Source organism: Cyclopterus lumpus, chromosome 7 (assembly GCF_009769545.1).
Source record: "Cyclopterus lumpus isolate fCycLum1 chromosome 7, fCycLum1.pri, whole genome shotgun sequence".
Classification (NCBI taxonomy): Eukaryota; Metazoa; Chordata; class Actinopteri; order Perciformes; family Cyclopteridae; genus Cyclopterus; species Cyclopterus lumpus.
In genome coordinates, this window is record NC_046972.1 from 10,187,117 (window position 1) to 10,302,217 (window position 115,101).

Genomic DNA, 115,101 nt, shown 5'->3' on the forward strand with positions numbered 1-115,101 from the left:
GGCCCAAAGTCTACGGACACCCCTGTCCATAAAATGGTGTACTTTTCTTGGGTTGTCTTTATGTTTTGGTCTAGACCCATCCTTCAGTTACAAGAAATGTTAATGCTACAGCATCCAATTACATTTTATTCAACGGTGTGCATCCAACACAGAGATGTCCACAATGTCTAACTTATTTTTCTCTCCCTTCACTCCCTCTTTCCTTTTCTCTTTATTCCTATTTTGTCTAACCTTTCCCAATATTGGATCTATATATCCATATACATTTTACATTTCGTTGGGTCTATGTTTTTTCAATTTGCACCAATTTTTTCATTTAACTTTGCACTATTAAAAAGAAAAAAAACATTAAAAGCTCAAATGAAATCCGATATCCACATAGTCTTGCCATGTAGAATACACATATACTCTGCAATACACGTGTATACTGCATCAAACTATTTCAGTAACAACTCTGATCTTCTGCTGATGCTCAGTAATAAAACCTTCATCATGGAGTTATCACTGTCTCTCCTTGTTCATAAACAGAGCAAAGCAACAAAAAGAGATATCAACTGTGGAAAAGCGTAGGATGGGAGAGAGGAGTCAGGCGGATTAGAGGACAAGAAAATAAAAGAAGAATGGGTGGAGAGAACGCAAAAGAGTGAGCAAAAGAGACGTTTTCTGGTAAAAAATAAAGGAAAAGATTATGAATAGAAGATGATAGGATTAACAAGTGAAAACAGGGAAGATTGAAGCAGCCTGTGAAATAGGATTACAGATACGAGTCTCTAAGCGAGAAGAAAGACAAGGAAAACCGCAATAAAGAGCAGTAAAAATAGTAAGGCCAAAAATAAATTAAGGCATGAAAAAAATAGAAAGAAAATCAGAATAGAGAATCAGATGCACAGCCTAGACAGGTACAAACAAAGCATGTGATAAGGAGTATAATGAAATACAGATGATGAGATGTCAAAACTATTGTACATTTCTGTCAATTAAACTTCCTGTTCTTCTACCCATGGACTGTACAACTTGTGGTAGGTGACTGGCAGTTATGCCTTATACTACATTCATCTGGAGTGATGCTGTATTCAACATATAAGCTTTTTAAAATATTGCTTTCAAAATGTCAAATTTGTAGCACCAAGAGTAATGGATCTGGGCGTAGCTCTGTGGTAATTCATTTTTACACTGAGCAAATAATTTTTGAAAATCCCCAGAGATGTAATTATTGTAGTTTAGTGATGGTTATTACACACAATGCAGTTTCATGTGTTGTAAAATACCCAACAGTATAATGGCATATTAATCAGGCTCAGCTGCACAAGGACCAGCTACAACATTAAAATACGGAAGATGTATTGTTGTACAGATAAATTGAGAGTGTTTCAAAGAAACAGCAACATTTCTTGTGTACTCATACTTGGCCAATAAATGAGATTCTGAATGTGTATCATTACTGTCTTTCCTTCTGTCGAAAAAGTCTAGCTACTACAAACCAGAAGTTGCATTGCATACTACATGTCTACAATTTTGAATGACTTATTTGCACTGGTTATATTTTTATGTTTTATGCACAAATTACTTGTTTGCTTATTGGTATGGTTGTATGTATATATATATATATATATATATATATATATATATATATATATATATGTATATATATATATATATATATGTATATATATATACATATTATATATGTGTGTATGTATAAATACACACTTGAACAACTCCTGTATTTATATTTCTTAAACTTATTTACAGAAGCAAGGTTAACGTTCAACCATAACTCCACGGGGATCATAAAAGTGTATCTGATGTTAATCTCAATACGTTCACATTTGAGATGCATACATGTTTTGTCACCGTCAAGAAGAGTCGTGGTACAAAGCGCGTTAAAACAATCGCGGTTTGCCTCTAGCATGGCAAACATGCTCCATGTTGGTATTAACATGTTCCTGTTTTTCTATCAATACCACATCTAATGTTCCAGGAAAGTGTTGTCAATGTTTCTAAAGACTACACTAACTCCTGTGTAGTAATTCAATGTGGGTCATTATCGTAACACAATGACAGTGAACAGTCATGTTTAATCTGGACCAGTGCGTGCTGCACAGGTAGAATATCGTTACGACGATAGAGATGTTTGTCCGTAGAACATAACACATAAGCGATGTGAGAAAGATCTGAGCGGATCAGTTTCCCACAGCGGCGGAGGAGCTGGGTGTAAACTACGGTCTGCGTGTTTCATTTACACACTGTATGAAGCGTAAAGTGGTCTCAAATCGACTTGACGTCAGATAACGAAGTATGACATACAAATCAGACTGACAACAAGAGCGTTTTGTCAAGTATTTATTGAAGTTGGTAGTATATTGAACAGGCATAAACAGAGCCACCTACTATGTCCTTTACGCTCGTCCTCGCTCCGTGTCCTCGGCGTATCAACCAACCACAGCCTCTCGAACAGGTCGTGTATTTTACAGCAAAGTCATCCGTGTTTAGTCTTTAACAACATACCATAAAAAGAACGTGACAGAGGCTAAACGGATGTAAACAAAAAAACAGTTAATTCAAAAAACAGTTAATCTCGCACACCGGTGTGTTATTTTTTTCCACGATCGGTTCTCATTGCAATGATAGAGATGTGTTAACTTGAGTTTAAATGTCTATTTGCTAATAATATTGAATTGATAAAAGATAATTGAAGTACCTTGTATCTGTTAATATGTTTACATTATGAATCTTTACAAATATGCTGTGTTTTTACAAATAGCAAAAAGTCCCAGGGAGAACAAATATATAATCTATATATACATGTTGATGACTCAATGTTAACTTAACTTAAACTTCATGGATATGAATTGATTGTTCTATCTCACTTTATTACAGCAACTTCTGAATGCAAAAAGTGTCCTGGTCATCCTCACTGACAGCACCGTCCCACCGCAAGACTTTCCTAGTCAACCTCACCGACCTGCCAGGCATCAAACGGTGAATGTTTCTGACTGAACAAGCAATTCCAATGTTAAAAAGCTTATGTGTGATGTTCTAGTTAAATCAGATTTGTAGGCTGAGGGGATGTCGAGGTGTAAGGAGTGTAGTATATCTCAATCTGGTAGATATGAGCTACTAAAACATATTAGACTGCAGCACTGGCAGAGGCAGCGCTATCCATGCCCACACATAAACTGCCCATGTACTTTTAAGACATGGAATGCTTTGCACATTCATTTAAGTAGAGATATCTTTCAAATTTCAGATATAATTGTTTTGATTTTGACTCTTAGACGCTGAAATGGCATGCTGGGCGAGCCGATTTCATTCAGATCACACTCCTAATCGATCAAACACATGTTTTTTCTAGCTTTTGAAGAAAGCTTGTTTTTGTTATCTTTAAAAATAAAGATGTCGATAGGTGAAAAATAGCATGAAAGAGAGAACATTTTACAGTTATTTCCTCCAAATTAAAATACCATTAATGCATTAATTCGGGAGTTTAACAGGAACATGTATTATTTGTTATTTGCTTTTTTCAAACTAGTGCACGAGACAGTGTAAGCGGTCACTATAGAATCAACGTGTAGAGTAAATAGCAGGACGTTTACAATCCAATCGGTCGCGTTTTGAAATATAATGCTGTGGCACGATTGTTTCTGTATTACACGTAACTAACATGAATAACACTATTGGTGGCCATTATCAGTCTACCATGCCTTTCAATATCCCATGAGCCCTTGCGGGTTTTGAACCTTTCGACGAACTAAGATACTTACAAACGAATGAGACGATCTTTGAAAGAGCGAACTACCGCTCGTATTACACACGTGTATTGTTGATTAAAGTTACACTGTGGGACCAGTTTACACATTTTGCGACACCATGATGTTGAGTCGCTGCTGTGCGTCTTCGTACTAAAGCTCCGCGGGCCCATTTCTTCATCCGGGCATTCAGAAGGCTTGCTATCTGGGCTACACACAGGGGACCTGGTTTCTCTCACAACCCGCCCAGGGGAAAGTCCCCGGACTCCCGGCAGAAAGTGCCCTGGCTGAAGCCAGTGTCGGCCCGCGGCTCACCGTTGTGAAGCTGAGAAGTCCGTTGGACGGAGCTTGGTGATCGCAGGTCGACTTTGTCAGCGTTACTAGTAATGCAAGTGTGCGCGCGCGCAGCAACAGAACGGGGCTCATTCTCGGAATGCACTTTTGCAAACATTATACAATCTATATATCTACTAGTTTATAGTCTATGATCTGCATCGCAGACTCATGACGTGCAAATACACAACTTTACATACGTGCAAATACAGTATCTTTACATACTCCGGTACAGTAGGGGGCGGCATTCACTGTAGGTAGTGGATTACGTCTTCTTCTACTTTGAATTCTGCAGGCTAGAAGTAGCAAAGACTGCCCTCTACGGGTTGTTAAATGATTCTATGAACACTAGTGCAGAAGTGCGCAGAGTAAAAACTGTTTGTCCAATTGTTCCCAGGTCTTTCTTCAATTTGAGGTGAGTAATTCTCTCATTGGATGGAGAAGGATGCACTTGCCGTCTAGATGTTTCGCAATCAGAGCCAATCATCCAACAATGATTATGACCATTGCATATTCTCTAATGCCTGCTAAATTGCATTTCCACAGTTTCCTCTCCCATATTTCTTTTTGGGACTCTTTTGGGGTTTATGATTTAGGTGTATTCTGGTGGTCTGTATTGTGTGGAAATTTCTATTTTATCATTTGATTAATCTATTTCAGTTGGCTTAAACAGGTCTGGGTGTGAAATGTATTTCTCTTATTTAGAACACCGAGTCACTGCATATATTGAAATACTTGTTTTATTGACTCCACCGGTTTACATGAGAGGACACGATGTGCAGTCGCTGGTTATTTCACAAAAGGCTACAAAGCAAATTTATTTATTAGAACTTGAGCTGCGCATCCTTTTAAGTACACCATCTTCCACTTGTGCGTCACCTTATACTTATACTGCATTGGTTGACCCTTAAGTCATAAAAACACATCTCAAATTTGCAACATGTATAGGTCTCCATCTAGTGGTTAACAATGGGAGGTGCAACCATTTAAATTCAAGCCAGGAGCCTGATTTAAATTCAGGGGAAATCAACCTGATATTATAATGTAATGTGGCAATTAAAACTTAAAACTCTCGAAAAATACTGACGATTCATCTTTTCCTTTTGAAGCGCTGTGAACGTTTTGTCAATTTTGGGAATACAATTAGCTGCAATCTTAAATATTTGAACAATTCTAACATCTCAGATGCTGTCGGCCTTCCAAATTTGTTAACATTCTCTATAGACTGTTATATTCTAAATCCACCAAATAGTTTTTCAAACTGTCTGTAAACCGCTATAATATATATATGTTTACTGACTTTACTTTATGTGACTCATAGTGTGTCTCTATCTAAAGTATTGTGCAGTATGAGTACACTGAATATGATGCTGTACCTCATCATCAATATTTTGCATTATGTGCACTGAGCAGTGGGTCTCCATTTGCTCTTCGGTGTCACCTTTCTGCACGACAGGAGAACAAAGACACTTGTTTTCCCACATTAACATCACTAGCGGGAGCACTGCATGCAGAGCATCCTTCCTAATACACTCTGACATGAGAGCACACACTGCAGGTGTACATGGACATACTGTATACTACTGGATTAGGCTGCACAGATTACCGCATCACATGGTGGCCCCTCCAAATGGTGCTTGCCAGTAGCCTACTTCCCCCTCTAAGCTATCCCATCATTCATTTGGAGTGGGCGTCGGCTCAACAGCATCATCACAAAGGTTCAGCTCCTCCCTGCCGTATCCTGAAGAGCCGAGGGGAGGGAGAGACAGGGAAAGGATCAGGGTCAGATGAATGCTCGTCTGAGTGACGAAAGCAGTGTGTGCAAATGAAGAGGAGAGTTTGTGTGCATGTGTGTGAGGAAGGACGAATCAGGAAGGGCTAGAGACCGGGTTGGGGGGGCTGGGGGTTGGGTTGGGGGGGGGGATTGTGTGTGTGTGTGTGTAAGGGAGACAGAGGAAATCCAGGCACGAGGTGGAAGGGGACATAAAGGGTGGAAGGAAAAGGGGGGCAGGAGGAAAAAGACAAGGGGACCCAGATTAAGAAGGAAGATGGCTGAGCCGGAGCTGAAATCACGGAGCAGCCGGGAGAGCGTTGCCAAGGCAGCAAGCCAGGAGAAGATTGGAGGTAGGTACAGTGCATGCTCTCAGTCCTGTAAATACCACATGGTGCAGAGCTGCATTAGTCCGCCATGCACTCTGATGCAACATTGTCTCATGCAAAGTTACCTACAGATTGACGTGGCTATCGAGATGCTTCATGGTGTTTAGTGGTGATAGTGACAGGTGGCCGAGGTGGCAGGTGAAGAAATGTCACACATAATACATAAAAATAGAGCTTGTTTTTCCACACAGGCCCTTTACTGGGTGTGTGAGCACACTTACCTGATAAAGTGTGTGTGTGTGTGTGTGTACATTAACAGAGGGAGGGGGAATGAGGTGAGAAAGTTTCTTCAGAAATAGGTTTTAAAAATGACTCGGTTGAGCCTGTTTCCCCTGTTTTTGAGCAGTCCGTGCCACACATTTTCCTAAATTGCTGAACCAGAATGCCCACTGCATCCCCTTGACCAACGGACATTAAAAAACCTTTCTTGTTTCCATCTAAGTTTGGTATTTTATTCAATCAGAGTTTAAAATATCTCAGCAAAGAAAAACGTTAAAATGCACTTGTCACTTTGATGATTTTCTCTTTCTTTGTGATCACTGGCAACACCTAATGGTTTAACCTTTAAATGTGAAACACTCATCTCATCTGCCGCCCCCTATTCTCCAGGAGACCCAAACCAAGATGGTCTGATTGTAGAGCAGCCAGCGTCTCCATCTACCCTCATGGTCCCTGCTCCCACTGCCACAAGCCCGGCCGACCTGCCTGCCAAAGGGGAGAAGATTGTGCTCAAACGCAGCATCACCCTCTTCAATGGAGTGGGAATGATCATCGGCACCATCATTGGCTCTGGCATTTTCGTCACTCCAACAGGCGTGGTCAAAGAGACTGGTTCAGCTGGGCTTTCCCTGATCGTCTGGTCTGCCTGTGGAGTGATCTCGACCATGGGCGCCCTGTGCTACGCTGAGCTTGGCACAACCATCACCAAGTCGGGGGGCGACTACACTTACATCCTGGAGGTGTACGGCGAGCTGGCGGCTTTTCTGAAGCTGTGGGTGGAGATGCTCATCATCCGGCCGTCGTCACAGTACGTGGTGTCGCTGGTGTTCGCCACCTACCTTCTGAAACCCCTGTACCCAAACTGCCCCGTGCCCGACAGCGCAGCCAAATTTATTGCCTGCATGTGTCTAAGTGAGTTGGGGTTGTTGGCCGGGGTAACCATGCAAATACTTCTCTTTCCTCACAGATGACGAATAATACAAATGCACTTATTTGATAATCCCAGGTGATTATTCCCCGACAACCTAATTTGTAAGCTTCTATGTGTATCTCCCCACCTCCTGTAGCCTCCCTGACGTTTGTAAACTGCATCAGTGTGAGAGCGGCCACCAAGGTGCAGGACTTGTTCACAGCCTCCAAACTAGTAGCCCTGCTCATCATCATCCTCTTTGGCTTCATCCAGATTTCCACAGGTGAGTCCCACTTACTCATCGACTGAAGAAGCCGCAGAGGTTTAAAGTGTGTTGAGGCTCATTGAGAGATCATGTAAATCTGTGCTTTGTAGCGTTCTCTGGCCGCATGTCACACAACACAAAGAGTCCAAAAGCAGGGGCAATAACACAACATTAATCAGACTAATGATAGAACTCAAGCTGATATCAATTTCCAGCTGTTTTTTGGGGGTTTTGTTAGTTCAGTCAGTGTCGTAATCTGGTATCATTTCCAATGTAACATCTAGCTTCAAACATCTGGATCCCAATTTGATGCTCAGTTGGCTGGAAGAATTAGACAAGTTGATACGATGTAAAATCTTTGGTAAAACTTTATTGTTAGACTGTCTGCGTAAAAAAAGAAAAATATGGCTCATCTTTACTTCAGTGTGAAAAAAAAAGGTTCTCGATTGATGTGTGTGTGATGAGGCATGTGCCAATATGAACATTCATAATGATTACTTCAGCCAAATACAATATATTTAAATTCTCAGTAAAACTCTTTTGTATTGTTGCCAATGGCTGTTTAAAACATCTTCTATAGATTCAGATCCACTGGTGCTTAAAAAAAAAACAAAAACTGATGTATGATCATACTTTGCTCCAAATCCTCTTTGGTGGGTGAATAAGTATATTGCTTTCTCTATAATCCAATATGGTGAGTCTGTATTTCCCAGCATGCAGCTGTATACAGCATGTTAATCCATCTCCCACTAGTTTATCTTTTTGTTCATTGCCATAATGATGATCATGAAAGGGTAATCAAATAAAAAACAATTACGTTTTTATCAAAGTAGTTATCTACATTATCGTCTGCTGAAACCCAGGTTTATTTCCTTTGTCTCCAATAATCAACACATTGTTGACGAACACTAATGAGCCCAACCAAGCAGACTGCCCTCCTTTCAGTTTGTTGGCAGGTAACTGAGCACACGGCTTGTCTGTCTGCAGCCATGTGATTGAGTGAGCGAGTGTGAAGCCATACATACATACATACATACATACATACATACATACATACATACATACATATACACACGTGTGTCTGCATGGGTGTACTTTCAGGTTGAACACTGACAAGCACAATTGGTTTCATACATGACTCCTCTGTACAATGTGTAGCCTCTATAAATATGTGTACTGTATATCCTGTGATATGTGGATTATGTAACAGAATAAAATCTAATTGATATAGTCATATCAGGGAAATAGTGGACATTTTAGATTCACTAATGCTGCAAAAATGAGACCGTTTCTTTGCCTGCAGTATTTAATTGTCCTTACAATGAATCTTAGTGTGTGAACTCAATCTTCCAAGAGATGGTCCTTAACTGCTGATTCAATTCAATTCAATTTCAATTCAATTCAGTTTATTTTGTATAGCCCAATATCACAAATTACAAATTTGCCTCAGATGTGATTCACAAGTGCAATGTCAACTCCATCTTGACGATATGCTTACAATTTTAGTTTTGAAAAGCATATATATATGCTTTTCAAAACTGAAAAAGCAAAGCAACTGCATCAGCTCCAGTCATGCCAGTCAAAGGAAGTTGGTGCGTCCATCGTCTGCTCCATGCTACATCTGCTACTCCCCTGCCACCCCCTCCCCTTTCTTTGGCAAGGCCACACCCACCACCATTGTGCTCCACACTCTGTTACCATGGAAACTAGGCGTCGAAGCTTGCAGACTGTTGTCACACTGTGGTCTTTCAGAGCGCAGACTAGGGAGAAAATAATGTGTGTGTATGTAATACAGGCCTCACGGAAAACAGAGTCATTACCATCTGAAAGCGGCAGGTAGAGAAGAAAGCAGTGCACAAGCAAGACTTCAAACACACACACACACACACACACACACACACACACACACACACACACACACACACACACACACACACACACACATATACACACACACACACACACACACATATGGCAGTTGCCCTCGCTGATGATAAAGTGGATTTGTTAACTGCTGTGGATAAATAAGAGGATTGAGGGTTAATTATCAGAAGATATTTGAAATATCAGCAGGACAGGACCTGATTATGGTTCCCTACATTAAAGCGGATGCTCAACCCTGGAGGCAAAGCCTTTACAATTTGGAGGCAAAGCCTTTACATTTTGGAGGCAAAGCCTTTACACTTTGGAGGCAAAGCCTTTACATTGACAGAGTCCAAATTGGCTAGTTGAAAATGTAAAGGCTGTCAAAGGGCAGACAGCGACAGAAGTAAAAGGGGAAATTAAAGAGGGCAGCAGCCCTGAATGAGACTTCATAAACTAAAGTTGTCACTAGAGAGAGAGTTTCCGTTGTCTTAGATTCCTGTAACTTATTCATCTTTTTATGTGTGTGCAGGTGATGTGCCGTACCTGAAACCAGACAAAGCATTTGAAGGCAGCAAACTGGGAGTGGACAATATTGTCTTGGCTCTGTACAGTGGACTCTTTGCTTTCGGAGGCTGGTGAGGCATTTGTGACCTATTTTGATGTAATTATAGACCAGAAATATAAAGAATGTTATTACAGCTGCCAACTGTTTGCGTTGCAATACCACATACAGTAATTCCAGTCTTCACCCAATCCTAAAAATATTGTTAAACTTTATTTCTCTTTTTAGGAATTATCTGAATTACGTGACCGAGGAGATGATCAATCCCGAGAGGTGACATAAATGTGATGAATGTTGTTTTGAGGATTGTACATGCCAACAGCATGACTGCCCTCATCCATGACCAAGCTTGTTTGCCATCATTTGATTGCATGGAGAAACAGCATACAAAAGGACTTGATGCCCTTTACATTTGAATGCAATCCAATACAAAAGCAATCTCACAAACGTCTGCACACAGCTCTCTTGACAAGTTTTGGATTGCATATTATATAAGTGTTGGAGCTGCTTTTTTTATTTTATATTATAAAGTTTAGCACAACTGACCACTGTACGACACTCATCAGATATTAAGTACTATGGTCACGTTTGTACACTGGAATGCATGAAATTATATCACTGAGCTCAAATACAATGGAAACAATCAGATATTCTTAAGCAATATGGTGGGTTTTCTTTCCTGAAATTACCTTTGACCCACAGGAACCTGCCCTTGGCCATCATCATATCCATGCCTATAGTAACGGTGGTGTACGTGTTGACCAACCTGGCCTACTTCACCACCATCTCTCCTGAAGTCATGGTTGAGTCTGAGGCTGTTGCCGTGGTGAGCTTTGTCTTTCTGCCATAAAGTTCGCCACGACTTGTAAGTCAAAGCCATCGGTTGCATCTTGCTGGTCGGCTGTGTTTTCTCATACATGCCGTGCTGTTTGGCAGAGTTTTGGAGAGTACCATCTTGGTGTGATGTCCTGGTTGATTCCTGTCTTTGTTGGACTGTCCTGCTTTGGAGCCGTCAATGGGTCCCTGTTCACGTCAGCAAGGTGTGAGAGAATGAAACTTAAGTAGCATTTTAATGCTGTAATACACCAGTTTGTAACTTATATAAATAAGGTACATTTTGTGCAGTTTATTTGCAATAATCAAAATGTACTGTCAAATATTGGTCTTTAAGGTGTTAAACACTTTCAAATGTAGGGAGGATATGCAGTCTTATATGATATGACGGTTACGGGTTAGAAAATATTATCACGGCCAACTATTTCATCACAAAAGAACCGCTACAGAGCTTTCTCTCTACTAGGTTGTTTTATGCTGGAGCTCGAGAGGGTCAACTCCCTGCTGCTCTGGGTTTGGTCCACACAGACCTCTTCACACCAGTGCCGTCTCTCATCTTCACAGTAAGACGCCTGCTTCTATTAGCTATGATCTGACAGTTACTTTTATTTTGTTTTGTTTTTTCAACGATCACATTTAGAAATTCTTGTTGTCAAATCAGCTCAACAACCTATGATGGAATCCAATAAGGTTTTAGTAAACAAAGGTGCACTAACTCACGTCTGACCTTTATTGCCACAGGCTATTTGAATAGTTTTTATTTGGCAAGCCTTCAAAACTAGTCACGACTTTCTGAATGTTCACAGCGTGAGAGCATTTAGCATAACACAAATTCCCCAAGAATTAGTCAAAAATCATATTTCCAAATAACTTCAGGAGTACAACATGTGTGTGTTTATATGCTATGTTTACAAGCCTAATACAAGTGTGTCTCCTCTCAGTGTTTGCTGTCCATGATGTACGCCATCTCGCAGGACATCTTCTCTGTCATCAATCTTTTCAGCTTCTTCACCTGGCTGTGTGTTGGCATGGCCATTGCCGGCATGATCTGGCTGCGCTTTACCAAGCCCGACCTCAGAAGGCCCATTAAGGTAGAGTAACCATGTCTGACAGGTTGTGTTGCATGTGGTAAATGCTTTTGGCTCTGGAGATTTATATAAGAAAAGTCACTTTCAAAGGATTTACGAGTCACTGCGAGGTATACAAGTTATGTAAGTAAGACCTTTGCTCTATCTGAACCTCGGCCAGTTTCTTTGTCTGCCCAAAACGTCAACACGTCTTCTGGTTTCATAGAGCATCCACTTTTCTTTTCTTTAAAATAAATAAATAATAAAAGCACCATTGTATCACCACTCTTGTTATTGGTGGAACCATACTGTGTTTTCAGAATAGGAGGGAGTGGTGTTTCCACTCATACATGGCTCTTTGTTCCTGTTACATCATGGGAACATTACTTTGGTTGACCGGTCTTTCATCTTGGCTTTCAGCCTGAGTGCTCTCAGCCTATTGGTTTAATAAGATGAACCTTTAACAAGCAATAAATAGATCCCAAAAAAATACCACCAAATTAAAAGCACTTATTATGCCGAATGGTATAGTATAGTAATGATACATCATCATTTATTTATTGCCTTCATTTTGTTTTATTGATCTGAATTTGTAGTAACAATAAACTAAACTGATAAAATCAATGCAACAGCTTAACAGTATTTTCCATCTGAATTGTATTGTAGTAGAAATATAAAGTAGCAGAAAATGAAAATAATAACCCAATAAGGCAAATTAACTCAACGGCTTATTGAATCATTATCTTATTACATCATCAGTAAAAGTTGCATCGTTATGCCGATTTTACATGATTCATTCTATGACATTTATATTTTACTTTTTCATTTTTCCATTCATATAGAGATGTATCAGCATACAGCATTTACAGCATATTACTGATAATAACTAATGGCAGCAATGTAAAAAAAAAGGGACTAATTTCCTGAAACTTGTCTACAAATAAATTCTGACGGTCATTTATTCAAATATTATTGGGCTTTTTTTTTTTTACCTACGCTCCTCTGTTTTAATAGGAACAGACGCCTACATATATGCTATTTCTTTTTGCAGGTGTATCTGGTCATCCCTGTGACATTTGTTTTGGGCTGTGTCTTCATGATCATCGTGTCCTTCTGGGCAGCTCCGTTTGAGTGCCTGGTAGGCTGCAGCATTATTCTCACAGGCATCCCAGCGTACCTACTGGGCTACAAGTGGAAGAAACCGCATGCGGTCCAGAAGATGCTGGGTGAGTGAGACATTTTTTTTTTTTTTAATACCATCTTTGTCTATTAGTTCAGCCAGTGACACATTTGGTTTGCTTATATAGTCGGCAGGAAAGACGCAAACCAAAGACGTCGATCCGATGTTGAATTAAATCTACAACCTGCAGTAACCTAGGAAAAGAAAACAGACAGGGCTGATGTTGACGAGTTGTTTCTTCTCAGATATCTTCACCGTGTTCTGTCAAAAGATCTTCATGTCTGTTCCTGAGGAGAGGGGGCAACGCGAGGCGGCTGAATAACGCTGGGAACACTCAACAACATGATGGACTGTCTCAACATTTTTGTCTGAACATATGTCTACATTCATTCACTTGTGATTTGGCTAAAGCAATTTCTTTTAAAAACTTTAACGAACCAGGCATGTAACTGGGTAACAAATTGATATTGGGCGGCTTGTCAATCTTGGTACAGGAGGGTTTAAGTGTGATCTTGTGTAGCCTAAAAAGTATGAAGGCATTTCTTGTGAACACTACAGATGTTCTACATTTGACAAGTACCTCTCCTTTAATCCAAGAACATGCTTACATGTTGCATGTTAGTGAGTTAAAGGAGAGCCCTGATCTTAAAAGGTGAATCATTATGTGCTGCCAACACAGTGTTAGAAGCTGCATTCAGATACTCTAGTGGCCTAACACACAAGTGTTTTGTTCAGCTAAACTGTCCCGATAAGTAGCTTAGAGAGACACAATATTTGATAACTACAAACCATAAATAGCTTAATATAGTTTACCGTTTTCTAGAATATGAACGCTGAACTGAGAACTTACTGCATCAGTTAATGATGTATGGACTAATTTGAAGTAAACAACACAGCAAACAGTGTATAAATAAGGCCATGTTTGGAGGAGACAATGGTTAACTAGCTGAACACTGATTACATTGTATTCATATGCTATTAATATTTGTGTGAATAACAACTGATTTTAATATTTGTACATTTGTTGCATTCATTTGAAAAATGAATCCACAGCCCTATCTGAAAGCACAAGCTAAAGTGAGATGAAGGAGAGTGTAATATTTCCTGAAGATGTGTTGCTGTGAAGCAGGTCTGTTTATTGTATCATTTTATTCTCACATCAAACCATGTCAGAGTCATGCTGTGCTCCATATGTGATGATATCTGATGAAATGACAGTGGATCTCTGCAGCTGTTTGTGAGGTATTATGATAAGAAACTGAAGACCTGCGTAGATATCCTTATGATGTCCTTATTTAGAAAACTCCATTGTGGTGTTAGTGTTTTTGTGTTGTTTGTATATATGATCTGTGCCAGCAATTGTAGTATTCTGTTTGTTTATTTTTTTTTATTGTCACTATAAGACCAGTATGAATGTTGCAAATGTAGTGACATCAGCTTTGCTTTTATATTTTACCTATAAAATCTTTTCTTTTAAACTGAATATCTGAGGTTTTCCCAAAGTTATTGAAAGAACATTGTCAATCTACTCAAGATCCCAGAGGAAAACAAGTCTCAGATGGAAAGGAAGGAGGGTGGAGGTTATGTTTGTTGGAAAAGGTTTCTGAAATGTGCACAGAATATAAACAGTCCCCTGAAAAATCAGACAATCACGGTTTTGCAGGACACTGTCAAATCAAATACATGAGCTGAAATTGGATAATATTCCATATTGTTTGAAGACATCAAAGACATGAATTCAATATTTTCCCACATATATTAATCTAAAGCTTTCACAATGAGGGAAAGCCTGAAAGTCGTAACATCCTTTTTGCAGCGAGAGATGAAATGTGGCATTTCACTTTTGGGAAACACAAGCGTTCTATTATTATATTTTTATTGGAAGTTGGACCAAGTTCTCAAAACAAACTAGACAACAATCAACATTTAAAATGACAGCAGTGGAAATAAATCTACCTGTAAGCGTAGTGGAAATTTGTATTGACTGTCCAATGACAATAACTCCCATAAGGACATCTAATATTTCCACGGGATTGAAAGAAAAGCCAATATGAAAGTTTAATACAAATTTTGGAACCTACTGCACCTATTCTACAACATGATTTATTAAAATATAAATGTCATGTACTGAATCATGTAAAAATGCAACTTTTACGCAGTTATTTGCCATATTGGGTTATTTGTATATTATCAGATCACCTCTGGTGGCAAGTAATTTAGTCCATTTACCATAGTAAACATTGAAGTACTTTACTTATTTATTCAAAAGCCAGATGGATACAAGCATAACAATAGCGAAAGATAGGCTTCTGATTACATTTAAATATGGGGTGTCTAAAAACACACATCGTATATTTAATGTTATGTATAACATACCGTAACTCTGTGTACAAAGTGCTCCTGTGTGTATGAATTGATAAGATCTATTTGTCTCATAAAAGTGTTATTGAGAATTTAAACATTTTTTAATTGAAGGTACCTTTGTCAATTGTTGTAACTGTTGTATTTCGGTGCCCATGGAGGGTGCACGTCACAATAAACATATTTTTTTGTTCAAAGTTGGCCTGGTTGTTTGTGTTTTGTAAAGCACACAAAAGAAGTGTCCCTCGGTGGGTGTGAATCAGATTCCACAGATAACAGCTTCTAATAGAACAAGCAATCCCAAAGCGCAAGATAGCTTCTATCCAAATGAGGATGTTTCATGAGCACGGCTTTCTCCAAGTGGGCCAACGGCGGTATCATATCAGCCATCGAGTGTTTAGGTAGTGATCTGTATGAAATGCTCTGTCCTCTCTTGTTTGTCTGGTGTTGTTTGTTGGCTTTCAGACAATAGTGTTGCCGATGCCTCTGATGTCAGGAGAGTTCATATCCGCTTGAAGAGGAAATGAGAGGGTCTAATGGCTGCTGATGGAACCAGTATCAGAGCTACTGGAGACAATATTTGTGATGGGAGATTGGACAGGCAAAGAGCCAATATTGCACGAGCGACGTGTGGACTATTTTGATACCTTCTGCCAACTGGGACTTGATCAGTTCATTTGATTTGTAAAATAGTAAACCAGTACATAGAATATTGTAAAGTACAGCTTTGTAATATTCTAAGGACTGGACCTTTGTTATTGAGATAGAATAAATACAATTAAAACATACTTAAGTTTATTATTACTAGCAATCTTTAACATGAATGAAATGCTTTAATTGTTTGCTATTATAGATTAAAATGTATGTTATATTGTAATGTAAAGGTATCTAGGCCAGCTATCCGTGTTGTTAAATAACTCTGGGCAAAACTAAATCAGCATCAAATAAATTATATATAACTAGCTGAGATAAGATCGACTCCAGTTTACAGCAAACATTCATCATCAACATCAATCTTTATACATAATTGAGTTGTTTGTATTGAGCCCGCAAGATATATTCTTCATAAAACAAGAAACATTTTGTTAGTGAAATAAATCCACTAGTCACTAAGCATTGCGACTTGTTTCAAAAATGGCGCTAAAATAAAAATAAAAATAGAAAGCCATAATAAATTTACTAAAAGGTATTTGAGCTACATTTTAAAATCCTACATCATGTTTAGATTTGTTTGCACTATTGAGCAGCCATAAAATAAGACTAACATTTAGGATCCTACAGATTAGGATATTCTTCCCCACATGTTTAGATTAGGTTTGATCGTTTTTGATGTTACCAGATATCACCAGCAGATGGCAATAGAGGAACACTAATATGAGATGGTGACCCAGCAGAGAGGTCCAGTCCAACACCATCTTGCTGTCACGCAGTTGTAATCAAGTATAACAGTATGCGTATATAAGATATGTCTTTAAAGCTTAATGAAGTGTGAAATCTTTCATTTTGTCCTCCTTGGTTGGCATTCAAAGGATATTGTGCTCCCAAATACTCACAAACGTAACGTTCTTTAGCTGACTTCCATTTTAATGGTACTTTTTCCATTTCACGATCACCCAGTAACACACATTTACATCTGGAAGCTACCCAGTAAAACCACAGTTGTGGGAAAAGGATAATGATGGTGAGGTGAAAACCTCCCCCCATTTTAATTTAAACATATAAGTATTATATTTGACCAACAGTCTTAAGCCATTGAGCTGCAATGAACTGATTCTTTTCAGGTTAGGGGAACTGAAAACCAGCTCTAGGGGGCACTGCGTCATCATCATCATCATCATAGAGAAAGAGCAAGACATGGAGAAAGATAGTGAAAGAGAGCTAGAAAGAAGGACAGAGGCGCAGAGAGCGAGAGAGAGAGAGAGAGAGAGAGAGAGAGAGAGAGAGAGAGAGAGAGAGAGAGAGAGCGAGAGAGGAGCTATATATTCCATTTCTATTCTACCTTTAATCCAACTGTGAAATTCATAAGTAAAAGACAGTCCTATTTTTCTTCTCAGGTGGTTCTGTACTGCTGCATCAACTCTGAGTTTCATTATCAACACCTTTACCAGAAAGAACCACCAGAGGGCAGAACAAATGTTGTCGATATTGATCATGTCTGGTTTTAAGTAAAGAAAGAAAATGTGGAAAGGTTAAAGTTTAATAAAGGGACTACATGTGGAGCCTCAACTCCTCACAGCCATGTGACAGCAGTCATATCAACTTTCCTACAACGTCATAGATTATCCTCCTAATTAACCTCAGACACATGCAGGGGCAGCTATCAGTGTTGAGACTCAGAAATGTAAACACAATGATATAATAAGTAGAGACATAACAATCAATTTCTCCACTTTAAACATTTTATTACAGACAAAAGAAAACAAAAGAAGTAATTGTGACACAAAATGAATCTAATTCTGGTACACTGGTATGCACCAACAACAATTTCTGAAAAAATATTTATTATTCTAATAATAATGTTGTTTGATCAATAATAATAATAATAATAATAATAATAATAATAATAATAATGCACCCTGATGAAAATAAGCCAAAATGTTACTTCATATCATTCATAAATAGATGTGAAACCTGCAACCAAATTAAATAGAATGACCATATTGTAAAACATATGATATTCAACAAAACAAAATGGGTTCTCTCATCACCGGCTTTACAAATTAAAGAAGTACATTTGGCAGGTTTATACACAAACTTAAAATATCTACCCCCATGACTCTTCCTCCAAAACGCAAAAAAATCCTGCTACAGTGAAAAAACAAAATATCTTTAGAATTATTTTTCTTCACAAAAAATGATAAAGATGAGTTTAACACAATTCTAAAACACCTAATAAAACTAGTCAAAAACTTTAAAACCCACTGTTATGTTTTTTTTCTTTAGTAACATTTCACATTTAGCAACTTTTTTTTTATTCACCTGTACAAGTGGTGTCAGGACTAAGGAAAGGTGAGCGGGGTTACAGGTGGTCCTTATTGACCAAAAGGAGGAGGAGCTAAAAGGAGAGGTATCAACCTTTGACCTCTACAGTTCTGTAACGTCCTGAGGCCATGAGAAGAGAGTGACACTCTCTATCAGAGCAGTTAAGGAGGAAATGGAGCGTTTTACTGTCTTTGCATTTCTCTCTCATTTGGAGAGAAACAAGACCAGTGAACAGAGTTTCAACACAACTTTTAGTGTGTATATTCCCTCACTGAATCCGCCCGCACGAGAATCACATAGCCAAACGAAAAGAATGTTTTTTTAAAAAGAAAGTAAGGGACTGCAGCTAAATACACACATAAGAGGGATCCATTGTGGTGATATTTACAATCACTCTGTGAGAACGAAAAGGAAAAGAGGGATTCCTTACGAGGGGCGAGGATGATTTACAAACGTCTAAAGTGTATGTGACTATCTTCTTTAAAATGTCACTTTGTTTTTGCTCAGTTGGGGTGTTTCAGTATGTCCTGAAGTACATCCACCCCTGCTGTGACTATATTCTAGTTTCCTGCATTAGCTTTTCTACCCAAAACCCAGACACTTTTAGTATGCTTAGAGCATTTCTTCTCCCCGATGAGGGCAATCCGTGGCAAACACAGAGTAATGGAGTGAAGAGGAGAGAGAGCATCTTTTTAAAAATTAAAAAAGAATGAGAAGACTTTTTTTTTTTTTTGGTCTTCATTTCCAGTATGTTGGCATGAGCTTAAAGCTCACTGCCCCCGCAGAAAAGTGAAAAGTTCACTGATAAGGAAAAAAGCAAGAGAAGTGCCTCAGGCTTCTGGCCGATCTAAGTGCTTGGCAAATAGGTGAAGTTACTGTAGCAGTCTTTGGGATTTTCGGAATCCGTCACAAAAAAACCAAAAAAATGGTGTAGAAGCAGATACATCGATGACGTTGTTGTTATGGTGGAACGCTCCCTGGAGTCTGACATTTGGAGGTCTTTCAACTTCAAGTGAGGTAGAGAGGCTTGTCCCGAGCTCCCATGCCACTGCTGAGGAAGAATAGGCTGTATTACAATAATGTATGTCTGGATACATGTGAATACAATAATTTAATAATCTATTTTTGTTTATCCTATATATTTCACCAGGAAATCCCAGCAAGGTGACACACTCTATTCCAAGTAAAACCCTGGCTAAGAAAACAGCTCTAAAACATAAAAGCTGCCGACAAACAACAGACATCAGTCAGTACAAATAAAAAGTCAGAATATGCAGATCACTTGCTACTCGAAATGTCAAATACAAATTATGTTCTCCAGTTATCTTTACTGACACACTGGAAATAATTCAGTACGCTCCAAAACTCCAAACTACTCTGATCTGACACTGAGGGAAAAGGTTTAAGGAAAGACTCAATGTACTTCAAAGGGCATCAAACGTGATTTGACCCAGGCGTGATCCCATTTGACATACAGATGAATCAGCTCTAAATACAGGAGACACCGACTTCCAGCTCTGCTGCCTCTCGGAAAAGCAACACCAAGTTTCAGGTGTGAGACGATGCGACATTCGTCTTGTACCTGCTTGAATAGCTTGATTCAATAAGGCAATGTGTGCTGAGCGAAACACAGGGAAACTTAATTGGATGTCACACTTTTTCCAAGCTCGGTAAAAGCGTTGTTCTACTGCTGCAATACTCATTTCAATTTCAAGGAGATGCTTTGCTTTAGCAGAGGAATCACAGTTTATGATTAATACTGTCTGTGAGTCTGTGAGTGTGAAAGTGAAGTGGTTTAGAGCAACTCGTTTGGAAAATGAGTAACTGTCAGACAAATACGTACTATTCTCAACGATCAAATGTCCTGGATTGGATCTACAGAGGGCAAGAAATCTTTATTCTGCACCATCTTTCGTGGCAAACTCGATGTGATTTCTTTTTGTTAACCATCACGTCCATCACACAACATTCACTACCACCATAACACAATGTGTGACGAGCTCACCCGCAGTGGTTGGGTCCACAGTCCCTGTTGCAGTACTCGCTGTCCCAGTCAGGGTTCTGGCCATGCCCTGGGTTAGGGGCCCCTGGAGACTGTGAGCCCCCGACACTGTTCTGGTAATCAGCCTGAATATGGGAGAATCCCTGTGGATAGGAGAGGAGGGAGAGGAGAGTGGTTATATCGCTCTAGCTTTGAGATGGCCAGCCATTAGAGTTTGCTGAGCCATGATACTGTGTGATGCCAAATGCTGCCAGAGGTCTTGAGCGCTTCTTTTCTCTCTCATTTCATTGCTTGGTTAAAAACGGTCTTAAAATCCCATTTCTCACACCACCATGACAACTTCCTGCTGGATTGGCGACATTTTAACATCAGAAGGAAAGGAGAAAATAGTAATTTAGGGAAAAAAGTAAACTTTATAAACACATTTTTGCAGACTGTGTTTTGTTCTTCTTCATATAAATGCTAAAATGCCTGTTATGTATAACAGGCAAACAATGAGATTGAACTGAGAGTTGTCCCATTTTTATGAGTAACTGATAAAATCATTAGATATTATTTAAATTTGAATCATAGGGAGAAAAGCATTACAGGCCCGTGGTTCTAAGAAATGCATAAATTGAGAAGTGCTATCAGTATTTAGCAATGATTAAAAAACTGTAAGGCATATGATTACAGGTGATAAATAATAATTAGACATTTTATCAGTGATTATATGAGCGTTAGCAGATGTATGTGTTTCATCATTTTCATGATTCATTTTTTAAATCTCAATAATAGCCAGACCAACCTGTTGGCTAAGAGGGGGGGAATGCAGCCCCATTTGGTGTGAGATGATTGGCTGCGACTGCTGCATGCGGATTGGCTGGTTGAGCAGGGAGCTCTGATGCAGGGAGAGTTGGGCGTGGGGGTGCAGGGGTGGGCTGATCTGGAAGGGAGATGGGGGAGAGGCACTCATGCTGGGTGGCAGCATTTGGGACTGGCTCAGGGTCTGGGCCAGGGTGTGGCGGGGCGGCCCTGCATAGCTCTGGAGGTCTGACAGGGGGAAGGAGCCTGGCTGGCCCAGGTAGGGTGAGGAGGGCTGGGGGGGCACGCTGTACAGGGGCTGCTTCGGGTGCAGCATGTGGGAGGACTGGCTGGTCTGCTGGGCACTTTTTGGTTCAGGGTCATTGTATGTCTGTGGATGAATAAAAGAGAAATTGAATGAAATAACTTACTTTCAATTAATTACATGCAAATAATCTCTTCATCAATCATCTCTTTTTTTAATAGCGGCACCCATTACTCAAACAAAACTGCAGCCCTGACCTGCACCTTAAAGGGACATTCTGGCACTCTTATACTGAAGTATGTCAGGCAAGTTTTAAAGGAAGTGGTGTGTTTCTTGATACAACAGCTCCAAGGAACTACTTTCTGTCCTTACCTTTTGTTGGATTATTTTTTTTAAAGAATTTTTTTTTTTCACAGCTTCATGTGAAACTGACAGACTTGAGAGTGGTCATCTAACTCTTGAATAAAAAGAGAATTTCCCAGCATGTTCAACTAGTGTTATGTTACATTTACACTTGGGTAGAGTGAAAAGTTATTATGGCGAAAAGACTATTAAAAAATATATGTCAATAACACCCATCATTTCCCTTTAAACATTTCCCCACAGCCTTCCTCTGTACTGGTCAATCCTGTCAACACGCTCTGTTTCTCTACAGTGAAGCAGCTGACAGAATGAGTGTGTGTGTCCCGCTCGCCTGGTGCAGCTGTCCAATACAGTTTTAACAGGACAGTTGACACTCAAAGCTCCCAACAGCGCATTGTTTTCAGCATATTGACACTCACTGTGTAATGAGACTGTAGATATCTGATTCTCAGTCCATCCCTGTCCCGACAGCTTTCACTTAACGCACACATGTAGACACGCTGACAGATGGGGAAACAGGGAAAACACCCAAACTTGACCTTTCTCGTTTTGGGCAGTGTCTGAGCAGGTGCAGGACCTACAAGAATGCCCCCACCTCCACTCTGCCCCACCCTCTCCAGACCCTTATGATAAGCTGTCAGATTGCTCATCTCCAGCCATCAGTGTTGATTAGAAGGTAATGGAGCCCATTTGTATGAATAGAGCTGAGCACGAGGTAATGATCAATAGACACCTTGACAGATAGATGGGAAAAGGATAGATAGATAGATAGATGGGAAAAGGACACACACACACATTCACTACACACACACACGCACACACACACGCACACACACGCACACACACACACATATACATATATATATATATATATATATATATATATATATATATATATATGTATATGTGTGTGTGCGTGTGTGTGTGTGTGTGTAGTGAATGTGCAAGAGCTTGGGCAGAGAAATTAGGCTGTTTGCTTGCAGAACAAATGGAATGACAAAAGAAATCTTCTCCCCACTACATTGTGTGTTGTTAATACAAGACGGCACTAAACAATGCAATCCATAGCCCTTCTCCTTGCCTTTCTTTATAATCCCAGGTGCTACTATGCTGGTGCATACAAGACGCCATCATTCACTTGGCAAAATGGATGTCATAGATCTGAATTAGCAAGAAGGTGTCAGAGGTGGAAAGGCAGCAGAAAAGCCTCTGATTGCTTGCGTTGAATTGGAAGTACTTCCTGTTGTAGACGATGAGATGGTGGAAATCGATAATCTAATGCAAGACACAGGTGTCTGCTGGGATAAGATACATTAAGGGTTTGTATTTTCTAATGATACACATAAAACGTAAACCTGATATTTTGTATAGCACATGAGGGAGCAATCATTTTCTCTCATATATGTTTTGGCCATATGCTTGTGCTGACCCCTCCCCCAACTATATCACCATACCAACTACAATCCCCAACCCCCAACATCTGCACCCTATGGAAATCAGGTATTGTTCCAAATACGGACTGCTCTTTTGCATCAGATACCCCCACTCTCCCCACCTCATCCCTAGGAAGCCCCACCCAGCCCATTACCAGGGATTTTCCATCCAATCCATCATCAGTCTTAGCCAGGGTCTGTGTGTCATAAGCGTTACCTTGGAAACCAGACTGGCTCGGTACGCGGCCAAGGCTTTCAGGTACTCTTTCTTAGCCGCCTCGGTTTTCCTCTTGTACCCCTGTGAAGAGAGAGAGAGAAAAAAATCAAAACGAGAGGCTTCGGGTGAGAGGAGAGGTTGACATGCTCATAAATGTGCAGACACACATGTCTGTCTCTAAATACACACCCACACACACAGTTACACACAAATACACACTAACACTTTCTTAAACACATCATTCACACACACACACACCCTTAATGTTTCTTTCCATCAGAACCAATGGTACAGAACACCTCTATTTCCTCATCACAGCACTAAAACTCCCTCATCTCAATGTGTCTCCATCTATCGTAGCAACACATCATTTCCATTCCAAACCACCTCGAGAAATGAACTGGAACTTCTCTCTCTCTCTCTCGCTCTCCTTTCAGCTCCACAATAACACTCCTATCAGCATACCGACTGACATTAGTGATTCACCAGAATGGTTGTTGTCATTTGGCACATTGGGGTGCGGTCCCTGTATGAATATGAGTTTTGTTTGAAACTGTCTTCCATATTGTTAGTGTGATATATGAACCTCTGTTGTCATACAACTATTGGCTGCTGCAGGGTTTGAATGATCTCAGTGTTTCCATAAGAATGTGGCTTATATGGATGTGTTTTCTCATGCAGGATTTTTTTCCAGGCATTGTCTGTGTGGGATGTAGAGAGTCTGAAATGGGGCTATTAACTATAAGAGCTATAGGTAAAATTATGTCTATTATGCTAAACAAAAAGGAGAGAGAAGTATGTTTGTCTGTCGAAAACCAAAGTTTACATGCAAAGTACTTTTTTTTATTTTTATGCAGGGATAGATATCTTATTATATACTCCTGCTGATGCAAGCACTGGTGCTAATATCACTCAAATGTTAAACGTTATCTAAACACAACACCTTGCCTTATTAAAATACGGCAACAATCGGCAAAATGCTTGATGATTTAAATCAGTAAATATCTGATCAAGGAAATTAATTACTAATTTGATGATGCTAGCTTTTGTTTCTTAACAATCATAAAAGCACTGAGTTTTGCTACCCGGTCCTATTTGTGTGTGCTCCATGTACATGCCACAGAGCTGATGCTCCAGAAGAAACCTTTTGTAAAAAAACATATTCTGGAAAACCGCCTTTACACAGTATCCTTTCTGAAAAGTAAACCTTACTCATCCCAAGAGAATTTCTAATAGCAAAAGAGGCTAACAAATGCAGTTTCTCTTGGAGTTGAATACCCGTAACACAAAACACCATGACCCCCAATAACTCTGTCATCATTAGCATATTACTGTTGCACTGGAGTTGACGTTAAATAGCTACAAAAACAATAGACCACTCATCCTGGATAGCCAAGATGCCCTTCAGCTAAATCCAAGGACGAGACGATAGTGAGAGGTGTGTGTGTGTGTGTGTGTGTGTGTGTGTGGGGGGGGGGGGGGGGGGATCAAAATAGCAGGCGAGAGATATAAATAAGGAGAGTGGAAATGAGAAGTTCACACATCCCTGCTTGTCAGAGGGCCAATGAAGATGCATGATGTGGAGGCATCAGCTATGAAGACTGGAGGGACACAGGAAGTGTGGATTGTACCTGGGCCTGGAGCTTTGTTTTGGGAAAGAAGATAATGTTAACTTCTTCTACTATATTTTTGGAAAACCCTTTTTTGTGCTACACTGCTGAGAAAAACCTTTGCATTGTGGAATTTGAAACCAAGTAGAGCATCACTGAGGGTCTGTTTTGCAGGTGAGCACTGGCACGTGGGTGTGAGTGAATCTACCCACTGCATTAAAAAACAGTTGTAGACTCCTGAGATCTCCCCAGGTGCGTTTCTATTTTTCACATATTGACCCTTTTATTTCTGTAAAATGGCCAACTTGGTTAGTCTCAGACTGTTTAACAGAATACTCCCCCAACCGTCCCTTCCTCTCCTTTGCTTGAATTAAATTTAGAAAGAAAATCATTTTTATGAGAGTCAGGGGACTGGAGATAAACGGATGGATTATCTTTAGAAAGAGAGGAACTAGCTCATTAAGGTGAGCTGTATCTCACAGCAATGTTCTGGTAATTACACGGCACATAATGCCAGGATAAGGCTGCTTGCCTGTTGCAGCACACATGCCATCTACTGGTTAGCTGAGAATGTGTGCATGTGTTTGTGTCAGTGTATCTGCATTTGTGTACATTTTCTGGGCAAGCATAGCAACTGTATGTCAATGAGTACACACTAATATATGTGTGTACATTTGTGCAAAGATGTGTCACATGTAGAGGTGATAGTTGTTCCTTCCACTTAAAAACTTCATTTTTCTCATCTATAACATGTATGTTGATCGTGTGTTTGCAATATTTTTTACAGATTGCACTGTTTCCTCATCCACTTTATAGTTTCAGATATTCAAGGTCTGTACCTGCTTCTGTTCCTCTCCTAGGCTGTCCCACATTGAGGCCACAATCTTGGAGACGTCCCCAAAGGTGGCATTGGGATTTTGTCCCTTGATGGCCGCCTGGGTGTCTCTGAAGAAAAGAGCATAGGCAGACACAGGTTTCTGTGGCTCGTTGGGGTCCTTCTTCTTCTTCTTCTTTTGAGGTTTGGGTTTGGGCTTCATCATTTCTGCGGAGGCCCGCTTCTCACTGTTTATCTGGAGGCAGAAAGAGGGATGGAAGACAATACATTGCTGGTCATAAATCAGTTGATGAAAATGACTATTTTGCTTTAGCTTTCAGTGTATTTATGGACACGGTGCATTGACTGGATAAGATACTCTTAATTTTTGCAAAAAAAACATCAGAATTAAGTAATGAAAATAGCCAACAAGAACATTCAATTAACGCTGAAAAGAGGGTTAAAGCAGCAGAGTTCTGGCAAGAGCAGCTGCAGCTTGTTCTGAGAAGAGAACACTCAATTTGTGGACATGGGTGAATGAAGACTAACAGGACGTCAGTGAGACGTCTGAGAGCGGGGTGTGTGTGTGTGTGTGTGTGTGTGTGTGTGGGGGGGGGGGGGGAATCGGCTCACATCTGTGTGATGTACTCGATCAAATACACATGAATACATTTTCATTTTCTGTGCAGGGCTTTGACGAGGAGTCAAATCCAGGTCACCTGATCCTGGTTGTGATTCTATATGGAAATTTCCTTCTTTGCTGAGGAGAGCACACATCAAGCACGGGAGAAGGAGGGAGTGGAAGGGAGAGGAAGGGAGCAGGGAGTGAGAGGAGAAAGATAAGGAGAAAGAGAGAGAGAAGAGGTGCAGCTGAGTGAGGATGGCGAGGAAGAACTGACGGCTTGATGTTGCCATTAGTATCAGTGGAACATCAGCCGCCAAATTTCTTGGTTGCTATAAAGGCAGGAAATAACAATCCAATTTCCACCCATATAATAGAAGATATAATGACATGTTGAATATATAATGATATACATTGGTATTATGTGAAATGAAGGATGCTTATGTGCACTATTTATGGGTGAGGGGTTGTTGAGAGTTATTCAAATAGCTTTGACTGAAGTGAGAGTGAACTCCTTTTTTGGCAAAGGCAGCCCATATTTAAGGCCAAGTTCCTATTTCATCAGGTTGCATTTTAGAAATGTTAAACAGCTTTGAACATTCTCTTTTATAATCCGTTGATCCTGGGTTTCAGTGTTAAAACTCAGCAGGGAGAGGGAGAACAAACCATGAAAAAGATTTGTCCCTGCGCACGTATCAAACAGCAACTTGAGGACATTTAAAGACGTTCACATCCGTCTAATGCATACTTATCACGGGATTAAGCAACAGCCATGTTTTCTCCTTTAACTGTCAATTGGAAAACAGGAAATGACTGCCTTTGAAAATAGCATTGTTTCAGCAAAGCATTCGCAGCCAAACAACACACTGTATTCTACACAGCATGAAATTAACTAATCAAAATTCAAGGTCCAGGAGCACATTTGGCAGCTGAAGAAAAACTTCAAAATGGCTTTTGTGATGTGCGGAAATGAATGGATGTTCTCATTCAGGGTGATGCGAAAGTATTGCTGGTCTATTTCACAGCTTACAGGTAATAATATTTTTTTTCTGGGACTACGCCTGGTTTCATTAAAAAATAATCATCCCTCACTTTTAGGCAATGAGGCAGAAGACAGGCATTTGAAACAACATCTGTTGCACTCAAGCCTTTGAAGTAGAAAATAGAATAAACTGAAGGTAGAGCTAATGGAATGACAAAATAGAAAAAAAGAAGGCTAAATAATCTGCATGAAAATTCACATGTATTCAAACAGAGCAAAGAGCAATGGCACACAACAGCTTGCAGCCATATGCAATCAACCAGGAGAGCAAGGAGCATATTATTTAATTTATTTATGTTCCTCTCTTATTTTTTCTCTCATTATTCATGTTTGTGAACTTATAGGAGGCCAGAAGAAATATCAATGAAGCCGAAAGACACAAAGAAAAGCAGTTGGCTCAACATACAGTATCTCTGAAAAGAGTGCAATAAACTGAAACTCCACTCACTACAGTATAACAGTGAAAGGACAAATCCAGCCTGAGACACTCTGTTACGTACATAATCAATCTAGGATTTCCAATTTACTTTTATTTTCTGTCAGCCTGTCTTATCAACATTTACTGCTGTCCGTGGTTTCCTATATTCCCCAGAAGACCTTCAGAAATAAATAAATATAAATATAATGACATAGATATGCCCCAACCTGTCCATGTCTATGTCAGCATTGGCTCTGGGATGATTTAAAACACTAGATGGCGTGTCAAAATGAACACAAGCATTGTTTTGTTTCTTCACATTCATATCATTTAGTTTACAACTCAATAAACAAGTGAACTTTGCAGTACCTCTCTTTGCGTATTCAACGTAACATCTCTATATATTTAAAATGTGTATCTATATGTGTCCAGCTGTCTAAGCTAACGTTACCATGGAGCCCGCACGGTCACTAACTGCACAACCTGAATAAATATTGTTAGACTTTTGGACAAACGAAAAGAAAGAAGCTAAAGCCTACAGATCCCAGTGTAGACGTAAACCACCACATCGATGAAATTAAGGAACAACCCTTTTTAGTTAAAATTACTCATATATTGGAACAATTACAAATGACAAATGAGTGTTAGTGGATAAACAAATACCCAGCACATAAACACTATATTTCATTGTTTCTTTCTTGCATGTGCAGAGAACAGTAATGATGAGGACGGCTGTTGTTGTCATTTGAGAAAAAAAGAGTCACATCCCTTATTCATAACGCAACATCTTGTGGCTGCACTGCATTCTGGTCTATTTTCTGATAGTGTCAGTGGAGAGATTGGTTATCTGGTCCTCTTGTATGATGGATTTCTCTCTGTGTGACTGTTGATGCAAAAGTACGAGTTTAAAGTAGCTCTTTGATTTTTATGTTCTGACACTGGATCTTGAAGTCTAAAATGTGTATTCTGGACCTTTAGACATTTATCTCCTGTCCTGCATCTCTGTAGTTGTCCTCGAGATATCATAATGTGACATTAGTCACATTTCATTTCAGGAACATAAACCGCAGCAAACATTTACAGAGGTCTGCTTTAGGTCATTGTCTTCTTCTGCTTCTCTTGCTCTCTCCATTGACCAATATTGCAAATCTGAGCCAAATATTAGATGCACATGGCAGTATTCAAAACGTAGTGCTATGTACACATTTTGGTCTGTGCAGAACAAATATTGAGAATATATAAAGTGTAATTTTTTCTTTAGTTTTTTATGTTTTTCTTCAAACAAGAGGACACACTGCCCATTTACAATGCAGATCAACATTGATGCTGTAAAACAAATTATTTTCAGCTATATTTAAAAAGACCACAGATGTAGACTGTACTGCTCTGTACAGGACACGATGGTCTTACCTAGCAACAGAGGTAGCACACCTCTGTTGCTAGGTAAGACCACCATGTCCTGTACAGAGCAGTATGGTCTACATCTATTTTGTACAAAGGTTACTAATTTACTACCAAAAGACTGAACTATAGAGTCATGCTAAGCTTCTCATCAGTGTTTCTGTTGTCTGGAGGTGGTGGATGTGGGGAGACAGATGGAGAGGAGGGGGTAGCAGTAACTCTGAATGGACAGCACTGCAATGGCAAGACAAGATTAGAATTGACAGCCTGATAACTGTGTCACTATCAAAACAGCAGAGAGAGAGAGTGTGCGATGCAAAGGAAAAAGAGTGAGGGTTGATGTAGAGAGAGCAGATACAAGGAGAAGGGGAGGGAGGAGGAGTGATGTAGAGAGAAGAGGGTTGATAACAAAAAGAAGGATGGCGCAGACGCAGAGACTGACACAGTTTAAGAGACATTAAATTAGACAATAAAATAAGGTAATAGTATGGGAGAATATAACAGTGTTTGTCCAATCACAGTCTTCTGAATATTATCATCCTCATCATCCTCATCCTCATCATCATCATATACACTGAGCAGCAAAGTAGAGAGTGCTGCATGGCGCATCGATTTCAAAAGGCCATAAAAACTAACAGGAACTACTCAGAGGTGATACACGGATACACTTTCTCTTTTTCCAGTGATGGTCATTACACCGAAGCATGATGCAGAGCACAACACCAAGTACAATTTGAATGCCATCAATTTCCAAAGTCTATAACCCTTCTGTGGATTTCAAGCCAAATAACTGTAGAATACACACATAAGCCCTGGCTTTCAGTGTGTTGTACAGTTTGTGGCACACAGTAAGGGTGCAAGCATCAACAGTGAAAACACGATACACCAATTTTTACATGCTAGTTTTTGCAGGGAAATGTTGTCTGAATGTGTACCGGCCTGAAGAATGAGACAATGTACTACAGCTACTCAGCAGACGACTGTGATACAGAAGAGACTCTTTAAAACGGCAGTTCAAGAACATCAATCAACAATTGGCGGTGAAATATTTTTTTATTAAGAACCGACTTGGAAAAAAAAGGCAATAAAAGTAGTTTAAACTAGGGGGCTGTCTCAGTAATGAGAGCGCATATTGCATTGTTTTTCTCAGTTTTTAGCTGCCTAAACATTAAACCTTTTAAAGTATGCTTTTTAAGAGGCATAATAACATGCAGTATATTTTGAATAGTATTATCACTCCGCCTTGGTTAAAGGTGATAATGTAAAAATTCAGAGCATCAAGATACCGGCAAACAACAATTTGTTATGTTAAATTATCGGAGAGTTATGATGATGATTCAGAACACAATCTCAATGTAAAGCTCACTATAGCATTAACAGCTGATTACTATTATTATTATTATGATACAGGGAGTGGGCAAACAGTGAACGAGGGACCGATTTCGGACACAAAGCTTTTGCCAAACAGTGACCGCTTTGGTCACAAGTGGCAATTACAGATTTACAGCAGCTTGCTTTCGGCAACGCCGATTTGGTCAGACCAGACCACGAGGAACTGGCAGCAAAACCCTGTTTTAGTGTATTGAAATGAACAAGCATGATTTTTATTGTTCATCCTTAAAACTGCAATAAAATATGTTTTTTACCACTGTTTTTGTCTACCTGACGAATCTAATTCCAATATTCACACTCCTTTTATTGAGAGTGAATCTTTACAATTGTAAAAATTGTATACGTGGCACATTGTAATAAATCTCAGTACAAGCACGGACCTCTCTGCACCAACATACTGAAGAGAAGCACAGCTTAGCGCAGCTGTTACAGACTCTAAGCCTTTGTGGGTTTATAAATAGATAAATGGCTGTGGTTAGAGAAGCAGCAGTGAGAATAATGTAATTATAAGAAGCCGTGTATAATTTTTCTGCAATTTTTACCACCAGCTATAACTCGCAGCCTTAAATAATAAGTAGGTTGCTGAAGGTTGTGTTGTGCAAAAAAAAACATCAGGGCATAAAGTTATTGTGGCACACGTCTTTCATGCGAAGTCAGCGGGTTTAAAAATGTAAAAGCATGTTTGTCAACTGCATCATCCATCTAGTTGCACAGAAACGTACGATAAAGGATGAATACAATCCAAAGTTTATTCAACATCATGTATTTGAAGTCTTTTCTACCTGACTGTGAGATCTGATGATTTTGGAGGAGAAGGGAATACATGTTAGAGTGTGTTTTGAGAAGGAGTAAGCAAGTCTTTGTTAAGTTTCCCTAATTAGGGCCGGGGATCATGTGGGCTTACATTTGTGTATTTATTACATGCATTTCGTTGAATTTAGATATCGGTTTCACCTCACATTTCAAAGTGCCCCTGTGTGTAATACTGTCACGAATGTGGCCTTACAACATGTTGGCAGGCAAGAGGAGAATGTAAACAAAGCTGTTTGAGATCTGAATGATTCAACTTTCTTTAAACTAAGAATGCCTTTAAACGTCATGGTTGGAATCCAAAATACAGGATGCTTGTTAAAATTGTATATCATACAATGTGGGACTTAAACTACATGTTTCTATAATTTATTCATATCTTATACTACCTGTCAATTATTTTACAGTCACTGTGTTAGTTTTGTCTTTGTGTGTTCCCATCATCTAGTTCACCATGGCGCTCGCTAGATTAGAATATGTCTTAAAATATATACTCATCTGGAAGCGATTACAGCTCCATGTCAGACTGCCCATCTGTAAGCAATGAGCAGGACTGTATGTCAAAGCCGCCGCACAGATCCCTGAGTAGAACCAGGCACTTGTTCAGAGAGCAGCACTCATCAAATAAAAACACAGCCCGGCCCAAACAATAATGAACCGGAAGTGCAGATTCATGATCGCGATCTAAAAGACATCAAAGGACATCAGTGGGCATCGTATAGGCCTGGTCTATAAAGAGCCCACTATGGAATATGTATCAAGTTATGGTACCATGCCATTAAAAATACACAAGGCTTTTATGATGTGGGGTATTTTATTAATGTTTTAAAAACATGTGGGCTGGCACAACTGAGCAAGCATTGTGGATTTTGATTTCAACCAATATTCCAATATTGCAGATATTATAATTGAAACTCAAGCCCAAAGCCACTGCTCAACTAAGCTGCATGATTTATCCGACTCTGGAAAATGACTGACAGCTCTGAGTAGCTCCTCCCTATGAGCTCTGCCTAAGAGCTCTGGACCTACTTAATCAGCCTAAAATTGCAAAGTTGAGGCCCTTGTATTTGGTAATGTGGTGAAAACAGTGGCAAGTGAGAGCTAATTAGATTAACGGTGGTTTAACGAGCTGTTGGGGGGCCCCCGCAGATTGGATTTTAATAAATAGTAGCAAAAGCATCTGCTATGCACTTCCTGGCTCTGCTGGCATCCTAATTGGCCCCAGTGGGTTGCTGTAGCTCAGCACTGCACTGCAAATTAGTCGGGGAAAAAAGCAAAATGCTTGTTCTCAGTCCAGGTGAAATGGTCTTTATGATTGCATGGCTTCCCAGGCATTGCTTTATTAACATTAACACAACACTAATACAATGTCTAAGACTTTTATCACCACAGAATGTCCACCACAAAATATATAATATTTCAAAGTCCAAATAAAACAGATTTGGACATATTCATCTTTTTCTATTGTTTGTTTTCAAGATGAAATGTTCCCATGATGAGGTCTTTGTAGAGGCAACAGCACAGAAAAAACAACAATTAATCAAACATGAATGAGCGACCATAGCAGGGTTATTTCCATAGCAACAGCCCGAGGGGACAACTTGAACCCTTTAATGTGAGCTGGTGATGTCTCTTTGTAAACATCCACACAGCGGGAAGAGAAAGCCAATGAGAGAGCCTGGCAACAGAGGCATCACAGGGCAGCAACCTCTTGGTAACAATCGAAGTTTCCATTATCTAGTGTTGAAAGGAACCAAAAGTGCTCTGAAATATTGTATTCGGGAGCATTTGGAGTTGATAAGCGTCTTTGTACTACTCCTGTTAAGTGTCCAAAAACATTGAGCTAGTTTATAGTGAAGCTGCTAAAAACAATATGCAAATGATCAGGAAAGAGGGATATTTCAAGAAAGAAGTTCATTTTTGTAGACACAATGTTTTTTGCTGCTTGAAGAATAACTGAAGAACCGACATCAAAGCCATTTATACAATCACAGTCATAATCTCTCTCATGCAACCTGCAACCAGTAGGCTTGTTCAGCTTCCAGCTGTGACCAACAGAAAACAGTACGCAAGTGCACAAACAGTACAAACAGCTATTACCAAGGTTGCTTGTTGGTGGCCATAAACGCTCTAGACTAATTGTCATTTCACAAGTCTCGAACAGAGGAGAAATGCTGTCAAAGCAATTTGTTTTCTTTGCCTACCGATGGGATCGGAATAGATTAGTCAAATCTACGAACTTCATGAGAATGCACGAGCTGAGGAGAAAGCCAGAGAGCTCAGGAAGTAACATCAGTGCAGTCTATAAATGACTGGAGGAGCATGTAGTATGCAATATAGAGTAAGTATAGAGTAGTAGAATAGTTCAGCACACCACAATGGTCTCAGCATTTAAAGGGAACAACCTATAGCTTAAGTCTACAATCCCTCATATTAACTTTCAATCTGTTCTCAGTGAAGTGCACAAAACAAAACATCCATCATTTTAGAAATAAAACCAGTCTTTAAAAGCTAAAAAAAAAAGGATATGAACCTGGACTTTTTCACTCCCGCATTGCTGAAACAACTCATCAATGACTGGGCAGTAAGTGGAGCCTGGCAGCACCAACGCTGGCAGGAGCAGGTATCCGTAATACCGTCTTACAAACACTTTTGTCCCAAACCTCAGTGGTTCCTTGGGCGAGAGTAATGGCTTCTTTGCACTGGGCCGTGCCATGCTATTGTAGAATCACAGAGCGGTTAATTGAAACAAATGACTCTAATAATGGGACATTATCCCCACAGGCTGGCTTTGTGGTGGGCCTAATTAGCGTTGCGGTGGTGGCGAGGAGGACGAGTCACCATGCTGATCTCTCAAAGGAAGCAGCAGAGGCCCCCTTTTGAGTGGGCAGTACCGGATTCTCGTACTTGCAGCGCTTAAGGATGTCGGGCTTTTTCAAAACCAGCGTGGTGAATGTAAACATATCTAGTCTGCCCCGGGTCACCGCTCGGTTTAAGCGCCGCTTGCTGAAGCTATCTGACTGAGGCAGCTCAGGAGGTTTGAGGACTGAGCAGGACAACATTTCATAAGGGCTGCAAATTAGGATTACTTGCTTTATTGATGCGACTGTGGATTCTTATTTTTCAATTCATCAACTAATAATGTGATCTTCATAATGGCAGAAAATAGTGACAAATGCACTTCAAAGTTTCCTAAACTAAAGTCACGGTTTTAAATTGCTTGTTTGGACTAATCGGCTGTTAAATCTCAAAGGTATTCATTTTTAAATCATAAAAAACAGAGAAAAAGTAACTAGCTAATAATGAACATTTTTGCTTTATAAATGATTTATATTTTCAAAATAGCTGTCCATTAATATTCAGTTGAATGACTAATTGATTAATCCACTAATAGTTATGATTATTGCCAAATCTTCATCTCACTGTCCTCTCACATGTCATCACGTTCCCCTTTGGAGCGACAATGGCCCGTAACTAATATGACAACATGAGATATTGTTTTCCAGATGTATTTTAATCACCACTGAAATCTGTTTTTGCCATTCCTAATTGTTTACCCTTGTACAAGATGATCCCAGAAAGTCAGCTGTAACGCAATGTTCAAATCTCTGTGACCAAGCTGTTTTAAATATTCATTAGTCGTAACAGTCGCCTAAGGTTATTTGAATTAGTGGCATGAATATTCATGAGCAGCAATGAATGTGCATTTGTTTTTAATGCTCAATCTGTTAATACTCTTCTTCATTACTCCACTCCGAAGCCTGCATAATAAATAAGCTGCACAAAACAAAGCTTTACTTTTTTAAAGCTCAATTCTCTCGGAGGCCTATTTGTTTCAGTTTAAATGAAACGGGAGTGCCCTACCAATTATCTCGCTGTCATTTCTCTTGACAGATACAAGACACATTGTTCACCCCTGTTGTGGAGTGCAGCACTGAAGGGCATCTGTCTTTTTGTGAAATGAAAAGCCAGAAACAGAAAACATTTCTACTGTTAAACAAAGTGATTTATCTGGGAACGTCACCGCGATGTCATTTCTATCCCAGTGAAAGGCAGTAGAGCAAGCGGGTCATATGAGATATGTCTAAAACCTACATTGAAAAAAAGATTGCTGTTTCAATTTTAAAAAAACAAAAAAACAAACTCAAGAAATCCAGCTGCACTGAGCATGTGAAGTCGTCAAACTGCTATATATTTTTTTCTTTCTTCTTTTCATCCTTGATTAAGTCTATTTTAAGGCAGTGCTTCCCATTAGATCGTAGGATAGTAGGCCACTAGATTCACATTGTATCAATATATTTATCTGCATATAACAAGTTTGTGAACAATGTTAATAGGCTTACTCTCAACATTGGATCTTTTTAATGGCTAGATTGGGCTTCCATCTAACTACCCCTGCACTGTCAAACACAGCAGTCAATATCGTTTTTATGTTGCTGCATTAAAATAGTTATGGCCTTTTTTCCCGCTGTCTATGTCCTAAATGTCAAGTGATGCAAAATAAATGTCCTTTCACAGTTTAAATGAAGTCAAGCTCATATAACCGTGTAGCAATCAGTGACTCTGACAAAGACTGATCCAGGAAATAAAGCACACACACATACACATACTGTACTTGTGCACTATTGCACAGACATGCACTAATGCACTCAGTGTTTCTGTCATACATTTGGAAGGTGCTAAAGAGGGAACAGTGTTGACCTGAGGGGAAACTGGAGGGCGGGTGCTATGTTTATGCAACGATGCCTACAAAGACTCTTTTAGCTAATGTTTTGGTTTTACATCTTGATAATGTATTGTTCGGTACAGTCTAAAAATTTAGAGAATGGAATTTAGTAGAAATTAGAAAACAATCCGAATGTATCGTACAAGCTTAGCACCAAACGGCAGAACAAAAATAATTTAGTTGATCCCGGGAAGTCAAACATTTAGCAGCTAAAGATCCAGAATTGTCCTCAGGACTTAGTTGAAATTGAAGTAAATCTAAAAGGAGATTAAATACTACACATATTTATATTAGGTGGCCACCAACATGAATCTATATATATATGAATGCTCCAATAACAGCTTTATGAAGTGATACATGTCAGAGGAGTGTGTCTGCCATCTTGCTGTGAAGTTCTTCTGCCCTCCAGTGAACAAAAACCCAAACAATCAATCAAAAAATATGTCACTGCATCCTTAAAAATTAATAACCAAAGCATTATCTTCAACTGACAATATTAATAATTGCTAATGAATATCAAAACTATAGCTTGTCACAACTTTAAAAATTGACCGTCGATGGCCTGTCACACATCTTGCCAAACATATTAATAGAGCACCACATGTTTAACAAAACTGAAGAAACTTCCCACCAGGAGTGATCTGACTGAATGTGTGACATAAACTTGTAAAACTAGCAGCTGCTTTTTGACAGCAGGGGCTTTCCTCCTCCGTTACCAGCCTCATTAGGCTGGTAATGAGACAGGGGCTGGTGCTCTGTTTCAATATTTAAACGTGCTGGCGCCCCTCAAGGCTCCATGTTGGGGGCGTCCTCCACGACCCCTCATTACCATCCGCTGGTGAGTGTCCCTCCTCCTTTATATTTTTCAAACGCGCTAGATCTTTCTTGCGTCCCCCCCGGCTGTAGTCTCAGCCAGACCTGAACGATCAGGGGGCTTGTTGAACATGGGACCCCTGGGTGCCACCTCCTCCCCTGAGTGCCGTGGTGGCAGGAACGCTGACAGCTAAGGGTGAGACGGGGAATCTCCCTCTGCAATGAGCACTCACATGAAGATGCGTTACATTTCGCAGTATCCAGTCATCCAAGACTTGACCCTTTCTTCCTTGAGTTGACAGAGTAGGTCAGCGTTGCTGGGAGGAGTTAAGTTGTAAAAGCATTTCTGATTGTCAGCTCTATCTTTCAGAATGCCAATATGCTTGTTGGAGTCCTTGTAAATTGTGCAATTTCAAGTCTGAGAAATGGTTCAAAACTGGCAGTTAAGACTATTATGAACAACATGCGACTGCAGCAGAAAGGATCAAACCCTACACCTGAACAAAGTGCCAGTTCTGCCAGTTGAAAATAAAAATAGAAAAACCAAACCTCAATGTACATCAAATGTTCAAGCTTTGATATTTGCCTAATACTCAAAGCAAGCTTTTGACACCTGTTTTTTCCCCATCTGCTAGGCTTTTGATTCACCAGCTAATATTTCTTCTGTCTGTGGAGTCATAATTAGATGGAAAAGAGGCTGTCAGACATAATAAATTTAGCTGAAAAAAACCAGGGCTCTTGTAGAGACATATGATGTTCTGCTTGCCAGAAATCATTAGATTATTATATTGTCAGCCATAAATGAGCAGAAATTACAGACTTAAAAACTACCGTGACGAACGGATGCAAAATTGTGTGCGTACAGTATGCAGAATGAAGATGATGGTCAATCCACTGCGCTCACTGCTGGAATGATTTAACTGTGTTTGCTGTAGGATCGATGTGCGCTGAAAAAGAGAATCCCAAAGCAGGGAGAAGTTTACAGAGCGTTAGCCTCGGGCTAAATGTTGTACAAAAACCAGCAAAAACATCCCTTGAGATGAAGCGTATCTGTTGCTCCAGCTGAGCTTGTACTTGTAGGAGGTTTATATGTGCTCTGAAGGATAGCTTTTATTGAAGAGGAGTGTATCCTTAAGGTAACGCTGTTGACTTTTCATTTGCTTCTTCAGCAATGGTGAAAGAAGGCAGTTGAACGATTAGTGTTTTGGTTTTCCTGCCATCTCCTCCATGTTTGTTGGTTTACCAAAAGGAGTGTGTTAATACAATACAGCAAAGGTAAAGGCTTGTCTCTTTATTTCCGACCCGGGTTTCTTGAGAGAGAATATTTCCATTTAACCATATTACTCTTTAAGCATTCGGGAGGAATAAATTAAATTGTCTTATTATGCCTTTATCAGTATGAAATTAAGGTTGATTGACTTTGTTGGGGCAACATCAAATGAAACATCCCTAATGGAACCAAAATGAAAATAACGTCATCTTCAATTGCTTTAAAATATTTCTCAATATACAGCCTACATTTCTATTCCGCAGCCTCAGAAATAAGCTCCTCTTGTCCCAGGAGATAATAAATGAATTGAACCCCCCCTCACAGACCCACACCCACACACACACGCGCACACACGCGCACACACACACACACACACACACACACACACGCACACACACACACATTCACACACACACACACACACACACACACACACACTCCAACCCCCACAAACCCCCTCCTTCTTCCTTATCGGTCATCTATTTTTCCAGAGTAAGCTATTACTTGATGGGGTTGCTAGGCAACAAGAAATATTAATAGCAGCTATTATTAGCCAGGCTCTGCTAGAGTAGTACTAAAATGTGGAAGTGGGAAACATGAATGTGTTACATAAATCTCTGGACCTTTCACAGTGTGTGCAAGTCTCTGTTTGTGCCGTGATTTATTGCAATGACGGTTCATTTATGAGAAAAGGGGGTGTGAAATAAGAAAATGGAACATTACCCTGAAGGGCTATTTGAAAATAAATAATTGCAAAGGTGAAACAAAAGCTGTTTAAGAAGCAGGCCCTCCCTCTCCGTTTCCTTTGAGAATGCTACTGGCTTAAAAGAGCTACTTTGTTACATATACTGGTGCGTGGACACATTACTATAAACTTTATACAGAAATACTGCATACATGCATCCAGTTTGTATGTTATTATCCTCCAAAATCAACTCATCCAAATTATTGTATTGTATTTTCAAAACCATCCATCGACACGAAAAAGCAGATTGACTGAATATGTTCCAGTCAACAAGATATTTCACCGACACCAAGTATATTCAGCACAGTAGCCAATGGATTGTGACCTAATCCTGAAGACTGGCTTTAACGGAGGCCTTAGCTACCACACATGGCAAAAAAATGAAGTTTGCAATTTATGCAGTTTGATTCTGAAAATCACATAAGACCTGATTAACGGAGGATAAATGCCACGGATGCTCACATTAAAGCATAAATATTCATGATGGAGGGCAGAGAGAAAAAAAGTCATATTTATGTCAGATGAAAGTATATAACGTTGAATAATTCACCACACAGGCCATCTATAATTCATCTGGTTCGATCCTATGATTAAAGCATTTGAATGTGTTCGCCAGGGGTGTTTACATGTTCAGTCTGAAGCATGTTTAACACAAGAAAAACTCCCTTTACTGGAGGGGAGAGTGGGGGTCCTCAGCATCCTTTTGAAAAGAGAAATCAGCTGACAAGGGATATCCCCCTCTCCTCCTCAAGATGTTCTGTTCAAAACATTGCACCCCCTCCATCCCTCCGCGTTCCTCTTTTGCTTTGCAGATCATAACGAATGAAAATGTGCAACGCCGAGTTTCTTGTTCCCTTTCTTGGCTCACTTTGAGGCGATGACATCTTTGAGTTGTGCAGCTGAATTGATATTAAACGAGCTGTGTTGCAAATGTCTCATATTTATAAATGTTGCATGTATTATACACTCTGGTCTCAGCTTCCCTGTTCTCTAACCGGGCTAATTATCGCTTTAATAGAAGAGTGTTTTACTATTAAAAATAAATAGTCAGAGATTATTGAGAGCGGCAGACAAGAAAAAGTGTTACATTTACTGTTTCATTGCTGCATTGTTGATTTTATGTGTTTATTTCTGGAATAGAGTTTCTATAACTTTTGGAAACATTTTAAGAAAACTGATTTTTCCATAACAAACCTGTGAAACATTCAGAGAAAATGTTCACTGCGCTGACTTGCTGGCTGACTTCCAGCCCTCTGACCACAGAGACTAATAACCCACCACAGCCCTTGACATGCACCATCACAAAGGGCCGCAGCTAAAAGGGGGCAGACAGAAAGAGGTGTACTCACCGAGTGCATGGGCCCAGAGAGGAGGTGGGTGTCCTGACCTAGCATGTTGGACATCATGAGGGCGGGCAGCTCGGGGTAGGAGTAGGTGTTGAGCAGGCCGTTGTGAGGCAGGGAGTGGAACGGGTAACCTGATTCGTGCTCCATAAGGTGCAGCAGAGAAGGGTCGGCGTGGTTGGGGGGTGTGATGGGGGGGATCTCGTAGTCTTCATCCCCTGCTCCTCCGCCACTGCTGCTTCTTCCCTGACTGGAGTAGCTCTGGAAATGCAGAGAAAGGATTCTTTTAGAAGAGAATAAAACTGCAATCACAGCAGCCTTTTAGTCATATGCGTACTTTTGCTTCATTCCCAGGGTTACAAGAGGCTAATTTGTTACCAACACATATTAATAAAACAAAAGGAAAATGCCAGTGCAGGTCCCAGATAGACTTCAATACGTATGGGCAAATTAGAGTCTAAAACCTACCGGCACGCAGAAGAAAATCGCAACATGACAACATAAGAATGTCCTGTGCCTCAAAACAGTGCAACATTTAGTTACAGCATGAATAAAATAGGGGGCTGGTTTTATCACTTGAATCTTAAAGAAAACGTGCCCACCAGACCAGCGTACTGCTTCACTGCATTTCAATGGCAAACTGAAGTTCAAAAGCGTTGCAGGAGAGGAACTAAATATGTTCCAGAGTAATTAAAAAGCTTCATAATTGGCTTTTACAATGCACCTGTTGCACTTTGTTGTTCACATTCGTGTTCGCAGCAGACACCGAACTGCAGCAGTCACTTCTGACTGTTTTGTTGAAAATAAAAATAATTAGAAATGCAAATTGTTATGCTTACAAAAGTGTAAAGAATTAATTCAACACAAACATACACAGCAAATTAATTAGAGTTAGACAACAACAGCTGCTGTACAGAATAATTTGCTTTAGAAATCTTGACAGCTTTAAAGCGACAAATTGTCAGCCTGCACGCTTTTAAAATACAGTTAATCAAATTCATTATGTGGAAAAATCCCATTGACACTCAGTGGCTATTTTATAATCCCATTATTATGTTGCCAATCATATTTTTTTGAAACAAAGAAGTGGACTGAACAAACCTTGCATTTATCATTATGAAATATGTCCAGTAAGTCCAAATGACCCCCTGCAGGTAAAACAGCCAAGATTTTATGGCACTAATAAGGTGATACATGAGCGAAGCCTGTGCTTGTCTTTTCCAGGGCCTATCTTGACATAATATTACGCTGAGAAATATGGTTTTGTGCTCTCAAAAAGCATACTGAGGATATTCACAAGGGAATGAAAAGCAATTTTGTCAGAGGCAATCTGATGCCAACTCCCCTTTATAATGACTGAAGAAAATTAATCATCACAAATAATATTCCAGTGTCAGCCATTCAAGAGCTTTTTAATAGAATTTTTATTATTCATGTCTCGTGGTACACATCAACTAGTCCGTTCTGCAACATTTCAGAAATCAATTCAATATCATCTTCGTGTAGGCTGTCATCTCGCCTGCCAGTGCAGCAATTCATCTTGCAAACAAATACTTTTAGCAAACAAATGGAAGAAACGTCTAGGAACAGCTACAATGTCCCCACTAGCAGAACTGCTGCTTGAAGATAGGATAAAAGTCTCATAATGTGCACTATCATTAGGGAGAAAATACTAATAATAAGAGGGAGTAGTATACTATCAGGGGGTGATGTGCTGTTTTCTCTTCCCATAACACTCACTCTTGGTGCTTGTTCAGAACTATTATCACTGACAATTCCTTTTCCCACGATAAAGGTTTTGCAAATGTGTCTTTGTCGTTTCAATACATTCAATAAACAAATTCAAACAAATCTCCCTGGTTTGTGGATCTGGAGCAATTCAGCTGGTTCTAGTTTCTCAAAATTAGTATTTTGCTGGTTCTCTTATTCGTCTATAATAAATTGAATATTTATTATTTTTAAACAAAACACATATTTGAAGACGTCACCATGGATTAATCAATTCATTGAGGAAATAATTAGAGGATAATGACATATTTGTCCTCAGGACCACTAGTCTTTGGTTGTCTCATTGACATAAGTACTGCTTCTCGATAAAGCTTGGGAACTCAACTGGGGGTTCAACTCTTTGTAGTCGCTATGAAGACGAAATGAAAGAGAAGGAGAGCATTAACTCGTTGACGTACCAAGATTTAAATGCTGTCAGAGGTTATTTTTACGACCGTGCCTTTCATCGCTTTGGTGAATTCTTATTTTCTTTACAGCTTCTTATGATGCCCTTGGAGATACGACACGGGACAAGGACATCACAAGTTTAATATTTTCAAAAATAGATAAATAATTCATAAATGTACTGTCTTTCAGGACATGGAGGAGAGAGGATAAAAGAGAGAGGGGTCAGAAAGAGATGCCAAATTTTGATTCAGTCTTCTCTCCCTAACCTTCGCCCTCTCCCTTCTAGAGGTGAAATTTAAGCAAATCTGTCATTTTCTTAGACAAGGGCGTTCCTTTGGACCTCTGAAGAATCTACAAATCTACAATCAATTAATTCCTTATTTTCTGTAACTTCTACACAACAGCACCAAGCTTCTTTTGTACATCAGTTGTGAAAAGACATCAAGACACCATATTGCTTTAACTTAGTTTATAGATGTGAGATGTTGCTCTTTGGCACATTGACAATCATACATAAAGCAGACCCTGGTTCCCTGGGAAAAAAGGACGGAGATAATTGAGTGTTGAGTTTTATGGAAGATCCAGACTAACAAAAAGTATACAACGTCTGACGTTCTACACTTAAATCACATAAAACACAAACTGGTTTTAAGAAAAATCTGAGGAAAAAATGTTTTCCACTTTGCTTGGAGCCTACAATTACGTACATTCACAGAGTCAAATGCTTCTTCAATACATTGTGCTGTATTGAAGAAGACTTGCGACTAGCAACTGCAACCATAAACTCATGCTGACAATGTTTACTGACTTAATACATCAAGTGAGAAGTAGAGTTATTTTCTCATGGACTTCCGTACAATCTGACATCTTTTCTTTGCAACCAGAGGAGTTGACCCGTGACTGCATTCGATAGAATGCACTTTCGCATTGGCTTCACTTTACAGGAATGGAGGTCGTGGCCCAACTTGGACATCTGTTTACTTTAAAGAACAATAGCAGCTGAAAATCTCGCTCTTGCTGAACTTTAATGGTTTAACTTATCACACTTCTACATCGCCGTGATGTAGAAGTGTACTCCATGGTGTGTCAGTGCACAGTGACAACACTGTTGTGGTATGGTGTGAGGAGCAACAGAGCACACTTCTGACCTCACGTTTCAAACGAAGAGGTCAGTAAAACGCTGCTTTTCAGCCTGATGTTGGTGTCTTGGAGACAGCATACTCATTTATACCATAAGAACGTTTAGTTGATTCAGTTTATAATATACACCGTATATTTGTTTTTTTGTATAATTGTTAAAGGACAAAAGGTAAGGTATCACTCACAGATACCAGTCTTCACACATGGATTGCAACCCTGAATATTTCCCGGTAAAGCTGGAAGAACGCAAATGTCCAAATCATTCGGACTGGACAATAAATTTATTTTACCCGTCCACCTGCATGCTCTACCCAAGCAGCAACTTTTCGCCAAACGTATTTCCAGAATATTTAATCTTTCGCTTGGTTTGTGGACACAGAACAAACACGTTAACGTCCTCATGGCATTCTAAATTCACAAAAGATTGGGGCACATGAATTGTTCGGAAGATAAAGCTACAGTAAAAGCTTTGAGGCTGAAACAGTCTCTTTAACATAACAGCTCCAACTTTTCAAGTTATCTTAAGTAATTAAGGCATCTTAAGTGTCAACAAATCAATCAGCTCAGCTAAAAGTTTTCTTCACACAAATGCGTGGGAAGACGAGATGGAGTAATGGCCGATAAGGTGTTCAGTTGAAGGGAGCAGAATGAATATGTTGCACCGTACACCAGAGAGCCTGTCATGGCTGATGGGGGGCAAACTGGCCAAAGAACTGTCTGTCTTTGATAGACTTTAAATGTCTCAGTCGCTGAAGCTGTAATAACAAAGTGTTTCCTGTAATACGAAACACAGAAATGCTTGAAAAAGAACTAATCAGAAAAAAAACCAAAGTGTGTGTCATAAAACTGTTAACTTTGAATGAGTATACAGTGTCCTATGGAAAGTCATCCAGCCATATGCTACTTTGTGAGAAAAACTGACAGCAGCATGATTTTGGTGACAAACAACAGCTGGCCATGCATACATAAAGGTTTTCACGTCCACTCGGTGTATTTCAGATAGACGGATGGCAACAGTAAATCTTTAAAACATCTTATGGCGAATTTCGAAATCCACCTTCAAAGATCAACCTTGGCGAGCCGAGAAAGGGTAGAAATCAAACTCATCATCAGCAGGTGTTGAACATTGCTGAGGTTTGCGGCACAAGTTACCATTACAGCGACGGTCTGCAGGGTCCACAAAGGCTATCTGACCTGGCTTTGACACGACAAGGAACTCCATTTGGGTGATGTATCAAGGGAAGCAGACAGAGTAGTACAATAGAAGGAGAATGGAATAGCAGACCCACCGGGCTGACTGACAGCAAGACAGAACTGGGATAAGTGAAGTGTGCAGGGGGGGGGGGGGTTACCACGACTGATAGTAGCTCAGGGTCATTCGCAGCGTCCGTTACCAAAGGTGGGCTGTGGTGTGCTTCAACCAATAGCAAAGGAGTGAGCTAACCTCTGCCATGCTCCCCCATGCACTGGTAATTCTCTCAAATGTCACATCAAAATGGATCTCATTTAGGTGGGTAAAAAGGACCTGACTCTCCATTGCAGATGTGGGTGGACCTGTGCTGGATTATACTTGAACTCTAAAACACTGCTGCAAAGGAAGTGTTTTGACAAGGTGTGGAAAAAGGGCCAAGTGCTGCACATTTAAGTATGTTACATTTTTTAAAGAAATAATAATAAAAAATCAGTTATAAATCAAAGATGAAGGGAAAAAATATCTCTGATCTTTTTCACCGGAACTGAGAGAAATAGACAATTCTTCAATGTTTGAACCAAAGGCTGCATTTTTTTTCTGGAATGGGGAGCAATACTGTGGTCTCACACATTTCCTATTCTTATTCATTAGAGAGAATCATATAAATAAATAAAATATGTTGTCTCGTAGTCACTCATCCCCCCCAAGGGAACATGGAAGCCCCAGTAATCACATATGGCACAATAGCTCGTCCATAATCCCCTTTATTTTTATTTTCATGATGTCACTCTCTTTAAGCCCCTTGCTTTATGAGTCGCAAACGGAGTGGAGAGGGGAGGAGAGGAGCAGAGAGGAGAGGAAAAAGCAAGGGAGGGGTGAAAACAAATGATGTGGATCCCTCATTGTTCTTTCTCTATGCCCTCATTCCAGTCAGGGTAATAAGAGAACATTGTGATTTACTGTCAGTGAAGCGCAAGAGTGCATCAGAGAGAATCCACTGCGGCAGGGGCCATTAAAATAGATTTAACTTCCCACAGTATTAGGCCAGATGTCTACACTTCTATTATATTTCAATCAGCCATGACCTTGGTCTCCATATGATGAGAAAGATCACTCGGATAGAGGGAAAGAGAGAGTGAAAATAAACGGAGAAACCCAATAGAAATATCAAACTACTTAGTCCCACTAAATCCATCTGCTCCACTGTGCAGCAAATACAGAGAGAGGCTGGGACATAAATAGAGCCAAGGTTTCAAGTTCTCTTAAAAGAGTGTATGAATCATTGAGTGCACTCTCACTGCTGATAAGTTGCCGTTTTTTTGTGGGGGGAGTGCTGCTTTTCTGAGGGGTATGCATTTGAGGAGGGACCGAGGGAGTAAGCCAAAAAGAGTGGGACAGTGGGTTGTTTAGATGTTCTTCAAAACCTCATATTCCTCGAGCGAAGGGGAAATGTTGACATCTCACATTGCCATGGATCCCTCATGTTGAACATTCCCCTCTAATATGTTGTCAACCTGTTGTTAAACTCTAAAGTCTCTCAATCTCAATAAAATCATTATGTGTTCATTTTTTAAATAAAATCCTTTACTCTGCGGCAGTGCAAGGATGTTCATCCATTCCAGCTCCATGAAAGCAGAGCAGCGGTCATAGTATGTTCTAGTTCAGAGGCTGATGGTAATTGGACTTATTGGCTGACATGGACTGACCTACATAAAGAACCACCGATCCTTGGTTACAAATGTAACTTACAATCCCTCCTAGCAGCTTGTGTGTTGTGGTGATGTTCTCTGATGTTCCTCCAGCATTGTTTTCAGATATTTATGCCCCAGTGCTGGTTTAGAGTTAAAAACTGTTTTCAGCCTGAATCCATGCTGAAATTGTACGCTCTCTTGAAATCTAAATAGACACTGTACAATATGTATCTCTTCTTCATTCTTGCGACCTTGCCAGCGGCTCCGTACGGCCTCAAAGAGGGAGTGAGATGTGTGTTGGCGTTTTCAGACCCTCAATTTTAATTTTTCATTCTTTGTCCCCCTAACTTTTATTTATTTTGTGCACAAAAAGGATGCACGGGAACAGGTATAGAAAGAGAAACACTTTCAGTGAAGTTGGGGGGTTGTAAAGTGTTGCAGTGGTGGGGAGGGGGGGGGGGGTGCACTATGACTCACTGTTAAGTAACGGTGTCTTTCACATCAGCATCGCCCACATTGGGTGTGCAGAGCCAGGGTGTACTGAGGTACAGAGAGAGAGAGAGAGAGAGAGAGAGAGAGAGAGAGAGAGACCCTCAATTGATGGGGGTGGTGTGGGTGACACACCTCCCCCAGTTGGTTCTACAAGCCAAACAACAGCAGAATTATACATCTTTCTTTTATTTGATTGATATTTAAATAGTCAGACATTTTGGGAATACAATATAAAAGATTTATACCACCTTTATATCTGAAACGCAAAATATTAATGTTAATCAGAGTGGTATTAATCTTCTCATCTAACTCTTGGAGAGAAAGTGAAGAAGTGAATTTCCTTGAATGCCAAACTATGCCTTCAACTTATTAATAAATTTAGCAACAAATTATCTTTTTGCAGAGAGGTCACATGGTCTTCTCTCTAATAAAAATGAACATTCCCACTTCAACCACTTCTCATACTGTGTGTTTTTAAGTACTTCCAACTAAACTGTTACATCCATTGATCAACAGCACAGATCCTCAATGTGAATGTGCTTGCAGCATGACAGCAAAAGCTGCAATGCATAATATGTACATATCATCTGTCACTACCAATACAAATCATACACGCTGTATATACACTGTATAGACATCTAAATACACACATGTACTGTACATAATCATCCAGTCCATGTATATTTAGTATTTATTTATTTGCATTTGTATTGTTTGTTTACAACTCTCAGAACACTTGTATATATATATGTTACATTTGTATTATTGTTCATTGGGGCTTTTCATATGTATTTATATACTATTATATTTACATATTTTCATATACTTGAGTACTGCCTATTATCTACCTATTTTTGTCCAGCTTTGTTGTCCTTGTTCATAGCTGTTATGCCTATTTCTCTCAGTCAACACTGAGAGCAATGCAAAAAACAACAACAAATATTTCTGAATAGACAGCATATTATATAAGGGAAGAAAACTGAAACTGCTGAAGTAGAATACAAATGAACTCAAAGCTGTATGACTTAAAAGTTGTGAGCTGAACTTATCTTGAGGAAGTCTAGTTACTTTATGTTTTTATGTTATTACATTTAATGATTACCATTACTTTGTGGTGTGTATATTTGGGCATTCATTTTTAGGTGATGGCAGTCAGCTGGGTAAGCGTGGGTGAAAACCCAGAGAATGAAAGCGAAAGACAGATAATGAGAGAGAGTAAGGGCGTGCCAGAGTTAAGAAATACACAAAAATAGACGAGAGAGAGAGAGGAGGAGAGCCTGTATCCAACTAGTGAGGTTTCTATTCTAATCTCGACCATCAGCTACTGTTCTCTTGCAGCCGGCCAAATCGATAGAGACGCACGGCTCAGCAAGACAGCTGGAACAGAAAACACACGGGCACAAACAGGCTGAAACCTGCGGCTGCTCTGAAGACCAGGGGCCCCTGAGTTTCCTCTGATGCACAGGAACACAATGCAACAAGTACAACACAAGAGTGGAAGAGACACACACACTTACTATCCCTGTTCCTGCCAGTGGCCTGTTTTCTCTTTCAAAATTCCCTATTTCTCTAAATCTACCCTCTTTTGTCTCTAATTTCCCTGAATCTAACATACATAAATACACATGAATGTGCTTCCACATAGACTGATTATAGAGTGAGAAGCCAGCCAAAACACCGAAATAGACATGGAGCTACAAGTCTACCCAATCAATCTAAAATGAGGAAAGCTAATTGTTCTTTATACAAAATTAAAATATGTGTGGGCGTGGTTGAAGGCAGACATTTTGGTTTGGCTGAGATCATTCTCATGCAGCTATTTTAGTAGCTTCATGAGATATATGCTGCTGCAAAAATACATACTACAGTTAGCAATATTTGGCATGCATGCTGATAATCCAGCCTTATTATTCCAACTGAAACCATGTTCAAGTTTGTTTGGGTGGGATTATTTTGCCCTCAGTAGCGACTGGTTTGTAGGAATTACAACGACCCATAATGACTCCATTCGTAATAGAAAGCTCTGATTGGCTCGGTTGTTTTAATAACCGGTGAATCAGAAGTCAATGAGCGCTTGCCAGACCTACATGTATTTGAATCTGAGATGAAGTCTGTTTTATATATCTGTCTATGTGAGTGATTCATACTCTGTTTGGCTCCCAAGAACATTCTCAGTCAATCAGGATAATGGAGATATTTAATAAACTTTAATTCAACCAACTACCCCCGTAGCTTTGTGTGTGGGAAGATATACAACGCTGGCTGATCAACCAAATAACACGCCCACACTTTTGCATATAGACTTAAACCTCAACAGATGAACCAAATGGAAAACATCAATATCAAAACGTCGGGGGGAGCTCCATATGTTCAGCATATCTTGTACAGAAACCGTAGAGTATTCAAAGCCTTGAAAACATCTTGTTTGAATGGACAGATTGTGTCCAAGCATACAGTAAACGGCCCCTTAAAGCTGTTTCTGATTAGCGGTTTTCTCTTTTTAAAAGCCTAGCGATGTTATGTGTAATGCAATCTCCTGGCTGTGTCAAACTGCTACCTCAGTGTGTACGCTGTGGAAGACCCCAGACATGCAAACAAAGGAGTCTCTGTTCTGGCTTCATGCACCTTATTCACAGGCACACATCATGTAAAGGCTCGGGTGGGTATCTCGACGCAGTGTTAAAACAGTGTTGCATTAAGAAATACGGGCTCCTTCTTTCACAGTATGTTTGACCATTGTGAAGATACTGAACGTGAGTAAAAGTCTTGCTCCAGTGCTGTTTACACACAGTAAACAGAGGAGAAATAGTTGCTACTACCCTCCATCTTAGAATGTTCAAAGCTTTTAGAAGCATAGCTAATCTTAAATTCTTTTTTTTTAAACGCATACAAATAATAATATAGATATGCACCAGTCGGCATGTATTCAGCATATTCATTAGACAGTCATCACAATTTCAAAGGGATGCATAAAATGATTCCATATTTGCAACTTGTAATTTGTATGATTTAACTTCAAAATCAAGCTGTATGTAACAAACTACAGCTCAGCTATTGCACACAATTAGGCATCAGTTAAGAAATGATTGACTCACATGTACAGCGAGGAGTCAGAGTGATGAACTTTGTATGACGCATAAATAAAATGCAGACATTTTGATGTGGTGGCTTTGAAGATATTTACAAGTTAACCTCTTCAGACCCTTTGGCAGGTTAACCATTGCAAATACGTGGCTCGTACCCAAGCACTGCTGAAATCCACAGAAATGATTAATTCTGGTCCAGATCCCAACACCAGAGGACATGCTAAATTACAAGGAAATATGCACAAACTTAAGTATTAAGACAACTAGAATGTAAAGATGTGGCAAGCTCGAACAATAAAGGGGGTTAAGGGTGTCTATGTGGTCAAACCTATGGAAGGTCTGTGTCTAGATATCAAGATCAATTGGTATTTTCCATCAGGGCTGAAACTATGCAACCGTAAACATAAAAGGGAAGGCGCCCGTTCTACCTTTTCCAAACTTCAAATTAAATCTGCTGTATTAAAAAAAACAGTCAGATGCCAAACAGCGAACTCTGTGTTTGGAGGGCTATTCAGAACTGGTGTGTAAGCCTCTATTTGACGGCGCTGACAGAGCATCAACTGCAACTGGCATGTTTTGAAAAGCCCAAATTGCCTTATCCGCTAGGAAGGTATTTGTTGACACAACACTGCAAACCTGGAATGGGTGTCAATGATTGACACATGACCGCTGCTGCAGAGGAACTACAAAGCTGGACATTTATCCCAATTAGCTCACACCCATGTATGCACGCAAAGTGACATAATTAGGGCAGACAAGGAAACATGGCGAACAACGATGGACCGCATAGTCTGTGATGTGTGCTATAAACAGACAATAAGCTGCTAAAGCTCCCACTCGACCCCTCATTATAGTCTGTCAATCCCAACATCAAAGGAAAGACAACCTTATGGCTATAGGATGACGGTGTGTGTGTGTGTGTTTGTGTGTGTGTGTGTGTGTTTAAGACAGAGTTTATAAGAGTATGTGTGTGCATATACGCTCTCATAAACCCAGTATGAGAGCGTATATGTGTGTGGTGTGCACATGCAGATGTTCTTGTTCATCAATCTTTATGGAAAAGTGTTTCTGGAGAAAGAAGTGACGACATGAGGTTGATCTGTTTGGACGATTAATTGGCATCTTACATCTTACAAACTATAACTGTCGGCAGAACTTGGCTCCGAAAGCGGCCAACACTTCGCCGCCACCAGTCACGCAGAGTCGTCCATCACAGTTTTGCACGGAGGCTCCATAAAAAACATGAGGTCCACTTCTGCTGAAAATATCTGAGGTGTGGTTGCACATTAAACCTCAGCAATTCTCCACTCCATGAAACCACCTTCAACACATTATTCTGGTGATAGACAAGCTGGACTAAACCTCTGTCGTCCTAGAAACAGCAGATTTTTTCTGATTCAATCGGCTCTCTGGTTTTTCCTGCTCCAAACTATTGTTATTGTATTGGCCTGTATCCACTTTCCACCTCTACGCTTGACAAATAAAACCAAAACTATATGCACGTCCAGACACCGCTCAGATGAGAGGGTAATGTTTAATTTATTATTTGTAAATTGGGTGAAATTACTCTCTAAGGATTGCGTATGTGTACGTTTAATGCTGCGTTCTCACCAAAAGTGAAGCAAATTTCCACGTTGCGTTTTGGGTGAACTAAACTTTTAGTTTAGCAACTTAGCAACTTTTAGTCTAGCAACTTTTTCCCTTGCCCAAAGCCTCTGAGGTGAGGCTTTGGGCAAGGGAATTAACTATGTCAATGTGAATCCTATGAAGAAGTATGAACATACTGTATGTGTGTGTGCTCAGTGTGTACAGTATGTGAGTGAAACAAACTGAAATTGAGGCTGTCTTCGTGGGCATGTGCTTATGACTTATGAATAACATTGTGTCAGACAACGTGACATTTCCTATTTAAAGTATATGTGTTTTTTAAGTGTGAGAGTGTGTTTGTGTGTGTGCCCCGGCGCCCTCAGCCTTCCGGCCTCGTCCCGTGACTCTCTGACAGTATTTGGCAAGGCGCTAATTGATGAGGAGCCTCCACCTCGTCTTGTTTTGTCAGAACATGAAGGCCTCGTTGCTGGATCAACACATTCTGCCATATGTCCGGCCATGTGTTCCCATTTTCCAGCTGGGAGCAGTCAGTGCCGCGCTTGTCTAATTCGCTGACTGTGTGACTGGGACACAATTCTGACACCAATACGTCAAATAACACAACTTGGTCAGTGATCCGGCAAGTGTCGGTGAAGCAAAGTGTTTTTCAAAATAAATTTCGGACTGGGACCAGTCCTTCAATGAGCTGGGAATGGTGCCATATTAGAGCTGGTGACAGTTAGTGACTGTCACTGTGATGGTGTAATCCCTCTGATGGTATAGATATATGTTATGTTTAAGTGCTTTGGCTAACATGCTCTATCAAACAGCACATGTTTTGTGGACTTAAAGGGATACTTTAGCTTAAGAGGAATTAAGTGTTTTTCCTACTTAGCACAGGAGAGTCAAAGTCAAGTACGCCTTTTTTAGAGCGATGTTCCGATTTCAAAGCTTAATAATGTTGTTATAAAAAGCTTTGGAGGAGCTTGAGAGAATGAATGGTCTGACAAATTGTGTCTTTTCATATACATTCCAGACACCTCGTAAAACGTTCAACCAAGAGACCAGACTACATTTGATGTCACTGAGTTCATCTGGACATAAAGAGTTTGGCAGCCGAGATTCCTCTTGGTCACAAAACTCGATTAGATGCTGTGTGGCAAAAAGCAACAGTTTAAAAAAACAGATTCAGACAGACTGACATAAAGGACCAGTGTGTAGGATTTAGGGGGGTTTATTGTATTGTTACAATTGAGGTCATGAACCAAAGTATTGGACAAAACTAAATTGTGACCTGGTGGTGGCACTAGTAACCACAAATATCAACTTGCTGGTATTTTATAAACTTGCATATATATATATATATATATATATATATATATATTCAAATGGTAATGCATTTTGTAGATACTAATTTGTTATCATCATCCTCTAGAAATATGTAACACTTGGCGAATAAGGATTCAAAATCAAGATACGTCTTCATATTTACATTGTGTTCAGTTTACCAGAGGTCAATGTGAATATGTAATTGGACATGTCATACACAGAACAGTTAATACTGACTGTGTGAGTGTGTTTTCCACTCGCACTAACCAGTAACAAATATAGCTATTTTCTAGTTTCACAACTAACCCTGTATTCAGTTATTGAGCTCCTAAACTGGCACACATTTATTATTTTCCAACACTTACCAAAACATATAATTCTATAAACTCTTGTCGTTAAATGCCGACAGCTGCAGAAGGAAAGCTAATAACACGTCAGCTTCTGCAGATATTTATTTATACAAGTCTGTGGGGTTCATAGAAAAACATACTGGGGATTCTTACCTGGTTTGGTGACCGAAACTCTTGGTTATTGTCATTCAAGTACATGTTGTCACCATCAAACTGTGGGAGGAAACAGAAAGGAGAAATGAACATGGGGGAGAGGGGGTTTGAGAATTGGGGGCTGCGGAGGTGGTGCGAAGAGGAAAAGCTCTTTACGGGTGGCCTGAAGTGTGAGACTAATGACTTTGTCACTTTGGTTAAACCTCGTGGTGGCATGTCAGCGTGGGTAATTACTGCTCGTCAGCGGGCCGGTAATTAGGCTACATGAGCATAGTGATGGGAGATGGGAGCTTTTCCCTGTGGGCTCCGCTGTGTGTCTGAGAGAGAATAAGTGTGAATGAAACTGAGTGCATACAGTAGGAAATGGTGTGTGTGTCTTTAAAGCTGTGAACCCAGAATGTGTGTGTGTGTGTGTGTGTGTGTGTGTGTGTGTCTGTCGCACAGTGGGAACATGCTGTGTCTTCAAATCGAGCTAACAAGGCATTGAAAGATCACTTGCTGCAGGTGCCAAAACACAGTTTGACACGACAAATGACCCTTGACCCTGCGAAACAACACCAGGTCACCAGATGACCCCCCAACATGCAACATATTACTCCAGTAAGGCCTGAAGAATTCTCTGGTGAAATCAGCTTTGAGCAAGCTATAAATGAAGGGAAAAAACAACATATTCTGTTTTTAGCTACAGAGAAAATGACATTCTGCCACACAAATGGCTCAGCAACTGAACTTGTGCAGTGCCAAGGTGACAGAGAAACTGCTACCATGTTAAGAAGAGCTGTATTGTCAAATGTCCTTGGTTTTCAAAGACTTCAAGCTTATTCATACCACGCTAGCAGCGAACAGACCTTGACTGGCTGGATAATTACGTTCATGAACACAAACACACACACACAGAAAACCCAACGTGTCAAATAAACCCTACTTTTTGTTGGTTGGCTGAGGTCATTCTTTGAGATATCAATGCAAAGACTGCAGAGACAACATGATCAAACTAGACAGCATTCCACGTCAAATTCCTCAGATGTGAAGACACGGTGGGGGTGGGGGTGCGGTTGGGGGGCTTTTTTGTTTGGGGTGATCCACTTTGTGCCGATGAAGAAAGGGACCGAAGGCTTGAAAGATAAACACACGCTAGATATGAACACAAATGGATTATGAGATATACCTTCTCAAAATAATAAGTAAGTAGACTAATGGACGGAAATGGGCAGAATTCCTGGGGGTGATATCTAATATCTACACTGGTAGACAGGAAAAAGTCGAAGTAGCTAAACGAGCTTGAGAGTGGTGAGAAAGAGAAATTACTGTACATTATTGCAGGAGAACAGCCGGGGAAATGAGTGCCTGCCTCGGGGCAATGGTTGGTTAACGATGCATATCATGGAAGCCCTTGTGAGGATTCACTTGGTTATTCTAATGATTACATTTACATTCCAACACAAACGCAAACATGAAACTGAGGCTGAGCACTGCATTTAAACCTCATTCTCACCTCACATGACCAATCCAAAAGCCTGACACCAAAAAAATACTACATGTTTACATCAAGTGGAACTGTATGCTGCAGACTAATTGTTCAATGCCAACTGCAAAAGTCACAGATGCTTATTATGCTTAGTGAGGATGGCGGTGTCAATCAAAACTGCAGTAAAAAGTAACATTAGCTCGCTGAGAGGGCCAAAGTGATGTTGACCTTGATGACATATCTGCAATAAACTATGTGCTCCTCACATGAAAGCCTCTTGTCCTCGCCTAACTGAGCAATTTCGTTCCACTGAAATCCACTTTGATATCACTGGTGACGTGAAGCCATTTTGAGAACATCTTTAGGATATAAGATTATATCGGGTGAAGAGAGCTCAGCCACTGAATAAAGTAATTTTTAACCACAAAACACTGCCTCATCTTGTATTTTAGCTTATTTTTCCGACGCAGAATTATTCCACCCAAAGACCGATTGCTGTTTCTTTCGTCTCTACCGGAAGTAATAAAGTCAGACAATGCTTATTTTCCCAAATTACATTTGTGAAATAATATTCCCCAAAAAGGCCAAAGACAGCCTGGAAAGGTCAGCCATTTTGTGCTTCAACATGGCTGCCCATATATTGCAATGTAAAGCTATTTCCCCCTGCTCCTCTCTCAATAGATCTCCTTTGCACAGCCTCGCTCTCCCACTTAAAATGCCAATTTATCCTCGGTTCAATGCTATCAGCTCTGCCATTACTCAACATTTACTGCAGAAATCATCTTCTCTTTCTTTGCTGTTCCCTTTCTCTCTCATTTTCTCCCTCTTGCTCTTTTCTCTCCATCTTTCTCTTTCCACTCTCCTCTCTCCGTGTTACAACCTCCTTCAACTTCTCCATCTCCCTCCCTACCTCTCTTTCCCCCTCTTTTCCTCTTCTTCTTCTGTGGGCCCTGGCATCGCTTTCTCATCGGCAGTCTAATTGGGCATTCTGCCTGAGACAAGGGCCTCATTAAGCAGTAATTACACACATGTTGTTTTCGGCAAACATCTCTATTTGGATTGCTTTGCATGGTAATTGTTCATCAGGGACCACTGCTCGCGATGTTTCCCTCCGTGACACACGTGGTGCAGGGAGAGAGGAATAAAAACATGGTGGAGAAGGATAGAGTGGCAGAGAGGGGGATGTGAGAATAGAGAAAATAATAATAGGTTGTGGAAGGGAGACAAATTGAGAAATAAAGAATGCATACATGAGAGAGAGGGACAATGAGAGTCACAGAGAGACAGGGGGAAAAGGATGAAGGCAAAGCTGAGGCAGTAAATGGAGAAAGACAATGAATAAATGACAAAGAAAGAGGTAGACAGATTCAGTGTGAGAAGAAAATGAGGTGAAGCGGCAGAGAGAGAATAAAAAAGACACAGAGAAGGAGCAAATGAGGAAGAAAAGTGGGAAGACAGTGAAAGAGAGAGACAGAGAGAGAGAGAGAGAGAGAGAGAGAGAGAGATCCCCAGAACTAGGTCATGCCTTGCAATCATCGACAAAGCTGAGCATTTCAAAAATAATGAAGCCACAAGGTGGAAGTAATGCTAACTAGCATATCCAGGGAAAACATGTAATATTTACACAGTGCTAATGGTGCGATGCAATGCAGGGATCTTTTCATCTTGGAGTGCACTGGTGAGACAGTTGATGGCAGGATTGGAGGCCAAATTACTGACTGCTCTGAAGATTGTTGTTGATTGATGGACAATTCAAATAAGCTCCTCATAAAGCTTTCTAGGCAACATCTGTTTGTGAAGGGGGTTGGGTGGAGATGAACCGCTTGTGTGCCTGTGTAATGCCACAACTGGCCAGTTGAGAGAACAATGACCTCGCAATGATAAAAAGAACCTTCATTTTGAGAGGCAGGAAACCAATTATATACAAAGCAATGTAAAATATTATTTGCAATAACTTAAATAACATGACCTAATGATTTCAAATATACAAATACCACAGTAACCTGTTTTATGTATCTGATGATACACTACACTACAATTCAGGTTTATTTATCACAGGCTTGTCTCAAAGGGCTTTGTGATAGTGGAAGGTATTTAGGTACTGTGCTTAAATAAAGGTTTGAGGGACCACACAACGATTTGTGGTACTTTCTTCTTCCTTTCCCCTGTGGGTACGGCTTACTTTGCAGAGACTTAAGATTTTACATACATAAGACAAATCATCGCTTGTAAAATAGTATGTGTTGTTAAATATGTAATGACTAAAAAGTCTACTTTGGCAAGTTAATGCTGCTTATAAGTTAGTGCATCAATATTTATAATGCAATTATATAAAAAGGCTAATTATCTTACTTAAGACATTGTTACATTGTGCCTGTTCTACTGTTAATTAAATAAATGCTCTGACATCTTCCATCACTGGGCTTTCCTACCTATCATATACCATATTACAGTGCATGGTACAGGATATGACAGGAGAGGAATTTTACTTTTACACAATCAACATTCAAGTATACCATTGCAACATCTGTAAAAGTGCACCAAAAAAAACATGTACAGCATCACACTAAATAACAACCACAACAAACTTTTAGAACTTTTCCATATATATATATTAAAAGGGAATCCATAAGCAGAGTGTGTAATACTTGTGACTTTAAAAGCCTTTGCCAGTGCACCAAGTCTCTAAAAATAATTCTCTCACCGAGCGGAATTAATAAGCCCAGAACAGTACACAGCCATTCTCTGAAGAAAGGGGTGTGGTGGTGGGGGCTCATGCAATATGTATGCCTGTTTGAGCACCCTTCTTCATCATCTTCCCCCTCTTCACTTTATTTCTCTTTTTACATCTCTCTCTCCCTCGTCCTCTGTTTAATTAAGCAGTAGGTAAGACCTAACAAACCCCAACCTGAGACAATGTGCCACTGAATTTTGACGTTGCCCAACTTGTCACTGAAGGTTCAAAGCCAGAAGAGAGGATGAGACAGACACAGTTGTCTGCACACACACACACACACACACACACACACACACACACACAAACACACACACACACACACACACACACATATACACACACACACACACACACACACACACACACACACACACACACACACACACACACACACACACACATAACAACAGAGGAAGAGTGAAAGACAAAGACAGAATGGAAAGACAGAAAGAATGAGTGAACAAAAGAAAGAAAGAAAGAAAGAAAGAAAGAAAGAAAGAAGGAAATAACTAATGAAAGAAAGAACAAAAGATAGGAAGCAAGCAAGCTATGGTAGATATATGTCAGAGTTGCATAGCAAAAGGAGAGAGAAAGAAGGAGTGAGAGGGGAGACTATAGTAACAGTTATGGTGTTGCACCACGCCCCAAGCAAACAATGAACATGGGCAAACAATGAACATCGCACACACACGTACACAATCACACACACACACACAAAGCCCATAAAAAGCGCAGCCTGTGGCCATGGCGACACATGCTCTGTTGTCGTTAGATAAGGGAAACAGGGGCCTCTTCCTGGGTGTGAGAGTCTGATCCTGCACACACACACAAACACACGACACACATACACATAACCTACTTGTGCACACTCTGCAGCCGCACTGGGGTCACATCCACCAACGCCCAGCATCTTATGTACTCTCACCTTTATCTGCTGCATAGTTAATTTTCATATGCAAAACCCAGGCTATGTTTATCTGGACACACTGTACTCCGGTCAGCGGCATGATCAGATATCGATACACGGATCGATACTCCTCTTTATTCTTTGAGGGATTTTGAAGGAATTCTGTTTGGAACTGCCTAGTGCCATCCAAGAAAGTGTTCTGTTAGAGTAATTGAAAACAGAAATCAGCGTCATCTTGCATTTCTTCAATCTGAGACTATCTGCTTTATCTCCAGCTGATTCTTCTTGAGAAATATTTTGTTTTATTTTCAGTGATGGTGCGATCAGTTCACAGCTAATGAGCATCAGCGCTGTTTGTTATGATTAGGTCTTTAAAGCATTCCAGACACACACAAACACGCAGTGCCAGAAACGGCTTGGAGAAAAAGAAGAAGAAGTGTGTTCACAAAGGACATGGTACAGGTTCCAACCGCTTCCGGCTTCACCTATACCTTGTGATGTGTAAAAATAAAACAGCAGGCTGAAGCGCTCATTCATCCACTTTCTGTTGCACTGGAGCAACCACAAAACAGAAGTAACAATCAACAGCAGAGATGGAAGGAGAGATTGAGGAGAAAGGCTGGGGTTGGGCTAAATAAGGTTTTGTTTCCACTATGAACTTGGGTTCACGGTTAGTGAGTTCACATCAAGAAAAATCTAATATGATGATGCTAACTCAATGCAATCACAGGTCAACAGCTTTAAACATGTTTTTAAAGACCCTTTTCTTCTTACTTTAATTTACTTTTGAATAATTAAAATAATATGTATAAAATATATTGAACATATAATATTCATGAAGAAATCATAACAAATATGTTAGTCAAAAACAGACAAAAAACAACAATAGTGATATAATCTTCATCTTACGATGGTGTGTTAAATAGAAACTTACAATAAGTCACTTTTTTGTGTGTGGTTGTAGCAATTAGAAAGGTGCACTGAGTAGAGTGCAGAGCTCCACCAAGTGTTTCTGCAATGACGCCTTCTATACACACACTTCATTCAAACTCAGAAACAGGCGCTGATGTATGCAGACAAGTCGGTCGTACAACACACTTCATACAATCTATCTGAAACCAAAATCAAACTCACCAAGCTGTCTGCAGTGGCAACATGGTACTAAGCAGTGTGTATACTGGTCGTTCCGTTAGCTCTTAGCTACACAAACACACCATCCATACTGTCAGCTGTTAGCCATACACACTGTCCAAAACATATGTCACGTAGATGCACTCAGCTGTGTTACCACTAGCGGCCCCTAGCCATGGGCCAGTTAAGAGTAGTGAGTGAGGAGTTAGCACTCAGCAGGCGGTCACCGTAACCATGATAGGTGAACATAGCCAGACTTCCCCCTTGGTGGAGACAAAAACAGAGCTAAAAGGAGAGTGAATATTAGATTAAAATTAATAAGGTGTCCAGAAACTAAACTCTAAACTTGATGTATACATATGCAACTATTTACCAAATTAAATTAATTTCAGTGCCTGTCATTACTTTTGTCATTACTTTTGTATAAAATATATCCGGCTGCAGCTTTAAGATTTTCTTCCTATTAGACTCGTTCGATAAAACATGACTGTGCTGTCTCCCCAAGAGGTCGACGTATGTCAACATATAGCTTGATTGTGTATCATCAGTGCAATCAGTATGTGTGCACACTAACGAGAGTAAAGAGCTAAAGGAAGCAAGCTATGAAATTAAGCACCGCGATGGTATGGAGGGACACAACTTCTTTTTCCATCAAGGTGTAATGTATCTGTAACCAGTGCCACACACAAGCACACAGTGGTACCCACACGGCCTCCCTCATCCTTCACCCTTCCTGCTAACCAGATCTGGGAAATGCTTTCTTAGCCTGAAGCACAGTGGCATCACATGCAATTAGCAACTAGCCCCAGCAGGTGCAGTATGGTACCAAACTTCACATGGGTGCTGGGAGGAAGGTGCTTATCCCACCAGTCTACCTGACACTCACACTGTCTGAGGTGAGAACGAGCAGGTCTGAGTGTCTGTGTGTACAATATGTCCGTACAGTAAGAGCAGTAAGTCTCTACGTGAGTCTATGTCGTTGAGGTTTCTCTGGCAGCAGGAGCGGATGCAGAGCACAAGCCACTTTTAACGTAAACAGCTATGAGAGAAGATAAAGGGCTGAGTAAATGTCACACTACCGCAGCCTTTTGCCTCTGCTCACCTCAGCATCAGATAACTGCAGTAGGAAAGAAAAGTCTGGTTTCCTCTAACATATAATTGGTTATCTTATTGCAATCTACTGCACTCTTGCCTCTGCACAGAATTGTATGAAAGAGCACTGGGAAAAGAAGAAGAAAAAAGCTGAAGTTTGACTGTTCTGGCAGTAACAAAAATAAATAATTATGAGCAGAGGGAATACATCAGTCGATTGCTATGTGTCCTTAATCTGCGTGTTGGACTGGGTCTCCTATACAAACACCAACATGGCATGGACTTTAACATGCAGCATAAGATATACAGTTATAGAAGGTGGGAAGGAAGTGTTGTCATTTACTGTTACTGTTACTGGTTGTGGTTTACTTTTAGACGCCATACAATTATTAAACCTGCAATACACGCATTAATATAAACACACCTCACAGTTTTACAGTTTACTAAACAGGGAAGTGTGCTATATTATAACCAACAATATGAGACAAGAGATTTCAAATGCACAGGAAGTAACATTGCATCATATGATTCTGATAGATCTTTCTTCAGGAAGTCTGCTATGTGTTACTTTTTGAGTACTACTTACAATTTCTCTGTCAAATAATTAAATTCGGTATTACAGTAATTAATTAATCATTAATTAAAAAGCTGTTAAGGATTGATTCCGAAGATGTCAATAGTGCTTTCAGTTTCAAACTTTCTATGGAGGCACACACCCGCCTGTGACTATAACAACCACAGGGGCGTATTTTGCACATTTGCATGTATTCACACTTACTGTATGTTGCTGCAATTAGAAAACATAACTCTTGACATCATCTGTCAATTCCAGCAAGTGGGCTTGTTTTTAAATGCAAACATATGCAATATTTGCATTGTGGTGTGGAGTTTAAAATGCTGAGTTTTTTTCATGAAAACATGGATAGCTTGCGTGTGTTCTTAAAGGGATTTTCATGTGTTTAAGTAAGCATTTCATCACAACTCTAGATACCCTCAGGTTGGAGCCTCCAAAATACCACGGGGCCCAGGTCAGTAGCTTGAATCAATTGGCTGATAAACAGAAGAGGTTTCATAAATTGGGGGCTTGGCTACTATATCTCACCACAGCAGTGGGCAGTCTTTTCCTAGCTGGATTGATGCCTGGAGGGTGGGCAGTGTGGAGCCTAACCCCTCGTTCACCCACAGTGTACCGGGCCTGTGGTTAGAGAGAGAGAGACGGCAGGGAGAGAAAGAGAAGAGACAGAGAAGACAAAAGTGGGGAAGGAAACGAGATGGCGGGGCTTTAGTTTGCAAGATACAAGCAGGGCATTTGTAAAGGAACATGTAAAGACCCCCTCCCCTCTCCCTTCTCCCCTCTCCCCCCTCCGTTCCGTCGTGAACCTTTCCCTCCTCCCTTTCTCCAGTTGCTCTGCTCTGCCCAACATGCCCAGCACACGCGTACAGGGGGAGGAGAAATGACATGAGACCTACACCGTGACTCTACGCAGCGCCATGCAAGGGGAAGAATGGAGGTTAATGAGCTGACAACCCCTCCACCCCGAACACGCCTCCTCCCCATGCCCACCTCCCTACTCTCTTGCACACACTGACAAGCATATACACAAACGCCCTACAAAACAGTGGGGCTGAACGCTGGCGCTGAGCCAAGGATCTGGAGACTTTCAGAGTATCATGAAGCTACGAGTGGATTTACACTACATGTACATTAATAATACATTCATTAATTGTGTCATAAGTCAGACTGAAATGTTCTCATTAGGTTACAACTGAAGTGTAACTTTTGACCTGCTGGTGGCACTGATGATAAGTGAGGGAATAACCAACAAATGGAGTCAGATAGATTGACCACCTATCACTGTCACCCTGGAGGATGGCTACAAAAACAACAGTCCAACCTCAAGTGTCAGTATCTTACAAAACACTAGGCGACTATACACAACAGTTGACCTGTTGAGAACAAACGCCTCCTGCACCGCGACCACAGACCGGGGTAAACATATAATGCTATTATATTGCATGCAGTGCTGTGACTAACCAATGAGACCCTCAGATGCATTTATTGGTTGTCACGTGGTGGTGTGTGGGTGTGCAAGATCTTCAATAAAACCTCAGTGGCCTTTAAGTTTCATCTCCGGAAAACCAACAAGTAAAGGTAACAATTTTCATCTGAGTTGAAGCATACACAGACGCAAATTAAAGTCACAGAGAAGTAAAACAACATTGGGGTTCAAAGGAAATCGTTAGAAAACCTTTTAGTTTAAGTTAATGTAAAGAAACAACATTTGCATGAGCCTCTCTGAGGTTGAATAAACAGATGTAGGGCGCATTCAACACTGAGGACTGCTGTTGTTTAATCTATGTTTAATATAAGCCCTTATTCATACAGCTGCATACTGGCCTGCTGCCCGCCTGGTTGAGAACTCCATCCCAATCTCGACACCCCGCCTTGAGCATCTGAGCTACAAGCTTTCAAAAGGTTGTAGATATTTAATTTCTTTTAAATAAAATGGCAATAGAGGGTATCCTATTGCAATAGCTGGTATGCCTTAATTGTCGCAAATGAAACAAATAAAACATGTAAAAACCATGAAGATAATATATCATCCTCCATCACATAAGAGAACATTACTAAAAGTAGTAATATAATTGATAATGGTGCGGCAAAGCACTTTTACAGAGCTTGAAAACAATGGAAGATGGACGATTAGCCATTAACAGCCATTGTTAATCTTTGCGATGAGTAATTTGTAGGAAGGCTTGTGCATTTTTTATATTCTTAAACTGAAGAGCCCTAAGAACACAAACTCCATAAAATAATAACAGGCATTTCACCTTAGCACTATCCGAGCCTCTCAATTATTTACTACTAATGAATTGCCTGGGGCAATATTCTTCCTAAGTACAGTATCAACCATCCCAGAGAGGCTGAATCGACTCGCTCAAATACTTAAATACATTTACTCAATTATGCTCACTGTCCCCAATATGAAAGAGACAAGAATGTACAAGCGTTCTTCTCCGTACAGTTTCATACGCTCTGTTTCAGCCTTGATATTTCTAGAAAATCCTCACGTGCACAACAACTCTTATAATAACTAATTAATTCGATGTTTTCATATAAAAAGCATTAATGAGGTTCCTCTCTTTCCCACTGTTTTTGCATCTATGGTGTGGGAGGATTTGAATAAATGGATGTGTGCTGTTGTTTCGGTGTCTTGCCTCAGAAACATAACAGTACTGCAGACCAGGTGCCAGGCATCCACCAGGTTACCGAACTTGCCACCTTGAATATCTTGTTGCTGCCACATCGCTGATGAGCCTTCAGGGGCCTGAGACAGCCTGAGAGCAGAGAGTGGGGCTTCGCATCACCAGCTCCCAACAGGGAGGAAAAGGATGGGCATAAGAAGTAACAGTATATAAAGGCACACAATATAAGTGTGGTGTAATTGCGCGAATGACTAAGCCATCAAACAAATAGTTTGAGCGCAACCCTGCAGTCGCCTACAGTTTATATTTCAGAACAAAGTCTCTGCTAAGTGCAGGAAACTGTCGAATAACCTTCAGTATTTAAATGCCTCACCTAAGTGAATGTAAATAGATGTTGCCATCTGTTAGCTTCATCTATAGGGGACATCTTTATACTGGGGAAAGGGTTTATGTATCTGCTTGTGTGCTTTTCCACTTTCACTTATCATGCTCCTATTCAACCTTTCCGAAAAACGAAAACACATACCCGGACCAATTGTTGTTCTATGTACTTCACAACATGTTTGTATTTCTTTCCTACATGTGTTTTTTCAGATATTCCTAAACATTGCATTCATCAACAAAGAAACGTGTTTCCTTTTGACATTTCACATGTGAAATATGATCTTTCACATGTGAAAACAGGACAAATAGCTGGTTAGCTCAGATGATGGTTTCTTTATTATTTAGACACACTATAAACTGTATATATATATATATATATATATATATATATATATATATATATATATATATATATATATATATATATGTGGGGACACAAAGCACAATGTAACACAAGGGCTGTAGGTTTTTTTACATCTAGCGTGCTTGCACATGTGCAAGTGTTTATAAATGTGCATATTTCATATCTGCAGTCCACTCAAAAAAACAAACTGAGTGTTCGGCTCCATTTCTATGATTGACACTGTTATCACCACTCAATCGGAAACATTTCCCAACCATGATCTTCCACTGCGTAAAGGAGCAATTCAGGCCTGAATAGCATTTGTCAATTCCATGCTATCCGGCTGTAATCATCAGTCTTTGGCTGTAACTACACCAGAGAGAAATTTAAGCGCAAAGGATCCCGTTCCTAGACAGCTGGTGGTTGTAAATTCCTATCAGGGAATAAAAAAACAGGGAGGGAGGGAGTTTGAAAGAAAACATATACTATTTTCATTTCAACTGCTTTAGAGATTACAGCTCAGGGCTCTAGAAAAAACTGCATTAAAATAATCCACCATTTGCATGTTTTATCTCACAAAGGAGGCTCTCATAGACACACATGCACACCAACCCCCACTCTCCCTCCCTCCCCCCTCCCTACCATCTTCTCCTGCGTCCCCTCCCCCATTCTGGGTGAGCACACACACACACACACACACACACACACGCACAGACACACACACACACACACACGTCACACATCACACATATACACACACTGTCATCATAAAACATACACACACACACACACACACACACACACACACACACACACACACACACCCACACAAACACACACATTGAGATCAACCTGCTGCCATCTGCTCTACGCACTCTGTACAATCCTCACAGAATACATTATTCACTACAATACATCACATCACATTCCCTCAATGTCACAGCCTTGTGCTGGAGAAGAGTGAGAGAGAGAATAGGGGTGAGAAGAGAGCAAAACAGCTATTGTACTCTTTTGGCTTTTAGGCGAAACAAGGTTGTCAGCTAAACTTGTTCCAGTTATAGCTACTAGGCTAGATTAAAAATCCAGACAAGGTGGTTAGTGTTTAAAATTGAGAGAGAGAGAGAGAAAGAGAGAGAGAGACCTGGCAGAAGAATATTCAGTATAACTTCTCATCATTCAGCCTCCTGGATCTTCTTGTTTCTTCTTTATTCTTGCAAGTGTTTTGTTTTCAAGTGTTAGAGTATTAGAGAAGTCTGATATATTTCAAGGAAAACCTACAATGTGTTCCAACTTCCCTAACTGTGAGAGCAACACCGAGCTAAAAGAAGAGTGATTGTTGGATTTATGATTGCCAGGTAGACAAGTTTGAATGAATGTTAATGTTGCTCCATGTCTTCTGGATGTGTACATATGCAACAGTTTACTTGCAAGTAGTAAGCACACTTATTTATTCCGGTTTACCATTACTCAAACAGGAGATAAGAGCATCTATGGGGACTATTTTCAGCTGCGAAATAATACAGATTTGGTGTTGTGGTGAGTCATAACAGCACCAAGACGTTGTGGCTTATTAATAATTTTGTATTTGTTTATTTACATCAATAGAGGGCACAAAGGAATGAGCTTTATCAGGCTAGAGTCAATACTTTTTAGTCAGAGGAAGTCATTGTTGGGTTTGGTCTTTTCATCGGAAAAATAATATAACAAAATACAAAACAACTCCTTCCTAATGATTCAAGTGTTCTCAGTTGGTATTTTACTGTATTCCACTAGTTATTTGAATGCATCATTGTAAATAGTATTTACTTTACTCTGTTTATACAGTATATTCATGGATTTGCAGCCCGTCACTTTATATTTAGGAGTTACAAACAAAAAAGTTAGAGAAAACTGGCATGCTAACACTTCCATATTCCTGTGATTGTTAGTAGCGTATTGTGTACTGAACTACTGGTTTTGTGTGAACAGAGACACATAAATTCTTCACTCAATAGAATTTAAATGAGAGATATAATACATAAAAAACAATAGATTTATCTTTGTTTACATGTTTTAACTCTGTCCCTGTTATTTATTGTGTGCAAAGCATGATGCACACATGATGTGTGTGCGTGTGTGTGTGTGTGTGTGTGTGTGTGTGTGTGTCACCATTGTGCGGTGGCAGAGCAGAGCAGAGGGAGTGAACAGCTGGCAGGCCCACACTTGATTACGTATTGACCTGCTTTGCATTCACCTGTTATTCAGCCGAACCTAATGTTTCCACTTGGCTCTTCTGCAGCTGAGCTGCAATTAACCTCGCTATGAGAGCAACGCACGCAAGCCTTAAGTAATTTGTCAAAGTAGTTTGTCGAACTTTGCTAAATGTCATTCTACCAAATCCTGTAAAATTAATAGTTTTTTCACTTCAATTATGACATGATAACTAAAAGAAGAAGAGTGTTTTCTAACCCTTGCCACACTTCACAGTAGCTGTAAAGTCGAAATTCGATACATTGCTAACATACAGTTTTTTCCACTCTTATGCTGCGTTCACACCAAAAGCGTTGCAAATATTCGCAACGCTTTTGGTGTGAACGCAGCATTAAGGTTCTCGACTGGGTGCATGTGATCTACTGACTGCAGATAATTAGCCTTTGAAAATGTCATATGCCTGCATGGGCCTCTAAGCACACCATTTGAATGGCAGAAAACATTGCTGCGTCAGACCCTTCCCTTCTCTCAACTCCTCTCGTTTTTTCCCACCCTCCATCCTCCCTCCCTCCTCCTTTTCCCAGATGCTCTCTCGGCTCATGTCTGTGTTTGGGCTGCGACTGCGAGGGGTCACCGCATGCCTTGTTCTCACACGTGGAGCACTGAGCGTGTGTGTTTGTACGTGTGTGGGCAAGGGAGAGCGAAACAGTAGACACTCATGTATGAATGATTATATGAATGAATGAGTGTGTGTATGTGCGTGAGGAAGAACGTCCCAAAAAGAAGGTGTGTGAGTGTGTGAATTTATCCCAATGTCTGCACAGTTGAGCCTGAGTGCCTTTCCCACTGTGTGTGTTTCAAAGTGTTTGAGTGTGTATCTTTCTCTTTGTGTGTGTGTGTGTGTGTGTGTGTGCCTTGCAAGCTCAGTGCCAGGTCTCTCTAATGAGTCTGTCAGGCGCTGTTAGCGACGGCATGCTCCCCTGGCTCAGCGCACTCCTACAGACACACTGTGATTAGCCGGGCCAACGGCACGCCACCGGGCCAGATTAAACACTCACCACGCCGCCAGGGAACACACACACACACACACACACACACACACACACTCTCTCTCTCGTTCACACACACACACAAACTCAGCACACACTGGAGCATTACACTCGCCTGCGAAAGCGCCACAGACTTACTTAAACACACATGGCTTCATCATCATCGTGCCCATTAGCCTGCTCTGATACTTGCCCTCCAGAGCCAGGTGTTAACGGCAATAAAACTGAAAATGAATGTGAAATATAAACAATATACAAGCTACCTATGGCACCCGCAAAATACTAATATTTCATTAATCTGTCTGTGTTTATTGAATTCCTGTCTGCCGCTAATCTTGAACATCACTCAGAATTAAGGCCAGCCCTTCTGGCTCCAACAGCTTTCAACATCTTCATTAAAGCGACATGAATCACTAATTACAGGTAATTACTCTTTAATGAGCGACCTGGATGAATGAGCAGATATGCAGAGGAGGGGCAGGCGTTGAGGACACATCGTTTTTTAATTCCTCAAGGGCCAAAAGCGGACTCTAACTGGGTGTCACAATTCGACCGTTAGCTTAGACATGGTGGTCTGGTGAGAAAAGGCTGACTGCCGTTTACACGCGTCAGACATAAACCTGGTGTATGACACAGGATACTGATTATGAGTTATTTTACTATTTGAACAAGATGGGTACATGCTGGGTTGTCTCTGTTTACATAACACCAGTAGTTCAGTACACAATAAGCTAACAATCACAGAAATATAGAAATGGTAGCATGTCAGTTTTCTCAAACGGTGGTTTTGGTTTGTGACCCCTAAATATAAAGCAGTGTTTGCCTGACTATGAGCACTACATGTTTATGCACAGAGAGATACCACCGTTAGCCCATTAGGAATGGATCTCTTAATGTCCAGAATGAAAAAGAGGAATATTTAGAGCAAACAAAACCAGTTTCAATGTTCATATGGGTGGCTGACTGTTAAGATACAGGTTCAATAAATGTGAACCTCTCCTTGAATTTGCAAGAAAAAAAGCAAAAGTCCAAAAATGTATCTTCATTGCTAACTGAACAATGTTCTTATTTATGTTACTATCCCATTCATCACTTGTTGACTCATCAAATACATATTAAGACCCACTGGATGTCTGATTGTATAGAAATCTTTGACAAAATGGCCCTATTTCTCACTTGATTTATTACGTCAGTCAACGTTGTAGAAGTTGATGGTCTTAATTGCTAGTTTACAGTCTTCTTCAATACAGCACGATTTTCATTTAATAAATGATAGTCCCAATTAGAGTAAAATAGGCGATAGAACCAGGTATGTGATTGACAGGTCACTACCACGACGTTGTCTAGTCAGGGAGTTGGATGTGTTTTTGTCTTATAACCTTAACCCTTTGAAAGTGTGTTTTCAGTTAATGACAGTTAATTGTATCCAAAAGATCAAACTCAAGGCTTCATATCAGCAATCCACAAACTAATGGGTCACGGTGACTACGCCCACTTCTTAAATACAGTCTGTCGTCCCCAACTTGAGGATCTACTGTTGGACATTATATGAAATGAACAAGATTGTTTTGTTGCCATACCAAGAGTGTTCGTGGACATTTTATTTGTATACATTCAACATATGCAAAGTTTCAGTTTGGTGTCCTTATGATGATTGCATGTGGCTTACACTATAGGGTCATGTTAAAGCATATTTTAGGAAGTCATGTTTAGTATCCACTATGGCCGTATTCTGTAGGGAGTCTATGCTGGTGTTTGACACAAGAAGCTGCAGCATGATCTTAAAGAGCATTGAGTGACTGGTTTAGAGAAGCTGTGATCACCTTTCACACCAACAACAAATGTGAGGTTTCCCTGGGTCAGCATGGAGAGGGAATATTACCGGCACTGTGAGAAGTGAGATGTGTAACACATTTAAGGTGGTAATGGGTTAAAGTGGGCAGCTTTTCTAACTGTGAAGGTGTAGGAGTTGCAGACTGTTTCTTTGTGGTTAAACAATGGGAATAAAAAACGATTTTTTTTCTTCTACCGCTGTTGCCTTTTCAGAAAACCAACAAGCAAAAATGAGATTGAACTGCTTCGGAACATTAAAGAGTTAAGTTTCCTATCTTGGGCCTGCAGAAAGTCCCTTCACAAGACACTGTCCACCAATGTTCCCCTTGTTTTTAATTCTTCTCCTCCCTCTTACTTGCTGCTAAAACGCCTATTTTTACCCATCTGTGCGGCATCCCAGGGTTGTTCTTGTCACCATCGTGTTTCCTGTCATCAGTGTGTACGGTTGAACAGTGCAGTTACTGAAAAGGTCTCGACACTGTAACTGTCTCTCTCTTAGATGTGGTCAAAGATGTTCGACATCTTGTTTTTATTTTTACACCTTGTATTTCCTCTACAAAGTATGTCAGATAGATTAACATACTAAAGCAGAAATATTGGGCCAATTGGAACTTTTCTTTGTTCATTTTCTTCTGTTTGTTCACCTTTAATCCAGGCCCCTGGGATTAGGATATTTACAAAAATAACCCTTTGTTTACACTACACTAATCCAATCACCGCGCTAAAGTTCATTCAATTTGTGCCCTGACAGTGAACTCCCCCCAACCCCCTCCTCTAAAGCATATTCATCATGATGCCATATGCCCCGACACAACACTGCGTCTTTTCACTAGCAGAAATGTGCAGAATGTGACATACTGTACTGTGTGGCACAGTGAAGTAATTGTGTTTTGTCCCTTGAGGGAAAGTATGAGTTGGAAGAGGAGGAATATCAGAGCAGGATGTATGCTTTCCAGCCTCATCTGACGATCCAGTTCTAAGTGAGGGCAGCTCATGGAGATATAAATGAGCATCTTGGCTTCTAGGATGTAACTGTCTTGCCTGACCTCCATTACAGCAGGCTTTAATGGCCTTCTTAGCTTTTTAAAGTCAAGACGTATCATATTTTTTGCAGGATAATACAATATACTTTAGTAGATTATTTTCCTGCAGGGCAAAACAGCATATTAGACATAGGACTATATATTCCAAACTATTCAAAATCTGTTCCAGATGTATATAAGAGAAAAATATAAGTTGGGGCATAAAATGATAAACAATAAAATGCAAAAAGACTGCGTGAAGTTAAATGTCCTCGTTGTACTTGGCCTCTCCTCCAGCATGACACACAGTGCCTCTTTTGTTCTGCCACACATTGCTTATGTTACTGTAGAGCACTAATGCACACAGATCGATAGCATACTTTCCATTTCAACACATTGAGCTGATGTACGGACACACAGTTGGAATTGATCCTGTCCTGTCAACACAAAGTTTTATGTCGGTAAGTCTTCATCCTGCTGCAAAATATATGTGCTTTAAATAAAAAGTGTTTTTTCACAGCATGTTCACAAACTAAACCCTTTGTAGCTTGACGTTGACATATTTGTATTACAGATTGAATAACTGCATTGCTGATGAAGATTTTAAAGCTAGGTGGGTGGGAAATGGTGTAATGGAGGCATAGAAACAGCGCATCGAGATCAAAACAGAACATCTGGCCCATTCACGTGAATCAAATATAAAAAGGTTCTGTCACTTCCAAATTACTTCTCTTGTTGAAGACCTTTTATGATTGGGAAATACAGGCTCACATAAAACTATTTTGAAACAGCTGTAAAGGCATAACAACCATTAAATATTTTAATACACCGATAAAACAATAAGTCAGAAGTGTAAAAAACAAAACAACTAAACAATGCATGTCGCCTCCAGAACAAACAAACCCAGCATAATCAATTTCCTCCTCCACAGGATGTCCACCGCATGCTAGCAGGTTTTTACGACCACGGCTGAAAGGTGCAAAAAACCAAGCATGTTTTAAGTAAGCAAAACTATCAATCTGCACGTTTAACGAGCTCGCAGTACAAGGTGCACACAGTCTGAATGTAGTCTGAAACCTTTAATGGCATGAAAACAGGAACTGGCTGGTCTCACTCAAACAGCTCATTGTTTGTGATATACTGTATGAGCGTAGAAATAGAGATGATGGATTTACAAGACTTTTTTTATTTTAGTCTTGAGCATCATTCAGATTTTTCAGAAATGTACAAAGAATATTTGGTATCTTTTAATGTGATGTGACAAAAGTCCTGTCAAGGGAGACTCACACTCCTGCTGTTTAACTGAAAAATGTCAAACCGTGTCGTGTACATTGACAACTTGCTGCAGGCTATACAGCAACATGTCATTACACTTTAAATAAGTGCATCTGTCTGTTAAGACCTCTGATCCTTCCTGTACATGGATGTTTGATTATGAAAACAACACCAGGATGAATCAGATTCATTTTAATTTGTTCCTGTTATAAATCATAAAGTGGTCTTTTAAAATCATACATTGTAGGGGGAAACTCTTTCAATTTTGTGAAGCGCTCAGCCCACACAATACAGATAAAATGTTTTCAGTGATAACAATAAAACAGCTCTTCTTGGTTCGATGAACCAAACCAAAAGCCTCTGAAAGGCAGAGATGGAGAGAGAACCAGAGAGAGGGAGAGCACTAATCTCATTACCTTCTCTTCCTGGCATGAGAGAATATTCATTTCTCTGTGGCAACCGACAGGAAGGTGAACACTAAAAAAATAACAAATTAAATCACACATCCCACCATTTCGTTTTCCATGTAATTAAATCAGTTAAATGTTATAAAAAACATGTAAACTCCGTCAATTACTTTGAGGCATTTGCATTTTTAATTAGGCCAGATTAATTCTAATAAGCGAGCTGGGCTTAGGCGATGACACAGCAGGCCTATTGTGTGTCTGTCACACTCATTTAATTATATCATTATGTCCCATATCCTATTATGATAATTGGCTTTTTATTCTCAATCAACAACCAACCAACGCTATTAAGTAATAAGCTCTGACTAGTGCACTTTTAACCTAACATATTATAGATGTTTGCGACATTTTAAACAACAACCAGTGGAAAAGCAAAAAGCAGTGCAATGCCCTGGCTTATTCAGCTAGCTATTTCCTCCAAATGAAAAATGACTGTCATGAAGCTGCATGTTGACACTGGGTATAGGGTGTAAAGCAAACACATTAGACGGAGGAAATGGGTATCACCATCTTCCCCCTGCAAGGTAACTAAGCAGAGAAGACGAATGTGTCTGATGTGTTCAGCCATTTCCTCTGCTCCCTCTCTGGGGAGTCACTCGAAAACAAAATCTCTGAACAAACTGACCCTGCTGTTTAATTGAAAGACACTGCTGCAAACAAATAGGGGAAGAGGGAACAGATTACAGCCTGGGAGACGTGCAGCAAGCCAAATGTCTCTGACGAAAAGATGATGATATTCAGGTGAAAATAGCAGACATAAAACCTTGCACAGATGCAAAAATAATTGCAAAATTTACCATTCGTCATAATGGTTAATTAACTGGAAATGGTTTTAGGTTTAGTCATACTGGCATTTCTTTGTAGTATGTTACTAGTATGTAAATCTCAATGTATAAGTGCAATCAAGCTGCTGTTGTAACTCTATGTAGCGCATAAAAATGAAAAAAAAAGGTAGTCAATCTTAATTTAAAAATAAAAACAGTTCTACCATTAAAATAAATAGATCAACTTCACATTTGACTTTACAAGCTCAGCAGGCAGTCCGATCGGCTCACAGCTACAGCTAAGATCAATACTAAGCTTCATTACTTTACCGGGTTACCGAGTAATTCCAATGAGGTTTGAATAAACCGAACATCATTTCTGCCTCTGAGAAATGTTTGTATGTTTACATAAAACTCCCTTTTACGCATCTATTCCTGGACTGTCTATTGTCATGTTTTAATTAATTCTATTATCATGTAGGGTGAAAAAGAAGGTCAAAACATCTCAATGCTTCCTTGCACAGCAGAAAAACAACCAATTGTACCCCCAGATTGCTGCCTCTGCAGCATTAACAAAGAGGAGCAGTCACATGCAATATGTGGTATTACAGTAATGCAAAGATGTAGGACAGATACTGCCAATCAGTCATATCACTAATTGCCATTTGCAAAGATGTGGTCAGGGGCATTTTGAACCCAGTCACACGACTGCAGCGTTGTCTAAGTTATGTGGCTTTTCTTTTAAATAGTCAAACATGTGCATGGAGCTTTTACACCACCTCAGTGACAGTTATCTGACAACCACAATCTAATTGTAATGTTAATGTTTTTTCTCACAAGATAATAAAAGTGTAAAGTGAATGCTGTCAAAAATGAGATAAAAAAGAATATATCCCACAAGCTTTTTTCCTTTGTTTGAATAAGATTCCCATGATCTTCTTCAAACATAATCTAAAACTTGCATAAATTATGTGGAACAGTTAATTCCTAATTCAAGAGCATGATTTCCAGTCTTTCATTGTTGCAGTATCAAAGTTAAGACACTTAAGTGGCAAAGTCAATCTTAACCAATCAAACACTGAAGAAATGGAGTAAAAGCAATCTTTGTATGATCCAAAATGTCACACTTTTTCACACTCAAAATCATCTGTCAGGCTGGATTCCACAGCAAACACGCTTCTTTCATGAAGGGTACACGTCTTTTCATCAATATTTTGTTTTTATAATCAAGAGAGGTTTTTCTCAGTTATTGTCTATCCTCCAGTCCACAGCATACTCATCCATACAATATGAACTATATCTGTGACATTGTCAGTCCTTTTGTCAGAACAAAGACAGTATAATAATGGAAAAAAATGTCATCCATTCAATAGCTCAAAATGTACTGTAAACAATGGCAGGAAAGCGGTGGGGGCTGGGAGGGCTTTGTTTCAACAGAAGCCACCCTGATGCAATTGACGGTTGGACCTTTAATGTTTGCAGTTTCTTACTGGCTGCTCTCCTCTCAACAAAATGCGTGTGCAGTCATCTCACTCATGTTTTACTCTAAAATTAGCTTTGGAGTGCAGCAAGCTGTCAGTGCTGATTCAGTTGGACAGGCACAGCTCAGATGTATTAATTTTCTCATACAGGAGAACATTGCTTTTTCAGGTTTCGCTACACCCCACTTTGCATATATTCCTGTGCATTAGGGTCCTTTTGAGAAGCCAGTTTTGATTTACCAGGGGAGATTTGAAAGAGATTTATCTCCAGTGCAGACAGATGCAAAAAGTAAGTACGGCCCCTCAAAAAGTCAGATAACATCATGTTTAGCTCTCTAAAGACAAGACTCCCTTCATAGTTAATAAACCTTTTTTTTTCCACGGTCCAACCTTATGAAAGTGCTGTATGGCCTCACGATTTACATTTTACTCAGTAATTATCTGTAAAGAGGACTTAATAAGTTCCCCCCTTGAGTACACACAAGGTGAACGTTACTATGGAAACGCAGAGTGCTCCTCTATGTGGCACTGCAGCCTGCTCCATTGTGGCAAGAGACAACAGCTGTCTTTACCTTTGGCAGGCAAACAGGCTCATTAAGGGCGGCCATGTTTGTTTTTGTGCCCGATACCTAGCCCTAAGCAAACATTGCCATATCTCCACTCCACAGCCCTCGGAGTCTCAACATTTCCTTCCCTATTGTGGAGGTAGGCCCTGGCACGTTGAGCCTGCTCTATGTTCTCTGTTTCCCGAAAGCCACGGCCGAGTTGCCAGTGGCTCTCAAAGAATGCATGCTTAATTGAGAAATTTAGTCGAGGTTGGAGTTGATGAAATGTTGAAATTCTGCTATAGCGCACAGCTGAGATAGAATGAATGTTGCGTATGTGTAATATACATAATGTAAGACATTATAAGGCCTGATATTACTTCTTGTGGTCTGGCACAAGAAAGCCTTCCTTGTTTGTTGTGCCGTCGATGTGATAAAGGAGCCATTATTCGGTCTGCTCACAGCTAACAGTGAAGTCTGCAGTGAAAGGTTTCATTGGCATATTTTCTCCTCTCTCAGCACTGTATGTGGCCTGAGCGACAAGGCAGGTTGGATTCATAACGCTTTGACGAAAAAAACCATTTAAAAGGGAAAGTGGCATTGAATGTCATTCCATTACTGCAGACAGCAAACATGGGAACACTCGAACCCAGAAGGCATTCACATTAACTTGTACAAAATAGCAAAAAGACAATTTTTTGGCTCTCCTTTAAAATATGTATAGCACTTGGAGTGTTTTCAGCCAGAGCATTTCAAGAGTAGCCTTCCAAAATGTACTCACTTATTTGATTTCATCCCCTTTCCCCATTTGTCAAGGCCAAAGTCACAATGCATTGTGAAATGAGTTCTTAATGTGGAGTAATGAGGCTGTCATGGCAAAGCAGTCTCTGCTTGTTTGAATTTGACTCATGTCGTAGATTCAATTAAATCAGCTGAAGTCAAGCTGGCCCCAGGCCAGATCGGTAATGGGTGACCTCATTCAAACAATGCTCTGACATACTGAAACAATAAGAGGAAGGGCCTTGAGTCAGTTGCAAAAGCAAACTCCACTCGAAAGCGATAAGCTAGAAAAATTACAGTGAAGTCACCAACGTGTTTGAAAGATTCATGTAGTCATGTGTGTAGTTCTTTTTCTTCTTTTTGCTGCCAAAGTTGTTCCTTTTGTAAGAGTCATTAGAGAAGCTGAAATAAAGGGTAAACATCCCTATTGCAAATACACTGAACCGCATATGCTGTGTGAACTTTGACCCCACTTCCTTTGCCTATAATAACTAGGAACAAAATTGCTCGAGCTTTAGAGATAAAACTACCTAACATATTTTAAACACAGCTGGCCCATCTCTTCTTTTGGACGTTTACTTGTCCTCAGAAGTCTAAGCTGATTCATTTGGATGTTGAAATGCCTGGAATCTAAATCATGACACAAACACTCCCAAGGCTATGTAAACAACCTTTCCACTTCCAGTCTACAACCATGCTGTCTGAGCAATAACTTGAGTGCCAAGGGCAAAAGCACTTCTCACTTTTGGAAGGGTCTCCAATGTCACACAGTTATTAAGAGAAGGCGCTCCCCAGTTTAGACAAAAGGGCATAGGTATTGCTAAAAGGCCTATTCTACCTCTACTGTCAAATGTACAATCAATTATGTTACTTATAAGTTTAAGGTACATTTACCATTTATTACGTGTACATTTACAGTTTGGAAAAACAGAGACACTGAGTGCTTTGTAGAATAAACAGAAACGAGGTAACAAAATCAAAACAGAACATCTTGTTTTACTCACTCTTGTTTCTCTATTCACCAGGGCCAATAGCGGTTACAGTAAACAGATAAAAGAACACACACACACACACACAAACACACACACACACAGTCACTGCATCTCATTAAGCTGCATTCCCTCTGGCCCTTATTCCATTAGAAATTAAAACTCAGGACAATTAGTTGCAGATGGGTCTCAGCTCAGTGCGCTATAGTCGCACTCTCAAGGCTCCAAGAATACTTAATTACAGGCTCATCTAAAAGCTGTGCGGTGCTACTGTGCTGCAACACACAGTGAATAACTGGAGTGAGGGTCAGCCACACCAACGGGGGCACATGTAGATGCAGTGGCTGGTAGCTCCCATGAACTTTGATAATTTTTTGTTTTAATGCGTCGTTTTTTTGCTCGTATGACATATGACAGAGATACAGTCATCAATATCGGAGAGGGAAGCACGTGTCTTGGATAAAGTACAGAGGACCTTGAGATGCTCACCACCCAAAGCTTCTGCCAAACGCCAAGCCAGACGAGTCGGACCGAAACGCCACTGAGCACCTAAAAGCCGAGATGTAAGCTAAGCTAACCCAGCTAGGACCTAATATTCCACTTGGCTACTCAGCCTACTTCTGGCCGTCTGATGTCTGGTCGCAGGAAAAATAATATGGATGAAATAAGACTTCAGGCTAGCCCAGCAATGGGAGGTTGATTGGGGAGACTGTTGTGGTGTCCTGGCGTCAGAGCGCGGGACCTTTTTTTTGTGTTGTCATGTTTTCTTGTGTGGTAAATGGGCTATAACTGCATTTCATCGTTCAACCTTGTGTTACATAATGAAAAAATATCCTTAAATCCTTAACAATGGATGTCAGCCAGCCACCAGGGGGCAATCAAGATGTTTTGGCTTCACTTTTGGGGAGCGGTCATGATGCCTCTGTATGCACATCCTGCAGTAGCAGCCTCTGGGAAACATACCTGAATGATGTGGCTGCAGTAGAACAGTAATGTACTGTATATTACTAGTGTTGCCCAATGCACTGAATTCAGCTGAAGAAGAATCTATCTTAAGTCTTATAATGATGCAAAGACTTGTTAATAAGCATGTAAGTAAAAGCAGTGCCCGGTTGATATATTTTTGTGTAAAAATGTTAAGTGCAATTTCATTTGCTTCTAGAAGATGCACTGGGAATGAGGGCCTCTTTTTGATGCAAATATGTGTACATTAGCAGGAATGGGGCACAAAGCAGAGCTCTGTTTATTTAAATGTAAAGCAATAAATAATTGCAATAAATATTATTGATCAAAACCATTTTGATAACCATTTTGGCCATAGTCATGCAGCTCTTACACAAAATGTGAATCAAAAAACGTTGATATGTGACCGTTTCTATAGGAAACGGGATGAGAAAGAGGATAATGTTCAAATGTTGGTGAGTTCAGATTTCTCTAGAGAGAGCACTCTTTTAGTCTTGGTTTGTTACATCCTACAGTGCAAATATTACAACTCTATAGCATCTCCACTGGTCAGGATGCCACGCTCTTTTACAGTGCAGCCCCATTCAGCGACAAGCCTGAATGAAGCATCTCAGCCTCTCTACTGTTCAGTTCCATGGACAGAATGAGGGCAGAAAGCAAGGTATTTTATCAAAATCCTTAAGGAACACACATAATTCATTAGTTTTGTATCTGCTTCATCACTCTGCGTATGACAAGGCCACGAAGCACATTTTTATGTAATTGAACAAACTCTAGTTTATGTAACGACTGACCGTTCTGCCCTTCAAGCTGGAGAGAGAGAGAGAGAGAGATGTGATTGCTCTGTGTACTTGCTCTTGTCATGTGACACCATGTCCCATTATATTATTATATTGTGATGTTGTCATAGGAGGAGAGGAAATGAAATGCCTTGAAGCTACATGGGAAGTGTGCGCGTGTGTTTGTGTGGTTGGACGGTGGAGGATTCAGAGGTGTAAAAGTGTGTGTGTGTGTGTGTGTGTGTGTGTGTGTGTGTGTTTGAGTGCATGCGTGTGTGTGTGTTTGTGTGTGTGTGTGCATGGTTAAAAGTTATTTTGAAACTTGTGCAGCTCTAATTGGGCAACTTGGGATATCACTTGCATCCAATCATAGCACCTTTTGGCCCACAATGATGTCTCATGTTTGTGGTTACAGTTTACACGGTTTCATCAATCTGAGAAAATGACTAACGGAACAAAAATGAACACATATCGCCACATAATGACAGCACCCGTGCATTAGATGATGATTATTGCAATATCAGCAGGAATACAGGCAGGGTATCCTGATGCTAAAAATGTAACATGTTTAAAAAATCTGTTGACCTTGATGAAAAAAATAAGATGGAGCATTCATACGTATGGTAATAAAGAGATTTTACAGTGATTGACAACCATTGCAACCAATTAAATGTGTTTAAAATGGCCCTGACTTCAAAGTGACACAGCTGAACAACTTTACTGTTGTTCGCTTGCTTATTTATTTGTCTCAAAGACAACACTGGTAGCCATTAGCTGCCTCAACCCATAAAAGCTTCTAGTTCTGCTGATAATCATCATGCTGATAATCTACTTGAATGCTTTGAATATAGCTCAGTTTTGCAATTTGCTAAATTGTTATGCAAATGTCATGCCTGATGGTATATGAGCTGTTTGAAAGCTTGTTATATCTCCCGATGACGCACTATGCCTTTACCTCCTGAATAATGATAAGTCATAAGACCTCTGGTGGCTCTGAATTGGTTGATGAGGTACATGAGTTCAGTGCCATATGTCCATGAATATTGTTCATTATTTGTGGCTTGTGTCTATGATAGTACTGTTACCATGTGTACTCGTAGCATATAGTTCCATATTACACTTTCTTCAGTGACTCATATAGCGCATACTGTAGGATGACATTTTATGAGTGGCACTTAAGATGCAGAGGAGATGAATGCATATGACTTCTATATGGCTGGTTTTATAATTCCTTTCATGTCTTCTTTTTTTTGTAAAGGGAATTTTGTCGCTGAAACCACCAAGTCCATGAGTTAGAATCTAAACTGCTTGTCTCCAGTCTTCAAACCAGTACCGTTTCTTGAGTTTATGGTGGGAGGCAGCTGATGCTTTTAATATAAAAGTGGACAAGATTGCATCAATAATGTTCACCTGATATTTAGACTCTTTAATGGAGTGGCTGTCATAATCTGAGTAATTATATATCTTTGTGTATGTCAAAACGTGGACTGTTTTACACTTGGTGATAGCCGTATCTACATCCTTAGAAAGGGGAACATTTCTCAGTCTGTAAGAATGGAAACATTGGGGACATTGAGCTATGAAAGAAGCTGTTGTTGTTTTTTTTTTCAACAAGTCACCGTGTCAGTTGAGAATTTCCTTTGTGTGTGTGTGTCTGTGTTGGGGGGATGTTGCATGAATGGGCAGTCAGCATTTAGGGTTCAAAAGAAAACACCAGCCTGAGCTTCTGTCTGTGTGAAAACCAAGGCTACGGTGCTCTGTATCAAGTGCCATTGTTTTGGTAATAGTAAACCTGGGGCACTTGCCAGGAGGCATTAGTCATTAATCTAACAAGTTCCACAATGCAAACCACAAAGTGCTGCACTGTCAACTTCCTCTTATTGAATTCTGAGCACATAAGCAAATGTCCAAGTATCTTACAGCAAGGTATACACTTTCTGATGACTAGCTACCTGAAGTATGGCTGCCATGTTTGTTTATTTGTTTGTTTCCCTGACAGGAAGACAGATCATGAAGCATGCTGGGTTTATTTGTGAGTGAGGAAGAGAATGAAGAGAGAGAAGGAGGGAGGTGGCGGGTGAAAGGCGGATAGGAGGGTATTAGGGCGGAGTGCACATTTTCAGCAGGCAGAGCATAGACATGATCTCTAATTACCCACAAAGCACTGTGTAACCCGAGCAACAGATTAGGCTGCATTATCAGGCTTAATAAAACATGACCATCTCTCAGTTTTCACTCCCTTTCCCCGCCCGGCTGCTGCAAACATTTGTTCCTAGTTATGACATTCCCGATGCCTTTGCTAAGTAACCGGACTATCTGTACCCGTTGTGACAGATTAACAGCAACAGGTACAGATTAGATGCTTTTCTCTGATGGTAAACAGAGTATAATTATGATTTTGACTGCTGGTTAAAGAAAAACATGACATGAAGACATCCCCTTGGGTTTTAGGAAATTTACATTGACACAAAATATTACATTTGTGTGTTATATGGAGAGAGTAACATGGACACTTTATGGAAAGACATGTACCAGTGTAATTGACTTTTTGTATCGTCATTTCTCAATACAAAATTCCATACATATCAATTAAATTGTTCTGGCAGCAGAAATCTCAGAAATGGATTTCTTGAACACCTTGGTTAATAAAACCATACAACTAAACGTAAAAATGCTTTTTTTTTGTAATTTGGGTAAAATTACCCTTTAAGTAACCCTTCTGTTAAAAACAGGTCAAGAGCAATCCTTCTTTTGCTTTCACACACACAAACACAGGTCAGATTCTATACTGGGTGCAAACACACACACACACACACACACACACACACACACACACACACACACACACACACACACACACAGCTACTGTATGACTTGCACCTGTATCTCTACAGTGTGGAACTGTTACTTTTACTAAATAAACAATCTGAATACTTCTTCCACCACTGTTAAGGTGCCCGCAACACACACCAAAGTGTGCATGTGTATGCACACACACACACACACACACACACACACACACACACATACTTGCTTGGTTCACGTGGGTTGTGCCAGTAAGTGCTGTTTTAGGCTATGGTTTTTCACTACTGTCTACTGTGTTATTAACAATTCTATATAAAGATCCGCTCAAGTTTTCTTTCCTGTCTGTTAACAACCCTTCCGAGCTGCTATGAGGTTGTTGACGCCCAGTTGAGAGAGATGGAGTCCTCGACAGCATAACACCATCGACCTATATGTCATAATTTCCAAAATCCTACTTTTCTTCCCACTGTTTGTTTTTCTGAGCGACATCACTCATTGACATGGCTCGTGGCCAGCTTGAGACTAAATAGGTTGACAACACAAAGAGAAGGCCTAGTTCTCTTGCTTTCCCTCTCTTTTCTCAACCCACAAGTCTCATCTAACCTCTATACCTCCCTTTTTTTTTAGCAACATCTATCTCTATTTTTCTTCTCTTTCCTTAGAAGCCTACACTGCTCTTTTTTTCTCTGGGCGATTCTTAAACCATAGATAATAGCATTGCAAGACCTAAAACCGTGGTATTACCACTGTACTTTCTGTCACACTTCTCTCTTTGCCCATTGTGAATGATCATGAAGCTCATCATTAGCTCTCAAAGAGGAAGAATGAGCCACAGTTTGATTACCTCGGTGGCTCTGTGGGCTCCCGCCGTCTCTGCTGACTGAATTGGACGCAAACGATTACAGCCTTGCACAGGCAATTATATCTGCCTGCTAAATATGTCAGACATAATAAACACATGCTCCTGACAGACAAGGGACAAGTGGAGACAGTCACAGCTGGGGAAAGAGGAAAGAGAGCATATTCAGGTGCATATGGATTTATCAACCCTGTCTTCCTCAAGTGGAATCCTCTCACAGTCCAAATTAACGCCTGCCAGTGAATTGATGACTCACACCAGTGCTCCAGTGAGAAGTCAAAGATCTGCTAATGAATGGCAACCCTAAAAAAAGCATTCTGATTGATAATCTTGCTCCCAAAATAATTAGATTGATTTGCAGGCCCACTCAGATAAATACAAATACTCTATATTCATGCACTCTGGGAGCTTTCTGATCATTCTACAGTGTAGAATGATCAGAAATTCTACAGAATTCTACAGCTTTCTGATCATTCTACTTCAGTGTAGTCCTGGCAACGGGGACGCTGGCGAAACTTAACGCCGCTCCGTCTAGGACTGTTTTTATTTGTTTTTTTCCTACCTTTTTTACAATTTAACATTCTTTTAACAGTGTAGCCATTCTTCTGACTTAATTATTCTGCAAATCTTGGATTATTTTTTATTTTGTGATTGTCGTTGGCTCCTGCTCTCCACCACTGCGATCTGGTCAATTGGCGTTGGCTGGCTAGCCGACAGTCTCTTGCTGGCTGGCCGACGGTCTCTTGCTGGCCGGCGGCTGCGGGTGAGCCGGCCGACTCCCTGCTCCATGCTGTTGCTCTGAGGCTGGTTGCCTCTCAGCGGTCCTGGTGCTCCGGTGGTCCGGTCCGTGGTTGGCGATTGCGTTGTGTTCATTGCCTATATGGCATTGTCTCCTTTGCCTCATGTATTTTCTGAAATGTTTACTTGTATTGATGTTATGTTTTTACCTTGCTTCTATGTAGAGCACTTTGTAAACCCTGTTTTTAAAGGTGCTATATAAATAAATGTATTATTATTATTATTATACTTTATGTGTACTGTTTATGTGTTAGTCTGGGCTTGGACCATAAATTAAACTTTCAGATGGGCTCTGTTCCATCAGGTCGCAGTGCAAACATGGCACTGACCCCAGGCTGATAATATTTGTAAAGGGTATTCAGTGAAAACAAGGGAGGGAAAGAGCCTTAAATCCCTGGCAAGAAGTTTATACCATGGGCCATGGTGTTTGCACAGGACATACCTCAGGAAGCTGGGACAACTGGGAATGTTTGTCCAGCTTCCAGCCCCTTCCATGCATGTATACTTACATACAGTACATATACAGCACAGTGCATACATACACACGGTACATATGTACATTCATACATTTATCAAGTACATAGAGTAGGCATGCTGTATTTATATACGAGGGCTGTGATTATTGGTTATTTTAATTAGAGCTTAATCTGTTGATTACCGGTACTCGGTTGTCAATAAAATGTAAACATTCACGTCACACGTCCCATTTATATTGCTTTTTTTTAAACTAACAGTCAAAACTCAAAGATACAACATTACAATTTTATAAAACAGAGAAACATTGTCTGTCAACTTATAATGTCAGCACAGCAACTGGGCTGGTTTGGTATGTAGGAGCTTAGGTGCACAATGTCTGTGGCGTATTGTATATTATAGCATTTCCTATCATACTCTGAAAGGGGTTTCCTTTGTTTTACTGCTTACAGAAAAAAACTAAATGTTGAGTTTCTTTGAGGTCTCGTGTCAAAAACCCATGATGGGACAGCTAAAAGCTCCAATAATCTTGTCAGTGAAATTAAGTTTAAACCACTAAAGAGACGGACAGACAGATATGCTGCATTGTTTGCACATCAATTTCACCATGCTGTCCTGTGTCTTTCCTTTTGAGTGTTTACACTCGTTAACAAACATAATCAACATTAAACTAAACACCCAGGGGCCTACTCTGGAGCAGGTGCTGGTGCGGTTTCTTTTTCTTTCTTCTTCTGCAGTAAGAATGAAAATGCCATCGCACTGCCCCATGGGAAGGCCCGGGCTGACTAATGTAAGCACACTACAGTGGGGCTGCTGGTCTTAATTATGGTAACAGACGCTGAGGGGGACGCACTGGTACCCACCAACGAGGAAGTAGCTTAGCACTACCAGAGCCAAAAATTAGCACATGGGTAGCCTCCCACCACCACCACTACCACACACGTACATTCATACTGACTCTCATATCCTACATCAAACACAAACACTGCATTTACAGGGCAAACAACACGACACGGAGCATTTAAATATTGAAAAAGCTATTCCTGACCCTGTGTGTGGTATTACAGCATCTCGTGTCCTATTGCCTTTCATCAATACGCATGTCTGTCTGCATCGATCAGAACAAAAAACAAAAAAACAGATCTAGACACCTTTTAGTTGGTTGGGAAAAGTCACCGAGGTTAAATACACACACACACATATATATCTATATATATATATATATATATGTATATATAGATATATATTAACGGTAAGACATCTCTGTGCCATATGCAGGCTATGTGACTCAATGTCAGAGCCAATTCCAGTTTTATTGAAATGATTTAAAATGGTAGGAATCCCTATTAAAAATCTCCTCCGTGTGTTGGGGCAGGGAGAATATGATTTAGTGGCTGTTTTTGCTCTGCCCCTGCTCGCTGTGTGTCACAGGCCCTTACTGTGGTATGCATGGCCTTCCTCTGCACTGGGCTATGAAAGCAATTGTGATTGTGATTCTGTAGTCAGCAAAACGCTTGAATGGCCCCGAGTTAGCCTGCACAGACACACACACACACACACACACACACACACAGACACACACACAGATACACGCACTCTCCCCATACTGGGCCACTGATTACTTCAACCCATTTGACTCTCACTCCTCCTTTGATTCTCCCTTTCTGTCTCTCTGTCACACAGAGTTTGTCATTAGCTAATAGCGACAGCGCTACTCAACATGAACATTGGGTATAGTCAGCATTACGCCGATTGGTTAATTTGTCAGCCACGTGTAAGTACACAAGGGACTAAAAATACCCCTTACAATTAGCCAACACTAACAACACATATGTGTGTTTATTCAAGAGCTTATTTCACTTGAGGACGATCAGTTGGTGGAAACCGACTGAATATGTTAATATAAAGTAATCAAACCTTTGCACAGCATACAGTACACCAGGCAGTCCTGTAATAAAAAATAAAACTGAGATAAGGCATTCAAATGAAGTACATCATTCCCCATCTTATCTGCGGCAGATGAGACCACCAACTAACAAAGCCAGCTCTTCAGTCATGTCCTATCGAAGCCGATATCAGTTGTTGGGAGGATATATGAGCTGGGTGGGGCCTGGGTGTTTAAACACAAGGCCTTATTCTCTTTGCACTCTTGCTATACTGTATGCAGCACCTCACCTCAGCAGCAGTCAGCACTGTTTGATTAAGGTATTCAAATAAAGGAGCAGACACTGTGTTCCCATTTCACAGAGCAAACTAAAAGCGTCAGACAAACAACAATTACAAACATGTTGTGTCAGACAGAATGCGTCTTTATACTTTAGATGCTTTCTACAATAGATACAGTGTGAATTTGTATCATGCGCTTGTAAGGCAGCAGATAGCATTAAAACATGGCCCAGTTGAATATTACCATTAGATCACAGAACTGTTGTAATGGTATTATTCTCTATCATTTCTCCTCGGCTGCGGGAGAGCACCACAGTAATAAAAGACACGTAACTCACAGTGAAATAAGATGAGTATTGAAAGTATTGAAGTAGAAATCGTCTGGGTTATTTATGGATCTTTCTGAATTATCTTAACCTTGAAGTACCGTCTCTGCTCATTTTATGCATCTCTTTTCTTTGCATTCTTCAACCTTTTCAGTTTGACAGTGCTGAACTTCAGTGGTTACAGTCTTAGCACAAACTATTTTGGCCAGCAGAATGATTCATGTTACTTAAGGACCAGTCAATTATACATTTTGGCTGAACAAAGGGTTCACATTTCTCAATGCAAAATGTTTCTGTTGATCACGGACAACAGTGCCAAAGTAATGGAAATGATACACGCAGAGATGAGTGAACATGGTAATTATCAAAACATTGAATTAGGTGACAGAAAGAGTACATCCAGAAACACATAAACTAATATGAATAAAACACGTCTCTGCTTCCAATGAGCAGTGTGACAAAGGCTGAAAGCACGAGCAGTACAAGTGGTAGTTGGTAGTCGCATAAACTTGATAATCAAACTAGGCTTGTGTTGCTGCAGAGTAGACAGGAAATAAGTTTGCAAATCAACACACTATAAAGCTAAAATACCAGCGCATGCTCATTTTCATCCAATTAAGCGTGTGTGTAAATCAGATTAACACTGTTAATTTCACAGCGATAAAAGGGGAGAGCTTTTCACAGCCTCCAAAATACTTATTTTTTTCTTTTCTTTTTTTCAAACAGGGATACTGAATCGGCCAGAGAGGAGTAATGGTGCTGAATCTCAACACAGTTGCCAAATTGCAAACATCTCACCAAAAACTCCTTCTTATTTTTTTCTCTTTTCAAATAACATTATCCCAAAAGAATGGTCTCAAGATAAACTAGAAGGCAACCAACTCAACAACAAATTAAGCTACAAACAAAAACATCCACATGGATATGCAAAGTAAGCGCATAAAAACATTTGACCTTAATGCTTATGATAAGCCTTTTGCCTCCATGCTGCTTCCGAAAGAGACCTGGGCAGAATGTGACCAACCGGGCTGTCAGACATGATTAGCAGCGGGCAGATCTGAACCGTAGATACAGAACCTACATAACAAATCAGATGTCTCTATGGTGCCACAGCCAGCTTGACAAGCGTTGGAAGAGCGGAACTTGACCCTGTGCACTGTGTTAACAGGACACCAAGTGATCCCTGCTGCTCGCGGGCCTCATTTGCATCGCCAGTGAAGGTAGTTAGTGTTACACGTGTGATGATAGCAAATTATACCTCCCCTTGTGGAAAGAGCCCCCACTCCCTCAAGCGAAGGGAGTGGAGGGATTTCAATAATTCAAATGAACACTCGTAATTTTGAGGGGCGACACACTTTTTTTTTTGTGACAGTAGTTGGTGTCACTTTCTCCCTTGTGAAAGCACTTCATATTATTTAATTTCTGCTGGCTTTGTTTCCAGGATCCATGCAGTGTGTGTGTGTGTGTGTGTGTGTGTGTGTGTGTGTGTGTGTGTGTGTGTGTGTGTGTGTGTGTGCGTGCGTTTGTGTGTGTATATATCAGCATATTCTTCAGATTATCCGCATAGAGGATGATCCTAATTCGTTTGACCTAAAAAAGATAGCCTGTACGGAGGAGACAGTTATATGAGCCGAGCCCATTTGTGTGTCACAGGTGTACACCTGCCTTATCAGTATATGTTTTATATCGACTTAATGCGAGTCACAGATAAAAACTGTGTCCAGGTTGCTTTTGTTTCTGTCTTTTGCACTTCAACAAGATTTCTGCTACCAAACCTGAGCAGAGATTAATGTTGCGCCATTTTTTAAATCTCTAAATTGGGAGATAATCTTTTCAGTTGATAACTGGAAGGTTTCGTTCAGTGACAGACACTTTCCATTGCCCACACAGAAAAAGACCAACATCCCCAACTGTGCATCATTCCCCTCACTGTCATACCTGAAAGCTATCTTCATCTGAGAAAGCAAGCCAGAAGAACTCGAAATCATCTAGAAGCTGGTCCACATCCAGAGCCTTTTGATTTGTAATTTTCCAACCATTGTAAGTGACGGCACCAAAGTCCAATTCAGTGGTTGCAGATGGCTGAGATGTTGCAAACACTCGTGGAAGCTGCACATCATTTATAATAATTTAACAGTTTACAACAGTTTACAACAGTGTTCCTAGTGTTTCCACTGGGTATATATTGTGTTTGTGGAACTCAATACAACTTTTGCTGTGAGCTTATTTTACTTTGTGGTGTTTTTGTAATCTCTTATGGCAATACATCGAGAGATTTCTAGTGTTGCCCCATCCTTCGGTTATTTATAACAGGATTACTAAGCACTGTTTTTTTGTTTGCAATAGGATGATGACACATTTTTTTCTAGGAAAATGTCAAAGAACAAAATATTCATAATGCTGTTTTAAATGCCACCTGCGCACTTGCGATGGAGTCAGTGCAGGTCACACGGCAAATGCTGCGAGGTGTACAAACTGAGAGAGAGAAAAGAGTGATATGCAGCAGCCACTCTGTGGTTTCTCTTTAAAAAGTAATTACCAGTACATTACTGGCACACATCCATTTAATCGTTGAACTCCCATCGGAAAAGCATGTAAGCTATAAGAAATCATTGAGAGGGGAGATACTGTTGGAGCAGAGAGCAGAGTGGGGCAGTATGGATTCTATACAGCCTCTGGTATTCCACATCGGATGGGACACTTAATGCCAGCTTTGTGCGAAACACAACTGCACAATCTCTCCGGGGAAATAACATAATAACCATGTTGGTTAGAGGAGAGGGAAAAAGTTTGACGACACATTTTCTTTCAACAACACAATAGAACGATTGCCGGTTTCAGTCTAGAGTGACATTGAATACAAATGCTGCGTCCCGTTCCAGACTAAATTAAAACCAGTCCAATAGGAGCTCGGGACACTTTATTTGCTAACACTTGACATGTTTTTTTGGATAGCTGTGTGTTTGGGGCAAGTGAGCGCCCGTGGATTGAAAAAAAATAAATAAAAAAAAGCGTCCAAAGCATGCGTTTTGCGTTGCATGAATGTTGGCTCATGTAAGGAGACAGGTGATATATGAAGCATGTCAATGCACGAGACAACACCGTTTGTTATTTACCTTGTTCGAGTGGTAATAGTCCAAGGAGCTCAGACAACTTGGATCAGTCGGAAGGGAGCATGAACCCACATTTGCCGGGGGAGCAGGATAAAATCTCACGTCCATCTCAGGTTGTGCGAGACTGAAGGCATGAAATCACTTTCAGCGTCTTTGACTCACTATCGTCTCAGCAAACACAACGCCGGAGCAGGAGGGACAAAAAGAAAGAAAGAAGTGGGGGAGTTTCACTCGGTACACTCTTCCCTCACATCCGTTCGCGGCCGAACTTCGGCACCAACTCTGGTGATGCGCAGTCCTCCTCAGAGCCTCGCACCAGGATGCGAAACGCTCACTCACTCAAAACGGAGAGCACAAATGTTTTGGATACACACGTGTTGGTAAAACTATCCCGTTGTTCCACAACAAATAAAAGCAAAACCTCCAACTTTGGTCCTCTCTGTTTAGATCTTTTTCTACGGCTGAACAGCAGCCCATAAATTCGCAGCCTCTGCTCTCAGGACTCCATAAAGGCTTTGTTATGGAGGTGCATATTCTTGCATTGGTTCCAGTACAGAAGTGGTCGGACTTCCCTCTGCCATGCGACCTCTGCCGATAATAAACGGGAAAGAGGAACGGAGGGAGAAGGGGGAGGGGAGATTGGTGGCTGCCTTGGCAACCGCTCTCCTTTCTGCAACTGCGCGCTTCTGATTAGCTGGAAATGTAGTAGTGTGCACGGCTGTGCATTATGAAGCGCACTCTGCTTCCATCAGGGCTTCATAAAGGCTTCCATTTGGGTTATTGTGCCAAGGTGGATGGGAGGAGGTTGCACAGAGTCTCTCTGTAGTTCAACCATGTGTTAATGTATTTTTGTTTTTCATTTGCGGGACAACAAACTGAATATCGATATCACCTTATTATTCAAATAGCCTATAGCCTCAGGCAGTAAAGCTAAATTCACTTGCTCTAATGCCTATGAATAGGTTAAAGCAAAAGGAAACTGCCGAATATGTTATTCTTGGTACAGTCTTAGAGTTTAACAAGTGATAGGTTAGTTAAGATCAAATACAATAAAAAGTAAACTTCATTAATCATATGTGTGTTGTCTCCAGTCGTGCTTGTATTTTGAGGCGTTGTGTTATTTTGGTAAAAAAGAAGAGCAACAATTACAAGAAAACGTCAAATTAAAGCCCTAAAATTAACCTCACACAACAAAGCAGAGTAGCTAACACTGATGACTCTTAAACTGTGTGCAGAATTACAAGATGGAATATGTACAAAGGAGTTTAATCTTGTATTGCCATACAGTTGCCAATGTGCGTGGTGAGAAGCTGGGGCTGTGAGAGCTGCCTCTGACAGCTCACTGAATGTGATGGATAGCACACCCTTGCCCTGTGATGTGCATGCACATTTGATGTTGAAATGGCCTATCCATGGGACCATTGTCTTTCAATCATGTCAAGGCAAAGTACAGAACAGAGCACATTTTCTGCTGCCTGGCGTTATTACTATGCCACAGTTTACAGCACAATCCATACACCCTGCACAGAAATATGCTTTATCCTCCTGAAGCCGTTCTGTTTAAAGATACCTAATTTGAATTGTTTTTAGGATGCATCAGCATTAAAATGGTGCTAATACATCCTCTTCATCAGTCCTAAACAGTATTGCAGACAGGCTTTCATTAGGTGAGCCTGGATGTGAATAGAGGAGAATGTAACACAAGAAGGGTACAATTGTTTTTACACAAACTGTGACAGCAGCATCTGCCCACTGCTGCAGCTCTTATGTTCCCCCTTCAGAAATGTAAAAAGCTGGTCATTATTTCAGCAGGTCTATTATGTGACAGTGCAACCTCTATGTTTTACAGTGGGGTCCTTTGCTTTTAGGCACAGCCTGCCACTGTACCAGGACCAGCACATGGAGGGTTAACCACATGGCCCGGTGCCATGGCTTCATGGGAATGGAATGTGGAGTGCTGTGTGTGCAGGGCTCCTTTCCCAGCATCCCTCACTGCCCAGGCGCATGCTAATGATCAGTATTATTGAGGCACAATTGATGGGCTAGCAACCAAACAAGAGAAACTAATTACTACTAAGGCTTTATTGTCCTTTAATTACTGAAGCTCTATGGCAATTAGTGCTCCACAAAGACACAGCCCTACTTTAATCTCAAATAAAATGTGATGCAGATGAAAAAATGTGGAAGATGAAAGGTAGATAAGATAATTTGGCTTTCAGTTCGTTCTGCAGAAACGATGACTGATTTGAGGAAAGTGTGGGAGAACAAAAGAACTGCTGAGGGTCGTGCTAATTTCAACCAAAAACCATCTCAAAACAGAATCTGCACGTGATACCTCTGTGACCTTGGATAGCTAAATCAAACATAAAAAAGTGAATTCTGAATATATCTTTCCCAAAGTTACAGGAGAGAGGGGAAACGCAAGCCTACAGTTTGTGATGTCATTGAAAGATGACTATTATTACAATTAAGAACTTTGTAGAGTCACGCTGATTGCTGTTAAGTACCTACATGAGGTTAATTTTATACTACGGAGCAAACTGTGAAGTGCTGGTATGAGCAGCTACAACTGTAGCGTCCAAGGTGGCTGTGTACATTCTTTAGAAATAATCTTTTAAAAATACAGTTCATGTTATACATCATCTCAAAACTGTATTTACTTGAACATTACTGGGATTTTAAGCCATGATCTAAGGCTAAAAGCAAAAAGAAAACCTCTGTCTGTACTCTGTTTCACTTTTTTTTAATTGTGTGACATATCTTGACTGAGCAGTTACATCTTTCATTCTGAGAATTAAGCACAGTTTCATGTTGTTTTGAGCAGTGGGTGGATGCAAAACTTTACACAGTTTCGAAAGTATCACAGCCTTTTTAAACATAATTAGTCCCAATGTATGCCTCATTTAAGCAGTTCCATAAACACTGAGTAAGTACTGTACAATGTAGCCTGAAGTTTAAATGTGTGGCTGTACTCTTAGCCTCCATGCATGTGTACTGTAAGGCTTTCACAAACAATCACGTCAGAGATTTGCTCACACAATCAGTTCAATAATTGCCAATCAAGTCTCTGTCTGTCTGTTGGTCTATATATATATACCTACTTATACATACACATACTTATAAAACGTATCTGTACGCATATATAAACAGATGAATATACGTGTATATACTGTACGTGTATATATATATATATATATATATATATATATATATATATATATATATATATATATATATGTATATACACGTATATACATATATTGTAGTGTCACGGGCTGTCGCTAGGACAGGCTAGCCTGGGGCGGTGCCAAGAGAGAGATGAACACAGGCACGTCCGAGGGTATTTAACAAAAGTCCAGGTTTATTTCCCATCCCACCAGCAAGGTAACATTCAAAAACAACAAAGTATCAAAAAAAAGGTCCAGTTAGATAACGCAAAACATCCCGGAGGAGAAAGTGGTTAATTAACCAAACAAAAACTCAATCCTGGTGAATCCAGGCTACGAGGTCCTCTCCCTTGTTGTCCTCTTCCAGGTGCTCGTGGGTTCACCTTCCGCTCTCCTTTCTCCTTCCCAGGTGCTCTCCCTTAAGTCTCCCAGCCCTGCCTCAATCAGGTGCCTTAAGCAGCTGCAGCTGGGTGAGCGGTGAGGCAGGCTGGGAGATGTAGTTTTTGCACTGGTGGCCACTCTGTAGCGCCCATCCACTACCTGTCCCCTTGTGATGCCACAATATATACACACATATACACACATGTACACACATACTGTATACACAGATGTACATGTATATATACATATATATACACATATATACTTATATATATATATATATATATATATATATATATATATATATATATATATACAAACACACATACACACACACACACACACACACACACATACACAATGTGTTATAGTTTTATACATAATTATATACATAATTGCTGATCAATTTGGCAAACCACTCAAACCCAAAGTGGACTGCATTAGATAGTTTAAAAGCCTCTAAAGGACAACTACAAACCCTTTAAACTGACCTCATTAATACGGCTGAGACAAATTTAAGGTTTAATTAGTATCTTCTTGATCTTAACTGTGCTTGCTTTTTTTTTTTTTTTTTTTTTTTTTGTTCTATTGATGTAGCATTCTATTTAATTTGAGTACTACCTCTGCACCCCTGAAAATTAAGGTTGTATTTCAAAGTTTTCTGAGATATCGCATGTAATAAAAAAAAAAATCTAATGGCCTGTTGAGTGACAACGGTCCACTTATAATTAAAAAAAATACATAATATACAGACCAACAATGAATGGTGGCAGCTCAGCAGACAGCAGGGAGCATGACAAAAAAAGCAATGAAAGGGAGAAACAGTGAAGTAGTCCAAGCAGGCGTTTTGTGTGTTTCTTCACCATTTCACCCTCGCTCATTGACTATTGGCTGACTACACAATAAGCAGTTTCACTTAAAGTTTATCTTCATTTTCCAGATGAGTGCAGATTCGGAGAGTGGCTCAATACAGATTCAATACCTTTTTTAACATTGAGACGTCTTCATCAACTGCCTCACATGGTGCTACACAACAGAAGGATATGGCATAATATTTAAGAATCGCAGAACGTTCTGTGGGTGAAAGTGTTACAGACATCCAATGTGTTTACTAATGTCTTCCAATGACGCACATGTGATGAAGATATGACAAAAGAACACATTTCAGAAGATTTCGCGTTTCTTCCGATCTTTGTTTGGGTATTATAAACTCCTTGTTTTTCTCATCAGTAACATTTTGCATTTGTAAATTATATTTGTGATCGCAGATATATTTAGTTGTATGATGTGATCTGAGATACAAAAAAAGTAAAGAAAAGTATGATTTACGCAGTTGTTGAATATATTAACAGTTGATTTAAATACCAACAGATTAGTTTCTGATGTACACAACACACACACACACAGAAATGCAGGACATGTTGTATTTTGTTTTACTTTCTTTACATTTTGCATAATTTGATCTGTTCTTGCAAACTACGCTTCAGGGCAGCTATGGGTACATGCAAACCATTATTGTGTAAACTCACTCTGACTATATGTTGCTCTCACTCAATATATTCTAAAAACACATAAACTAAAAATGTTCAGTCTGTTGTTCATACAATGTATGAATATACGTAACAATATAGTAAGTTACAATTTATGTTACAATACAAGGGCTCAGTGTATACATCACCATAACATGGTGTTGAGGTGTATCGAAAGTACTCTGAACACAATGTCCCATTGAGTTATGTTTCCTAATAACCTGTATGTGGTCCTGTTTGCATTAATGAGCTGTACAGAAAGCTTGCAGGCATTTGGAGCTAAATTTGTCTCAAGGCCAAGAGATAATTGTCAAAGAGTGTTCATTAACTGAGAATCAACATTCATGTATTGAGAATAATTGCACTGCTTCCCTTTGAATGTAATTAAGAAGTATGAATAGTAAAACATGAGTCTTTTATGGTCCAATAATACAATATATATATTTAGGGGACTAGGTTAAAGTGTATGAGGAGACACCTCAGGAGCTCAAAAAGCGAAGACACCTTGGGGAAACGTGAGGATTTTCTTCAGACCCAGCTGACTTTTGACCCCTGTGCCAGGTTGCCCTGACCCTGCTTGTCTCAGCAGGGCATGGGAACCAGCAGTGTGTCCTGAGTGTGTCAACAATCTGGCCTGAAAGAACAAACAGCAGTTAAGATAATGATTCTGGGATAATTCACAACTTGTAATTTTCCATCTCTAGTGAATGGCGTTCTAACTGTTCTAACAGCGTGAAACACAAGCCGGCCTCTTCTTCCTCCCAGATCCCTATTGGAATAGATGTAATGATCATATAATGTCCTCAATGCAGACAAAGTGGTCATGGCCGTTTCCATCAGAGGTCAGCTCACATACACTGTTGCAGAACTTTATGCTTATGACATCTGAACCACTGAAGGATTATGTCCATAGTTTTTCTTGATTTGATCCATTCATGGAATATGCTGACTCCCTACAGATACAGTACAGTACGCCGGTGAATCTCAGCTTGCTGTGAAGATGCATACCAGTGTATTATTTGACTGACTTCATGTCCTCATTGTGTCATCCACCTGGCAAATCACCCTGGAGAATAATTAAGGAAAATCACCATAGGGCTTACATGCATCGCCTCTTGATTTGGTTAAAGAGATGTGTATACCTTTCCCCCCTGCATACGAGTCTGCAGGAAGACAGAGAGCTTCAGTGGAAAAGAGAGCAGACTTGTCAGTCTGACCACGTTTCATTTAGCACTTCATTTCAAGGAAATTCTAGAGACTCTTCTAATTGCCTATAACATTTCAGCTCTCATTTGGGGAAGGATGTATTGCAGTCTGCAGGAGCTTATTTCAGTGTTTTCATATCATTAAAAAGGCCAACATTTGCACATGCTGATAATGTCAAGTGAAAGTTTCTTTTTTTTTTTACATTGTATAAAAAACAGGAAGTGTTTGTTGTTTTGAAAGCCAATGTTCGGTGACCAAAACAATTATGTGACTTTTGCGCAGTTTTAAAAAATTGCGATACAATTTATCTCCTGCATATGATGATATGAGTGCATGTTTTATGCATATGTCGGAAAAAAACAGGACCTATTCTCATTTCTACTCAAGGAGACACATGGCATCATTTGCCAGTGAAAATTGTTTGTCATTCAAGCCGAGGAATTGTGAGTCATTCCTATATAAAAAAATTCAAGCATCCAATCACTGTCCCTTTCAGATAAGCAATTAGGATTCCTTTTGAGTAGCTCAAATTAAAGATGTTTTTACCAAATGGAGAAAAAGAGAAAAGGAAAAAAAGAGGCTAATTTGAATTCATTCATCTTCTTAATGTGACCCAACAGCAATAACATGCATTAAATACATTTTATTTTCCATTGACTGCACATTTGTGGAACTTATTTGGTCAGAACTCAACATTTTATTTTTGTATCACCACTTTTCAGGAGTTGTTAACCTTAACAGCCTTGCAGTGAACTGATACCAGAATCCTCAATTTATGCAGATCTGTAGATACCATACAAGGACTATTTTCTGCAAAAACCTTTTCCATTTTTACTCTCTGTTGAAGTCAAGACATGCAGATCCTGTAATCTCTATCATGCATGCTGGTGAAACAATGCTTTTGCTTCTCATGTTGCATCCACTGATTAAATGAAGCATGTATACTTGATCTTTATCTGGGTTGAAGGATGATGCCTGCACTAGCCGCTATCCAGGTCCTGTAGGCTGTGAAATAAGAACCACGATAAATCTATTAGAGATATTGAGATGGTTTGTATGGCCTCGAATCTGCAGATAAACTGTGAAAGTTGTATTTAATCCGAACATACAGGATGTTAAAAGTATATTTCACCTCAAATATATATAATTTACTGGGCAATAAGGGGAACTTATAAAAAAATGATCCATTATCTACTATACTGGATGTTGATATCTCACAAATATTATCAATTGTTGGTTTTCTAAACCCGCCCCTAAACCGCAATTGTCCAATCATAGTTTAGCAACAGCACTAGGCACAGTGGGCGGATATGTCCTGCTTTTTATTGGATTTTGCTGAAGCTTACACTTCAGCAAACCAGTCACACCCTTTATCCTAGATAGCGTCAACACATTATGTAGTCCTCATCCTTAAAAATCAGTTCTGATGATAAATGTAGTCCACTGAAGAAATAAATGTCCCACTGCATGCTATATTAAATATATATAAAGATATATACAAAATAATAAAATACAAATAAAATACAAATAAAACATAGATTCACAAAAGGTCAATAAAGGAAATAATGTTACTATTTGTTACTATTTGTTACTAATGTTACTATTACTATTACCGAAAAATACAACACCATAACATTTCTCTCTTACACTGAATTAAGACAGGCATTGAAAACTCATCATAAAACAAACAGATCTAAATATAACTCAAACCTGTCTTGTTTAGTCTTTCCATTGTTCCGACAATCGGCAATTCAGGTTTGGTCAGAGTGAGTGGTCAGAGCAGAATGATTCTTTTGTAGGCATCAGAGGGCAATTTGAGCAAAGGCTCCACCAGCCGGTGTTCGCTCTCTGCTGCTCAGATCCTGAAGGATCACTGTCACGTCACTGGATGCAGGAAGAACAGCTGATTCTGCAGCATTCTTCACTCTACATCCCGAACTTCGATAGATAGGTTGGACATCTGCACATTTCTGTTTAAAACATTTTCTTCTATAATGGTAAAAAAAAGTGAAACATACTTTTAAAGCATCAATCTAACTTGTCCAAGTTTGCATGCCAAGCATCCAAACTGAAGTACTTAATCAAAGTAACCACAAATGTTGGCACCTAATGTTGGAAATGATTTATAATTGACAGAAATCCCCTACATCTTGAGTGAAGTATTGTATTCATCTGACCTGAGAAAGGTCTCATTCTGGGAAAAAGTAGTTTGTCTGTCCAATTAAAAGTATAGACCAAACACTGTAAATATATGTTTTTTTTACTGGAATTTGAATACAATAAAAGTATACTTTTCCAGTACAAAATTAATTAAGTATTTAACTCATAATTCAAGGCTATATATACCTCCTCACCTTGTTATTATTAAGGGACACATCCCATTCTAATCAACATGTAGATTCATGCGGTGAGAAATGTCGGTGATTACAATATACTGTACGTTGAAAGATGTGTTTCACGATCAAATTCCTATAAAAATGTCATGCTTGCAATACATCTGACAAACTATTGCAATTTTCCACTAAGTGAGCATCAGTGTCATCGTACAATGACTGAAATCAAACAGGTTTTGGTGCACTGCACGGTTCTTGTGCAGCACACCGATGTACTCTACGTCTGATGGAGAGCCGACTCGACTCTATGTTTTCCCTCAGTGTTTGTGAACTTGTTAATCTCCACTTTCCCTCCTTTCTGGCATATAACAGCTGGACAATTTGAAAGAGATGGTTATGCAATTTTGACCTATTGCAGAGAAGATGCCTGTAGGGAGGCCTGAGTGCCTTATAATGCGTAAGCACACTTAGTCCTGATGGTTCAGACCTCTGTGAGCCTGGAAGGAGAGGCACTGTTGCACGATGGAAAGCAAGATGCAGAAAATAGTTTCTCATCAGATCCCCAGAGAGGTTGGAGATTAGAGTTTTATCTACGCTAACTTACAACAGGAGCAGCATTTTCTCTCAGAGGCAGATAGAGTTGAGCCAAAGTCAAAGTATTGTATGGGTCTTTGTGTTGGTCATGACTTTACCATGAATAAAATATGGCCATTGAACATGCTGTTCAACACAACAATATTCTTTTAAGAGTAATTTCACTTAGGCTGTGTGTCCTCTCCAGCCCCCTTTCTTTTTCTTTTACAGACACAAACAAACACACAGACTCACATTTTCAGGGGTGAGAGAATGCTACATTGCCATTACCAGTGAACACAGAGGCTAGGGGGAGAGAGAAGGAAGCGGGAGGGGAGGGGGAGAGAAATCCATCAGATTTGATGGCATGGTGATGTAGATAATGTTTTCTCTCTTCAGCTCAGCTCAGAGAAAAGAACGCAGAACACAACCACTTTCAGTCTCTCACACCCTCTGTTTTGAATGAAAGGGAGCACAATGTACCGGGGTTTGTGCGTCTAACGTGTCTCTTTGTGCACAAACACTGTGCCCTTTTACCTATCAGAATGATTGGCCCACCATTATGTGATTTAATGGTAAAACACACATACTCTTAATCCAGCTAGCAGAAGAGCCAGCCTTAGAGTCGACGGGGGAAAAAAAGAACATAATTATCCAGTTTCTCATCTGTTTGCACAAATACGAAAACCCCTCAAAAAACGCTCAACACTATACGGTAATTTGCCGCACAGAAACATTGGAAAACAAATGCGTTCAGGAAATGTAGATGGGTTTTTTAAGGTCTGAAAGCCACAGCTGCTTGGCAAGCAGAAGCTGGCTCCTTTTGTCTTTTATCTTCTTCTGTAATGTGCACAGGTGCTGCTTAATTCAATTGGAGAACGTTGCCATGGTTTTACATTAATATATTTCCATGTTACCATTACGACTGTTGTCATGGAGATGATAGGACCTATTTGAACTGAAAGCAGAGATGGTTTTATGGGGGTATTGCTCTCTCTCTCTCTTCCTCTCTCTCTCTCCTGTCTCTCTCTCTTGTCTCTTCGGTCTCTCTCTTTCTTTTTCCCTTTCTATCTCTCTCTCTGTCTCTCATTCGGTTGCTCCATGTCAAGTCACACAGATTTAAGGCTTGACTCATTTTTCCCCTTTTTTGAGTGCTAACGCAGTATTGCGGAAACATTTGAATCGTACCTGGAAACCAACACATTCAGAGATACAACACAGTTCTCATTTGCTAATAACAGGGCTTTCACTGGGTGCTCAATGCACAAATCAAATCCAGCATTGGGTACAAGAATTATTCAACATGTGACATTGAAAAAATAAATTTCACTAATGTTCCCATTCACTTTTTATTATTGAACCCATGTTGAATCCCCAGAGAAAATTGTTACAGAAGAAAATGAGCGGGCTAATCAGGCACAAAGTTAGAGCTGCAGTGGAAATGGAATTTGCTCAAAATCAAAACAACAATGTAAAATGCAGACTTTTTTTGTTTTTTAAACATAGCCTACTACAAACATCTAATCGAGACACGGTTATTCCAATTAAAGTAATTGCACACTTTCATAAAATCAATACCACTCCCTGGTACCGTAATTGCTTCTTTCAATCAATTTGATGCATTTTCTAGAACAAAAGGCAAAGTAGGGGTATTCAATTTACTCAAGCATAGCAAAGTTGATGGAATGCTTGTATTGGCTATTAAGGCATTGGTTGTTTTCTTCTTCTCAAGAATGCCAGTGGAATATCTTCAGAGGCAAGTTCAAAGTCACCTTGTTATCTCTGGATTTTGTCTTCGATACCACCGTAACTCATTATCTCTGCACGCACAAGAGGAGAGACATATTAGTACCCTGGTATCTTACTAATATGAGATGCAAAATGTTTCACAATATGCAGTAACTTTGTTCAAATCGACCTCAGTTTCTGCTAATGAATGTGCTATTACACACACACACAAACACACACACGAACCCACACACATACGTACACACAGACGCACACACCTTGGTTGAAGGTCCAAACAAATATAGAGAAGATCTAACAAAAGCACCCATGAGAAACTTGGCTACTCTGACAGCTTTGATCCATCAGGAAACCATGATGCAAAGCAAAGTCAAATCTGCCCTACTTTTCTTTCTGAACTCGAAACATTTACATTTCTTTACACATACTGTATTTTAGGCTGCTCTCTCATCAGAACTGCTGTGGAATTAAATAACTTAGAATTAGAAATGGGTTACACTCTGTGGGTTTCTTCCTCTCTATCTATCTCAATCACTCAGTCACTGTACAGACCAACAGACAAACTCATGTTTAATAAGCCAGCACCATTTTCTCTTTTTCTGTATTTCATTCCTTTTTTTTCCCCGGATAATGAAAGAAATTCTTATATGAAACTCTGGACTCGAAGCGCAGCACCCAGCTTTCTGCTATTTTTATACAAACACAAAGTGACAAGATGGTTACTCTCTCTGCACACTGACAGTTCATTCCGGACTAGGAAAAATGTCAAAAATGTTTAGTCACGGCTGAGTGGACTTAATTACCGTCCTCTAGGCTGCCTCAGAACTCAGTGCCACTAATGGTCCCGAGCTACAGATAAAATTCCATTTACAAGAATGTTGCAGCCACAAGATCTGATTTAGCCAATATGAAATATTTACATTGATGTAATTCAAGTGACGATGCTTCTTTTTGGCCCCCAAAAAGAAGGAATTGCCCAGTTTAGATAAATATGAAAACGTTGATTGTTGGATTTTTAGATCAAGATATATAACATTTGCTGTGTCAGGGGATATTCGGAATAGTGTTGTGATAAGTGCTGATTCTAAACTTTTATGAATATTAGCATACACCGAGAATGTGACTTTTGAGGAATAAACTACATAACCTGATTAGATTAATCAAGTATTTAATATTTTTTAATAAACAGCAATCAAATACTTTAATATGTAAGTATAACTGCGATTCATATTGTAAAAATGTAGCCTTTAATTTACCGCTTTCACCCGATGTGTATTTTCTGACATGAAATAAATAAAAGCAGTCTTTAATTTATATGATTCTGCCCCTATGGATTTGATTTATGCATGGCAAGAGGGAAACTCAATCAAACGGACATCAAATGTTTATGGAAGTTTGTTAACAACAACAACAACAACTTAACTAGACCCGAATGCCACTTCATCTCTATATATGCAGATGAGGTCAGTGTCATGGTTGTATAGTTAAAAAATAAATGTGGTGGACACATTTTAATTCAAAGTCCATTTATGTTGAAAGACATCATTAGATCTGTGTTTCACTGGTGGGAGAAGGGCTACTATGTACCTGGTCTGGGCTATACAAGACCTTAGTGTATGAAAATAGTCCTCCAGGGCACCTATTCATACATCATTTTTCAAATAAATGCTGGAGAGCAAAATCAGGATGTGTCACCCAAAGATGTTTACTCATATTATATAGCCATTAAGATAGTTTTGGTTTGATTTGTTTTGAGATATTTGTTTGACTTCTGCCACTACCCCATTACATTTACGTTTCCCTGTCAAAAAGGTTTTTTTCTATTTCTTGGGAGTTTTTCCTGATCCGATGTGAGGTCCTGTGACAGGGATGTCGTATGTGTACAGATTGTGAAGCCCTCTGAGGCAAATTTGTAATTTGTGATTTTGGGCTATACAAAATAAACTGAATTGAATTGAATTGAAAGGAATCGCCATGAGTTGAGGTCAACCTATTCATAATTCTGGCTGATTATCAGCACTAAAACAATCTGTCTTACAAACTATCGCTGTGAGCAGAACCGGGCTCCGATGGTGGCCAATGGCTGCACAGCCGCCACCGGCCACTGGAGATTGTACTCCACAGTTTTGCATGAAGACTTCATACACACAACGATGCCACTTCTTCACACTCGCACTTCGAGACAGGAGTGCTAGTACATAGTGCGCCCCAGCCATACAGTATATGCTAGATACACTTTAAATTATGTCGTAGATACTATTAGATATTCTCCACTTTCAGTGTATTTCTCCCCATAAAGGTTCTTGAATATATAATGCAACAACATCAGCTCTTTATAGGTATCGACGAATGAATTGGCTTTTTCCTTCGCAAAACTATTAACTTACTTATTACATTCGCCTTTAAAATCCACTATCAGTTGACCTCTGGCCACTCACATAGCCCATGTACAGTGTGTACTTGTATGCATGACGTGAATTTTCATGGTAAACACAACTCTTTTCACACTCATATGCGCTTCTGTATGGGCCACTGTGCCTCTCTCCTTAACATCCATCATGTGAAGATGAGTTCTTATGCATCACTGCTAACATAATGGTCTTAAGAGGCTGAGTGAGAGGCTCATCTAGCATGCAGGATGGCACAATAAAGAAGAACCCATTGACATTAATGAAAATGTATTCCATTTAAAACTAGCAAAAGTAATGGCTAAGAGGAAGACAGAGCATTATTTATTAGAAAATGACTAAGTGACTGGGCTTGTGCTATTTTCATGCCGTCTCTTTACACTTGATGTTCTTTCTTTGTTGCCAAGTTTTTTTGTCAAGGAAGAAAACGACATTGTTGTGTTCTGTTGCTTATCGGTGTTGTTGGCTCTGTATCCAAGACTTTGGGACAATTTCTGGCTTTTTCCAAAAGGGTTTGATGTGTGAAACATTGACTATAGAATGGTGTTACATGAAGAAAAGAGCATGGCCAAAAACAATGAGCAGCTTTTATTACTCTGATATTTTAAGATCTTGATGCAAGTACCCAGCCCACATGAATGTATAAGCCAAACTCAAGTGTAAAGTATTTTTGTTAAGATTTAAAAGAGAGCAATTACAGGTTGACAGTTTTTAAGTGATACATAATTCCACTCTTGTGTAAGGCCTCTGCAAGAATATATTAAAAACACTCAGGAACTAGTTGATTATTATGTACTAATGTTAAAAAATTGTGATTATTTTGTGTAATTATAAGGGTGTAAAACAAGTACCTGTGCACTGTTAATGCTGTTGCTTTATAACTGTGGCTATTCCTCCTCAGACCTAGTTTTACAAGTGCAAATTTACCTCAGCAAGCCCCCTGCTGTGCACCGACTTCATCCTCACTCTCCCTCCCTCCCTGCTCTCCCTCTCTGCTCATCTCCCTCAGCTTGTAACCTGAATTCAGTAGCGCAGTGGAGCAATCGATCACGGGGAGTCTTTTTTTTTTCATCCCAGCAATTTTCCTCTGAGGAAAGGGGGAATCATATGAGCTAACAGTGTGGAAAATCAATGCTCCACTGGCATAGAATAACTAGGAGTCTGGCTGGCAGAGAGCACTGGGCTCCATGAGGCCAGTTTGAATGATAAAGCCACCCCACCTCCCGTCTCTCATCCTGCATGATATGCAGCCGCCCCTGCCGAGCTGCACTTACTCTCAACAGTAGGTTAACAGTTTTATTCCCCAAATCCTGTGGATTTATATGCTTGGGCTACGAAGCTCTGTGTGCATAATGGCTGTGCGAGTGTGACTGTGTCTACTGCATACATGTTTGTGTATATGTCAGTATTGTATATGTATCATATATGTTTACACCAAGACACCTCTAATATGTAATTCTGGTGGATATCCCAAAGTTTCAAATGGTGCAAAAAAAATGTTAGCAGAATTTTGAGGAAATGTGTATAAAATGATGCACAAAATATTTGGAATATTTGATAGAATGGTGCAATTGCAAAAAACATTTGGTTTGAGGTTTGAAATAACATCACGTAGCTTGAGTTGGAACAAGCCAGTAGCAAGACACGATTTTTAAAGGATTTCCAATGTAATTGGAAGAAATACATATCTCATCAAGTGTGTAAAGTCACACCTCGAAACTGTCACTTTACCCAGAGAGCAAGTAAGCGTGTGTATGTACAAGATTTGGATACAACACGGCAGGAAACCAGTGCTTCAGTGTGTGAAATATGTTTTATAATCAAGAAACTGACTCAATGTCATCTTTCATAACAGTACTGTCACAGGTAGACCACATAGTGTGCCTGTGTGTGTGTTTCCTTTCAACAGTATGCCATCCCTTCTTCAACACCACCCACACTGACCCAGACAGTCTCAAGCCTGCTGATCTTACTTCTATAGTAAGGTCTTTACTTTTGGATCTTTTTGGAGGAAGAGAAAGAGATGAAATAACTTCAATCCTGAAGATAAAGTAAGCAAATAAACAAATCATTAGAGGAGACAGAAAGACAGATAGAAGTTATGGCTTAAGTTTTAATTTAGTTTACTTATAGTTCGGAAAGCTTATGCATATGATTTAATATTACAACACAACATAATCAAGTGAGCTGCCGGTCTCTTTATTAGGAACTCCATGTTGTAACAAAGCATGGATCCGCTTGGGAGACACCAGTCACATCTCGTCTTGCCAATTACACTTTGCATGATTCCTCCCCCAAATTAGCTTGAGCCAAGATGGAAAATTATTCTTGGCATGTCGTGGGCCCTAATTATCCATTGAACAAATGGAAATATCATTGATGTTGTGTTCTTAATCCACCCCTAGACAGAGAGCAACAAAGAGCGCTGACAGCTTTTTGGCTGGTGAGATTCAATGCGAGAGCGTCCAACAGTTTGTTGTGATGAGCAGCCCGGGAGCCTAAACATATACCTGGTCATTAAAGTTTATTTGTGGCTGATGCAGCTCTCTAACTTCACCATGTTGCTCTGACAGGATAACATGGTCTGTTACCGATGAATAACATGACAAAGACATCATGAACACTAAGCTCCTTGGTGCCGGGGGAGTGACAAACCCCATGAAAAACAAACAGCATTGTATTGCAGGAAGTTTTCAATTGTGTTGTTCTCTTGGAAGAGCAGAACTTGAATCATGAGAACGCACATAGAGTGAATATGGGAAAAACAACCTCTTAAAAACAGATTGATTAAAGAAAATATCACCAATCCAATTTTCAAACATCACTAATGCGACACAAACCGATCTCAGCATTGCAGCTACCTCCACGAAACGTTATTCACAACTACCCACCGCAATCAGACAAATATTATTTTAAAAGAAACTTTAGATATGTTGCGCATCTGCAAATTTGACTTTATAGGAATAGCAGTGAAATAACATTACCATAAGCTTGGTGCAATGCATGCATAATAGATTGTTGTTTTCACTCTGCATATGGTAGGAGCTGGATTCGCTTCAAAGTGCACCAAATTTGCATGATTCGATGTGAGGGATTCTGGGATTAGAGAACACCACTTCCTCCCCCCACCCCTCTTTCACTCAGCTATAGAAAGGTATCACATTCCCACAGATGGTGGGGAACATTGTGAAAATATTGCCATTACGATACAAAAGAGAGCACAGGAAACTAAGAAAATAAACACAGTAGGATTTTTTTTCTTTCTTTTCTCTAATTTAACAGTTTTACTCTGACACACACATTTATGGACATACATATTACTAATTTGAAATCAATTGTGTTCTTTCTTTCACACTCAACAGTATTCACAAATTGAAATAGATGTGGTCAAAGATGTATCATGTCTGCCTTTGTGTTGTGACACAAGAGATTTTGTGATTTTTGAAGGAAAGTGACAGCTCTCACATGTGCCGTGAGAGACCAGCAGCAACACGCTCCCGTACAGCTGCTTGTTGCTGACATCGCTCACCCTTGTCTTCTATCACTTACAACTGACAGGAAGCAGAGAAAGAGAGGAAAAAGCCTGTTTGACTGCAGACAAGCCCCAGAGGCAGCTGCTGAACACTGTCTGGCAAACAAGAACAAACTGATACACAAAGTATTAACAACACTCAGAGCTGCGGTATTTATGAAAAAACAAATATAACAAGGAGGAGTGAACTGCTTCTCGACAATGCTTGTGAATCTTTCTTTCTTTCTTTTTTGCGCCTGTTGTCTTCCTAGTGAACTGAAGGCATATGTCACATCCAATGGGGGTTTTCACAGCAGTGTGTACTTTTATGCAAATGACATGCCCATCTATGATGAGCTGTCCCTCTTCTCACTGGATAACCTGATTATAATTTAGATCAGGGTGTCCATCTGTTAGGTGAACACCCACGCGCCCCTCACGCACATAGGACACAAGAAACTACCTCATGGTTTCCCCCATTTCTCACCGAGAAACAATGTCATCTACGGCAGCGTAAGAGAAGGTTTTGTTCATGCCGGTCTCCTGCACTGTTGCCTTCTATTTCTGTTTATTTGTGGCGTTTCAGCCCAAACTGAAAGGATTAGCACTGAGATGACACGGGGTTAGAATAGCACAGGCCTGCATGGTACTGTCTAGCAAATCATAACAAGCCAAATCCCACGTGGTTCTGATCGTGAAACCAACATCTGGTTGTGGATTTTGTGGAGATGAGCACAGAGTATTTAACTGAAAATTAGCCAAGAGTCACTTTAATTAAAAGGATTTCAACAACACCAAGACTAAGAGTCTACCACCATCGTAGAGGCTGTGTAAGGCTGTGCTTATGTATTGTATTGTATATGTAATAATGTATTCATGTATTAACAATGTTGATCCTTTTCAACAACTTAGTTTAGCATGTTAGCATGCTAACATAGACGCAATGTTCAGTTGAGGCTGATGGAATTCATTGTTCAGGTTTTCAATCATGACCAATTTAAACGTATTACTTGATGATGGCGCTAGATGAAAAAGGAACACCAAAGTTATTACAATTCATCCTGATCCAAATTCCGTGGCAACCCACCCAATAGTTGTCGAGACATTTCACTCAAAACTGCAAGTGTCAACCTCATGGTTGTGCCAGAGGGAAAGCGAGGGGATCACAGAAATCAGTAGGATTCATCCTCCGAGGACCATGAATTTCTATACAAGATTTCATGGCAATTCATCCAATAGCTGTATTTCAAAATATTTCAGTCTGGACTAAAGTGGACTGACCAACAGAACAACATTGCCACTAGCGCAGCTAAAGAATACAGCTGTTCGGTGTGAGTCCATTGATTTTAGGGTTGGTTCATCTTCTCAAGTAGCCCCACTGCTCTCCAGCCACGTTTGGTTGACGCAACTCTATAAAATCCAATAATAATTTGCTATATAAGTGCCTTTTCCTTACATCCTATTGTTTTGAAAACAACACTGGCTTTATTAGTTGTTGTAGGTGCTTCTTCCTGCTTTGCTGATGGAAAGAAATTCTCCATAATAGTTATAATCTGTACTCATATTTGTGTTTGATCAGCAAAGCAAAGATTTGTACAAATCCACAGGTGACATATCTTCTATCAGTTTCAGGGATAATCTGTCACACTGCAAAATCATTTCCTCCTTTCAGGTGAACCAGAGAGTCTGACAGAGAAAGAGACAAGCTGTTGATGGAGGTGGTGGAGGATCAGGTCTTGTGATGTTTCTGACCTAATATGGACATGTCTGGACGGTCTGGACCATCAGCTGAGAATCAGGTGCTTGCTAAATATTTAGGAGGATGAAGACTTCCCGCTGGGCAAAGGCACTAAGGCTCAGCTCAGAGCTTCTTTTCTTTGTTTTACAGTATGGAGTCAGGAAATGTACTCAAGTACTCTTGTACTATTTTGATGTACTTGTACTTTACTGCAGTATTTTCATTGTATGCTACTATATACTATTATTCCATTACATTTCAAAAGAACCAATTATTTTTTTACTCTCCGACATATATTTAGGAGCTACGTACATTTGAAAAATTATGTATAACTTCTGAAACAGAAACTATTGAAAAACGCTGCTGATGTCGTTTTTGTTTTAATTGCATTTTATTCTGAGCAGAAAGAGAGACCTTTGAAACTACCACAGGAACCCACGTGCGCCTCTTGATCAGGTCTCATCAGTCACAGCTGTCCTTCCCTGATTTGCCACGCCCCTATCACATGATCCCTCTCACGAAGAAAACCAACATCAGTCTTATTTAGAAAACAGTGCTTAAGACACTGTTTCAAAACAAAATGGACAAGTGTGGATGTAGCCGTACTCCATTTTCAGTCCGTATCTCACCACTTTACTCTTTTCACATAACCACTCATGCTGTCTCTCTGTCTTCTTTGTGTCTTTGTATTTCGCTTCCGTTGTCCTCTTTTCTGCAAATGATCTTATCTACAGCACAGTAGGCATCCTAGAGATTTCATGTAAGAGGAAGGTATTTCATGTTGGAAGATTTTAAAAGGGTATTAGTTATCTGAATGGATGTAAACATTAGAGAGACATGTGTATCACTAGTTTATCCAGTGTTTAATTTTTAAGCGTTAATAACTAAATATTTTTCACTCAGTAATTCTGTTTTTATTACATGGCTGTTTGCCTCCTGACTGTGCTCACGTCTTTGACCTGCATGTAAACAATATAAAATGTTGAATCAAGTGGTATGAATCTAATTAAAACCCAACAAATTGTTCATGATAAAACCTCTCGTACTTTAATTGAATATATTCGGCTGTCTGTTTGCCTTCCACACAGTGTGTTGCTGAATCAACACTGATTAAATTCCACCATAAATGATTATACTTAATTAAATGCATGCAATTAAAGTAAAAGCCTGATCAAATGATGGCTTACAGTCAGTCAAATATGCTGACATGTAATTGAAAAAGTCCCCTTTCTCTTGCTTTTCACTGTCCATGTAATATGAATCGGTTTAAAAACAGATCCGGTTTCCGGCAGCAACAGGGGGAGTAGATGATACTTAATCAACTAATTGACACAACAAAGACCTTTTCTAATGCGTGTTCAATAACATCTGGCCCCTCTCATGTTTAACGCTAAATTATTCACCATTTTTGCTTCCAAACTAACAGCAACGTCATGTTTCAGCAGAAGATAAACGCGTCAGGCAGCAAAGGTGAAGCGTTAAAATAAAGTAAACCAAAGTAAATGTAGGAACTTTTGAGCAATAGAACCTGTGTGAATCTCAATTATCTTCTCTTTGTGAATATGATAATAAACAAGCACTTTCTGACAAACTGGACATAGAAAGTCTCAGTTTCATTGATCAGCTATAGCATTAAATGTTATTACTCGTCAGGCTCTCTGGATCAAAGGCAATTATTCATAATTCACCTTCCCAAAATCCTGCGGTGTCGCTCTGCACTACAAAAGCAACAAAGAGTACAATTTAATGGATTACCATTTTCCCCTGTGCTTTATGACACAATGACACAATTACCTTAAAGCTTATTTTCGAGGCGGGAAAAGGAGAATTGGTTGACAGAAAAATAAGGCGGATAATATGCTCTCTTGTATTTAACTTTGACAAACTTACAGGCTCAAGGCGTAACCGTTTTCAGTCATGCTTCAGAGATGTGGGAAGGGCCCTGTATACTGTAGCTACAGGTCATTGTTGCCGTATAGATGAACTAAGTGACAATAATTGAGTTAAGAGGGGAAACAAATGATGTCATGAGAGCATGAAGTGGAAAGTCGACTGATTTATTTTCCAAAACAATACATGCCAGAGCAAATCAGATTTATTAGGACGGGTTGGGGGTGGGGGGGTTCGAACTGTAGCTTTGGTTCACTGGGCATCACTGCAGTGCCACAGAGAGTGACTGTGCACCAAATACGTCACTTGAGGCTGTGATTGGGGACGAGCAAAAAGTCAAGAAGAGATCAGGGAAGGATTCCCATGTTTTACTGACAGTACGTAGAGGCAGCAACGTGGCAACGTATAAATACTCCTTTAACAGGAAAAGTACTGCAATCAGAAAATAGATATTATTCAGCCAAAATAATTGTAACTATTAAAAAGTATTTTTAGAGATTATTTAACATGTGATTATGATTATTGTTGGTCAAGGTGGAGGTAATTTATTAATCATTTTCATTCAACTAATTTGAAAAAACATAAATTATAACGTGTCATATTTTGATGATCAATACATTTCGTACATAAAATGTTAATCTTCAAAGGGATTCAAGCTATATCAACTATAAGAAGAAATTTAAAGTGGTAATAATCAAGTAAAATATAGGTAATATTATAAATATTTGGATAAATCTATCTATTTTGTATAGGCAACAGCCTTGTGATGACTCATACATGTCACGATAATAACTAATCCTGATTCCATGCAAATACTGGTCCCTCATTTTGACACTACGAAATGCTCAGAAATAATAAAAATTGAACTGCTGTCTCAAGCAGGTTCAGTGTTGGTAAAAACAGTCATAGTACACGCTGCTCGACATACAGCACTAATGATGTGAAATAGGCCTTAAGGACACATTGAGTTGTTGACATTCAGCTGTTCTAATCCAGTGTTGAAGACAAACATAGGAATGATTAAAGTGACAAAGGTTCGGTCTGCTCTTGTCCTTTATCTGACTGACGACTTCACAGACAGACTAATTGCACAGGGGATGAAAGTGGCCACAATTATTTCCCTATAATGGCGTAGATGTATCCATTTCAAAGAGAGTTTGCAACTTCAATTGAAGTTTACTTAATTATGCCGAGTCAGAGTTCTCTGTTCATGCATATTTACGTTTGAGTGTTTGTGCATTTGTGATTCTGCATCCAACAATTTAAATTTAATTAAGTTAAATGCTACGGGTGCCAACAAGGGCAACGCGCTACACTGGACCAAAAGATATATATTATGAGAAATATGATGCAGCTTCAGAAACGATGCCAACTCATAAAATACGCAAACCCCCAAATATAAATGTGACAGAACAATGCAGTGAACACAACATAAATTCTCCAAGGCTCTAGGGGGAGTGATAAGTGGAACAGCTTAATTTTTGACCCAGGAGAGAGAGAGCGAGTGAGAGAGACATAGAGAGACCAGATGAGAGAGCATGTATGTTTTTGAAGCATGAAGAAGAATGGATTAAAGGAGAATTATTTAACTATTCGTATAACTAACTATAATTAACTATAAAGTATTTATAATATATGCAAAGATATAGTGGACTAATGTCTACCTGAGCAGAGAAAGAAGTCACCTCCCTCTGTCTGTGTGTTGTTATCTGAGCTTCTCCTTGATTTGTTGACATCGCTGGGCTGGCCGCGCCTGCTTTTAGTGCAAGTTAGTGCATGTTAGTGCACGTGAGCGTGCCTCACTGGTCGGCTCACTGCACTGCTTTCATGAGGCGGTTACAGCTGATAACGCCATCCCAAATGACAGCATAGCACCCACTCTCTGGTTCCCCCTCAGTCTTTTACAATATTAAAAATAAAGAAATACTAGCTATGTACACGTTTCAGATGTATTTGTTTTGGGATTTCTAATTGGCATCGTTACTGAAGCTGCTGCACGTTTTATCTTAAGGACATGTATTTGGGCTATCCATCCATCTATCTGATCTGAATCCTGTTCCATAATAATCTGACGTTTTGACGCTCAATTCATCTGGAAGCCAGACCTACTGTAGTTGCTTTAAATGCAGTACAAAGAATACAAAAGGATTTTTTTTAAGCAATGCAAAGTTTGAAAGGTCAAACACTTCACCGATCAGTCACCATTTCCTACCACTGTGGAAATGATTTACCCTCTAAAGTCAGCTTGAACTTGATCTCGTCACATCTGTTGAACATTTGAGCTGCATTACAGAAAAAGCCATCGTCCCACTTTTAGTGCATTCGACAGACGCCGGCATGCTGAGGTGGTAACTTCAGACTGTGAAAAGTTTGTAGGTATGTGCTACAGCTGGGGCTCTTGTTGTATTGAGGTAGAATATGACTCATAATCCTGGATGACTCATGTGGTGCGTTGTAGTCACACTGAGGTTCTCAATATAAACTGATTTCCATTCTGATACGAGATGGCTACAGTGTTGACAAGGTTGGAGCTTGCTCTTTTTGTTCAACTTTTTAACTCTATCTTTCTTGGGATGTACATTCTTAAACTGTGCTCAGACACAGACTTATCTCTAAAAAGCTTGATATGAATAACTTTGTAGGAGAAACTAGAAAGACAAGAAGAAGAAAAATAACTACACTTGGTAAACTAGCTTAAAGGGATATGGTAGCTTTAGATATCACAGCAAATGATTCGCTCTGAACACAGTCCTTGCCTCGGGGCAACACGGTGACTAATGCATTTAGCTGCGATTAAACAGCCTATATATTTAATGTGAAAACTAGTCATGTTTTACAAGAAAGAAAAGGGCATCAAAGTTGTGTTGGTTGAAAACCTGCTTATATAACATTATTTTAGCAGATCCTATCTAAAAGTTATAAATTACTCATTTAAATAGAGCTTTTTCTTGTGTTTTCAATGAATAGAATAGTGTTTTTGGAAGAGAATGATGCACTAATTTACTGTTTACTTGTTATTGTGGGCTAAGCTTTTTCCATATTTACCACAATCAAATCAGTAGAACAAAAGGATGTCTAGTAAAAGAGGTGTAAGCTCAGGACAATGTGGCCACAAGGAATGTCTTTAATGTGTGCTCAGTCTTTACATACACACACACACACCACAATTTAAATAAGTATAACTGCATAGTGGTCTTTTCATATACCACTGGGATAATGCAAGTTTCTGGGTCACAGCATGGTCAAAGCCTCAGAGAAATGCATTTAATACATTTGACTTTCCAATACTGCATGGACACATGCATACTGTACTGTATATGATGCATGCTGACATTAAGAAAACACTCTTTGAATGGAAAGCAGTCTTTGATGTTCTCTTACGAATAAAACAGCCCGGCATGTGGTCTTTAGTCTACATTTCCTGGATTATTAAAACATTTGATCACATCTCGGAGTTAAATATTGTTCATTTTGCCGTAAAACATCCAATTACACTCCACAGATTCTTTGAATATACACTTTAAATGTGATATATTATATTTGAGGTGATGTTAACAGTGATACTTTTGAACATAAGATATCCGTGTAGAAACCAGGTGGGTGTCATATTCCCATGTGGACGAACAGAAACGACATCAGATCCCAGTGCTGACATTGGACTCATATTGATGTTTGCTGGCAACATGAACGGGGTGGACGTAGACAAAGTTAACGCCATACTTGAGGGAGCTCATTCCCTCTGTATTTTCAGGTCAGTGGCTTTCATCAGATGTAATGGGGGTGGTGGTTGTAAATTATGAATGAAGAACCACTCTGTGGACGATGGGGATGATGCAGATTATTCATCCCTGCTTCCCTAGAAGCCACTTCTCAGCAGAGGGATTTCACACCAGAGAGATGAGGACTGTATTTCTCACAAGAATAAAGTAAGTAGATTACAGGCCACAGCTATCACCATCTGGATTATGGTCTGGATCAGGGGTTCCCAAACTTTTTTTAATGTAAGACTTCCACATGCAGCCACAGGCCCCCTTATGATAAGGTTGTATCTGCTTCCGGAAATAAAAATTGTCAGCGATCTGAATCCTGGCAAAGATGATAGTACAGTTTAAAGTTAAAAGTAAATAGAAAACAGCAAAGATGCAATATTGTTTAACCAGTAAATGACAAAAGTGACAAAATACATTGACAGATGATGAGAAGTGAATACGGTTACTGTGGCAATGACAGCATTATACAAATTAAATTAAGCTATGAGGGATAGGGAAATTCGTGACATTCTCAATTCATGTCCCGTTTGTCCTGAAAATTGGACTAAACAGGAGTTTTGAGTATAGGTATAGCCTAATATAACATTATATGCTGATTGCTGTGAACATTATGTTGGTGTTTCCCACAGTCGGGCACTGTTATGTCCATAGCCTACATCAATTATTGCTGTTGTAGTATTTTTTAAAGCCATGTACAATATGGCTATGCATAGTGGTGATGGATAGCTTTGATGATTTTAATTTTTACGGTGAGAAAATAAACTATCCATCAATGACATTAGAGCAAGTGTCCTGGGACCTGGTGAACATCCTGCCAAAAAACAGAAAGAAAAAAAACGAAAAAACGTAACTGCAGGTACTTGGAGGAGTGGGGAGGGAAATAAAACTACCAAGACACAATCTCGTCTCCTGGATTAACACAGAAAAAAAGGCAAAACTGAATGACAGATGGTGGCAGGTCAATACCGTCAGTGGAATGATAACAACATGTTTGGCTGTAGAAAACCTCCAAAGAGTGAAAAAAAAGAATAGAAATAAGGTATTTAAAATTCTTCTGAGGACCTTCTAGAACAAACAACCAAACATGTATCCTTGGAAAACACTGTTCTGAAGATGATGAGGACACTGATGACGTGTAGGTGGAGGAGAA

The 115,101-nt window shown here is 39.9% G+C and overlaps 2 protein-coding genes across 9 annotated transcripts; one reads left to right on the forward strand and one right to left on the reverse strand.

Moving 5' to 3' along the window:
* The first annotated feature begins 2,209 nt into the window (after positions 1-2,209).
* LOC117733897 (large neutral amino acids transporter small subunit 1-like) lies at positions 2,210-14,628 on the forward strand. Of its 3 annotated transcripts, none has more exons than XM_034537819.1 (12): positions 2,210-2,296; positions 2,881-6,206; positions 6,852-7,373; positions 7,529-7,654; positions 10,032-10,137; positions 10,293-10,337; positions 10,767-10,890; positions 11,001-11,104; positions 11,365-11,461; positions 11,840-11,989; positions 13,017-13,191; positions 13,391-14,628. In XM_034537819.1, exons 2-12 carry the CDS (start codon positions 5,930-5,932, stop codon positions 13,465-13,467), a joined length of 1,803 nt encoding a protein of 600 aa, XP_034393710.1. In that variant the 5' UTR covers positions 2,210-2,296; positions 2,881-5,929; the 3' UTR covers positions 13,468-14,628. The 3 variants fall into 3 exon arrangements, with proteins under 3 accessions (XP_034393710.1, XP_034393712.1, XP_034393709.1); XM_034537821.1 differs by lacking the exon at positions 2,210-2,296 and adding an exon at positions 2,423-2,458; XM_034537818.1 differs by lacking the exon at positions 2,210-2,296 and adding an exon at positions 2,445-2,588.
* Positions 14,629-17,938: 3,310 nt separating this feature from the next.
* On the reverse strand, positions 17,939-90,286 carry LOC117734127 (TOX high mobility group box family member 2-like). Of its 6 annotated transcripts, none has more exons than XM_034538238.1 (9): positions 89,703-90,286; positions 62,190-62,282; positions 53,753-53,812; positions 40,564-40,818; positions 26,001-26,231; positions 23,552-23,632; positions 21,278-21,664; positions 20,494-20,633; positions 17,939-19,536 (listed from the first exon to the last, which is right to left on the reverse strand). In XM_034538238.1, the coding sequence occupies exons 1-9, from the start codon at positions 89,805-89,807 to the stop codon at positions 19,497-19,499; spliced, it is 1,392 nt and encodes a 463-aa protein (XP_034394129.1). In that variant the 5' UTR covers positions 89,808-90,286; the 3' UTR covers positions 17,939-19,496. The 6 variants fall into 6 exon arrangements, with proteins under 6 accessions (XP_034394129.1, XP_034394133.1, XP_034394128.1 ...); XM_034538242.1 differs by lacking the exon at positions 89,703-90,286 and adding an exon at positions 62,468-62,500 and having other exon boundaries at positions 17,939-19,539; XM_034538237.1 differs by having other exon boundaries at positions 17,940-19,539.
* Between the last annotated feature and the right edge of the window lie 24,815 nt (positions 90,287-115,101).

Bases quoted from the DNA above. Each gene is read 5' to 3' on its own strand.
- LOC117734127 (XM_034538237.1), bottom strand. From the start codon at position 89,807: ATGGACGTGAGATTTTATCCTGCTCCCCCGGCAAATGTGGGTTCATGC. The intron at 20,634-21,277 runs GTTGGTCTGGCT...TCCTATCCACAG, and splicing joins CCCCCCCTCTTAGCCAACAG to GGATTCTCCCATATTCAGGC. The intron at 19,540-20,493 runs GTGAGCTCGTCA...ATTCTTCCTCAG, and splicing joins TGTGGACCCAACCACTGCGG to CAGTGGCATGGGAGCTCGGG.
- LOC117733897 (XM_034537819.1), top strand. From the start codon at position 5,930: ATGTGTGTGAGGAAGGACGAATCAGGAAGGGCTAGAGACCGGGTTGGG. The intron at 10,138-10,292 runs GTGAGGCATTTG...TTCTCTTTTTAG, and splicing joins CTCTTTGCTTTCGGAGGCTG to GAATTATCTGAATTACGTGA. The intron at 11,990-13,016 runs GTAGAGTAACCA...TTCTTTTTGCAG, and splicing joins ACCTCAGAAGGCCCATTAAG to GTGTATCTGGTCATCCCTGT.